Below are 110,853 nucleotides of genomic sequence, written 5' to 3'. Positions count from 1 at the left end.
TATTCGGGGAGATATTCGCGACTGAGTACCCGAATTTAAGAGATGCATGACTTGAATACTTAAGAGAGAAAAAGAAATGTGCATGAACAATTCAGCAAGGCTGTAGGTAACCAAACAAGTGAGAGATTGTATGTAACGTAACTAAATATTGACGTAACCAACTCGAAATCGTGAACAAGAGTATGTCACTCATGAAAGGCTCGGCTTTTATACACTTCGAGCGACTTCGGCAGTGATGTAAACTTGAACCGGTTTACCGGTTAGTACTTTAGTGGAGGGAACACATACCAAGTGAAAATCGTGTGTCTCCGCGCTCGACTCTTTTTCTATATTTAAAAATGAGCAAATAAAAGTAGAAACTAACTGTTTCGTCTTCTTTCTACCAAGTTAACTTAAAGGTCACGTTGCGCGCTTCTTGTTGTATATGACAGCGTGGAATGCTTTTTCGAGATTTACAGCCTTGTACAAAGTATATAATATTAATATTAATAAAATATCTCAACATTATACACTTGTATGAATTATTAACATAAGTTAACTGCGATGCATATGAATATTATATGTCTTTTAAATAGCATTCGTAAATCTTTGTGTAGTTATAAGTTTAATAATATATTATAGTTTATTGTTATAATAATTAATAATGGCTTTTCACACCACTCTTCGAACTATGCAATATATATTTTATATAAGACTTGCAATAATATACAATGATATATGTATTTCGATTTTTAAAGTAATATTTACTTATAACTATAAGCAACTTTATAATGTACTAGGTTGGCAACAAAAAAAAATTCTTTTCCACTCACAATCAGTAAGCTGTTCAATTTTATGTCCGACTGTTAATAAAGAATAGAGTCAATAAAGATTACAATGTTGATTTTATAATATTTTGTGTTATATATATATATATACAGGGTGGGCCATTTTAATCCATCCACGCAAATTTCTCCGTAAGTAAGCCAAATACAGAAAAATTCAGACAAAAGTTGTTCAGGACAATGGGGGTCACCTATTTGTGCTAGTGACTTTGACCTTGAAGTCAATTTTCAAGGTCATTTGAAGGTCAGTTATTTTTTTAAATGGAAACCTTTATTTTTGATTCCAAAATCTAATAGCTGGTGTCAAGAGCTTTTCAAAACACTATAATGAAGTTATTTTTCATTAAGTATTTTTCGAGTTATGAGGCTTGTAAATTACAGTATTTTGACATAAAATACAAAATATCTTGTAAAACATTCAATTTTTGAGAATCTTACCTTAATACTTTTATGCATAAAATAATGAGACGAATCAATTGGTATAAAGAAAACACATAGTTGCTTTCAAGAAAAAATATGTAGTTTGCAACATGCAACTGCATACTTTTTTTTAGAACCAATGGCATATTTTCTAAAAAAATCTTTCGTATTCTATGTATTTTTTTAAAGAGATAATTATTTATTATTGACATATATACATATTTGTAAATATCTGTTTTTAAAAATGCATTTGATAATTGTGTGAGTATACTATATTAAGAGAATTCTGTATTTAACTCTACATTTTATTATAACATAAGAAAGTATATTTTCAAAGGAGCTTGTATATGCGTCATATCTTAAATGTAATAAATATTGCTAATATCTTGTCACTCTAAACTCTAAAATTACTTTAGAATGGCAAACCTGAGATAATTTTTATGTTATATTGTTATTTCATAAATTTTTCAATAATCAAGTAACGCAAAAAGATGCACTTGTGAGAAATTTGCAGTAAAATTCTTATTGCGATGCTGGGTTATAAATAATCTGTACACAATATATTACATATTTTTTACATAAAAATTGATTTTTAATTAAAATTATTTATTTACTATAATATGCTCTACTTTTAACATACTTCTAATTAAAGTTATAATGAAAACATGTCTGTTTAAGATTTGTGCTGCTTGAAACTCGTACATGCGCAGTTTTGTTTAATGCTGAGGACGCCGCATCACTGCATATACATTCTCCATTCCCACCACAGCTTCACGCTGAGTTTTGATTACGAAATCGCATAATCGGTAATTTATTATACAACAGTTAATTCTTTAATTAATCGTTAATTCTTTTACACAACAGTTTAAATGACGAAGCAGTGTCTTCGAGACATTGTAATATCGTTTAATCGATAACGCTTGTTACCATGGATAATGCATCTCGACGTTCAGGCTGTTTTTAATCGAGTGAACATATATCTTGAATGTTTAGTTCCTCGTGGCAATTCGCTGTTGTACTTGGTAGAATTTACTCTTTGATATGTTAAAATCAAATTAATTTCCATAACGAAAATATTCTCAAATCGCGACTCAGTACATTAATTTTATAGTGCAAAGTTTTGATTTTGGTTGAAAGTCTACGTTCGAAGAAATGGTGAGGTTGCATGTGAAGAAAGGTGACGAAAGCCAATTTTTATACGACACCCATGTAGAGGCGAATGTGGAGGATGTCATACATGATATAACAGTAATCTACAATGGTCGTCTAAAGATTTCAAGAATCTGTTATGGTAAATGTTATCCTCGATTAAATGCAACAAGATTATTTCAACTATTAGGAGAATTAAACACTTTGAGAATTTTGTATTAATTTTATATATAATATTTTTAAAGAGTCAACCGTATTCTTACATTTCACAAAATAAATATTGCAAGTTTACTTCGCACAGTTTTACAATCGATATTATTGCATTTTTATTATGTAAACTGGATATTTAGTACTATTTATAACAAAGTTATAGAGAGAATGTCAGACAACGCGTGGAAAAATATTATTACATTCTTTTGTAAAATAGATATTCATTATTATTTATAGCAGAGTAATAAAAAATGTCGGACTATGCTTAGAAAATGTCGACAGTTGCAACAGTAACAAGGACAGTTCTTATTGCTTTTTACAAGCTTCAATGACCATCATACAATATTTCTAAATCGCAATAGAAATATTAACAACTCTTTCTCTTTTACAATCAATAGAAATGGAGGAACTGGCTAAGCACGGAACAATGTTACCGCCTGATATCATGGGTCTCACAGACGAGCAGGTTCAGGAACTCAAGCTCAAAGACGAATGGGGCGACAAGTGCGTGCCTATGGGCGGTTGGACTTTTAATAAAGATCAGATTGGTATGTGACATTGATTGTTGATTCTTATTGATAATAACGGATTTTATTATAGATAAAATATCTCACACATGACGTATGATGAAGAATGAAATATAGATTTTTATATCTATATATACTATTTTGCTATTTCAAATTTCTATCATATTTTAAATATCTGTTTGCTACCCAAACAATTTCAACAAAATTTCAAAATTCTTATTATGAAACTATTTTAAGTTTAATATTTTTTAAATATTTTGTGTAACAGTTGTATGACAATATTACAATTATCCTTTGCTATAATTGAACTTTTTGTCTTTATTTTTAAAATGTTTATAAAGCAATTATGAAATTTTACTAAAGATGCAAGTATCTAATTTCTATCTTATTATATGCTCCCATTAAACTCTATAACATACTGGAGAGAGATCTCCATAAGAGCCCATGTGTAGTTTTCGAGCCAAGGAGAGATATAGTAGTAGTGGGATGTCTACTCTTTCCATGTTTACACCGTGTGTTGGAGATGAGACAGATATCCCACATAATATTAAACTGTCTCTTTTCCACAGTGTTCCATCTCCTCTCCTGAAAGGCTCGCTCCGGTATGTTATAGAATTCAACGTATGCGCCCTCTGCGACAGTTGGTATTAAGCCGGTTTTAAGTTGGCTATCTTTTCTTTTTGGCGGTAATTTTTTTGTCTTTAAGATGTGATGTTGAGAGTGTGTCTAATGGCGGTTGTAACAGTGAGAATGTTTGTGCAATAAACGTCAAAGTTCAGTAAATATATCAATGTTTCTTCATCACATTCGATAATATAAGACGATTAATTATAATCGCAACAGCAAGTAAACAGTATTTAAGATTATTTATACATTTTGCATGATACTCTAAATTTTAAACATTTTAAATAAGGTCGCAGAAACGGTAAACAGCCTAACGAAAAAATGCAAGAAGTGTTGAAGAAAACTATCGAGGACGTACGTGCTATGACGTCAAAGGTAATAGCGATTTATTATAATTGTATGTTTTTGAACTTTTGATTCATAAATCTTGCTTATTATTTTGCATGGTTATAGAAATTAGTGCAACAAGAGAAATTGATTACACAAAAGACAGTGCAAGAAGCTCTGGACTTGTTAAGAGGCGCAGTAATGATCGTTTATCCGATGGGACTTCCGCCACACGACGTGATACGTAAAGAGTTTGAGAATACAGAAGATCTCAGTGGTACTCAAGCATCTCTCGAGGTAAATATACATTATAAAAATTGATGGCTTAGTAATTTTTGATTGATATGATTTAGATAAACATTTAAAGGACATTGTAAAAGTGTTTAAGAGAGAGATGTTCTAACTTTTGTTCTAATTCTAATTTTTGTTTTTTCCAACATCCCAAGAACTGGAGACATTCTAATCTATCTGCATTTTTATAAATATTTTTTTTAGATATTTAAAAGATGTTCTATAAATATTTAAATCCTAATCTTTTGTTTTTTAAACTTTTGTGTTCCTTGTAAAAAAAATTAAATACGCTAGAGGTTAGCGACATCTTCATCAAAAAGCATCGACTTGTTGCAGGTAATCGATATACAATTGGCTCAACTGTGGTTTTCTGGAAAAGAGTTATTACCGGGGAAGAAGATGAAGGACTTTCTGGGCAGTAACGAGAAGACCAAGGTGATCGTGAAATTACAAAAGAGAGGATCTGGAAAACCGGCAAGAGAACCGCTGATGTCGGAAGATGAGCGGAAACAATTGATGCTGGACGCCTATCGTCGTCAGGAACAGCTGAAGGTAAGTGCTTTTGCATGCATATCGCTGATCAGGATCTCTGTCCCTGATGATAATTTATCCAACGTAGCTAATGTTTTAATTGTTACTACAAATAAAATGTAATGACAAAGGGGATATATTAATATGTTTTAACTAACTCTGAAAATTTGAACAAATCATAATAGATGATATTAATATTATCAATAGTAATTCAGTAGCAGATCTTGACGCGTTCTGCTTTACCACTAACTGTTTATTCAAAGATCAATAATAAAACATGCAAATTTAGAAAAATGAAAAAAATAGCAAATTTTTATGAATTAAAATTATTTAAAAAGAAAAACTTATACTGTTATACGCAATATATATTTGTAAAGAATTATAAAGTGGATCGATTTGATCACTCAAGAGATATTCCAAAGAGAGAAAGCCTCTAACAATAAGTCGCTCCCATTGATCCACATGTTTAGCATACATGTATATCGATCACATGTGTATCCTCTACACGCCCTATGTATTCGAGAAGTAAGGTAGCTTATTTCAGAAACAGCTCGCAAACTTATTTAAATTGAAGATACAGATCTTTCTTGACACGTTTGACACGATCTTTTTAACGTATTCTTTATTTTTTTTTTATGTGTGCGCAAATTTTTTCTTGTAAAAATAAACGTCGAGCAAATAATTTTATTTTTACTGAATAATCAATTAAATACGTCATTCTGATAGTCTGACAGTTATTTTTTATTAACATATTTCGAACGCAATATCAATTTTAAAATTCAAAAAGCACAGTTTTCATATGCATTGGTTTTTCCATTTATATTAAATAAACATAAAATTTCGAAATTTTTTATTTATATAATTTTGAAATAGCTTTTGCTTATATTTGTCTACATTGATATTAAAAATTACAAATATTTTTAATATACATACATATATATAAAAAAAAAAATTTTTTTTTTATTTTTTAAAATTTAAATTTACAATAAATAATATTTTGAAATTAATAATAGTTATAATTAAATTTAAAATTTAAAATAAATATTTCTTGATAAACAATGATACGTAATATATGTCGCACTAATAAATGTTAATTTAAATTATCATTGGGACAATCACAGACTAACAGGTAGGTGTATTGAACTAGTAGAAGCGTGACCCATTTTCACTTTGTTTTTACTATCGATTAGAATCTTTACGACTCTCCTACGCATTACGAACGCATTCACAAAAAATCAATAATCGATTGAGAAACAATGTTAAAAAATAATCTATTTTATACATTTTATATTTAATCTATGTATTTCTATCATTTTTATGCTCGCGCGCACAAATATCTCTCTTTAGAATAGCAACAGGTATGATTATCTTTTTAAACTATTGACTGCTTGAATAGTCATAGATGACGGCATTTTGCGTAAGCTAAACTGATGAAATTACTGGTCAAAGATTTTTTTGCTTCTTTTCACGTTATTTCTTTGAGCGAAAACCTGATCAAAGTTAATCGAGTGTGGATAATATATGTTGCGGCAAAAATTGGGGCAACGGGAGAAATTGACAGTACAGGAGTAAATCTATCTTAAAATTTCAAAATTGATTTTTTTATATTTATATTATATTGCACGATGGTTTTTAATAAGATTCTTATTTTAAATTTCGAAAAACTGACAGTATTAAATATTTATATAAATCATATTTACATAAGATCGATTATATGGATAAGAATAATGATATTAACAACAATTTTTGTTATTTTTATTGTGTAATATTATTGAACAAATTACTGTTCAAGTTTAATTTACGAAACGTAATTAGTAAATTATTTTTTACTTGGTCTCTACAAAAATTCCATCTGTTTTTCTTGCATATGAGTTAGAGAAATAGCATTATACATGCACTTCAAGCATTTCAATAATTAAATGTTCCGTTAAAGCTATTGATCGCATTGCAGATCGTTAATGGACGGAACAGAAATTAATATTGCTTCTTTAGTTCATGAATTAATTGCTCCTCAGCAATTTGTACCTGCATCCTTTTTTAAAGACAATTTTAATTAATAATAGAAAATATTCTCATTAAGAATCTCATTAAGAATCGTTGTGTTTGCCAACTTGGTACGTGCCACACGGAAAATTGCGTCTATGAATTTTCATGGGGGCTTTGTTCGCTCTCTTGAGAAGCTCGACAGAAAGAGGTCGTGTGTTGCAATGTAATTTGTTCAATTTGTCCAAACGCGCACCCGCCAGTTCCCTAATGTTTTCTTTGCTGGGCAATGAAGATAAAATTCCTATCGCATTGTTGCATCTCAGTAGAATATTTATCGTGACTTTTCGCGTCTTTACATCTCTCATAAAATACAACAGAAAAAAAATTGCAAAATTTTATTCAACAATGAAGATATTTTTTTAGATTCTCTCTGCTTGATTATATAAGAGGAGCATGTTTATTATAACATGATAAATGTGTCCGCTTTCCATGCTCATTATTTTTGCAGAATACTATACCTCGCAGTTACATTAAAAAAAACTGGACTAATTTAATATTCTTTGTATCGTGTATAACAAGTAGATTGATATACCGTTATTCCCAAGCAGTGAATTAATAACGCACAAAGCATATAAATTCTCTTTATCTTCACGGAAGTCCTACCAGTCAAATAATTCCTTGTTGTTTTTTACGATACGATTTGCTCGGGGTTCTGTTTCGTATTACTCGCCGGTTGGTTGTCCTATCACGTAATACGGTCGTCTACACGACATTTCGGTTGAAAGCTTCCATTACACGGTCTCATCTTTATGTTTCAACCCTCCATTATGTCGCCCTTGTCCGCGAATTTTCTGCACCGTGTCGGTGCGTCGTAGAAAACGAGAGGAGACCTTTGGATCTTTGTTGTACTAACTGAATCCCCAATAATCGAATAGAACGATAATCTGATAGTGCGATAATGAGCATGTAATGCCTCTATTGTGAAGAGCTATTCAAATATTGAATGAAGAGCTGCGCGATTGACAGGACGTACTTGATTTCAACTTGCGCTCACGGCAAATGTAGGTCGATGACAATTTAGTTTCGTCTTTTTCTCTCTTTTTTTTCCTTCCTTTTTTATTGACACGATACCGTCATGCGAATGATTTAGGGGGATGACAAAAATTTATAGAATGATAAATTTGAAGAGAAACAAATTACATAATGATTTATTATTTTCTAGATTAGATTTAGATCAGGTATCTAGTTATCATGTTATTAACGTAATGACTTACCTCGAGCGTGCAGGAAAATTGGTTTGCTCTGCGTATAAAAGAATCATATAATGACACAATTATACTAATATTAACAAAATTCTCAAAAAGCAATCTTCATTTCTATAAAGATGTGAATCATAAAGGCACCATAAATGGTTTATTAAATTACTTTCAAAGAAAATTTTTTATCAAGCGCTCTGTAATTCTGTGGAAATTACGGAGAAGTAGAACTGTGTTTATTTCGTCAAGGTCGGGAAATATTCCTCGCCGTAGATTAATTTGCATGGTCGTATTATAAACAGACGGTAGATATGAGAAGCATTTCGTTCTTGCGCAGCAGGACTTTCGAAAGATGCCCTCGATACGAAGTGCTCCGCGACACGCAAAGTCACGATATTATTTTATTACGATTCGACAATGTGCACATCGTACTTTTTGTCGCGTAGAGAATTCCTAAGGGACAAAAAGTTCAATTTATCGTTTCCATTATTCTATTAGAGAGGGAATATTTGATGAAGCTTTTTGTCCGTATCCTTCTTTATATCGCATTTATTTTATCATCGCGCAAACATGCAATGTTTATTATAAATGGTATCCGAGTAATTTTCGAGAGAGCGAATTAATTATATAACATTTTAACGAAAATTAATTGGAATGTGCGACATAAAAGAAGATGCGATAATTTATCCATGAAGAAACTTTATTTAAAAAAAAAGGGATGACATTTTATAGTCGGCACATGTGCATATATGTATCTTTGACACAAAGACATACCACAGAAATATGCTAAAATTTATCTATGCATTACATTAGCTGTAATTTTTCTCATAGATTTGATGAAGATCAGCTCTTTCTTTATTCAGATACATAATTATGTATACAATTGTTTATCACTCGCATACTCATATACTCATATACTTTGCCAACGATGAATCATCATGAATTGTTCCCTTGTAATCATTGTTCTTTGAAAGTTATTTCGAAGATGAATTTGCTGATTAATTCAGTTATTCATTGACCACTTTATCTATTTTACATGGATGGCAAAATATTGTATGTGATTGCATTGCTTTTATATTACGATTATGTAATAATTCTCGATATAACTCTTTTTATAAACAAAAAAAGTACACTAGACAAAAGTTTACAAGTCGGAACATTTAAATTTTTATAACAGAATATAGATAACAGAAATAATTGCGATAGTTTTCAAGAATGAAAGAGATTTCTTGCAAACTTGTGTGTCTTATAGCACTCGTAGATATTAATAGGTACACTTTATTGGCTCCATCGAAAGCGGAAGAAGGCACATAAATACAGTGACATTAGAAAAGTCTTTGTTTCTTGTTTCCCGATTATTTCTAACTACTGTTCTTGCATGTATGTGTATTTACTTGCGTGAGATTATATTTACTTACTGCCTATTTAAAGCCTACAAATATCTTTGCTGAATGTGTGTGTATTATACGTATTAACTTTTCTATAAATAAATTATAATATTGTTCTTTTTAATAATTAAAATTGTGTATAGAAAAATATCAGCTTATCGAACTAAATTGTTATTTTTCTGTAATTTAATTATTTATATCAAATGGTTTATTTACTGATTTCGATAATATATTAAAATTAAAAATGTATTTTGCAACAAATAATTTAAAGTAAAAGACTACTTTACGATGTTGCATTTTTTCAATATTTTCTTATCAAAATTGTTATTTTTTCATTAATACAGCTATATTTACTTCTCAATTTTTTGTATCAGGTTTAAATATTTATCATATGACGGATTATGTTTTGATTTACTTCACACACACACACACACACACGTACATTACACGTGAAACTGGCACGCAAATTGAGGCGGTATCGATTACCGTGAATATAAATGTTTCGTTAAAAGTATATTATACATATATCCATATTTACATGCAAGATACAGATACTTACGCGTAATACGCATCACAAATATAATGTACTGTACAACTAATTACGAATAGGCAGTTGTAATGTTCGGATTCGCGTATCAGCAATAAGGAATCGCATCAAACGTTTCCACTCGCGATATCGGCGATATCTAATTACAGTACTACAGTGTCCAACGATAGAGTAGCACAGTAAACCGATGTAGAAAAAATATAAATGCACGTTCGTTGATGGCCGAAATGGTAATGCGAGCGCTGAGTCGTCATTATTCTACATCTATTTTGTACATCGAACAAAGCTTGTTTATTTTACAGCTTACGGAAAGGTCGCGGTTTTATTGCATAAAAACAAATGTCACTTCTTGCAATGCTGATGAACGCAATGAAATCTTGTATTTCGGCATTTACCTATTTCTCTTGTTTCGTGTTGTCTTCGTTGATTAAGGAATTATCCATCGTTATTTTATTTACACAGTACTTATTGCACGAAAAGAATGTTGTTTAACGCCATCGAATTTTCATCAATATAAATATCATTCGTTCGAACAACGGATGGCATTAAACATATTTTATTACACACACATTTTAATGAAAGTTTCCTTATTATACATATTATTTGGAGGTAAAATCTCAATGCTTAATGCATCGGCAATTGATATCGGTGTCAATCCGTTGGTTTTGCGCGTAAACAAAGTGATAGCGATACATCGAAGGCAACAGTGAGCGTATAAATATATTTGGTTAAAGGTAATAATTATCTTGGACCCCGAATGGGATACTTTCACTGGCAGGGATCACTTTAACTCCATCTCAAGCATTGAGGTCGTATTGATGTCGTAACGATCAATCACATAAATGTCTATTGTTTAAACATTAACTAAAGAGTTTAATTATATACCTCATTTTCCGGAAGACGATGTTAATGTCCGTCTGAGTGTCCAACATCATTCGGGCTTTACTTTCAAGATCTATTTTTTTCCCCGCTAGAGGAATGGATTTATTCAACACGATGATTCTTCATATATCGCTCTTTTCTCCTTAAAAGGAATCCTCATCCATATCGATTAATGGTAGCCTTTCATAACCCAGCGTAGCGCTCATACCAAGCGGCTTGTACTGCTAAAGAGCCATACTTCTCATCTCGTTTTCATTGGCCTGACTCGGAGTGGCGGAGGAAGGAGTCGCCTCGACGAGACCCTCATCCTCGCCCTCGGCCTCTTGACTGTCGACGCAATACCTACATCGCATTTTCGCGTCGTCCCCCACTTGTACCGATCGCGAGATGATGATCAGAGTGATCACGCTGATGATGAAGAGTCCAGTCGGCACGATTATGGCAATCAGCAGCTCTATTCGCGTTTTCTTCAGGTCGAAACGCGCCACCACGAAGAACGAGTCGTTCTGAATAACACGTTTCCGCATAAATAATAATTGCGCGTATCGTAATTTAGTAATATATTTTCCATTTTTCCACGGAAGAATTATTTCAATTTTCCATAAAGATCATCTTGCGTGTCAAGTACAACGCGCTTTACGTTCTTTTCGCGTAAGTGGTATAATAGAAAATTCTTATCGGTAAATAGGATTTCAGAATAGATTGAGCCCATAAAGTCGTTATGCACATTCGTTTAACCTTTCGATGAAAAATTCCTTACCTTGTTGTAATAGCAGGGATATCTGCTCTGTGCGGTCTGATTGTCGCCGTCGCGACCGTGGGTGAGCTGGAATTGTCTGCACTCGCCCCTCAATGTGTTGACGCAACGCTCGAGATTGATGTATAGCCGTGAGCTGTTATAGATCGTCAGTGACTGCTGCGCCGGGACATACGCGTTTGTAGGATCCGCCGGGTACTGCAGGCTCTTCTCGTAGATTTTCAGGAAGCTCGTGAAATTAATGGATGGTTGGGGAACTGTAATCTCGTTTAACAAAGTGCCGTTCACGCAATCCTCCGTGCTGTGAATGTAAACAGAGGCAGTAAACGGCACACCGCGTATCATTGAATTGTCAATCTCATTACATGGAAATGAGCACGGCGGGAAACGTTGCAAATAAAACGTGGAAGGACAATTGTGCTTTTTATTGTACACACATTAATTTAATAATGTGCGGATTTAACGCATTTTTCTAATGAGAAATTAATTGATTCTCTGTCTCTGTAAACAGATTTAGGGATCTCTAGCGCGATTCAATCATGTATCCAATTACTTTGTTCGAGAATTAATTAATTTTATTATAAAAAATGCGTGTCGTTTCTCCATAATCGTTTTCTTAAAAGATAGAGAAGGGTATTTCCATAGCAACCATTGATCCTGTAACTGTAAGTTCGATTCACTCTAATATCTTTTTGCCTCCTTTTCCTTTATCGACACGCTTGTTCTTTCTTATCTTTTGACAGTTTAATAAAATTTCAGTCTCTAAGCTGGAATAACTTGAGAATGATAAATAGTATTGCTCGTCGTAACGGTATTCCATAAATATTGTACGAACGAACTATAACTGTAGTACATACATTAATCAACATTACGCGATGATATAAATATAATAAACGTTAAAAAAATCAAAGAAAAGTTTGATTTACATTGCGATTCTTTGCTTTATAGGCAGAAAATGTCAAGGTCCGAGTTTGATCGATTAATACGTATGCTAACGTTAAGAATTCTTTTGATTGAACAGGATAAAGGTACTTTCCCCTTCCAATCATTCGACAAAGCCTCAGTGCTTCCTGTCTATCAACGGCAATTCAATTTTCCAGATTCTCGCGCCGCATTGAGTCTTCTCATTTTCCACGCTTAAGGCACTTTGATAACTCAAAGATACGATAGGTACATGCAAAGTAACGAATTGAATAGTGGCTGATAGTAAGCCTTTCCGCCTTTCTACGTCGCATCTTAAAAATGGATTCGACAACAGCGCTCATTAAATATAATTATTTGCGATATAGATAAGATATTAGCGTTCTTTCTCTGCAATTAATGGTAACTTTATTTATTTGTTAATGATATTTTTCGATTTGTTCTTGTTTATCTCGCTGATTCATAATTAGGACAGGCAGTTCGGCGTGAAATATAATCTGGAGGCAGGTGCGCGAAAGGAACAGATAATAAATAAAGAGAAGAATGAACTTAAAGGGGAGGCAGTATTCGTCATAAAAAAATTTATTATATTACCATTCATCATTACCTGATGACGTTGCCGTTCCGCTTGACAGCGAAACAGTTGGTGACGATGCTGCCGTTCAGTTCATCCCAGATTTTGACGGGCACGTCCAGTCTAGTGCCAGGCAGGCTACCGTTCGCCCTGTTCAAGGCCATCCCGCGGGAGCATCTGGCGGAGATAATGCTGTCGTCCTGCATTAGGTACACGTTGATGTCGCTCGTGGAGATGCTCGGGCAATATCGGTCGCAACTGAAGGCGTTCTTGATTTTCGTGCATCTGGAGTTGTGACAGCTGAAGAAGCCGTTCAGCTTCATGTTGTCCTTCTCGCTGTCGATGACGACACCGTCCGCCTTGTAGTGGCAGAGCATCAGCTCGCTCATGTTGGAGCAATGCCCGAGGCTGCAGTTGAACACCCCCGTCAACATGCCGCACTCGCTACCGTTGTTGCAATTGTACCTCTTCATATTGCCCAGGTTCACCTGCCGATGTTTTTCGAATTCTTGAGAATCTCATTATTGATCGCGCGTGTCAAATTACACTTCGATATGGCATGAAGCTACGGCAGATAGGAATGCAATTGCGTAATTAGCTTGCAGTTTAATTTGCAATTAGAATTATAATGACAAATTTAATATGAAAAACTTTTTTAATTAAAATCTTAAATTAACTCTTTGTTCGAGAGTACTTAAAAACGAGACATTTATACAATGTCGAGCTTTAATTAATTGAGGTTTTTTTTCATTTCATATTTTTAGCACGCTGATTCTATTCTCCTATTATGCAATCGCTACAGAAGTTAATTAGCATTTATTTTTTGCTCCGATATAACTCTAGAGGGAAAAGGTCTTCTAAATAGAATATACGCAGAATGACGTTATTACATAATTAGGAGAATTACCACTTCGCTGTTTATAGAAGTTTGTCTTGCATTATCAATACGGTCGTAAAAGGGCCCGGTATATATGCTCTTGTTACACACTATATCGCTCCTTCTCATCAACGCCATTAATTAACTCACATTACTTTCGGGTAGTTTCGGTTTTGTTGGCGAAGCATTAATGGTCGGTATACACTACGATGCCATGCGCCTAAATATTCATATCCGTGGGCCACTCCCTCGAGGATAATTCGTATCTATCCACCCTCGCTTGTCGTTAGATTAGAATCATCAATATCAACTATTTTCGTCTGCCTCTTGCGATTCGAAACCTTACGACAGCCCCCGCCGTTAATGAACTTTTTTCGGATCGTGCATTGAATTAAAATCGGCAGAAATTGGAGCGTGATTTTTTTAATTGCATTTCAGTTCCGGATATGGATATATTTGACATTTGCATCACAATATTGTTATAATGCTTTATGGAAAAAGTAGTGTTCATGTCACATTATTTTATCGTAATTAGATTTTATCGTAATTAGATTTTTCAGGATTTGCGCAATAACCGTCCGTAAATAATCTTTTCGATTTGCCAGCATTGTTGATAAAACGTATAGTTGTTGTTTCTGATAACATGTTGCTATTATGATGGCAAAAATTAGCGTTCATATCACTTGCGCCTCCATCCTGTCGTGTCTGATGAACGCTTTTATCAGTACGCTTTCATAATAGATGAAATTTACTAAGTAATTACATTCACCAGCGGTAAAGTAGGTAATACTGTTCGCAAATTGTAGCGAGCGAAGGAGAGGAATTCTTTTTTAAAATTGTAGTGCAGCGTGCGCGTGTGTTTGAGATTCTGCAATAGCAATTTTTTTTCTTTGCAACATTGCGAAAAGTTTACCCTATCACGGGCTGAAGGCATCCTGTTGACTATAATCGATGTCCCTTGATTGATGAACCGTTATATAGAGGGGAAGATATATTTTATGATTCATGAAATAGGGCAGAAATTGTAGCATAGATGAACATGAGATCTGACTTTCTCTTCTTTTTTTGAGAAAATATGATTTTAATATATATGCAATGCTTTTTCGATTTGACTTTATATCAAAAGCATATTAAATTATCTTATTTGTAAGCATATGGCATTATTAATGCTTGCTAATGTCAGGCTTGCTAGAGTCGTAAATGGATACGATATAAATAGGTCTATTTTATACACTTACTTTCTTCCGCAATTATCTCGAGGTTACCGGCATAATGTCAACATTAATGATGAATTGCGCGAAGGGTCAATATTATCGAGGATAAAGTTGAAAAGAGCAAAAAATTGATTTTGAGGAAACGATTTCACGTTGAAGCAACATATCGCGCTTTGAATTCAATATAAGCCGTGAGCGCGGAGAATTTTTAATAATAAAGTAAGCGTTGCCATCGTTTATTCGGACGCAATTTAAACCTTCTGGATCGACGTTTGACGACACAGCAAAGAAATTGGAGTCTACGCTCTGCCTTCGGTAAAAATGTAATATTCCCATGAGATGGAAACCCACGCCCACAAGAGAGTAGTCGTTCGCATGAGAGGTTACGATCGTAGTTGGCTGGAAACGTACCGTGGAATAAAATGATCGGAATCCGAAAGGCAAACGCGCGTCTTCAACTTTCGAGAAGAACTTTCGTATTTCACAGCAAGTTTTCGGAAGATTATGGCAAGTGACTGGTGAAATGTGCGGACAAAGCTCGTCATTGTCTTCCGCGGGAAGATCTGCTAAGGATTCTTAAGCTGATTGCGTAATTACGCGAGGTTATAATGGTTTACGTCTAATGGAAACATGAGCAAGATTGATAAGGCTTTAAATGTATAATATCAGATTCAGTGCACCGCATATGCTTTAATCCGCGGAATTAATTTATCAATAGCCTTTTCTTTCACTTTTATTCGTTTTGAGCGAAACTTTATATTTTGTTTCAAAACAGAACAGATTATTATAGCAAACTAATAATAAAATTAAAGCTTAATTAATTAAATAAATGAATAAATTTAATTTAAAAATTCCTCTCTTTACCGTCATTGTTTCTGATTTCTATAAAAACAAGCGAAACAAGATCCGATATTTGTTACTTTTTATATTCTTGCGAAAGATAGCATTTCCAATACAATTTATATATACATTTTAAGTAAACAATACTATCCGGTATCCTGTATTCGGAAAAAAAGTTACCAATAATTTCTATAGATTCCACATTTTCATTCATATTTTAACAGAGAATATTTTTAAATCTGCAATATATATTTTTTTTATCCGAGAACTTTTAAAATATATTTTGTATTGGAAATACATCTTCACGTTGCTTTATTTAGCGTTGGCTATAATTAAGCTTTCGAGCGGAGGCGAATAGGAAGAAAATAATTATCGGAACTACTCTACGCACCTGAGGGCATGAAATCGTGCTGAACTTGGTGCAATTTTCGAAAACTACGTCGGTGCCATTACGCCTCACAGTCGCGTGAATCTGAGGACAAAAACCGCTGGTCTTTGTCAAGCACCATTCACCGCAGCTTGCCCAACCACAATTGTTCACCATCGTGGCGTTAACGGTTTGGCACATCACCGGTTCCGGCTCGATGCCGATGTGGAAAGCTCTGAAATTAGTTAAGCCGGCGTCATTAACATGCCTTGAATTTCTCAAAGGAACAAGCGGACAATATTCTTCTATTGGTTTTCCTCGGATTATATTTCTGACTTGAATAAAGCACGAATAGTTTTTCTTGAATAACGTTGAACAACGCAAAGATTTCGCAAGATTTTGCAAGGATTTTGCAAGAATTTCGCAGACAAATAAATTTCTTAGACTGAGGTGAAAATCGTTATAGTCTGTTAATTAAATACATCACGATAAAAACAAAATTAATATTTCGTTAAAAAAAATATAAATGTTTAACGTAATTATATAATTCTTGTTTATATATATATTTACCTGTAGGACGGCGCGTAAATCGCTACGCCGAGATAAACCAAAGCCACGCAACTGATGACAAAGGTGAACTGGAAGAAGCATATGCTACCGCAAATTCTGCGATCTTGTTCTGGTATCAAGCGGCGCTTCTGTTTTCGTCCCATTGTGTGACACTTTGCAATCTAGACCTTTCTTCAACACCTGCCTTCTCTTGCTTTTTTTTCAATTTAGAACAATTTTAATTTCACACCAGTCACAAATTTTAATTTCACACCAGTCACAATCTTGTAGGCGAGCGATTCTGGAGATAATAATCAAATAGCAAATTTACTGAAGAATTATTTCGTTCGTTGAAGTTTGATAAACTCCTCTGTTGATTGTGTCATTCGAAAATTAATTCTCTTCGAATCGACAATCCTGCTTTAAAAACATAAATTCAGATAATGTATATTATATTTTCTTTCTATATTAGAGTACAAGAGGTAAAAAGGCGACTTGATGTCGACGTTTCATTACTGTCATGGAACCGGTGACTATAGCCAGCTTCATAAAAATTTAATCACCGTTTCGCACGAGAAAATAACAAACTGCAGGGATCAGTGGACTGCTCTCGAATCGATCGCTCGCAACAGCTTTTTACCCTTGTCACATTCGCCGAAATATATTCTCTACACGTGTACAGACGAAATATTTCGTTCCGAACCCTCGTTTGCTTTCCATATATTATTTTTATTTGAGGAATAAAAGTCCGCGAAGTCGGTCGATGGGTGCGTGTGTATGTGTCACAAGTGCCATCGATTAAATGATTTTGCTATAGTTACCATCCTCTATAGGCACGAATACGCGTCATGACGCATGATCGTCACATTCATCGAAAAGCGCAAAATGATTCTTGGCCTTCAAGTCTTATTTTTCATTTCTCTTGCGTTGAAAATTGACGTGTAAAAGTAGCACTCGATTCTTAATCGATTCACTTTAATTTTAATGAACGATTTATGTACCGTTTCTTTCACAAACTTCGTTTTTCTTCTTCGAACTTAATTAATATTGATTAATGTCAGCACTTTGTGATACGTCAACGATTCGCCGTAACATCTAAGTACACGAACATGTGACTCAGCGGACACGTGATTCATAATTCTGTTTAACTGCGGCGAATCGCCCCATTTTTTCACTGAGATGACTCGTGTCGATTCAAACAGATCAGACCGTTCAGTGCAGACGAGGCGTGCAAAAGAGGCCTTTTTCTTTATTTGCGCGACGGGCGACTCTCCCTTGCTGTTCTTTCGCTAAATGCGTTCGATCTGCCCGATGCACTTAGGGCAATTACCATGTGTTAACTTCATTAGCCGTGTAGTTGTGAGCAGATGCTCTACATAGGATAGCATAGAATTAGATGCTGGTAATCCCATTACCGCGACACTGTCGAGCGGGCGTTAAACGACCGCTTGAAAAAGCGCTATTGATCCGGATTTCCGCCATCGCCATCAAAAATTGTTCATTGAAATTTCATTTCTGCCGTTCTTCACGTCGTTGCTGATGTACGCTGACTCGCAGCTAAAACCAATATACATTTTAAGCACCGATAGAGAATTTAATTGGCGGAAAGCAGCTTGTTGCGCACAATTCTCTTTGAAGTAATTAGGGCAACGGCCATATTATTGTGCAAACGGAGAGCGCGAAGTACGCGTGTTTTTTTTCATGCGAAGAAAATCGATCTCGATGCGAGGAGAGACGCTTTTCTGGAGGACACCCACGATAGTGCGATGAAGTCCCTAATGGTTGTTCCACTTGCGGTAACCTTGGACTGAGCGATTATCTTGCCGATAATACCACTGGGATTCTCGTTCTCAGAACGCCGTTTCCACAGACGTGCTATTTCGCCGTGTTCGTCATCGTTGGGAATGACAAATAGAGCCGATAATTTTCGTTCTTTTTCTATAACGTTGATTATAGTTTCTTTCTATTTCTATTTTAATAAAAGTATTGATATCAGATTAGGCTCGATTAGGCTCTTGCAAAATTTTTTTTTTTTTTTGTAAACTTGAAACTTCGGCAAAAATTATTAACTTCTTCTGAAAATTATACGAGTTTTATAATGTTTTGTAACACTCGTTGTCTGACTAAACGCGAGATCTTACTACTCGTGCGAGTCTCCGATAAAATCAAAGCTACTTTACCTTGAAGCTTGTTAAGTGCCTCAATCTTTTGAGGATCTCGAAGATTTTAAATACTTTTTTATACGAAGTTTTTCTCGCTGGATCATCAATTTTTCAAGCGGTTGACACAGATAATTAGGTTTTCTTCGAGAAAAAGATGATCTCTTTGCAGAAGTTCGATGATTTTTATCTTGATACTGGTATAATTTGTAAAATACCTGTTGGCTGTTTATGTTTTTATATGTTTCAAGTCTTCATAAAATTTTATAGAAAATTTCTTATATTTTTTATATTTTAAAGCTTTGGCGATGAGTTTCTCAGATCAGGATTACAAGAATCAAATCCTGAAGTATTCTTTGCGATTTACTATTAATAATACGAATACAATAACATTGTTATTACAATTTCACTATTTTTATTGTATTCATATCACATTTCACTAATAATTTATACTTTGACACTAATTATATTTACACAAATAATGTTTGATCAACAACAAATCATTCAGTTGCGAAGTTATTTAATTGTAAAGATTAATTTCACACGCGTTTGCGATCGATGTACTTATTAGATCGTCAATACTGAGCAACGACCTTACAATTGTCCGCGATCTGCAGGGTCATCACTTCGTCGCGATCTTTTCATCCTAAAGAAGAGATTCGCGATCACGCGATTACGCGCGAGGTAGCCATGCGACTAACCAGCTCCGACGACTGTTTGAAAACAAGTCTGCCAGAGAGTCGGTTCGCAAGCTTTCTCGCACAGAGCTTGCGCCGTAGTATGTCGCGCTCTTTATGGGGGTGGGATTTCTTTCATGGTGGAATGTCCGGATAAAAACATCGATCTGTAGTTCATAGACTTGTCTCATTCTGTGATATGAGAATAGGTTACGAAACTTTTGGAATAAGAAGCTACTTGAACGCTAAAAACACAATAGATATTTTTAAATTGTTTTTTATAAATTGCTTTATTTTCAAATACTGAAAAATTATTTAATTATTTAAATAATATATAGTTATATTTTTATATATAAAAAGTCACGGACACTGTTTTATCATTGTATTATAAATTTATTTGCAGTTGTTCAAAATTGCAGAAATTTTTCACTTTAAGATGAGAGAAAGTATTATTCTTTTTATTATAACAAATTGATATTTGCTATTATTTACTATTATATTATATTATTTATTTTTTATTCTAGTTATTCGTGATATTAACATATGATTCTCTACATATAATTTATTTTGCTTGAATTATTTTTTTTGTAATCATAATTACATCTATAAATGAGTCAAGAAATGAAATAGCGAGTGCTCTGTCAAACGAGAAATTATTCATCATACGGTATAAATTATAAGTACAGTGCTCCATGAAACAAAGTTAGTCAGTATCTGCCTTATCGATTTAGATTTATCCCCTCGATATCAGCCCAGTAGGGAGTGTTAGTTCCACTCGATTAACATTTCTGCGACCTTCACCAAAGGTCAAACGTCTTCCTTTAGTATTATGCAATTTTTATGCAATGTATGTGAAGATTTTCTATGTAATGTCACAGCTCGGTAAACGAAATATAATAAAATTTTGTTATTTTAGAGAAAATGTATGTAGTTTTCGCGTTGTGAAATTATTATTTCAAACGAATCAATTTCTTAACCACACATATTCTTATTGAAATAAGACTAAACAAGCAAAGTAAAGTGAAAGTTTGTTTAAAATATTTCGGAAAATTTCGGGGCAATGATTATAAATATATTTTATTAACAGAAAACGTATTCTTTCATATATTTTAAACGAAATCGTACAATCTCTTATTTACAATAGTCCGTTTGTATCGCAGAGCGAACACGGTTTATATATATAGTATGTATATATTATGTACAATATTTATGATTCAGTACGAAGCAGTGGACGAGTTGAAAACTTTCGAGTAGATAGAAAGGAAGCGTCTCGAAGAATATTTCCTTATTTATATTATAGATTTTACATATATGAAAAGAGGCGAGAAAAAGAGAGAGAAAAATAATGTCGGCATGATAAATGTTCGGCTGTAGGAAGTGCGTGTACTATAGCGAAATAACGTTGCGAGAGGATATATATAAAGATAATTATTGAATGTTCGTTTGTCGAATCGATCGAAGACGAGCAGCACTCGATCGGTCCGATCATTGCTTTCAGATCGAGTAAAATAGCTAGATTATGTGTGGAAATAGAATTCGCAATACCTCATCTTATTATCAATTCGTGCTCGACTTACTCAATTAAAAACGCTTGAGTTATGTATCCTACATCACTCTTGCATATAAATTGTTTGAATTTACTAGAATTTGTTCACCTATCTAAGGAGGGATCTCAAGCAAATATTTGAATTTGTAATTTCTGTAATTATCATAATTTAATAGATAAATTTTTAAATTAATCTTCCAATGTATAGAAATAACATTTCATATTCGGAATACTTTCATCGCTATTCTTTTTTTCTGTTATACAATACTAAACATTACAATACTATTGTTATGGTACTCTTATAATTTTTTTATTTAAAATAAAATTTATCTGAATACCGGAAGATTATGGAAATATCAGCACTTTTAAATTCTTCAAGAAACAAAATCGTTTTTCATAATTTTACGAGAATAGTCGCTTGAGATTCCCAATCTATATTACTTTTTACAAACATTTTCTCTCGCGATCGATGCTCTAAGAATGCTGTCTACGACGATTGCGACCGGCTAGTCGGGCTAGCGAATTTAATTGGCACTAGAACTGATACGAGATGCGAGAATTGTGCCTACACGCGAATTATCACTTTGGATTGTCCGCGTGGAGCTTTCTTGATGTTTCGCTTGAAAGCTTGAATATCACACAAGAGTTCTAATTCTAACTGAAGACGCAAAATTTTGCAATGTCTCAACGGCAAATCGGCTACAGTTCTCTTTTAAAAAGCGCAACAAGCGTACACACATGAGTTTGATTCGCGCCGTTTTTTTTCTTCTTTTTTTTTCGTCGATTGCAAACGTCTTGAGCAAAAATTCTCGCGAAAAAGAGTGCGTGAGAAGAGAAGCAGGAATCCCTCGATTTCTAATTCGATGCTTTAACGATTTCAAATTAATGTTCATCTAAAATCATCTGATTTCTAATTTTGATTTTTTTTTCACAAATATATTGTATCAATATGCAACGTTACATCACGTAACGTATCGAGATTAAAATTTAATATTCTAATTAAAAATTATCCGACTTGTCCGATAAGAATAGTAATGAGAGAGAATTGGATTAGAAATTGTTTATGCGAGATAAAATCGATGGACATCTGCGATTCGTAGTCGATCACGCGATTGGTCGTAACAAAAGTTGGATTAGCAAGCTTCGAGTGGGGAATGAGTGCCAAAACGTAGGGTCCATGGGAAGCTGCTATCTCACGGAAGCTCTTCCAACGTCAAGGACACCTACAGCAAGGCCGAATAAGGATTCACAACCATACTAGATGTAGAGGATTACGACATGTGATTTCCATACGCTTCGAAACCAACGTTATTAAAGCCAATTCTTTCGACCGCGGCGTTCTTCGAAGTGATTAGAGAACGCAGAAACTTAATTGTCGATCGACGGAAAGAATTTTGAGAGATATAATTTATATTTTAGTTATAGAGCAATTTTTAATTCATTATTTCTTAACACACAATATGTTAGATTTAATAATTATTCGCAAATTTTTTTATGAGTCTTTTCGCTCTAATCGCGCTTTAATGGCGTCAATTAAAATTGCTAGTGAGTTATTATTTGCGTTATTTTACTTACAATTTTTGGCAATTTTATTTGACAGAATAAATATTATAGCTGAGCGATTTGTCAGCATTAAGTAGTGTGAACGACGTCGTTTCGTAGCTTACGGAACATAATTCGCGCGTCCTTGCAAAGAGTCAACTTAAAAGTATCATTATACCTAGAACTATAAACTATGCGCACAATCTGTGCCAGCGTTCACGTGCGTTTTATGCATTAATTTATACACGTTATTCGCATATATTCATATAATATATCTTCTCTCTAACTAAAATCCACGACGTGACTTGTGTCCGCGTATAAAATTCGTAACAACTCTTATATCGATTTCGATAGAATTACAATCGGTAATATTCACAGGCTTAACTTACAGCCTAGCCTTAATCTACGTTTCTTGGTGCGGAAGCGGATTTTGAAAGCAAACCGCTTCACTTGCTTCGCTTCTTCTTTTATACAATATTTCCACAACTTTCATTTAGTACACCGCGTTTGTATCGTCTTTTTTTTCATATCGATAGCAATATTTATAAACTGCTTTTTACTCGACAGAATTTCTATAAAATATGTATTATTACGATTTTATTTTTTACGATATTCTCTCTATTATTTAAGAACTTTTTGGACTATATCTCATTTATGCATTTCTGCATTAGAAGATTAAAAATTAGATATAAGAATATAACCATCGCTTAATTTACTTTAGAAAGCGATAACGATAGGAAGATAATTCGAAAGTGAAAAAGGAACAATTGAAATAATGGTAATAACAATCCCGAAAATCACGGTCGTAATTAAGTAATAGCGAGCAACGCGATTGGCTCGGCAGGAGTCCGCATTGGAGTCCGTTTTTTTCGTATTGAGCTCGACGGAATCAAGAAATCACGCCGAGCGCGTCGAGCCGCAAGCACGCACTGCTTCCATCGATACTTCACGATCAATTTATCGTCGAAAGGGCAGCTTACGTGACTTCAGTCATAAATATACGGCCAAACAACTTAGTCTAGACTCGATGCTGCTGTAAAACCTAATCTGTGCCGTTTAAAAACTATCTGCTTAAATTATCACGTAAGTAGGAAGGCGCGCCTTTTTCACAGTTAAGTTCGAAACACACGGAAGCCGTTTGTTATTCCATAACCGCTCTGCTCGCGATTATTCATGCAATGATTCAATCAATGTCCATACAATTTTAGAATATGCAGCTACGCTACTGAATAATCTAATGGGCATTAGCGTTTTGCATACATTAGCATCTCTATCATAAAATATTAATTGAATTAATTTGTGTGATCGGTATCTCATTTAATTTCATTAATATATTATTCCCTCCTGGCATTGCCGTGTGTTTCGAACTACACTTTCTCGAAACTCGCATAGAATACTGATAATTGAGAAATCCGAGCTCTCGTATTCACGGCCCACTTTACATCGTAAATTTAAGATTCGTTTATCGTAAAAATTATCACGCAAGCAATTCTCCAAATGATTACTAAACCCATCGCTTTACCTTTCGAATTATGTGCGTGACAATTAATTTTGGTGCACTGAAATGCCGAGAAAAAGAGAGATAGAAAGAGAAAAGGAGAAAATTCTTTTCATGCCACTGGCGTGAACCTAGGCGTACGTTTCATTTATTGAGAGCGCGATCCGAAACAGATTTAGAGGACAAAAAGAATCGGGCGTAGTCTGAAGCATAAGATTTTAGTAAGTGAACTCGTAAGAAGGCGAGGCTCTCGTTTTCCTGCTCTTCGTGAATTTGTTTCAAGCGCTATTACGCGATTGCTTAAATTTATAAAGTAAAGTACGCTGGAGCCATTCGGAGAATATTTCGCTGGGATCACTCCCGCGCCGGGGGGTGAGCCCTTGGTAGCAGTCAGTATTCCTCTTCGTCCTCTTCGAACTCGTCCTCTGCCAAGATGCTGTAAGAACGAAAAGTCACGGAATTACGGAAACAGGAAGGGGAACGGAAGTATTTCCCTCTCACTCACACAAAGTTGGGAGGAATCACTTTGACAATTGAATTCTATAAATCAAACAATGCCAAAAGTAAATAAAAAATATATAATAAGATAAACATTAGTGACCGGATATTCAATTATTATTGAAGATATAATTTCTTGAATAATAGAATGTTACTTAACAGAAAAATAAAATTACAATAATTTATCCATTTGCTTCATCGATAGATAATTAAGCATTTATCTTATGTATATGAAGACATTTAAATGACGAATTCTCAATGTATCATTCAATTTTTAATTTATAGCATTCTATTATCGCATTTTTCGATTGCGGTGATCGTAACTTCAAGGTAATTCCGTAAAATACAGTTTCTGCTGGCCGCAGAAACGGACACTGCATACATACACTTACTCTTCCTTTCTAGCATACTTGTCGATGAGATTGCGACCAGGGCCACCGCATGTCTTGCCTATCGGCGGACAGTACCAGTAGCACAGCACGCCGAGTGTCGCGGCGAACAGCACTATAGGCACGATCAAGGCCAGCACCAAGTGCCTCAGATTCTCGTCCCACGAGTATCTGTGAATGCAAGATAGCGTGCTAATCAAAGATTGACTGTTTCGTTAAATTCGACTTACGAAAGCTGCAGACAGTCAAAATAATCTTTATTGTTTATCAGGTTGGTGCAAGAGAGTTTGTTACTTTTCCGTGAGGATCTATTTTGAGTTATCGATTTCTCTAAGATTTTTTAAGACCTTTTTTGAAAATCTGGTGCACAAAAGCAGATGAAGAAAGTAAACTGAATGATTAATGTAAATTAATTTAGAGCTCCGCGACTCTCGGTCTTCAATTTTACAAGTACGATAAACCTTTTGCACCGATCTAATATTGTGCGAGAGCAAGATAAGCGAACTGCTCTGCGTTATCTAAAGGTTGAAAGTCGTTGAGAAAACAATGCAACTTTGACGAATTCAGATGTCATACCTCGCTTTATCGATCGTACCTTGCGACAACCGTCTCCGGATGCGTTCTGCTGTAGTAACAAGGAAATATCTTGCCCATGTTCTTGTAAGCGTACTTTTTCGCGAAGGAGGAACAGTTGACCGTGGGCGGGTAGCCGCACCCCTCCGTGTTGACGAAAAATTTCGTCTCCGTGACGTCCCACGGCACCGAGCCCAGCGGTTTCGCCATGAACTCCTCGTACGGGAGCTTCGTGTAGTTGACTCTGATCTGATGACAACGAAGCGCAGCACTCGTACAACCTACGGCGACGTCATCGATTACACCCGTACACAGCGATCGAAATCGCGGCAGAGGTACTCACCTTCCCTGCAACTCGCCCACGAGCAATTCTTCAGCCCCTCCGCGTAAACGTGACCCGTCGTGACGCAAGCGACCGCGTGCGGCGAGTAATCCGCCAGAATGGTGGATATCGCCGGCTCGACGACGAACGGGATCAGAAACAGGAAGGCGAAGACCGCGAGAATCGCCGTGGTGCCCATGCAGACGGAGGTGTAGAACTTGGCCTTCTCGATCATGGCGGTGATCTTGGACTCCTCCACCTGGACGCCCATTATCACCGTCGACTCGTCGGAATCAATGGTGGCGGCTGTTTGTGGGTCACGTGGACCCTACGCGTGACAGTCGAAAATACTCGGGAGATCCGAATAGCCACGATTCGCGTGGCTGATGGGAGCTCGTCTGAAGACGGGCTTGCGACCCACTCACGGCCACCTTAATTCGCACCACGACTTTCTTTCTTGTCCGATGGCTACAGCGGAAAATAATTTTTTTTTTACTGACCCCGAAAAGGATATTATATCTATAACTCAGACTGATTAAGCGATTTGCGATCTTTCAAGAAAATTTCATTTATTTATTTAAGAATTAAGTCAAAAATTCTTGTAATTATAGACAAGATGTATAATCTGACAAAGTCGATTATGATTAAATCAAATAGATTATTGTTGAGAATCGAGGGGTAATTTTTTAAACTCGAATAGAATGGGATTTATAAATGTAGAGTTGCATCGACTTGGAAAATTGTAAATTTTTAACGTGAAGAATCTTGATATGAAGGTCTTCTCGAGCTTGAATAGGCCGTCGACTTCCGTTGATGCACACTGTACATTCGTGCTTCCGATGAATGGTTGGATAAATGGGCAAGTTACGGAGAGGTTTCGAATCGATCGGTAAGGCGCGCCTCCTGGCTAGTAAATTCTTAGCTATTGGTCACGGCAAATCAATTGAGAAAAGTGGGACCTCTTACAAGCTACGAATGCGTGTGAAAGACGCCAAATCCGAGTTGATCTTCTCTCTCTTGAGCGACTATCCGCCTGTCAACGAGAGAATCGTGCTGAATTGTACACTCGATATCGTGACATCGTCTTCTCGTGTCGCATAAGCATGCGTGTGCGCTCTCTCAAGTATTTGGTGCAGGCAGTGCGAGTAGGTAAATTCTTCTTCACCTCGGTGTCTTTATCGTCTAAACGCCCGCCCCCTTTTTCGCTCAGCTTTCTTGATATTTTGCAGGAGTGTGTGTGTGTGTGTTGCGTTTTTTGTTTCATTAAGTTGCAAGATGAGAATTTTTTTTAATCACGCGTTCCCCCCCTCCCCACACCTCAGTAATGCCCACGCAGGGAGAATATCGACTGGCGAGCCGGACTCTCCTCCAGGAGGGGAATGCCTGTTAACACAACATTAAAGTGTGTATTTCAACATTGGTAAACACATCACTGTGATTGTCTAACAAGAAATAGCGTGTAGACGATCTCTCTCCAATTTTATAATGGACTTCGGACTTTGTAGAACAGCTCAAAACAAAGAACATACATCTTTTTTCACATTTGCTTTAGCATTTTAATTTACTACAAAAATATTGTTTTAAACATAATTGAAATATTTTTATCTCGCGCGGTCAAATGTCTTTTAATTACAACTTTTGCAGTAAAAATAGCCAAGTAAAATAATTCTTTGGATTTCTCAGTGATTCAGTTGGCCTTAGTTTGTTGACAGCAAGATAGAAAAGTTATTTAATGTGACATCTGATATATGTTTTTAGTGCATTGACAGACAGTTTATGTGCGCTTTCTTTTAATGACAATTTTTTAGTCCATTAATAGACAGAAATTTAATCCAAATTCGTTTAAATGCATGCTTATGAAATGTCGTTAATATCATAAAATTTTTGCTTGAAACTTGTTTTCATACATCTTATGGTTTCAGCGACATCCGCTCGGAATTGAATACGTCGAGTTAACTTCGAAGTGCTGTTTCAATCTCTATACCTGTATTGGAGAAAAAAGATACGTGTCTTTTATTTTGAAATATTCTATACGCATCCAAAGCTCATCATTTTAGCTCTCTTTTCTTATCTGATCGGCCGACCAACAAGAAAAAAGTTTTAGAATAATGCAGCAATGGAAAAAAAATTATTCAACATATTTTGGGTCTACAATTTATATTTTATTAAAAGTACAGGATTGTTTTTTTTTTTATATCATGCCATGCTGTTTAAATTATAATCCAAATTTATAAACTAAAAATGCACACAATGATAAAAAATGATAAACTTATAATAATCATAATAATAAAATTAGTATATCATGAATGTAAAAATCATTACAACGATCGCGAAACAATTCTGCTTTGAAATCTCGACCGAATGAGAGACACAGTTATAATTGATTTAAATCGGCAAAATAATCGATCCAACCTTGCAAGGGATAAATTTTCAAACATAATGTGAAAGGGATCGATTATGATCAAATAAAACCATGCTTTTCATAACGGCAAACATTTCCAAACGCCATGACTTTCTGGCCGAACTGAAACATCTCTTACGTGACGGATCTCAGAGCGCCATGACGGAGTCTCCTCCGCCAGCATCCCCCAAGTTGCCCGACGCGCTCCTCTCTATCGAGACCAGCGTGCCGGGCTTGCCCTTGAACCTCATTTTAGCGTCGTCCCCGACGACGACTGTCTTCTGACAGAAGATCAGAGTCAAACAGCTGACGACAAACAGGACACTCGGCAGGATCAGCGAGATCAAGAACTCTTTGTAGGTGGTTTCGAGATCGAAGCGCGACACGACAATGTCCGTCTTATCCTCGGCGTAGAAGCACGGGAATCTAGCGCGCGCGTTATGATCGGACCCGTCCTTCCCGTACTCGTGCAAGAACTCTTTGCACTCGTCGCGAAGCGTGTTCACGCATCCCTCGAGATTGATCATGAGCCGGCTTTCGTTGGCGATAATCAAGCTCTGCTCCGGCGGCGCGACCAAGCTCTCGGTGTCCAACGGCTTTGTGGCGAATATGTTCAGGTAGGACAGGTACGTGAAGTTCGTCAGATCGGTCAGCAGCTCCTTCTCCAGCACGGAGCCGTTGATGCAGTCGACCGCCTCCACGCCCAGCGTGGAGTTGAAGATCCCGTAGCAGGACGCCATCATGACGTCGCCCCGATCCTCGTGCCAGATCTCCCGATTCGTCTCCACGTCTATCGCCCGCTCGCACTGGCTCAGGTACACCTTGTCGCCGCTGAGGAGGATCATGTTCTTGTTCCTGGTCGGGATGTCGACGCACCTGCGGTCGCAGTTGTAAGGAGTCCGTATGCGCGCGCAGGTGCCGCGGTTACAGTTAAACAGGCCGTCTATGTCGATGCAGGTGATCTTGCCGCGGCGACCGGAGCACTTGAGGGGTGGATCCGTGTCGTGGAACATGCACTCGAACGCGTCGGTGATGTTGATGCAGGTGCCGGCCGAGCAGTTGAACGTACCTGTGAGATTGCGGCACTCGTCCGCGATGCACTTGGACTTCTTCGCGTTCTCCTGATCGATGCCGTAGCACGTTTTGTTCGTCGTGTTCGTGCAGTTTGCCAACAGAATCGTCGATCCGTTTCGGCGGAGGTTCACGTGGATCTGCACGCACGGCCCGGAGGTCTTCGACAGGCACCACTCGCCGCAGCTGCCCCAGTCGCAGTTGTCGGCGTTCACCGCCCGTATCGTCGTGCACATCACAGGCACTTCGCTGATGCCCGATTGAAACGCCCGTCCGCTCGGCATGTAAATCGCGACTGTTAGGTAAACTAAAGCGACCGACGACAGCACCATCGTCATCTGGCAGATGCAGATTGTGCCGCAGATACGGCCATCCTGCGGCGGTATCACCAGGTTCTCCACCGGCACTGGTTTCGGCATCCTGCCGGATTGATCCGCTCGACCGAGTCACCAATCGATTGTCTACATGCACTTGTTCATCTTACGTAGGCAAATGTGTGCAACTGCTGTTTACGCTAGATAACAAAACACGCCGTTTATATTCGTCCCAGCGGATTGAAAAAGTATCGAGAAGTGATTTAACAGTTGTTTAGAATCTCTGGATCAGTCGTCGACGATTCGCGATACTTCTCTTCGGTATTATTTGTATTCTTATCAGCATTCAAAGACACGAGAGATCACATCCTTTAGTCCTCTCACGTTCCGATAAGATACATTGAGTAAAAATCTTCAAATCTCATGCATATTTTGCTTCGGGCTGTTATATAAGGCGAAATTCTCGTATCGTTCAATAAATTTCACGATAGTCTGAATGGAGAGGCAACAATTACCTTAAAAAAGACAATTTCACCAGGTAAGAGCGGAGTTCTCAGAGTTCTAGCCGTCACGAGTCAAGCGGTTGATATTTTCCGCTCGCATCGGGCTTCTGCATCTTGAGGAATTAACGTGTCGAGAACCGTTCACGTCGCAACATTCTGCGTTACATCACAAACTCGATGCAGCGTCGGGGATTCTTCCTCCTCGAGAAATACGTCAACACTCCGCGCCGATTTCTGCGTTACTTTCGGAGACTCGCGAGTTCATCGAATTTACGCAGGGATCAGAACACACGTTTGCATCATTCGGTTCCACGTCAGAGTTCCATGCGAGAGTCTCTCCTTTTTACCGCAGGACGAGTCCAACCGCGCGCATGTTCCGTTCTGGTCCTCGTGCGGTATGCGCCGACGAAGGCCCTCGCGCGATGACGCGCATTGATCGCGGTGTCGCGCGACTGCGCCTCGCCGACCTGCAACGGCGCCGCGCGCGTTACCGCAGTTGACGTCATTGTGTACCGCGAAGACGCCTAACTGGAGGATGATGCGGAATCATCTCCAGAGATGGCGGGTTGGCGACCGATCCAAACCAGCTGTTCGCTGATTTTTCAAAATTCCTAGTGCGTCGTCAAAAATGATGCGAAAAATTAGATAAAAGAAAATTAAATAAATCTCTCTTGAATTGGCATCGCGGTACGCAATTTTTCTCGCTTCGAGAAAAATTCAATTTACGTAGGTATTTTTAGGCACCTAATATCTATCTTTGGAAATTTTCACTTCGAACACTGAACTTTAAGAGGACATTTAATGGGAGAATATCGATCGCTGTGCGCGCTTCTCGGCGAAAGTTTGGAAAGTAATCGCGGCGAAGTTGTAATGAAGTCCTCGCTGGAAATAAACTAGGCTAAAGTGAAGTACTGAAATAGGAAAGAGAATAATTCCGAGCTACGTTTGCCTGATACGAATGTGGGATTATATTCGTCGTGGTCTATGTAAAGTTCCTAAGAGACCTAGGTTTAACCGCGAAAACTAGGACACCATCCGTTTCATGCGCTCGATGAAAATGATCGACAATACCGAGCGCGATGTAACTTTTTTTTTAATCTTCTGTGTGTTCACAATTATAATATGAACGAAGGTGAAACTAACATACAGACGTTACTTATATATTCGTATTTACGATCTCTTGCGGATCAATTCTGAAAATAATTTCCAGCAGGCATCTGAAGAGAAATACGTTAGGACCGCTGTGCCAGTCGTAAACTTCTGTAACATACATGTCTTCTCTAATATATATCGGAGTATACATTTTCTCCGAGAACTCCATAAAACGTTTTATTTCCCGCGCAAACATAAATGTACAATCTTATTATAAATGTACACTGTCTTTCTAGCTTTTTTATTGTTAACATTAGTTTTTTTTATTGTCAATTTTTCTCACAGGTTAGACTTATTTGATTCTGGCTCAAGATCACAAGAGACACTTTTTACTAAATCTTTTCTAGAAATTATGCATTATGCAATTGTTACTTCATTATGCAAAACAAACCGAGCGCGATATGGTGACATGGTTTTGTTAACGACCTTCGCAACGTGTGACAGTTTTACCGGACTCAAAGGAGAAAAAAGCGCGGGCGAGGCGGTGAACAAAAAAAAATAAGGTTTACGGTGTTCGCACGTAACATAGTTTTATCGAGCGTCAGGCTCAGACGGTGTGGCGCCTCCGTGTTATGCGGCTTTCCACAAACGTGCAGCATACGCGCGTGCTTCTCTTGCCTATCATTTACGAGATCGATGCACGCAAGTGGAATCTAGCGCGCGTATCAACATTAATTTTCTGTATTGATCAACGCGGAAAAGTACAAGCGGTCTCTGCAGTACTTTTTCCACCGTACTCATCTCTCTGCAAAACAAAATTAGATCCACAATTTGTATATAAAAAAACTGAAGATGCGTAACTATTTTAAAAAGATGTCCTTTCGCTTCTTTATGCGAAACGTTAAAAACTGAGAGATGCGAATAAAATTTCAGACTCGTCAAAAGATAAAGGTCTGAGGCTTTTTCATCGCGATTTATTAGGACTTGTTAATTTTACATACTGATCTATTTCCTTGGAATAGCGTTGCATTATTCACCATCCTTGGAAAAAAGATAAACGATATGCATCAGAAAATCTTGAAATTGGTATTTGCAAAGTGGAAGACTGTAACCTTCTTTTACAGAATGCTAGTGTAAATAGCTGATTGCAGATATGTAACATGGAAACGCGCATCAATATTATGCAGCATAATTGTGCAATTCGATCGAATCCTAAATGAGGTCGACTGGAATAGAGTTTGTCGCGTCTCTGCGGCTCACCTGAGAATCGATCACCTGGTTTTAAATTATTCAGCGCAAAGACCTTTCGCGATACGGACATATTTCCGTATATATATTCTCAATTCACCGGTGGACCAATATAAAAGTGTCACTTTTACCGCCTTAGTAATATTCCACTTATCGATGTTACGGAATGTGCCTTACATCTACAATACTTATGAAAACTATAGATACCTATTTATTTCCAGCTAACGTCACATGTGTGTGAGATATGACTTATTTTATCTGCATAACAGCGTCACAAAACAATGAGCAAAGTAATAATAATGAAAGAGTAACATATCATATAAATTTATTATAATACAAAATTATTTTATACTGAAAATTTGTATCGGTTTTACATCAATCATTTTTTTTTTTTTCAAATAAAACTTATGTTGTGGATGCTGCAAATATTCAAAAATGTATCGAGTGGAAAGCAGAAACATCTAGATTTTATTCAACGAAACAAGCGAACGCGTGATTGACACGTGCCGCAGCCGAGAATGAACGATTGATCGATCGCGCGATGACAGGCAATACGTTTTTACACTAGATTTACTGGCCCTGATTACACTCGGCTAGCTCCACTTTTTGTAATTTATAGGAGTTCCACGACGATGAAATACAAAAAGGAAGATTCTCGCTAATGAAAGTAGTAAGATTACATATTGTTGCGGCACAGAGATGTAATTACGCGAAATAAATTAAATAGAATAGACTACATCGTAATTGCAATTTCCATTAACTGTTCACGCTATTTTAACGTTTTATCTTGTCGGAGAATGAAAAAAATATCTATAAAAAATAATTTAATAGCTTCTTTCCACGCATTGCATCACTTTTCTCTCGAAGCACGTGAACCGTGCATGCCATTGAAATTCTCTCGTTTTATCGTTAAAACAATAATGGTTCACGCGAGTGCACTAATCATACAAATTATTCGAATTATCCTCGATGATGAAACGACCAGATGCTGCATTGATCAGCCGGTAATATCACCGCGGGCTCTCGGCGACACGCGGATGTCAATTGCGCGAGCAACTATGCGTTAAAGTACACGTTAAATAACACTTGAAGCACCTTGAAGAGAGTTGCGGCAGTAGTTTCGCCGTGACAACCACCTGTCAAGCACTTGTCACGCGTGTTTACGCGGGCTTGCGACGAGCGCGAATTCGCCGCCGCTCGTCGAGGGGATGCTACGCGCTCGGAGTCCGCACGCTTCCGCCGGGCTGACACGCGCGGAAAACGCGCGCGAACGATCGCGGAGTTCCGTCTAAATCTCTGCTCTGTACTTACGCAATGGTAGGACGAGTCGTCGGTCCGGTATAAACCGCAGAAAATCCGCTTTCCGCAGTCTCGTCTGGCCTGCCGAGGGAAACAAATATGGCGGTGCGACAGCCACTGGAGCTGCAACGGCTCCACCTCGCAGTTGCCGTATTGTACCACAAAATCAATAACTACCCCCGCGTTGCTACCAACACCATCGTTTCGTCATTGCGAGCCACCCCGCGGCTTCACGCACATTCACGCTGTCGTACTGGCGAACGCCCACGCGTTGATCGACGACTGTCTCGTCACGTCGATTCTGAAGAATTGCCTTCGAATGAAAATTGCAAGATCGGATATCCTTGCTTATCAGGCCGATTCGAAAATTATCGAAATCTCTCGTCGGTTCGTCTCAGCGTCGTTCGCCTCCCCGTTGTTTCGATCGACGGCGGATTTCCGCGACAGAACCTATGATCCTCTTTGCTGACGTCACGAAGAGCGGCCTGGGAAATAAAGAGCCGCGGGAGAACGATCGATTCTTGTTCCTGGCGTCCGGCATACATCGCTGGCTCGCTGAGCCAATTAGGGATTCGTAGGGAACTGGTTAACGTGAGAATTCTGGGAATGTTCTAATTACTGTTGTCGGTTGCCTTCTTCACTTACCGTCACCCAAATATCTAATCACGTGTTTTTGCGATCGGTGCGTGGACGGAGCGCGGTGTAAATAATTTTATGCGCATCGTTAATTTGCTCGGAGCCGAAACGGCAGTTGCATCGCGCGCAATATAGATTGCACCGGCTCGTCCGAGGAATATATTTGCATCCACTCGTGCGCGTATTTATGGCCATAAATAGAAGCGACTTCCAATATCTCCAATAATCCATCCCTTTGCTCCTTCCCCATTTCAAGCTTTCCCTACAAAAATGTAGCGCCGAGGAGCTCGGAACTCTGATTAATACGAATACGAATATTTTTCTCTTTGTATTACGATTTGAGAAATTTCGAAATTTTTCTCCTCACTGTTTTCTCTGAATCAATTGTAGAATCGTTTGCACATAAGATCTTTAATAGTAAAATAGAAGTATTTTTATAACGCATGTTTATTCGTATTAAAATCTCTTAAAACGACTCGGATATATATATATTGATTGCTCTTGACAATTAATCGCGCGAGAATTAACAAGTTAAGCTTACGGGATTTGTTATCGTTCGACGTATTGCCGTAAAATGGGATTATCATGAAATCCCTTGTCGCGATCGCAATATTGTTTGACACCATTATTTAACGTATTTGACCTTCCTTTAAATAAATCAAAGTTTATTACATCTTACGCTTATTGTTCCCCGTTTATTAATTAAAGATAAACTGTACAACGCAGTCACAGATATGCACATGAAAATCTTTTATTTAATCTAATCGGACGCGTGAAATTGTTTAATTTCTCATTGTTTTTGTGTCGAGATTTTATTGAATTGTTCAAAAATTTTACGCAATTATTTCCGAGATGGCGACTTTATCCGTTCTGTGTCAACATTCAACATGTTTTATCGGCACGAAGATTTTTTAATCTGCACTGTTGGAACAAAAAATCTAATCGTTATTGATTTGTACGAATCTGACAATTAGCGTAGACTTGGCAGCGTCGTTTGGCGTTCGATGCGGCACAAAAACAGTGAAAGAGATAGATGTGGAATAATCGGCGGCCGAGAAAGTTGGCCCACATTTCGGTTCATTGGCTATCGGCCAATTTTCCACAGGACCACCAACGAGAGGATAATCCAGCTTAAAACTATCCCTGGTTACATCGTTAAGGTCAACCCGTTCACTATGTTACTATGTGACACGTGCCACTCCATCGACGAAAAGGGGGTGCACTACTACACATATGATACTATGCCTGCACGATGGTTCACGTGGACATTTTCATTCACAGAAAGCGGATAATCTTCTAACGAGGGAAATTAGAGCCAACATTGCGTTCCCCGTTAATTAATAAATAAAAATTTATTTTGACGTTATATTATTTTTGAAAACATTATTCTCTCTTCCGGCTAGATTTTTTGTGATTTTCACGCGGTTATTATTTTTCAGTTTTATTCCGTTAAAATATATCTAATTTATTATTTTAGTAATAATAATTAATAATCTCGATCGTATAGGAAAAAAATAAAGCCAAGCGATATAAAAGATCTGATCGCCCTGTAAAATAGCAATTAAAATTTGTGAAAGCAATTAAAATTGTCAATATCTCAAACAACATATTTCAATGTAAAAGCTTTAAGCTCTCATTAAATTTCACGATCCTTTTGAATGAGAAATTTAATCAAAAGATTTTATGATGTTGACGTTAGTAATGCAAATCAATTTGTAAGAACCTTTTAATTAATACTTAATTTATTTTATAAATTTATTCTATAGCGCATCCACACACACACACACACAATTAACGTTAATATTTTTTTCTTTATTAATCAAGAGTAAAATTTTTCTAATTAAACTCAAACATAATTGGATTTAATAATCGCGAAATGCGAAACCGTGTTCCACATTTCGCAATCATCGCGGCGCGAGATATCGAAGGGTGTACAATAAATTGCGTTTACCATGTTAATCGAAGCCGCTGCGAGGCGGTTGACATCCTTCTTAATAGCGTTTACACAATTTAGCGCGCGACGTGACTGACGGAAGCTGCATTACGCGATAACCGAAGCTTTCGTGAATGAATATTGAGACCCGTTCGTCTGGAGTTACGTCATTCGCGATAATAATAACCCTTCGAGTCATCGGGGAAAGTAGCACTCGATAAATGCCAATTATCGAACGTGTACTTGAAATAAGTTTGTCGTTGAAGCCATCGGCGTGATAGATTGAAAGCACTCTGTCTTTCGCACAAATTTCTTGTACATCTTGTCCAGAACTTGAGGCTTAACTTCATTTCGGTGACTTCGTCATTGTTGCGAACTCCCGCTAGACTAAGGCTGTTTATTGGTCTTCTCTCTCAAGAACATCAGCACTTAGTCATCGTATCGAGGGAAAGTGTGTGTCTGACACTCAAAGAAGATAATTCTCTGCGATTCTCCGCGAAATTTATTTTATCCTTTGCTCTTCAAACCAAATATCGATTCTTCAAGATTTATTTTGACATCAATTTGTTTGCCGATAGCAAATACGATTTTAGAAATAGCAAATATGATACTTTGCAGTATTTGGATTCGCCAGATCAAATTTTGAGAAACTGGATAAGACAAAATTACACTTGTTATATATTACTTTTTGTACTATAGCCAGAGGTTCTTGAAACACAATATCAATTCTCTGTAGTTAATATAAAGTTTATTGTGAAAAGACAATACGGAAGGATTCTTGTCGATTACAGTCTTAACTGAACAGAAGAAGCGCATTTTCATTAGTCACGCAACAGTAGCGCACGCACTCTACAGACACTGGCGCCAAACATAAAACAATTATTCTCTACAACACTCTATGTATTTGCGGTTCTCAACTTGTTATTCAATATCTTCACGTTCTTCAAGCGAGAATTCTAAGAATGCGTCCGAGATTTGAGCATATAAGTCATCATGCGAGAAAAGCGATAATAAAATCCCTCCGTTTTTCCTCGCCGCTGTATATAAAATTCCGCATTCGCCTCTGATTTAATTGCAACTCGACTCATTATTTATGTGATAATCGATCCTTCGAATTTCTCGGCTTTTCGAGAGCAGTGTGTTGCATTAAATATGTGATAAAGGGGAAAATGAAAGGTGCAGAGAAGTGAAAATAACAGGAAATAAAAATTAATAAGATAATTCTAATACGATAAAATAACTCGTAGCACGTGATATAAAATTTAAAAAAATAATACAATTTATATTATTCATCACACGTTCAAAGTTTTATATATTTTTCTGAACAAGGTCTAAATTATATCACACGATATATCTCTACCAACTTATTTCTGCCTCTTCTCTTCTATGATTAAAGAATGCGAAAAACTTCAAAGGGGGGAAAAAAAAGACATAAAATTGTAAAAGGAGAGAAAAGCTTCGAAGAATTACTTGGAGCAAAGCTCGCGAGAGTTATAGCGATATAAATCGCTGAACGGCATGCCATCCGGTCGACAACAACAGCGATAAATTGTATGTCAGGGCAATCGGGGGGGGGAGAGAAAGCGCGAGGGGCGCGCTTCGAAAAAGAGGATGCGCGCAAGATGATCGAGGCTTATGAGGTTCGCTCCGGACAACGACGTGAAGCGTCGCCGTCGTCATCGTCGTCGTCGGTGGTGGCAGCGGCGGCGGCGGCGGCGCGGCGGCAGCGACGGCGGTCGATGCCACGAGATGCCGTCGTTGGCGCTGGCGTTGCTGGAAAATAAGCTCGTCCGAAAGCTCCGACTGCAGTAGCCCGGCATCCGTCGGCGCCGCGGCCAGGACGAAAGCTCGCACGCGCGGACTTCGCTCTCGCCGTAGGAAGCCTGCCGATGGAAGCTCGTCGCTGAAAGCGCACGCTATGCGGACCCCGTCGTGATCCACGAATCGCGGGACAGTATATTATTTCTTTGCCTGGTTCCCTCTTGCCCGACCTTTCTTTCCCTCCCCTTCTCTCTGACCAACCCTCCGGCTTTATCCATTCCCTCGGCAGCGGCCAGGGCGTCGTGACGGCAGCGTCGCGGTTGGTTCGCGTATCGCGGGGACAAATGTGTACGGTGAGCAGCAGTGTGACGTAGTGCGGCGAAGTAGGAGAGGACGAAGAGATCGGCAGGAGGGCAGAGGAGCGAGGAACGCGGGAAGAGGAGCAGGAGGTGGATGATGATGAGGGGGCACAGGAAGAGGGCGCCGAGCCCCGATGCATTCGCATCTTCTACATAGGGGGTACCGTTCGCGACAACGCGGGGAGGGGGAGGGGGACGATCGAGCTTTCTCTGCGTGACTCGTTCCAATCGAATTTCTCGGGGACGAAATCCCGCCTGAGATCCAGCAGCGCCTGAGGCGCCTTCAAATGGAACGGCTCGAGAATATCGTCAAGTATCGCGAAATAATCTCGCAGAGGGGGATTTCTAAATTCTCGCCGAGCGAAATCTATTTACGTCACAGGAGATCACCCTCCGAATCTGCATGGGGATCGCACCGCCGGCGATGAACTGCTCCTAGAACCAATTAACGTCTGAAAAAGTAATCCTATAAGTTTTGATTGAACTATCCGCTAAATAGCCGCTTCTTATTGATTATTTTCTTAGATGCTAGACGCTTCTGAAATCATTTGACGTAGAATTACTTAACATGACGTGAAAGCACTTTTGGAGGAGCGAATAGTGATTCTGTATAAATAATTGTGTCTCCCTACAAAGCTTACGAACGCGTGCGCTTGACCGAAGGGTGTTGTGTGAATAATTCTCCCCGGTGGAGTTTGATTATTTATATTAGAATATTTTTGTCAAAGAAGGTTGTACTATATATTATTTTATTTTGATGGTTACAACATTCTGAATATGCAACTTATTTTTTTATTAGACATTATTAATGACTTGAAACAACAATCGGGGTTTTGTCCATCCTTTTCTTTCTGTAAAAATTGTATTAGACGAAAGGTTAGGTAGCTTGTGCTATATAATAGAGTATACCTTCGCGATGTAAATCATGCATTAGAAATCCAGCGAACTTAGGGAAAAGTTGTCCACTGTGGACGCCTTATACATGTACATTCTTGCCTTAAAAAGAGAATTTTAAATTAAAAGCAATAAAATATGTCATGTACATGTATTTATATATAAAAATAGTTTGTTTTGTTTATTTCAATATATAAAAATAGATTTGCATATATGTTTAATATTTATATAGATATATGTAAATTATTAGATCTTATATTCACATATTAATCACAAATTGGCATAAATTAAAGATTAAAATTTAATAAATAAAATAAAATAATTGTACTATATTTTTTTAACTAAATGATAAAAATTACGATTGCTAGCAATAGGTCAATATTTGCATTATTTTTTCTAATTATTTTGTTAAAACTTAAATACGTTTTTTTAATTGTCTTAGTTACTGTCTCTCATTTCTAGTGAGTGCATAAATAATTTTATTTTTACGCAATGAGTTGTGAATAACAGAGGCCCAACTGCGCAGATAAACGATTCTCAAGCACCTGCGCGAAGGACGCGATATAAGTTTTTAATCTCTTCGATTAAACGTCTCTACGTGAACTCACATAAACTCGGTTAAAGCTTGGAATAAGTTTTATCCTTATCGACCCTCGTGCAACGTGTATACATGAGATAGTAATCTATATAAATAAAATCCAATAATGGAAACCAATGTTTAAAATTTTCAAGCGCTCAAAAAGATCATTTCGTTTTTCTAAGATACGTGCCGGAAGAAAATTTCACCGCTTGGATAAATTTATCTTCGACTGCTTCGAGCGCGATTTGACGAGCTTATTTTGATATTAAATGCTCCGATTATTTGAACGAGTATAGATTTCGCCTTTTTGAATTTTCGTTACATCAGATATGAGAGAGAGAATATAAAATTACATCAAATTTAAAATAGATAGTATCGATAATATCCGCGATGAAGCTGAAAAATTGTCCGGCTGCGACAAGATTCTGCTGAAAATCAAGTCGTGCGACGAAGTTTCAAATGGGCATTGTTCATCTCGTTTATCTATAACGAGAATCAAATGATCATTGTGTCGAAAGCCGATAGTGCCCGTGGAGCAAGTTAGAAACGCGTAGACAAACGTAATTGTTCAGCACTTTCCCGGAATAACCCTTATGACATTAGATATCCTACGGAGTCATTATATCGTAAAAGATCCATGAACCGTGACTTTTTAATATTTTAAGTATTTTAGCAGCATTATCAATTTAAATCAATAAATCGAACATTCTTTTTTTCGTAGTACTTTTATGTAAAATATTAAGTTCACTCCAATGACGAGAGAAAGAATACTATCTGCGACTAGGATAAAAAAAATATGTTAGACTCATCGCCGATGGTATTGATTTTGACCGTTTTCGTTACCACTTACGAGCTCCACGCACGTGTCTGGCTTGCCAAGAAGTCAAGTAGATTCCAACACAATATATCGCACGGTCCTTATTAAATTAAAAGTTATATTTTACCGCCCGACCGAATGTATGTCGCGAAAGAGAAAAACAAGAGAGAAAAAAGGACGGTTTAATCGATGCGGCTTGTCGCTTAAAGGAGATCAAGATAAATGGTTCTCGTTGCACAATGCCTACAAAGAGCGTCCTTTCTAACGGAAGCATCGCGGCGCACATTATCCCCCGGGGAATCTCCGTGACAAAAATCATATCGCAGGTGATTCTCCGCGAGGTCTTTCGGAGCGCGCGCACACAAAGAAAGCTCAACACGCGACGTTTGTCGGAACGCGGGGGACAAACGCTCGAGGCTTGTCCGCAGATCGTTCCGTCTCTTCGACGTCCGACGTGACGACGGGCAGCGAGCACGCCGGGGGACGACGACGAGGACGACGACGTCGCTTAGGAGCCTCCAGCACGAAACCAGCACTGCCGTTTGTTCTCCGAGATGGCGGACGAAAAGGAGAAGCAGACGTTCCTGCAGAAGCTGCTGTTCTACACGACCGCGTTCTTCATCCTCCTCAGCACCTTCAGCCTCTTCGCCTTCCTCTTCTTGGTCCCCTTCGTTATTGACCCCGCTTTCACCACCATCTTCATGCAGTTCGACACTCGACCCGCCGAGTGCGTCACCATCGATGTTGAGTCCAAAAGAGGTGAACAATCGGCACCCGTTAACTCACCCGTTCGCTCTTGTCTGTCGATCCTCGTTTGCATGCTGTGTAGTGTAAAGCTATTCTTCGTTCTTCGTCGCTCTGAGGTTTCTTCCTCGCGCGCAATTAACGACGTATCCACGGCTTCACACGTTTTTCATATTTCTTCATTTGTCTGTTTGAGCGTATATGTATGCCGGTATGAACGTACTTCTCTTTGCGCTTGTACGTATGATTTTCCTCCAAGTTGCAGAAGAAATCGCGTCCACAAATAAACACTTAATGTTAAAAAAGAGAAACATGATTATTGCACGTTCATTGTTCGGAAGAATTACGCTCTTTTCAAATGCATAATGACATTATACAAAATTTCCATGTTATTAGCAATAAAACGGTAGTCTACTTTTTAAAAAAAACATACACATTATAATTTCCTTACAATATTTTATGTCAAGACCAAATACATGATAGACAATGACAGACAGGCAACAGGAACTGATAATTTCCATTTACAGAATTAGGTCAACGTCAAAATATGCGATTTTCATGAACGATTGGAAAAGCTATTTCGAGATCGAACAAAAGTGACGAAGGACATTCGTGTGCGACAGCTGACATTCTCGTATTTAATTTAATATTTATCATGCCATTATACGGCCAGTATAAAAGAGCAGCTGCTTTCATTCGCTAAGATTGCAGAAATACATTGTAGACAATTACGAAAATAATTCCGCATTTTTTATTATAACACGCAAACATTAAGAAAATTATGTTATCACAACGTCTTCATTTTCGCCTGAAAATACTTGGCCGACTCGTCCCTAGATAAATTCCACGGAGATTGCAACAAAAAAGCGTATGAATTTTTTACTCCTCGATGGCACGCATTTGCCTTTCATGTCGTCCGTGATACACGCGGGAAAGAACACGTAACATAAAAGTTTAACGCTATCTTATAAATTCTAATTTGCCGTTAGATATACACGATGGCGACGTGGAACACGCGCATATTTGAAAATAAAACGAGATGTTTATCTTCATAGTTGAGAAGATTTCTGTTAAATGGACCGACTCAATTTCTTTTCCAATTCTGTATACATAATCAACCTTTTTCCCCGAGTCGTTCACGAAGATCAATTATTGGTAATTGGTATTTGATCAATCCTGCGTCTGTTTTCAAAGACGGAATCAATGAAATCACGGCTATTCGATCCTTGAAAAGAAATACTCGCGAAAAGGGTTCTGTCTCCATAAGTGAAATAAAGATGTGAGAGAAAAAAATCGACTGCCGATCGATCGTTAGATAGAAAGCGGACACTGCACTCGCGATAAGATCGACGCAACTGGTGTCTTTATGCTCTTGGACTCATTCGAGTCTCCCCTCGTTTCTTCTTCGCGCCACTGCAGTTCTCTCCTCTTCACGAACGTCAATAGGGTGCAGGTGTCCTCCACGATCGAACACCAGTGTAGCGTCGTGTCGACACCTCTGCAAGTTACATCACAATGCAAAACATCTCTGACGATTCTATTCCTCTCTTTTTCTAATATTCTCCGCTTCCATCGCCTTCACTTTCGTGCATGCGCGTTTTCTGTATTCATTTCACGCGTGATCTATTCTATTGTATGTCTGCATATTGATGTGTGTTGCGTTAATCGTACGCTTGGGACAAATTGATGTTTGAGCTGTTAAAGCAATCCTTTTCACTTAAACACGATGTCGGATGGTCGTTCGAGAATCAGGATAAAATAAGAATTATTTCAAAGATTGACAATCTTTTTTTTTTCACAAAATTATATGTTATTTGTACAACGCTTATCGAGACGAAATACAAGCTTTAAGCTTTCGCGAATTTGCGCAAGGATTCGCGACTCTGTGCTTCACGTGATAAAATTATTAATGTTCGCAGTCTACTGTCACGCAGAAATGTCTCTCGTTCACTGTCGGCGTACGCGCCATTCATGTTCGGTGTACGTATGACGATTGTATGTGTGTGTACGTGTACATATGCCGATAGTCCTCACCTTCCGATTATTATCGACGCGTGAGTGTTGGGTGTATCGCGCTTGAATTATTCTTCGCGGCCGAATTCCCATGAATGATCGTTGAGTCCAGGTACGAGCAATTGCTCATGGACGTCCTGTAGAGAGGGTTGCACGAAGGAGCTGTACGATTGCACGCAAATACTCGTCAACTATAAGCTACCGGAAAACGTGTCCGAAGGGACAGGCGGGGAAGGCGGAGCGGTAGGAGGTGTCGAGGACGACGAAGAGAGCAAGCGGATGCCGCGTTACGAGCGTTCCTTAGGCGAATACGTCGAGGAGCTCAACGAGAACTTCGTCGAGGACGATGAGACCGGACTGCCGAAACCTTTCCCTACAGGTACAAAGTGAGGCCGTAGCGCATATCGGCGAACCGAATACCGTATGCTTAATCCTCCTAATATATGGGTCTATTTCACCCGTGTTTGTCTCGGAAAACGTGATTATATAATCTAACCCGAAGAGCAGCTCGCTTTATGTGCGATCGATATTTTGCATATGCATCGAAAAGTCTTCGCAGCATTGTGAACATATCGCAAGATTATAAAATCCCGTTTTATTGTTCATTTAAAGGATAAATAGAAGCAGCAAGGATATTAGAATAGAGACAGTACATTGCAATATTTTCCAGTAATTGATAGTTGTTCTCTCTTAATGATCGCATTCGACTGCAATAATTTATGCATGCATTTGACTGCATGCACTTTCTTTAAAACGAATAATTTTGTTCTGATAATTTGGAAATCATTATCGAGGGCATGGCGATTGGAAATGGCGTTCGACGTCGCAGTCATTCCGACGGGGCTTTGCGTACAGCAATTGTTAGGGAGCGGACGTGGGCTTAAATAGATCCAGTAAACGGAGAGTTAAAGCTAGCGGGCCTGCGGGAGAGATAACTTTCGTCCGTCCACCCGTTAAAGCTCCGTGATTTATCGCTGGATGCGAGAACGCGCTATATTCAGGAGTCATTATACGCGTTTTTTTTATATTTTTTTTATTCCGGTCTTTGTTCTTCCGGTTCTCCCGCCGAGGATGGCGTCCGTCGCCGAACAATAACGAGGGGAAGTTCGCAGGTCTCATGGGCAACGACTCCGAGTGGTACTTCACCGGGGCCAAGCTGTTCCCCAACGTAAAAGGCTGTGGATACCCTCCAATGCTGAATTGCAGTATTTTCTATCGGCAGTACGCCAACATAGGGCAGAACTTTAGCTGTTACTACTCGAAAGTGGACCCCGGAATTGTCATCAGCGATCTCGATATGTGGCAGGTCTCTGTGCTATATTTTACTCTCCATGTGGCGTGGATATTTCGATCCTCGTTTGCGTTTCTCTTTCTCTCTCTCTCCTTCTTTAAACCCTTCGAGCCCGGGTCGTTCCTGTCGTCCTTCGCATTGTGATGGCATCCGTCGGACTTGGATATCGCGACTCTAAACCCTTCGTAGTATAACTCGGTGACCGGGTTAGCGATTTACTGGCGGTATGTGCGAGTCACGCGAAACAGCCGTGTGACTTTTGCCCGAGTTTACGGTGGGACGAGCGCGCACTTGAGAATCGATACCGCGGCCGCCAATCGAGAGCGGTATTATACGCGGCCGAAACTGTTACGTATAAATGATTAAACAGATCCCGTTGATGAATCTCCGTATCTACGACGACTCTAATTGAAACCTGCTCGGTCGATTATCGCTTTGATCACGAGCTCTGCAACCGAGTCTCGCGCGTTTGTTTGCGCAGAATATTAAATCGACCTTTCCATTCGCCGGAGGAAGTATCGTGAACGGTATAATTTCGTATGAAAATAGTTTTCACGGTTATTCGGGGATAATTGGCGTGAAATGCGCTTTCGTTGAACTCCGCTCAAGTTACACCGACGTCAAAGACTGATATCTACTACGTGATTTCACGCGAAAGATATAAACGGTCGCGGCGGCGGATTTTCCGAGCGTGGAACACGGCGGCGGAAATGCGGCCGTCTGCGCGAGGAACGGACAATGCATTTCAAGCGGCTGAATGGATGGCCGATGACAAAGACGGAAACCATCGTGGCGCGCGGCGCGAGCCGCCCGGAAGAAAAGAAAATTTCTCCCGGCGCGCAGAAATCCAATTTCCACGAGTGCGCGATCGGCGGAGCTATTATAAACCGTTGATAGCATCGGCGATCCCGGAAAAGCCCGGCGTCTCGATGCTATACGAACGCGCCAATCCGCCGAGCGAATGGACGACAGGAAGAAATGGGATCGCGCGGCGCGAATATAAGACCGCGGATGTTTTTTGTGGCCACTTCTTCGGTCGAATTTGCCGGAGAGTCGCTTCGCCGGATTAAATAGGCCGCGTATTATCAGTGGAACTGTTGTGTAGTAAATATTGAAAAACGCTTCTTATGATTTGTCGTTGCGAGTTAATTCAATTTCGCGAATAAGGCTCAATTCGTTTTCGATACGAACCCATAAATGATCGATTTTACTTTATTATTGTCGCTGCTGGTCGAATTACGTACAATTTCACTAGTTACGCTTTCTTACAATGCATCGGTATGAGTTAAATAAGTTTCTGAAACATGCTCAATTCAATTTCTTCAATGTCGATACCGCTTCCAGACGGCTGATCATACGCGGACCGTTACTACTTCAAAATATACATTATTTCGTTATTTTCTGTTTATTATCCTTCTGCACTACTTCTCTACGCCACTATCCGTCGAATTATATTCTGTTTATTAATTCTTTACTCGTAATCTGAGATTTTTCAAATTATCTCTCAACGATATACCCTAGTGATTAAAATTTAATAGACTACAAATTGGGTATTAAATATCACGATGAGTGAAACCGATAATTTTTAATAACCAATTAGTTTTTCCGGTGAAAATTGACTCTTTACAAAGAACACGTCGGTGTTTAGCGGAAAAGAACTTCTCTCTAGCCCTTGTCACATTGCTTGAAACGCTTCTTCAGGTGTACATGAACCTCGTGTACGCGATGGCGATTCCGATACCGTCTTTCATAATCTCGGTGATATACCTCACCATCGCCTACTTCAAGATCTACAACGAAGACGAGGAGGTCCTCGTAGGCGGCGAAGAGGGTGAGGAAGGGGAGGAAGGGGACGGGGACGACGGTACACCCTTGCCGCCAACTAGCGGTGCATTAACGCCCGGAAGTGAAGCCTTCAGGGAAGATTTGGCGAGCTTCGGGCATCAACTCAAGGTCGCGATGGCCGACGACATCAGCAGGGAAAGTCTTGATGGGATTCCTAACTCGCTCTCTGTTCAGGGGTAAGCACAGTTCTGAGAATCTCGTGATATCGATTAAATCACAAAGACACTTTACGTGTCGACGTAAAGAGGGATCTCCTGTCGGACTCGTTACTTCGCTCATATCCCAACTGTTGATCGCTTTTAAGCGTTTAGACCGCCGTGGGGATCTTGTAGGGATTCGAGAACAGGTTTTTTTTTTTTTTTTTTTAAGCGCTTTGCCGTAAATAGGCATAATCGTCTTAGCCGCAATCGCCGGCGACTTAGTTATGTCCTAAGAATAATAATCTTGTCTGACCTGAGCAAAGCTGGCTTTAGCGCACACATATAATCCTCTCTCGATATAAATGCATAGAGAATATCTATAGAACGGAGAATATGAAAAATGAACGACGGACGTTTAGCCGCGCAATTTAGAATACAAGGTATACTCGTTCCTTTTATCTTTTTTACTTATTTACTTTATAATCACAAGAGGGTATTTACGCTGTTGTAAGATTAGCTTGGATATTCAAAGCGCTTCGCTCAAATATAATTTTATGCCCGAGTATAAAGTCGTCTGAATGAACGACTCACTACGGACATAGTGCGCTACGTGCGTAAATGTCATCTCCGCACGGTTTATGCATTCGAGTATGATCGTTGGCATTGAACGAGTATTCAGTCAATTTCCCTCGTGGTTTGCGGTGAACCAAAGGTGTTCGATAATCTAAGTGAACAAGCATCACTGTGTTCGGTATAAAATTGATTAGTTCCGAGCAGTCAGATCGATGTACCAACTTGTTCGCAAACAGCTCGATACATTCACGTTGCTGCAGCTTCCAATCTAAAGGAACACATCATTTAATAACGCGATGCATTGTTGGTTGATAATTACAGCGTTATTTGATCATCATTTCATTTAAGGGGGCACGAACGTAATTTCACATTATTCAAAGCTGCTCAAAAGAATTGTACATTTGCACTTTGTAATACGTTAATTAAAATTATTCGCAACGACAGCGGCATTTAACAGTGATAAGTGACTATGAAATTTAAAAGGCAATTTTAATTCTAAACGAGTTGAATTTTGTTTCAAAATTTTATAATTTTATCCAAACGTAATCACGTTTGAAATTAAACTGCACTGTAATGGATATTATTATGTGCTGACATTGTTTGAAGACATTGCGCGTAAAAGTGTTGGCTGGAAACGTGCACCTCTTCACTAATCAATTATCACTGTGCTACGAGCAATTTATTTAATGCATGGACGGTAGAAGTAGCAGCAAGGCGACTCGAAGTCTGCAATGAAATATTCAACAAGCTTTCTTACAATTGTACTTTATCTACTTACATATCATAACAAACTTCAAGTCACATGATATTATTTCAAATCAAATGTGTCTTGAAAAAAGTGCGTATATCGTAGACATATGAGAACTTTTCCTTAGACCATGCACAATTTTTTGGACAATAGTTCCGGTCTCGTAGTTACTATAATTAGATTATTCCATGCATGACTCGACCCGATATTAATCCCAACGACGTGCCGCGAATTCTAAAGCGCCGATCTCCCGAGGAATCGGTTACAGAAATCCTGCACGACGGATTGTCCAATAATATCTAACGACCGACGAGAATTCCGTTGCTGTAGCAATTCGAATCCCTGACAGGAACGTGACATGCTTGAAACGCTTCCGACCGTGCACGTTCGGCTGTTGCTTTCGCGGGAGCAAACGTGGGATAAATACACGGGGATAAACTGACCGAATTCCGCAGCGTGTTCAACAAACTGCGATCGTGTGTTTACGCGGGGGCGATACGGAAGTTTCGTGTTTTTCTTTAGATCTTTATTTTTTCGCGCGTTCGTGATTAATTTCATAATAATAATAATTTGCCCCCTTCCCCCCTTTCGTGAAGCTATCGACACGGTGGCACAGCTAAGTGCTCTCGACCGCACTACCGGCGCATCTATCTATAAATAGCGACTCGGGATGCAGGGTGATATAGGTCGAACGGCTGTGCGATAGACTGCGAGTCGCCGCTATTTCTCCTACCGCCATTCAACCGCATACACAGAGTAATCTATTTGAAGTGCTCCGATTCATATCTACCATTCAAAAGGCCGCGACAGATGCGAACGATCAAATACCTCTCTATTCCCCGCCATCTCGTTTCTCAAGCGTGTACGCTCACGAGTGCGTTGTGCCGAGCGTAACGGACTTATTTCCGCGACGCGACGCGCAACTCTTTCAACGTGATTTCTCATTGTCGGATACGTTCGCAGGAATTAGAAATGATTGCCGAAACATGCGCGTTCCGCGAAAATTGTCGGCAAATATATTAACGAAGTGAATGGCGAACGAACGGCGCTCGGAGGGAACGTACAGTTCATTCTATTTACGACGAACTAACAATGTCGTCTGACCCGTTGCACATTTTTCAAGGAGATATAATAGTGAGTAGTGTGTTTCTATGTGTAAAACTACTTGCTACTTTGCTCCAGTTTATTCTGCCGTGTGTAATTTTTCAACGAAAAACCGGGAGAATCGCAATTATTATTCTGCGACTCGGCGGCAGGCGAAAGGAAAGGACACTTCTGCAAAAAGAGGATATTTATTTTTCTACTTTGAAATCGCAGATCGAGTTGGAAAGTTGAGTTTGCTAAGGCACTGCTATAGCTCCTCTGCAGAAAAGTAGGTAGATAAGAAATTAGTAAAAACTTGCGCCGCGAAGTTTTGGTGCAATTAAGCACCAAATATAGAACGGAAGGATGGTTGCTCTTAGCATATTCAACGCAATTATTAAAAAACATCAAACTGCTTGACTTTATTAAGAAGAAGATATTAAAACTGATCAAATGGAATTTGTTTTTTTTCTAAATTTAATTTTGACTTCAAAGTACAAAGCTTAATTCTGCGGAGTGAATAGTCACCTACTTCTCCCTTAATTGGACTATTTTTTTTACTCGACTGCTCACGAATGTTATGCCGGATAAATACTTGACGCATGCACGTTTCCGTGCGGCACGACTTCGCAAGTATGTTTATGATCAATCACGAGACCCCCCCTCGTCCCCCTCTCGCGGGTGGAACCTGCGGTTTTGACGTTTATACGGGATGCGTGAGGGAGGCCACGCTGAGACCGAGCAAGGACGCGAGCATCGATTCCGACCTAACAACCAGCCCCAGCCCCGCCTAACTCACCCTCGCCTTCTCAGGCTTCTCGGCTTTCGAACGGCAGCCCACGAGTGTTCCCTTTGCTGCCGAATTCTCGCGGTCGCCCGATCACGAATGCTACGCGAGCTTGTGTAAACCGCGGTATTAGGGTCCGTCGCGCCCCTCGCACAGAAAAGTAAACTTGAGATATCAGCGGAGCTTTGAATTCATGAATTCAGCTAAGAAGCAAGAAGTTGTGGGTGAGCGAAGTTTGAGTACACAGAGAAATAAATCAGAGCGTTCTAATTCTGAAAGAGCAATACCTAACCGCAATATTGCGAAGTAAAAACTGTCAAGTGAAATATCGCTAATGAAAATTAAATATTATATCAATTATTCATTAAAATATAACAAAGTCAAACATTACATAAATCATCGTTTTTAAACAAACTGCCGACAAATTTGTCAAATTTAATTAGTCGGAAATCGAAAAGCTGAAAATGATTGTATTTATTATGCGTAATAATAATTTCTAGCATAAATGACGATTTATTTATAAACAATTTCGATTTTGCTTAAAATCGCCAATAAAATTGAGGAAAAAAATAGTGAAGATAAATAAAAACGCGAAGCAACGTTCCTCATTAGTGGACGAAATATTTCACACATTTTTTTCCCTTCCAGAAACTTGAGCAAGACGATGACGACGAGTATCTCAACTCCCCCTGGGCCGACAGCAGCAGTCTGAAGCGACACTTTCAAGGTCTGAATAATATCTCGTGGAGACCACACTAAGCGATTTCCATCGCGTCCGTAAAAAGGCAGAATGTTACGGTGGCCGAAGAAGCTTTATTGACCGAGGAAGAGCCACGTTATCTTTCTCTCTCAGGATCGACTTATAAAAATCCACCTTTGCGATTTCATTCGGAGTGAACCAGAGGCATACTCGGTTACTCGAGTAAACTCGAATCGTACGCGAATAGACGATGATTAAAGGGAACGCTGACAAATCTGCCATTCTCTTATCGTAAATCTGTCCCCGTAAAAGCGCCGATTATAATCCACAGATGTTACGACGAGATATTTTGCGACAGACTTTTTTCCTACTCGATAATAGCTCAACTACGAAGTCGCGCGTGTTGATAATTCTGTCATCCGCTCGTACCCGAGATCAGTCCTTCGAATGCGGAATCCCAAGTGCGATGCTCGTATTATGCGCCAGAAAAGCTCCTCGTTTCTTGCAAACGTTCAAACGTTGGCACGCGGCCGCCGTTATTCCGCGCGCCGATTTGATTTACCTCGCACGATGCCTTCTTCTTGTCTAAGTGCGACTACTCGTGGTCCGATATCAATTCGCGAATCTCGTGCCTGTATATCGCATTTCGCAAACACGAAGTATCTGTCCTTACGTCGTATACAAGCGTTCACTGTATATTTTTGAACGATTTTCAATGTATCGCGGCGGCAGGTGATCGTCCTGCGTAGAGAGGAAGTAAATCCATCATTTTGAAAGCCACGTGAGTCCTGAATTTGCGCTATATTTTTGAATTGAAAAATTTCAACGTCAAACGTAAAGAATAAGCTTGGTTATAAATCTTTGTCGAGTCAAATTCAGAATTCTTGTTATACAAACAACAGATCCTTTTGTAATACATTTTTCATTAACGAATTTGATTGCCGACGTCAACGGACTCGTGTTTTCAAAACGATCGATATGAATTCGTGCAACGAAGCGCACACCGAGTAAACGCACCCTCTGGTTCACTCAACGATACCGAGCGGATATATTCCATTCGAGGAACGCAGAGGAAGGGAAAAGCGCGAGGCGAGGCTCGACTCGCGGCATCACGCTATCTATATATTAAAAGTCACGAGTTCTAAGGACTAAAAAACTTAATCAGTAAAATTAATGAGCTAAATACCGCTAACGTTACGAATATTATCAGGTAATTCGCTTGCTGTGTGATCATGATGCGTCCACTCACGTGCATCGTAGAACACTTTTATCAGACACCGACGACACTAAACGTCCGTTTCACTCCTCTAAACCGGCGACACGCTTTCGCAAGCAGAAAAAAAAAAAACGCGCGAGATTTTTCGCAAGAGTCCACCACCCCGCACCCCGGTTGCGGCCTCGTCCATATACTACGATCTCCACACGCACAAATTCCAACGTTTTTTCAGGTACCTGACTGACACACACGCTCGAAGGAAACGTAGGTACCTTCGCGAGTCTCACTGCATATATGCGCGCTTAGATCAATACACGGGGCGAAGAAATATCCGCTACAACACGAGAGAGAGAGAGTGCTTCGACGAGTCGCAACTAAAATACGGTCTGTTGTCTTTAGTTGCGCTCACCATTTTTTTTTTTTTTTGTACTTCAACACGACGTATACTTTGCAGAAAGCGGGACGAGGAAACGAATGTTAGGAGCGTGACGAAGAGGCAGACCTATCGTCACTAAAAAAATTCTTTCCGTACCGATTGTATTCCGACGTTATATTTTTACAAGATGTTCGAAGCACTCCAATTGTTTGTAAGTTTAGATGAATATGTCTGTCAAAGGGCTAATATACGTATTCGAGCGCAGTTTTCTAAATCGTGTGACCTGGATATTAAGCATCAGTCGTAATGAGCTTCGTGCTACTCCTCAGACTTAAAAAGTACGGCTTGTCTTATTATCATCTTAATGTCAACCGTGAACGCGATTAGCTATACGTTATGATTTTGTAAAGTGTTAACGTCGCCTGGAATATCGACCAAACGTTTGCCGCATGGAAACTATCCCTTGGAACACTCGAGTAATACTTCAAGACGTCTGAGTGTCTAATCCTAGCGTTTGTATCGAAACTTCGAGCACTTTGCTCAAAGCGAATAAATTATTTGCAATCCCTTACGAACACTTGGAGCCTTTACCATTTGAAAAGATTGGCGTTCCATGTGGCATTAAAGGGGGCGAAATGTAGAAAAAATATCATATTAACTATCGCTCGATTCACGTTTTCGGAATTCGTGCTATTCCTGCGATCATCACACACAGAGCAACATGCATACACATACACGACACACACCGTCACGAAAGGCACATTTTACATACATTGGTAATCTATGGGAAAAAAAGATAATTGAATTGTTTTTATGGATTAAGAACAAGTTGTCTGTGATCTACAATAATTAAAAGAATATTTAATAAGTATTAACAGATAAAAGTATAATTGAGATAATGTTGAACGATGGAGGAAAGAAATAATCGAAGGACGATCGGATTTTATTGGTACAAGTTGAGCGCAGATTTCCCGAGGCATTGGTAGAGCAATACGATAGCGAAAGGGAGGAATAAAATATCGCATAAAAATTAAAAAGTCACCGCAAAGGAATTCTAGAAGAAAAAAAAAAGAGGTATATTATATATAATTATAACAAAATAGAGACTTATTATATGATAGAGCACGCAACGTCTGAACATTTAAATCGCTGCTGTTAATCTGCAAACTAACTCGCGATATAAAAACGAAGATGCGTGCTGCGTTCGGATAGTACCAATAAAAAAAAAAAATATATGGATATATTACATAGCACTTGACCGTCGCGGCTAAAAGTATATAGGATTAGATAGATTTATAGAAGCGCAAAACACCAAAAATCGTTCCTTCCACCCGCTCCGGCCGTGTATTCGATTATCGATTTTAAATATATCGCATCTCATATGTGAAGTCAAAGCTCTGTGAATTTGTAAAAGCGCACCTCAGAACGCAATTAGCATCGTCATTTTACTAAATGAAAAGGAAACACAAAAAAGGAACTATATATATATAAAAAAAAATGCCCGTACCATCACTAAATAATGAGTTATTCAACGAGTGTTGCGCAAAGATGTTCGAGATAATTTTTGTACAGTTTCTGGCACACACGAGAAGAACGTGCAACATCGTCGTCTTTATATTTATGTACATTTCAATTATTATAAATTTTTCGATATTATTATCGAACTATGATCGATTTCGTGTGAAAGTGTATATGGCTTTTTCTGCGGTTAACAATAAAATGTTGTCAAAGCTTTTTTCACGAGATATATATTTTATTAGATTTTTCTTACGCCTTTATCTCACCTTGCATTTATCCTTAATATCCCCATTTCTCAATTTTTTACAATTTATATTTGTTAGATAATTACTCAATAAAACAAATTATAAACATTATTTCAAGAGAATGTGTTTATTAAAATATATAAAAAATCAGTACGTATATAAATAGTTAAAAAAATATTTTATGGATATTTAAAGTTTCTTTCGTTGGCCGCACTACAGGATTCTATGTGACTGTGTTTACCGCACACATCAAAATTTCTGTAACAAATAGAACAGAATTGATTACTTGTGGTGTATAAATACTCATAATAAAAACTAATATTAAAATGTCATATAAATCAGTATGTGAACGAATGCTTTTGTCATCTTTCATTCAGGACTCTAGCCAATAATTCATCAGTTTGTTGTCGATGTAGAATTTATGAAATATCTATTTATTTTTCTCTACAATATCGTATATTAATTAAAATTAATCCTTTTTATTTGAAAATTTAGACGACTAGCGAAAAATATAGTTCAAGACTTGCTTCAAACGTTGAAAAACGGTACACGTTGGGATTAAGAGTTTGACATCAGGTTTCAGCCCCGAAAGAGTATCATCACTCGCAAAGTCTTGATAACATTTGATGTAAATAAACTAACTTGTTGCAATTTTCTTCGCTCAAATTTTTTTATTATTTAACTTTAATAAATAACAAGTAATTTACCTGTCTAATTGATCGGTGAAAAGTATCCTTGAGCACCTTGTAATCGACATAAGGTTTCGCGGCCCTGCGCATTAAAAACGTACTGATAAAGAATAATGTGATAACATGATCGATTAATTAGTAAAATACAGTTTAAGACTTGCTTCAGATAAAAAATGGTACACGTTGGAATTAGTTTGACATCAGGCTTCAGCCCCGAAAGAGTATCATCATTTGCAGTCTTAATAATATTTATAAATAGACTAACTTGCAAATTTGTCAAATTTTTTATTATTTAATAGCAATTTATTTGTTTATTAATATTTTAAAAAATATTTGTATTTAAATATTTTAATTTTTTCTACAAAGTGGAAGGTTTAATATATGTTAATAGATGATAAATAATTTACCTGTCTGTTAACTTGTCGATAAAAAGTATCCTTGAGCACCTTGTAGTCGACGTCAGACTTCAGCTCTGCACATTAAAAACGTATTAATAAATAATGTGACACAAACATGATTAATTAGTTAGCAAAATATGGTTTTAAGACTTGCTTCAGATAAAAAATGGTACACGTTGGAATTAGATTTTGACATCATGTCTTTCAGTCCCGAAAGATAATCATCATATGCAGTCTTGATAATATTTTACGTCAATAATGACAACATAAAATTATAACATTAAATATTACTTGAGTGTTGTGCAAATATAACGTACGTTACGGCATTGAAATAGCGCACGTATATCTTTTAAATATTTCTACTAAATTTTGATATTCTCACCTCGAAAATACAGTTGCCTTCCTGTGTCGCTTCAGTTTGCTTTACCTCTTCTTCATCACGGATCTTCCTTTAATACATAAATAGAAAAAATAATTAAATAAAAAGATTAAAAATATTGTATGTCATCATGTGCAAATGTCTCGATTAACTACTCAGCACACGTTAGGATAATTAGAATCATTGGAATCATTCATAAAATTTATCATCATTACAAACGAATTAGTATGAAAAATATAGTAAAAAAATAAAATAAAGAGATATATTTAAAAAATTCTACAAACCTTAAACACATAAAGTTGTTGCGCTTCATGTAATGTTGTAAGGCATGAGCGTCGTTTCAAGACATCAGACTGTAAATTACAAGAATATCAAGATTATTATAAAGCACAAAAAATATTTATCAATATCAAAAGAGTCAACAAGCAATTTTAGTAATCAATACATTTGGATAATTTTTTATCATCCAATCTTCAGAATGAATAATTTATATCAAGAAAATCTTATTTAAAAAATCAATTAATGATATAGCAAAAGATACAAAGTACATATTTAGACTTTGTAATGTATACTTCAAGCTAATTAAACACGTTGACTGTCACACTGAAATCTGATATGATTTCTGTAGAACCAAAATATTCATGAACTGTCGTGCGTCGCGTTTCGTTATCGTATATACAATAAATAATAACAGAATCCCTTAATGTAATATTTTCTTTGCCACTATCTCCAACAAAACAAATGACAAACGTTTATTATTTATTGAAAAGAGTATCTTAATAGCTATCTAATTTTTTTATAATGTCAAAGAAAAAAAATAGAATCGTGTCAGTAATGAAAACAGCAGACACCGATAATACATCGTTACTGTTAAGCATTTCTGTAAGCAAAAACTTGATAAAATTTTTCTATAACAGCTAAGTAAAACCAACAACAAATGGATGACGTGGATCTTGCGGAAACTTGCACGTCACTCATATCTGGATGACGCGGCAATCAACGTGTTAAATGAGCGATGTGTTGTTAAAAAAATTGGGAAGTACCTATATTTCTGATTGCTCTGATCCTTTTTGTTCAACCAGCTAGTGCGCTAATCTGAAAGCACATAATATATCATTAATATTGTAATTGTTAAAGATATCACCTTCATATGATTCTGTTTCTAAAGAATTTCATATCTACGTACAATTTATAAACATAATACAGTTTATAAACATAAAATATGTATTGCTTAGTAAACACAGACAGAGTAATTAATTACTTAGACATATTTTACTTTCGAAGTTTAATGTAAGCGTCACTTTACGTAATATAACGACGATATGTGATTAAAAGCATCGTTTTTAAGTGTCTTAAATAAGTTTCTAAATATGTGTATGACTTTTTCGACGTGTTCCCATAGTATACTGACCCAGAAAGTCGGTATGAAAGAAGCAACAAAACATTTTGAGATGGTAGAAAATAAGGTATAGTCAATAATATATAAATTACGTCAAACTATAAACATTGATAATCTTAAACTATCATAAACTATACTACTCATAAAAAATCCGTTACGCCTACGATATATAAAATTTACAAGATAAATTTCTAATTTACTCCAAATAATTTTGTTTTATTAAGAAACCAAAATTTTTTATGCAGTTTGATATCTTCGTGTTGAATTTCTAATGCTGCAATAAAACGAAAATATACCTATATAAAAGTTTCGAAATTTTCAAAACATTTCGCATTATTTCATTATTCGCATCTTCTATGAGGAAGTAACATTGATTCCTTTTATAGCTTAAGAAAAGAAATGAATATTGGTCATATATCATCTTTGATGCTTACATGTCTAAGATACGATTTTGAAGAAATCGTAATGCATCGGGAAGAGTGATATAAAAAATTTTTGTAATATTTCTAAACTTTCTCGAGCACATTCTCTTTTCTTAGAACTGTAATAATGCCGCGTCGTATTATAAGAATTAGTGAGTGAGACACATCTGCCTTTTAATTTTATGAATCATATCTGCACGTGTGGTAAAAATATTTCGTTTCCTGTAAAATTATTTTAGTTGACGCCCATTTATTTATTTCACGAAATTGTTTTCACGAAATTGTTTTCACGAAATAATTATATCGTCTGTATAAGATCGTCTATCAGAATTGATATAAAAAATTCACCGTAAATATTCCCTGCCACTAAAAGTGACACAGTAAAAATTTGTTAACTCAGTACTTAATTGATTATCTATGTAGATCACAGCCTAGATTTTAACAGCTAGACCTAGACAACCCTTTGTTAAAGAACGCGTCCAGATATTGTGGTTGTCACAGGTGAAAAGATGTTCTAGGCTGCTAAAGCTTAACTCATCACATAATTATTTAGAATAAGATTTATAATATCTTTCTTAAGCAAGTCGGGGCCAAAAGCATTTACCAAATATAGTAATTCATTTCAATAATATTAGTTGCACGTTTGTTATCTCACAGTAAATTCAAATCAATTTTATCAGGTCTCTGGACCTTATCAGCAAACGTTACAAAGTAATCCTCAGTTTTGCTCGCACAATACACAGTGCAACGCTCTAAAAATGACACAATTAATAATTATTTATAAACTAAGGACTAATGATTTATGTACAGCTCATATCGAGTGGTCGATTAACGATCACTTTGTAATTTTTGCTAATGTTCGACATCCCACCCGAAGATTAAAATAAGATTATGCATAATAACAGTTTTACAAAATCTACTCACCTCGTTAACAGGTAGTTCATTGACTAGCAGTTTCGAGTAAGTAAGCCTATCTTGTCATTGCAGTCTCTTCTTCGTTAAAAGACTCTTGATTAATTACATTCAGTTCTAAATGAATATTATGTCGCTATTAAGCACTGGAACGTGGAAGATTCTTCAAGATACAAATTACTGTTTTTCCTCATTCTTAGGTCAAGGCAATATACGAAACTGTCGTATATTGTGACGAGTAATAGAATGAGCATAACGTTGATACAAGATTTTTTAACTGTAGATATCGTATAATAATGCAGTTATGTATTTTTGCGTTATGAAGAACATGTCTCTCTGTTTTTCACACCCATTGTATAAAAAAAAAATAAAGACGTCAGTTATTAGATTGTAATAATCAGGTGTATACATTTTTAATTGTACATTCTAAAATCACTTTTATAAACCTCATCTCAAAAGATTCAGTCACCTATTAGAAAATTTGTTTTTAAGAGAACTTCAGATATTATAGAATATATTTCCATCCATATTTTATAGCATTTTTTAATTGTTGAATAGTTCCACAACGCGCATATCGCCCTATTAATGTAATCAGAAATTACAAGAAGAACCTGTTCAAAATAGCATAAAAAATAGTATACAAGATATAATAATAACCAATTATTACATAAATGTTTTTGAAGAAGAATAAATAATTATAAGTCATCGAAACAGTTAATACCGCAAATTGTTATATAAAAAGAGATTTGAAAAAAAATTAAAAAAAAAATAAAAAAGATCGTAAAACGAAAATGTCAAACCTTTCCTATGTAGAAGATATAGAAAATCGTTGAACTGAAAGCAAAATTACAATCATCAGATATTTTACGTAACATGAAAAAATGTGATCTATATTTCAAGATCTATAATCCAGCTATGTACGCTATTTATGAAAGATAGAATAATAGATATCAGTCAGTAACCAAGATATATAAGCTTTTATTATATACCTTTATTTTTTTTTTTTTTTAATCACGCTTCCGTTGATTAAGATTCTTCACAAAGTATTGAATATTATATATCTGCAGATAATACTCTGCGTGTATATCTATATATGTATAATACCTTATACTAAAATAATTATTGATGAATATCATTTAAGAAATGACAGATTTTGCATTATGTGTATCATGATGCAATCATCATGCTCGATACATCTACATGACGACATAATATTAATATTTTCAGGGTAAAGCAAGTGTATTAGTGCGAATCTTGTTTGGAAACGTTAAAGTTCATTCCAGTCATACGTCTGTCGTCGCTTATACAAAAAATGATCTATTATCCTACTATTATCTTTATAATCTAGATAAAATACAAAATAAAGTGAAGTAACCTAATTTCGTGTTAAGAAAGTGAATCAATGTAAGTCAAGCTTTTAGCCAAAAAAATAATTGATGTCATTGTACATATGTAGAGTAGGTGATTCAAATAAAATATTGGTGTTGAAAAAAGGGCAATGTCATGAGAGAGAAAAAATTATACTCTATTATTTGATTATTTACACCTTCCAAGATCTTTAAATAAATAATCACTTTCAATCTTATTTTCATATTTATATATCATCATATGTTAGCTTCATGAAAAGACTCGAGTTTGTGACAATTTTATATTTCACACTTATGATATGGTGAACTTTTGGAATTTACACTTTGAAATTCTTATTTCACGCACTTAAGCGGCGCCGTTTTTCTACTACTTCACATTTTCCTGACTTTAGGATGATGTTAAAGCGAGAAAGCGAGTGAAAAACAGAACAGTACAGGAGTGCGTGAAAATGAAAGATCGAAAGTGCAAAAATAAGAGTCTACGCAAAATCACATAAGTGAAATTTTGTTTATGTATCATAAATACGAGATACATTAATCATGACTCAAATTTATCATGATTTCCAAGCCACGACAAGTTTTCAAGTTCATTGGAGATTGGGCTGTAGAATAAATTGTGTCTAATAAAATTTAATAAGTATATGCTAAATATTATACTTTTCAATTGAAGATATTGTGCATAGATTTCAGAATAGAAGTAGCGGTTCAAAGCAGATTTCTAAAACACATATCAAGTGATGGCATTAATCCTCTTAACATCAATATTGTTAATTGATATTCAATCGGAGTACATGCACTACCGGAGAAGAAATGTCATCCGAAGGACACATTTGTCAAAGTATCAAAACGCTATCGCATCTAATGTCAAATTCTCACATGTTCTCGTTTATTCGCAGTCGAATTTCGCAAACCAATACATTAATACCAGTCGATGTCCGACATTATTTTCGTAAATCATATCCTCTCAACTACTCCTCCATTTCCTCTTTGGTTATCCAGATAGACAAAGTGATATTAAAAGTGAGGAATGAATGAAGGATATAGTACGATTTGCAGAATGATCTCAAATGAAATCAATGGAATAAGTTATCGATATTGCGCTTTAATATCGTCGTCGTTTGTTAGGATAATCGTCCGGGCGATTACGGTCGTTTCCTTGCCAACGTCCACTGCCACCACTACCTCCGCGATTACCACCCATATTACCCATCTCAACTCTCATATCCATTAAATCCATTATCTGCCCGCGATCATCGTTATAACCCCCGCGATTACCGCGATCCATATTGTTGTATGCATCCATAAAGGATTTCGAATCCTACGGGAATACGCAGAGAATGCGAAATCGTATGGGAAAGTCGAGTTTTGTTGGATGAGAATGTCGTTCGCATCAGAAGAACACACGATACGCGTGTGCGCGTGATTTGCGGATGTACCGTAAGTACATTTTGTACAGTTTCAGGGCGACCATCCATGTTTGACAGCAGCAGGTCATCGTCAATTTTCGTGAAATCACATAGAAAAGAAAGGGGAAAACACAATGTTAGATTGCTGTTTCTGCATTAATAGCAGCAAACTGCGCTTAAATACAGGTCTAATTAATATAGATTTTTTTTTTTTTTTTTTGACACGTTCTGTGACATCAAGTATTATTAAACCAAGAGAATGCCCAACGCAGACAAGACAATACTTCCGTTATATGCCAGTATCAGTTTACGCGGAACTTCTTCTCGTATAATTTTTTTTCTTAATCATGACTTCAACTCCGAAAGTAAAAGCTCAAAGATTTCGCATTTTCAATGTGTAAAATGTAATCGCGAAGCAAAATATTGTGTTGGCAAATTGAGTTTTAAATTAGAGTTGAAGTGTGATTAAGAAAGGCGAATCAATCAATTTTGGTAAATTGATATGGGAATTATTACTTTGGTAATAATGTAATCGATCTTGATATTCAAGAGAGATATCCCTAAAAATTGGATAATGGCAAGATCTATCGCCTATCTATCTAGCATTTTACATATCGCATAGGGACAAGCAGAAATTGTCTACGTTTCTTGTCTGTAGACGTGACATAGTACAAACGCCATTGTTTGTACGCCTATGTTTTGTAATAATTAACCTAAATGAAATTTTTGTGAAAATTTCCCAACCCCAACAATATGACTAATAGAGAATAATCAGAGTAATAAAGACCTAAGAAACAATAAGTGCACATAAATATCTCAGAATAAAATCGGTTAATCCAGTTAATCGTGTGACGAATCACACATTTCACACACGTTAGGAAAAGCTGAAGATAACTTTTGGTCGCTTAATAGTAAAGTGATTTGACACACTTGCACAATTTTGAAGCTCCGAGCATAAAGGCAAGCAGCAAAGAGGCGTGATCAAGGTCTCTAAGCAAACTCTTTTCCCAGTAATGCTCGTCCTTCAAAGATGTATCGTGTCGTAAGTCAGCGTAAAGCGTTCCTGTAATAAGCATACAATAAAATGGACATTAGTATCCCGCGAACAGTATGCTTCGTATAAACATTCGAGAACTAATAAAGTTTAAAATAAATCAATAAAATTCTCAGATTGATCTATATGTAAATTCTACGAAGATATCTACACGCATTCAAGGATCAAATCTCCTTGGAAATATTTTTGTAGACGATATCTTGATGTAACTATTTTCTATTGGAGAAAAGTCTAGTTGGGCATTTCTTGGTCAATACATATTACTGTGGAACCATGTTGTTCGAGAAAACCTTTTGTCGTTATATAATTTTAATCTGTTACACAAGGCATTATGTAAACGCCGTGATACAAGATTGTGAATATCTCAGGTTCCATAGTAAACGAATCTTAATGCTACTACAGAATAATAGGCCACAGAGTCTCCTGTCTGCAACCATGTGGAGAGACCAATGTGGCAATTATATTCACAGATCTAAAATAATCGTTTTCAGAAAGATGTACATCACAAAGATAAGCCACATGTGGCCTAATCTTATAATTTCGAATGATCAAAAATCACCTGAAATAAGTTTTCTGTCTAATATCCTAATTATATTAATCGGTATGCGAAACCTGTTAAGTAAATTTTATTCGTTTGTCACGAGATCAATTAACGATGATGATTAATTTATCGCCGCTATCTCTAGCTGCGATATTCTGTAGCAAGAAGAGCAGTAGAATGTTTTTGTTTTAATTAACGTTACAATTCATTAATTTGCCCCTATTTGATGATTGCAATAAAATTTAGATATTGCGCTATTCGCAAACGCACCCATATTTATTATAAAGTCAGAAGCTTGAGAAAATTTTCATTGTAAAGTTATTGGTGTCAGCACTTTCGAGGGAAGATTTCGTGCCATAATAAGAGCAGTAAGATATGTAAATTCAAATATTTGTGCATCTTAATATCAGATGCAAAACGAAATAATCATACCTATCGTCAGTAGAAATATGTTAGTTAGATATAGCAGTAGCTATATAATCGTTTACAGATCTTTACACATGGCAATGCTGGTTAACGAAGATCATTCTAAATATAACTAAAGTCAGTGCTAGTGTCGACACTCAACGTAACACTGAAGAGTGTCGTTTTTCACATTGGGCAAGTATGTTACTATGCGCATCATTGATTCCTCCACATGTTATAACTATCGGAAATAGATTTTTGATACTTTCTTACAAGATCAATTAAAAGCAAGATAATGAAGACAATTTGTTGATTTTGCAGACATTAGAACTCTGTTTATATTGAAGAGCATGCTCAACTGGGGATAAAATAGGGTTTACAAACCCTCCTAATTTAACTTTATGGTGTTTTTTATACACCACAGAAACAATTGCATTTTATCATGCATGACGCAATATTCCACTCATTGTAATGAATGAAGTTTGCGTAAAACGCATGAAAATATGTTTCGAAAAATTGTACCGCCCGAGAATGAAAAAAAGGAATGTCCATAGAAAAAAATCAAATGTTGCGAGAAAAAACAACTTAATGCTGTAATGTAAATTAGAGAAGAAAATAGTAAATAAAAAGAATACGTTACCACTGGCATGCCGCTTCCGCCTGTAAAAAAATAAAACAAATACATTGTTAAAAACTACGATAATACTGACAAATTGCTGCAAATGATAAATTGCTATTTAGTTGAACTGAACCAACACAATAATTTGTTATTTTTTTTTTAACTTTTTAAATCAATATATTTTTCTTTTTTCAATGATCTTGTGTTTCACTTTTCAGCACACAACCGATTATGCAACTAATCGGCCATGTTTCCTATAAGAAACTACACTTTTCTATTCCCCTGCACATTTATTATTAGGCACTTGGTGATTAGAATTCATCAAACAAGCGTGGCTTCGGGGTTTTGTCAAAAAACTATCAACACATTTATAGTTTGCACGTAGAGAAGTTATAACTATATACAATAGCTAATAAAAATAAAATTAATAATTTAATTTAATTAAACATCTCTAGAGTAGTCAACTTTTCATTTTATTTTTTTCTCAAAAGCTCAGTACTTACCATCAGGTTGACCATATCCATCGCGGTCATTGTTACTGACAGAATCGTAATTTTTTCCACCACCGCTACGAATTGCCTGCTCCTTGAATAAAAAAAGATGCAATTATAAATATTTGTTAATAATCGAAATATTAAATTCATTTTCAGTGTAAAAAAAAATGCAGAATGGAGCATTTAAAAAATAAAACAATTTTGCCACTCAATCTTACCTGCATAAACAAGTTATTTTCCTGTTGACGCCTGTGTAATTCCTCTTCCTGTCTCCTGATGCGCATCGCCATTTCTTCCTGCTGACGCCGTCTCAATTCTTCTTCGCGAGTCCTCTGCTCTTCGGCCTGTCGCTCTTTCATCTCCCATTCTCTCTTCTGCCTTTCACGATCCGCCTCGCGCATACGCAGTTCTGCGATGAAGATACAATCGTTTATATAATTGTAAGAAAAGTGTTTTTTACGCAATAATATCCAAATACTCACGTTCTCTCAGAAGTTCCGTCTCATGTTCGTATCTGGCAAATTCCATTTGGGCCTCCAATTTTTCTTCTTCCATTGCCATTTCTCGTTTAAGAGCCTCTTCCTTCTGTTTGTATAATTCGTGTAACTGCTTCCATCTTGTACCGTATTCATGCTCGAAGCTACCTATTTGTGCGAAGCGTGGTCCAATGTCACGAGCTTTGAAGAACTCCGGATTCTTGCGTGGCAAATTCTTATCAGGATAGCCATCCACGTCATCTTGTTGCTCAAATGGTTCCACAACTACTGGTCTAAGTGAACTAAACCAACACAATAATTTATGTTATTTTTCTTTTTACTTTTTATATCAATATATTTTTCTTTTTTTCAATAATCTTGTGTTTCACTTTTCAGCACACAACCGATTATGGAACTAATCGATCATGTTTCCTATAAGAAACTACACTTTTTTATTCCCCAACATTTATTATTAGGCACTTGGTGATTAGAATACATCAACCAAGCGTGGCTGCGGGGCATTTTGTCAAAAATTTTATTAACTTACGCAGTAATGAAGTAACAACCCTCTGTACATTTTCTTAAAGCCAGCTGAGCAGACGGTTTCCGACAAAATTCGACGATACCTTCCCCAGTGCTTTTACCCCTCTCGTCAACTTTGACAATAGCGCGTTCGATTTCACCAAACACACTAAAGGCTCTCTCGAGAAGCTCGTTAGATGTCCATGGGGTGAGATTCTTTATTTTTATCGTCGATGAATGAGGAGCAAAGCGTACTTTCAATGCACGACCTTTGCGCATCGTACCATCTAGTTCACGCTTTGCTGCTTCAGCATTTGCCTTATAATCCTGAAGCAAAAAAAAAAAATTATTTTTTTACATGCAATTATAAAATATATAACATCTTAATAATAATCATGTAATCATTTCAAAATTATACAGCCAAACATTCTTATCATTATATGTCAAACGGTAATTTTTATAATCATCTTATATTAAAAAAAAAAATTTTATATTATCATTGTTATTTAATCATTAAACAGTCTTATATGGTTTGTAATTACCATTCTGAGGAAGGCGAAGCTTTTCTCTTTGTTCACAAACAGCTCGGATATTTCTCCATATTTTTGAAACATGGTTTGTATTTCTTCCTCACTTACATCATTTGTCAAATTTCCAATATATAAGCGATTTCTGCCACTAAACTTCTTTTCTGTTGTGTCCTGTAAAGGCAGTTCATGGGTAGGACCACTGATGGCCATAATGCGTTCCATCAATCGATCCTAGAAATATCAAAGTTTAATATAGCAGCTATTTTGATAACAGATCAAAGTCGTAAAAAAATAAAAAAATATATATTTACATCTTGTGATCTGTTGGGCATACTTCTATCGCCACCGCCACGACCTCCTCTTCCTCCTCCACGCATTCCGCCACCACGATTCATGCCCATGCCACCACCTCCCATTCCACCTCCTCCCATTCCGCCACCCATGCCTTCAGACATTGGGTTATCCATGCCACCATCCATAGAATCACCCATTTTCATCTGTAAAAAATAATTACAATTACTTTAATGTGCAATATTATAAATATATGTACTATAGAACCTCAATATTTCTTCTCTTGTGTTGTTTTTGCAATATCTATTTATTGTAACACATAAATACGTTAAAACATATACTCTTTTTTCATATTTGATATATTTTTGCATTATAGTGACTTTTAATGTTTATTGTGTGACCACGTGGACATATTAGTATACTTCTTTTCGTATCTAATACAATTTTTCATTAAGGGAACTTTTAATATCATATAACATGGATATGTTAGAATGTATACTTCTTTTCATATTTCATATATTTGTTCACTTTAGCAACTTTTAATATTTTATTATTGTGTGATCATGTGGACACGTTAGAATACATATTTTTTTATGTATTTAATATAATTTTTCACTACGGCAATTCTTAATATTTATTACATGACCATGTGGACATGTTAAAATACAAATTTCTTTTCATATTTGCTACATTTTTTCACTACGGCAATTTTTAATACAAGTTTAAATTTTTTAATTTATTATTTGCATATTTAATTATTTAAACAATATTAATGTAACATAAATTAAGATTAAATTATTCTATGTACAAATTTGTATAAAAATTATATCATCCCCATTTAATAATAAAGAGAAAAAAAAAATTATGTATATCTCAGATCCTGATATGCATTTGTACCGTGAGAATTTAAGAGACCACCATTCTGCGCACAAAGGCGCCATTTTACCTAAGTCTTCTAATTGCAGAAACTTTCTTTTAATTGCTCAACATTATCGGATTTAATAGCCCAACACTATCGCATACAGAAGCATGCAAATCATGAATACATTATTTTTGTTTTATAAGAACCGTATATTTTATTGTAAAAAACGCAGTAATCTCACGCGAATTTCTAAATTTTGCATTGTTCTCACTATCATAAATATATACATGAAAATACTATCTTAGTAACTGCTTTGAGCACGTGTCGAAAATAGAACCATTTCATAATCTACGATTAAACATCGACCAAGGCATGAACACAGCCGGTTCGTAGAATCAAGTCTTATTCATCGATAAAACATGGCGCCGGAATGACGCGGCTACATCCTGAGCAATTTCCAAGCCGAACTCCAAGTTTAGTTTAAAATTTCTAAAATTTAAAAATATACTAAAAAAATTACCGCTTCATTGTTTCTTCCGCCGCCGCCTCCAATGCCGCCCATTCCGCCGCCGCGGTTTCCTGAAAATCGTGTTCCACCTTTTCGGCCGCGAGGTCCACGATTACCGCCGCCCGGCGGATTACGATCGCGTGGATTCTCATTGCTATTTTCAACTGGTGCACTCGTCGTCTCTGATTTCACGTTCGGAGTCTCCGTTCCAGCCATGGTCGTCCGAGCACGTTGCTCAGCGTATGGTCGTATTGCACGCCGCGAGAAAAACTTGGCTTTCCCTGCGACGAAGATTTTTTACGTTGCACCGTTCCGCGTTCCAAGGAACCGTTCACTATGGCGTCCGACAACGAAAGAGGCCGACGAGAGGAATCACGATGGTAATATGGCCACTTCCTCCTCCACAATTTCGGTCGCGATGCATTATGGGACGCTGAACTTGGCGACGGGATTGGTTGATTGTCGCGAGACGCTTGGCGATTGCTGGAGGCATTCAATTGCAGGGTTACCAATTTTCCAACAGCGGATGTTATTAACTAAGATAGTACGCTTATTATTGCAGATTGCAACCGACAGGCGTCGCCACGTATAGCAAATGTGGCTCTACCTGTGAGAAAGTCATATCTATATGTATACAATGGTGAAGGCTGTTTATTTACGTTTTCATAATAATTTTGATAGTTATTTGGCTGAATTGAAATATGACATCTTGTATACAAGGTATTTATAGTTTTTATACTTTGCCAATAATTCAATTGCCAACATCGTGTACATTATTATAAAACATTCATAAAATCATTTATTTTAATATAAAATTTTAATGAATATGAATATATATTGTTATAATTATATTTGACTTAGGTTTGCTTTGACCATTTGATACTTAATTGTAATAATAAAGAATATTAGAATTTTTTGTTCTGTTAACTAGAAAAACATATTTTTTAAAGTATAAAATAGAAATAGCTTATAGTTGAAAAAAATATTTTTAGCGTTTTTTTAGTTCAATACGGAGATATTTAATTAAAAAATTGATATTAATTATTTATTAAAAAATAATTTAATATATACAAAAAAAATGTTATATATCAGGATATTTATATAAAATTTATTATTGTATCATAAAACTTGGAAATTTAAAACGTACATATTGCTCAACATGAAATATGAGTGTGAGATTTAATGTATAAATTTTGATAATGAAATCTGTATATTGACTGATGCGATGTACATTGATCTTTAAAGTTCTTATCGGGTAATGGCACTATATAGGTATGACCTAATGTTTCCGATTTATCGCTTGAATTACAAAGCTTGGGCTCAACCATACAAATGCGATCGCAATCTGGAAGAAAAGCACGGGCCTAGCGTTATAATAAATTCCGGTGCGGTCGTCTACGTTTCAGGCATTCGTATCGCGATTTAAGTGGCGAATTAGGGTCGTAGTCGGTGATCTAGGACGATTGGTAACGTCGCGCTTTACTTTGTATAGTGGGCGATCGTTAGGCCCGCGATAGAGGCCTCGCGGGAATTGTGTAGTTTTGCCGTGACACACGTAACAATCAGGACGACTCTCTGGAGGAAAGTAGACTGTGTCCCAGCTGCCCGCAATGATTTCGAAAACAATCAGAATGTAACATTATGCAGTGTGCGATAAAATACTTTCGGGAGGTCTCTGAATGCGAATAGAAACAGATAACATCAATACGAGCGATAAAACTAGTGACAATTTCTATCGCAATTTATATCACAGCGTAACAGATATTTTGCTTACGGTATATAAAAGGAAAATGTGTGCTTCAAAAAAGGAAATTCACTAAATTATCCTTGTATTTCTTTGCAAATTGAAACTTGTTAAAAAAAAATCTTTCATACATCTTTTCCGACTCACAGTTTTATTTCCTAGATTAAGTCTCTCAACTTTACCAAACTTAGTTGTCCATCATATTTTACTTTCGTCCATCAAACGATTTTTAAAAGAGCTTAAAGTCATCATTTGTCCACACGCTGTGACGCGAAAGAACTAAGACTCCGAATAAAAAATTGGCTTCATTATAAGACGCAATTAAAAGATGATAATAGGAAGGCGAAAGAGGAAAAGGAAGAGACCGCGCGTTGAAGCACCGGTTCAGCACGATATATACGTAGTGTCCTAGATCTATTGAGTAGTATTTTCAAAGAATTTTCAATTAATTTGAAGTACTCATTTTTCTTTAAAACGATTATCGAAGTACCGATATTATTTGAGCCATAATTTATTGAGAGCAATTTCGTTTTTTTAATATTATCAAGCAAAAGCTCTATCTGTTATTTCATCCAAAATTGGATTTGAATTCGATAAAATTTTATTCTTTCTTTCTCTCTCTTTCTCTTTAAAGCTTAATTATTAAAATATTAAAATATTTTAAGTCTCTGCGGAAAAAGGCGATGGTGATGTTTTTCGACCGAAATTTACCGTTAAAATATTGACAACGATCGTACGATCAGTCAATTTTGCTAAAACACAAGTGCAATAAAATGTAAAAACCTTCTAGTGAAAGCATAGGCTTATTTTTCACAAAGTTATATCTCTTCATAGAATTTCAAAAATGGTATCAATGTCGATAAATTTTATTCGCTATTGAAATATTACATGGTGAGTTTGAGACACCCCGTGCAGAAGAGCGAAGGAAGCAAGGCGGGACAGGCAGGAGCGTAAACAAGGAGAATGCATCGCGGGGGTGGCACGACGGGGTACGAGGGCGAGGGGCTGCATCCGTCGCTCATGCGCGCCTAGAACCCCGCCCTGTCGCTTCGGACCACGGTCTGTCCTGTCGAGGACTCTTCGCCGAGGTGGTCGAATAGTCACGCTTTAACCCGCGATCCGCGAGGCGGACGGCACTCGCCAGAAACGCGCAAGTGCTCGTACGCGAGAGGAGGAGGCCCCCCGCGCAGAACATCTGTCGGTCCCATCCGTCGCGCTTGGCGAGCCTTCACCGAGAGACACGTTCTCCGATTCGCAGGATCGGACGGTGAGATCGTCGGTGATCCGGATCGCAGACGGCCGGTGTGCGTGTCTTATGTATCCAGGGAAGGATCAACGGATCGATTATCGGCCTCGCGACGGGCAGTCGCGCGACGGGGAATTTCAGGATCGACGCGCGACCGGTATCGATGCCGAGGCAACCCGCTGCGTGGCAACCAGTTGCGAATGTGAGCTCGGTGTCGAGTCGAGGAGGATCCGCCTTGAGTTAACCGCGAATGGTCCTTCGGTGTAAGGGGATTCGTTTATCAGGAGTCAGCCGGTGAAGGCTCGCATCACGGGTTCCGCATATTACGAGGGTGCGTCGAGTGCTTACTCTTTTCGGTAGACAGACGGTGGATCGATCTGGAGCGCGTGGCGGATCGTCAAGTGTTGCGACCCCGCTCTGCTGTTGATTGCGAAGCGGTGTAACGAAGCTCGCTGACGTATATACGAATGAGAAGCGCCTTCATTAAAGCGGAGAAAGAATATCGTTAAACAATTGTGGCTTCCTCTAGCATAATTATCGATCAATCTTAAGAATTCGCGTGCGACCGGTACACGTAGAGGATAGACACACACACACGGTCGCATCACGTCGACGCGGTTGTCACAAGTTTACAAACGCGATATCGAGCTCCTACGGCTCTCCGATATCCGTCGTTCAAATACCACAACGTGCGCCTTACTGAGATAGTCGAAGAAGAAAAAAACGAATCGCAAGCCTAACTTGGGATCAACGGTCTAACAATTTCAGCACGCGTGTTTTTTTTAACGCGCGAAAATCACAGCCTTCTCGAAGATATTCTTTTTAATGCGTGCGCGCGGAGCTGCGCGCATATTATTATCGAAATGCACGATTTGCTGCGAAACGGCAGCGGCTGAAAGGTCGTGATCGATCGGCTCAATTTGATAACCCGAAAGAACCTTAAAGCGTGCAAGGTCGTCATGTATAAGGCGATAAGGCGGAGACTGTCTACGGTTGAAAAGTGAAGGAGCAAAGTCGAGTGGCACTCGGAGGAGCCGTACGTGGCCTATCTGCGCGATGCTGAGATTTACAAGCACCCACTTGAACGAGACTCGAACTTGAAGATGATCGAATTCACCGATCTGTCCGCGTAATGTCGAGCCAAGGTCGACGCGGGAAGGTGTGTTTAGAGCTTGACGGAGCGCGCTGCATCGATCGCAAGATCGCCCCTCATGGTGTTCCTCGAGATTTCGGGAGAAAGCTCGCGACAATAGAGTTCGTTAGTGAAATAACCCGGAAGTCGTCCATCGAGAATATCGAATAACGCAAATTACATTTTCGTCGCAGATTACGTTTGATTTTTGTATCGAGGAGCTCATATCGTTCGATGAGATCTTCATCGGCCTATGCGACCAAGTTACCCGGTTATCTTATATCGCATTACGGGACGTTGAGCTAGTAAACGGCCTCCGCTCAATGGTTCCTAGCGAAATACGGGATCGCGATCGAGTTGACTTGATCCTCCTCCTCCTCCCCCGTCCCTCGCCGGCCGTCTCGTCCCCGGAAAACGATGGTCGACGCGTACCCGCTCGACAGTTGATCCCGGAGGATCGAGGCACTCCACGAAACAAATCCCCCCGTGTCGTCACGGTCTACGAACGAAGCGATGATCGGCCTGTAGACTGGCGCGCTCGATGAATCGTCGCGGAAGCGAGCATCGAGCAGCAGCTAGCACCATCCGAAGAAGAAGAAGACGTAGAAGCCGTAGAAGAAGCCCAGCCGCGTAGCGTCGTCCCCATCTCACTCTCTCGCGACAGCCGTTTCTCGGGTGATGCGCGGAAGCAGCTCCGAGCTCCTGCTGGAGGCAAGCTGCAGCCAGTGCCAGAGCGATTACGATCGCGGACATCAGCGTCGGGACAGCGGCGGCGGCGGCGGCGGCGACGGCGGCGGCGACGGCAGGCACGACTTCCACGAGCGGGAGCTACGTCGTCGCAAGCTGTTGGAGCTCGGGTTCAGCGCGTCGCGGCGCCGACCGCCACGGCGTACCTGCCGTCAGCGGTTTAATTTCTACGCCACGTCGGCGCTGGCCTTCGTCGCCACCTCGGGTGGCGCGGCCCTTCTCTTCCTGGTGCCGCTCTACGTCGATCCAGCCATCAGCACCCTAGCGGCGGACTTCTCGCCGGAACCGGTCATCTGCACGACCTCGCGACGCGAGGACCTCGCCGGCCTGTTCAATTGCACATGGAGCTCGTGCCGCGAGGGTTGCACCAGTGATGTGTACAGGTGTACTCATATATACGTCACGTACACGCCGTGGAGCAATGCGACTATGAGGAACGACACCGGCGGCAAAAACACGACCGCGAACACCACCGCCGCTCTGGACACTGTCACTGCCGGTAGGATTATTAAGTTGCAGTGTTTCTTAGCATTTACATGTATGTTTTGCGTAATTAATTGCGTGACTGAGAAATTGTATTTGGCAAAAACATTCGACGACTTGGCGATCGAATCGGGGATTAAATTCAAATTGGTAGCAATCTGATTTAACTCAACTTATCGCGTAATACGTAATAATAAAAAGAGAAGAAGGTGAAAGAAAAATATGAGGTAGTAAAAAATAATTTTATCTTTTCAAAGCACCGTTGTACCGTTCGATTTGTGTCACGAAATGTAAACTACAAGAGAGACATATGACGGAAGCTATAAAATTCGAAAACATGATAGGCATTCGAAATTGTTATCTCCCTTTCTATTGTTATTTGACTATAAAATAGAATGTGCCGCCTGAGAAATCGAAGAGAAATTGGTATCCGTTCCAATTGGATAGAGATCGACGATTGCAGATTGCATGCGTGCTCGGCGAGCATAAAAATTCAAATTTTCCATCCCGATGCTAATCTCCGTTTGTAAAATATCTCTTGTTGAGCAGTGTCCTCCCCGGGGGATGTCGAGGCGGTGCTGCTAGTGAACATCAAGGGCTGCGGATATCCGCCGGTGGTCGACTGCGTGAACTTCACCCGCGAGTTGGGTTACGAGGGCGCGAGGTTCCCCTGCCATTACAGCCGGGTGAACGGTAGCATAGTGATGGCGAACTATAATCGCGAGGCACAGGTCGCTATCATCATGCACTTCTTCGCGGCGCCTTTCGTAGTGACTCTCGCGACCAGCGTCGCGCTGTGTGTGATGCACTGTGACTGCAGGTGCACGCCGCCGCCGCGGCACCCGCCACGCGGCATGAGAAGATCCAGGGGCAACGATCTCAGGTAATTTGGTTCGGCAAAGTACAAAAACTCAGTAACACATTTGTATACCTAGACATGTTCATTTTTTTAACAGTGTACAGATATTAGTAACGTATATATCCACGATACATAATTGTTACGGAATGAGTTAAAATTTAACTTTTGTTCGTTGAATGGAACGTACTTAGAATAGAGTAGAGTGTAGAATAGAGTTGTGACATAAAATGAAAGTGCTTTGATATATATATATATATATGTAAAAAAAATTGCTGAAACGCCATTTACGAAGCGGCGGATCCGCGCGCTGTTATTAATCAAATTGACAATATGAACTCATAATGACGTCAACTCATAATGAAGTCATATGCAAAATTGATAAATTGGTGTTAATATCGCAATTATTGTAATATTACAGCTGCTGCATGAGTATAAAAAATCGATAACGGGTTATAGAAGCGTGCCCGAAGTCGTCCGATTTAGAAGGTGTATTTGACGAGGCAAATAAACTTTCTAAACCATGCGTAAGACAAAGCGACTTAACAAAGATGTTACTACCAACGTATTTACTGTCGTCGTGAAACACGATGCTAAACTCTTTCGGCTGCAAATACTGCCTTAGAAGGTATCACAAAGATCATTTATCAAGATTTGATTGGTGTAATCTTATTAATCTTCGTGTTCCGTTGTGCATAAATATTAATTTATATGATCGTGTAATCAAAGCTGAACAGTCTCGTTAGCACTTCTCCACTATTCTATTTCTCATATTCATATCGGCAAATAATATATCTTTATTTTCACGCCATACGATATCTATTATAATTATAATTACTATTACAATTTAATTACAATATCTAATTACACTTACGATATCTAATCATATTATAATTATAATTATCCATTATAATTATTAATTCAATCATGAATTTCAATAAAAATTAGCTGTCGACTGTCGACTATAGAGATTTTTTATCAAAATTACTTGCAACTTTCGAGATTAAATTCTATAAAATACAGAAAAATTGTTCTTTAAAAATTAATTGAAAAGCCAGTATTAATACTCTATTGCCTTGAAGACATAAAAGCAAAAATAAAAGAAATCCTCAATGATTTTTTTAACGGAAGGAAGAACCGTTTGTCGAATGAATTTTTTAAATCAACTTTGACGCATCCTCGCTTTTGCAATATCATCGTTCAGTTTAAATATTTGTAGTAGCTTATGTTTGTACTGCATGCAATTCAAGTTCTCCGCCGCCAAGTAGTATAGACCAACGTTTCTTCTGACGCTTTCGCTATAATTTATATGCAAAATGCTTTGCTACAAGTACTAGCGTTTTTTGATACACGACGGAACACGGAGTGCTGCTTTAGGAATAGAAAATACACTTTTATCATATTATTACAGAAAAGAGCGAATCGCAGAAACGGAAATCGGATATCGATTCATCATCTCTCGTAATCTCCGCTAATTAACTCCAAAAGGTGCATTCATCTCATTAACAAAACGAGTGCGCCACCGAAAGCCGTGACTGCGCTCTCCGTTGCAACGCAATGAACATGTAAAAAGAGATCTCTAGTTATCGATCGGACGCCGTAAGTAATTCCGTGCACTCGGTATAATCGACAGTTCTCACGGACGTTGATATGTTGCGTGAACAAGCATAGAGCAATCGCGCGTAACTCGCATAATCTATCATTCTTCCGAATATTTTTCTCTCTCTCTTTCTCTCTCTCTCTCTTTCTCTGTCCTCTTAATTTTTCCTCTAATTTAGTCGTTGAGCAGAGTAGTTATACAAATCATAAATATAATATTTCCCTCATTTTGGAAAAGAGTTTAGTCAAAATATCTTATGTACAGTTCTAGTAATTTTTTTCTATTCTCCCAAAAATATCCAAAGTTTTATGAATACTACTTAAAATATATGATTTACGATTAATATGACTATTGATTGCTCAACCGCTGAATTATCTTTTAAACGCATGCCACATACATATAAATGCTACATCAAAAAAAAAAAAAACAAAAAAAAAAAGAGAGAAGAAACCAAATTGTGATACCGAGAAACCGTATGTTAAGAAATGATTGTAACAATAGCGCTTGAAGGCCAGGAAGGATGGAAGGAGTGAAAAATATATTTTCATTTATAATATTACTCTTTCCTCCAAACCATAATACCATCATCGTGCACGTCGAAGAGCCGCCGGAAATTATTGAATTTCGCGCTGCAGCACGACGAGGGTGAAATATTAATCCACATTCAGCGAATGCGGGAAGTGAAGTCGAAGTGGCGATTGAAGTGAAAAGTCGTGGCGTTTCTGCCATTTTTAAAGCGCATCGCAAACCAACATGACGCGCCTCGAGGGCTGGATTCCCCTCACCCCTGAAGGCTGCCTTGTTATCTTTCTACTTTCGTCTGTTTGTCATTTCCACGGCGATGGTATTAGAACTCGGAGGATCGAGGGGGCGGCGAGGGTGGCAGCTAGTAAATGTCAGCCTCGGCTGTCATACATCAGACGTGGATTAACCGGCGACCCTGGCCGTGCTGCTATCGTTTCTCTCGCTTTCTCTGCCTTCTCTCCTTCTCGCACTTCGCCTCTTCTCTCTTTACATCTCTCCTTTACCCGCTTCTCTTCGCAAAGTTGTTTGCCGCTGGACATATATCGCGTGCACCTCTATTGCAAACGGTATTTCCGTTGTCAGGGCTTTTCGTTTTTATCTCGCCAGACCACGAGAGTTTGTCGCACAAATCATTGTAATCCGCAATAATGTAATTATGTTTGCCCGGGACTCGTCCCGGGATTATCCCGGTAATCGCATGCTGTCTGAATGAAACTGGCGTATTATTTCCCACGGGGTCACCCCTTTCGTGTCCCGATAACTTTACTTTCGGTGAGATAGCCGCCGCCGTCGATTCTCGTTTTAAGTAGTAACAAGTAAAGATAAGATAATGATGAAATTTAGAGAAAAATTATAAAGGGCAAAAAGTACGAAATAAAATGTTGTAAGAAATGGTGGAGTTGATGAAAAGTGATATTCCTGCATTCCACGCGGCGTACAGAGGTCAATTCGGAGCGATCTGTCGAAGCGACGATTTTGCATGCCATGGTGTTCGACCTCCGTTTCGCAGCTTGTAATCCTCGAAATTCGTCGCGCACGATCGAGAGAAAACGCGACACGCGATACCGCCGGCGTGTCACTTCCACGGGAGATCATGTTTCGTATCAAAGGCGGGTAAAGATGAAGTACGGCAAATTCCGTTACCGTATCCTTTCTCAGACGTTCCACGGGACAGACCGATCAAGCCCGGCCCGATCTATGAAATCCGAGAAATTCTTCTCGGATCGCGAAAACTCACCCTCGGCGAAATACACTCGCGTGTTCCTCAATCATGCTAACGATTACGACAAACTTTTCGCTCGAGCTTTACAGAGTATAAATTATGCGAAATAAATGGACTTTGTAATCGGAATACGGAGTACTTCCATTTCCCGTAAAGAGATGCTTCCGGCGAGAGTAAGCTTTCTTAAATTTGCACAGCATAAAGTATATCTTGTGAAATAATATTTGACGTGCTTGGCGATCTATTTTTTTGAAAATCAGTCGAGCTCTCGAGACGGACGGAGCGAAGTGGTGCACTTAGGCGTACTCGTTAACTTGTGATCACGGTGAGACGACACCTGCATAAGCGAACGGATAGAGATAAAAAAAAAAAAAAAAAAAAAATCCTCTCGAACTTTTAATTGAAACAGCGCTCCGAAAAGAGCCGCCTTTCCGTGTCAACACGTGAATAAGAGAAAGTCTCGGGAACTCATTTTACAGCGCGGCTGAAGTCTCCTCGACCGATATTAACGCGAGAACGAATGAAATTTTGAATTAACATCAGAGAATGCAGTCGCTTTGAACGTACGAAGGGCAGTTAATCGAGAGAAGAATTTCGTGCGAATTATATATGCGTGCATAATGACGAGATTGTGTGCAATCGCAGTGACACGCTTAACAAAATGCTAGATTAAAACACGCTGTTCTACATTTCCGCGATATTTATAATTCGACCGTAAAAGTGCAAATTAGTCTACAAATTTACAACGTCATCCTCATCCTGATTGTCCCGTAATTGAACTCAGGTATGAGACGAACAAATGCCGGAATTTCCAATTATGCGCAAACTCTGGCTTTCGCCGGCGTAGGACGGTTAATTTGACATTTGAGCAATGCTCCCCTGTGCGCTTCGGGGCGCATGAAGGCACGGGCTGCTTTATTCCGCACATCGCTCGCGGAGCGAGCCGTCGTAAAAAAAAAAAAAAAATTGGCAGTGATCGAGAGAGAGATACAGAGGTGGATCGTTCACTGTCTTGCGCACGCAATGCAATCGCCCGCAAATTGCATTTGTCCTGCATTCCGCGAGAGGCATGTGCTGCCGGTTTTACAATCTTATTAAATATTTAGCGATTCGAAGCGCAGGTACGATTGTTTATGATAGACACGCACGCATCGTTACTTATTTCGCATACGTTATAGCCGGCTCTATAAACAGATGAATCATATAATTTGTGATAAAATCGAAAAATGAATATTTATGCGAACGCGGAGAGAGAATATTTTCTTTCTTTATAAAGGAATTATACGGATGGTTTGATTCAATTTAAACGATTGAAATAATGAAAAGAATACATGTTTAATTTATGCATTTATCAAGAAATCGTGAAAGATTTTTTTTCAAATTGCATTTTATTTACCTGTTTGCATAATAACGCCATTATCGTATCCCTTCATTTCGAAATAACTTGAACAAAATTTTCCATTACGAACGGCATTCTATCGCACAAAATGACTCACTTTATCATAATTATTATGCTGCATAATTCCTCGGGCAATCAATTACCGCGATCGGTTATAAACGCATGAACATAATTCACATCTAAATCCGCACATGAGTACGCACAATTTTACAGCTTGCGTACGATCATACGGAGCTTAAGAGCGACCGACTTTGTCGAGGCGCACGCAAAATGCAATTGTAATACCGTTGCTTAATTGCTTCGTGTTGCACACGGTGTATAACTGCCACTGCCTCCAATGCGGAGGCGTTTGCGGTAACGGCGATACATCGAAGGAAGATTAACTCTATGGAGCTTAACGTGCAACGGGGTTAACCCGACGGAGAAGGATAACGGAAACCGAAAAGGGTATTAATTGCGAACTCTCCAGAGAAAATCAACATTTCCGCCGCCGTTTAGGGTCCTTTGCAATTCATGAGAGTTGAAATAAGTCAGATAATCCGGGATTAAATAATATTCGCGCATAATCAGCCATTCTTTTCTCTTCAATTACAATTAAAAACATAAAAAGGAAAGTAAAAGTATTTAAATGAAGGAGAAGTCGGAGATATCGCAGATACCGATTTACATTTTCTGGAATATCAATATCTCGAATAGCGTAAATTCAGGTTTATATTACCGGAGGGCGCATAAAATTATCTCTAACCGTAGACGTTTAATTTCCTGACTTACATCTGTTTCCCGTTAGGATCAAAATCATAATAGAAATCTCTGTATTTCTATTCCTCCTCCCGCATTGTTATCTGCACAAACGTTTTGTTCATCAACCGAGTCACGCGCACGTTCATTTCTTTTCATCGGGAGCAGAACTCCTTGAGAAATTGCACTGCCCGATTATTATACCAGCCCCTCCGCTCCATCCAACCGCCCTTTCAATGGACCTATTCAGAATCCCTGCGTTATTGACTATTTATTCAATCGTGCGCTCCCGCGCTCAGTGCGCCCGCGCTTGTTCCCATCTCGCGGAATTACAGTTTCGATCAAACTAAATCAGTTCATGACGCGCCTTCGAGGTCGCGCATTACACATACAAGTCCACGCTTTATGCACCCATACGCGTGCACACCATTGCGATCTTATATTGCACACGTCTACTACGTAGTGGCAGGCGCCACTGCTCGGTGTGGTTATCTAGCTCGCCATTAGGCACGATTGTAGTTTAATTGCTTTTGACGTACGTTCTGGCCGTGGAAGCACTCCGGTCCTTTTAAAAGTAAAGACAAACTGATCTCGACGTAAACGAAGTCGTGAAAAATACCGCGAGAACTCTTATTGAAACTCTTATTTCACGGTTCTAATTACGATAAAAGGGTTGATTTTAACGCGTAAAACTGAAAATCGCAAAATCAGGGATTACTGAGAGTTGATAACTCCTTTTAATGAATAGCGGAAATCAAGCTAATTAATTGGAAGAGCCGTGAAACGAGATGAAGCTGAAAATATTTTTATGACTGTGATAATATTGCTTCGCAAATTCTGTGATTGAAGTGAAGCTAAATTACATTTCATCGCAACGAATAGATTTGTGAAAAATATTATGGAACTTCTTTGTTTTGATACCTCCAAAAAAATCTATGAGACTCGTAACTTAGCAGCATTGAATTATTTATTGAAATTTTTGCACCGGTTTCCTCCCCCTTCAAATTATTTGAAATGGTGTCAGCGCTGTTGTTGTTTACCACTCCGCGATATCGTACTAAAAGTTGCTGCCGTTTGCCGCGCGATGAAGAAAAGTCGTCATGCTAGAAACAATATGAAGAGCGGAATGCAGGTCATGACATCTCTTTGAAGTGCGCTTCATATATGCCTGCGTTGGACGAGAGCCTGAGTTTCCGCAAAGCGAAGATCTGCCTCGATACATTTTAATTATTTGTATATCTTTGAAGCTCGTTTCTCGTGATAAAAATTAATTAAAAAGTCATACGCTTACATTCACGATAAAATCCGCGGGGCAACTATTGTTTACGACAATTGAAATCAATAACGAATTTGCAACAGTGCTGAAAATCGATAATATCAGTTTAATCAGGCGACGGAATTCACGCGCAGCACGTGTAATAAATTATTGATAATGTAGTCTGTAAAGATCACTATCTCCATTTAAACTGCAGTTTATTCACCGGCGCTGTCGGACGGTTAATCATCGCCGATTGACATACAATTTTATGAAACGGAGTTGTCACATAAAAGAGCCTCGGGTTTCAATTGCTTCGATTTCATTATATCGATTTCGCTTTATTTTGATAGTTTTTATTCTGTATTTTATAGGCATACAAAAAAATATTGATAGTCAATTCTGGACGGTATAATAAGTAACATTTGAAACATAATCGAAAATATTCGAAAACAGAAAATTGGATCGTTGAGTCGCTCGAGCAGCTTCAAAGCAGCAATTGCGTTGCTATTTACAAATTACAAGTGTCATTACGTGCGTTTACTTGCAGATGGAATAATTCCAATTCAATTTATGTCCATCGTGAACAACTTTGTCAAACAGAATGATCGCGATAAGACAACTCCAAATCGATTGCATTTCTGCAATAGGACGCGATGATTGACACGTCCAGTATTTATTCAGGCACGGCAAAACAGGTATATCGAGCTTGCGTGTGAGCCGGTAAATCTTTGTCCATTGGCCAAGCGTAAAAACGATCCTAATACGTTTAGCACGTCCTCTCGAATAAGTTATGCACGAAGTGTAGAGCGTCGAATCGAGTTCCCAAGCGGTCCGGGGAACAGATGGCGAAACAGCGCTCATCGATCGTGTCCCTTGTCGTCCTGCTGCCAGTTCCCAGTGAAGAGTAGTCACGATACGGCGAAAAGTATTTCAGATATGAGATTCATGCATTCACCTAGATAAGTCAGTACTTTCCTCGTTTTGTTAACACCGCCAGCAAACTATTTTGATTTGGTAATTCATTCTCTTCGTGCATTTTTTTCCGCAATATCTCACAAAACGATGTATCAAATAACGATGTATCATATATAATATCATTTATATGAAAAAGTAACGTGAAAATTTGATGATTCTTGATGCAAAGTGGTTCAAATAACAAATTTGAAAAAAATGTGTGTGGGCGAAATATATAGATATAAAAAATTTACCAAAATTTTCGCGTTTCAATTCTTCTCATACATTTTAAATAAAATGATAATTCTTTCATGCACGATAACACAAATTATGTACATATAATACAGTCGTTTATTTTTAACATATATTAAATATAACATGTGAAAGATTAAGCATAAAGAAAAAAAGGTTTAGAAAAAGTATTGATATAGTTTTATGTTTATTCTTTTTTTAATAAAAATAATATTATAGTGTTTAAATTCAAGGAAAAAAATAAACAAGTTAAAATATCAAAAATATTTTTAACTCCACTTCACATTTATTTTTAATATTTATCTCTTCATTCTACAAACTCTTCACGTTTATTTTTCATGATATTTATCTACTTGAACCATTTTTCAATATTTGTTGCTTGGACCACTTCAAATCAAGGATCGTCAAATTTTGACGCTTCTTTTTAGTACGAAAAAATTAGATATTAGATATACAATGCGTCAATCGCGTGATTTTTCTTTACAAGGTATCGTGAAAAAATTTTTCTAAATACGAACCGTCCAATACGCGATTACGTTTTAAATTTTACAGCACATAAGTGCGGCAAATTAGATTTCTCAAGTAAGAAGTCGATGCAAGTGTGTACTTGAGTGAAGCATACGAGCCAAAGTGGAGGGTTCCGTCGGTCTCCGTGGAAATCGAATAAAGCGATTCCCGCAAAATCGTTTCAGAGAACCACTAAGCTCGGTTTCAGTGTGCGAGCGAATTTCTGTTAGGTCTTCGAAATTATGTGTCTGGAAATTCCGATATGGATCAGTGAAAGAACAAAGCATTTCGTTGGAAATTGTAGATACTACGAAAGATATAAATCTATAAAATGGAATCGTATTTTCCTTATCTTTCTTTCTCTCTGCTAACAATTATATAACATTGGTAATTTCTATCTTATTTGCCTTTTCTTTTTTTTATAAATCCGTCAATTTCAAAATAACAAATGTACATTCAATTTCCGCGATTGCTTCGGACGGATGAATATATACATACACACGTATAATACATAACAGATCACTTAGGAAAATTATATTGATCCGCTGCGTTTCTGGGAAGGACAGCGGGGGAAAAAAAGCGGCTAAACGTTGCGAGGACTTGCAAAACCGGATGAGAAAAATCCGTGACCGATGCGAGGTGGTTGGTTCGCAGAAGAATGCAGCTCGGCAAGGACATCGGTGTTGCGATAAAAAGAGAGAGATCGTAAGTTTCTTGCGGCATTTCTTTCGCCGCTACCCTTCGCCCGGAGAGATGACTGGCGTGGGCGTCGAAAATGTACTCCGTTCTATTCGTTCTCGACAATATCCGATATTCACTGTTTCGCCATTTTGTCACGTTTATTTCTGATATATGCCCCGCGACGGATTATCCGATTCACAGTCAGCGGCTTGTTTTGTTTCATTGAATATTTCGTTAAATATTTCGCCATAAGTGCAAAGAGAGAGAGAGAGAGAGAGAATCAGAAAAATGCGAGATAAATGTCTTCAAAGGAAGATTCACTTTCCACGTACCTACCTTCGTTGCGCTTACAGAAGAGAAAGTTATTTATTGTATAACACAAAGGAAGATATCTTTGCGCAACAAAATTTATATAAACTAATTGCGAGTATTCACTTAGTTTCCCGCAAAATTCTCCTTTGAATGTCGGCAACGTGACATTTCTTTCCACAAGTTTCGCGGAGAAAAGGGTAAAATTTTTTATATCGAGTTACATCGTCGTTTTTTTTCTCTCTTGTTCGCGCAGTGGAGCGTCAGAAATATACTTGCTTGACAGCTACAAGTTGCTGTTGGGGAATTTGCGCGGCATCCAGACTGCTGGACACGAGAGCGACTTGTTGTGCTGCTCGGCAAAGCTCCCTTGGGTGCGGAACAAAAAACGCGGCAACGTGGTGTGCCAGCGCTTTAATTCAAAAGGTTCCTTCTTTGTGAGATAAAGAAACGAGATGCTCCCAGTTGCCGGCTAATGAAGAGAACTTGCTATCGCGAATGATGAATCTCCGGACCCGGTTAATTAAACTAAAATTTCAGGTCGTAATTATTTTCCCATTTCCGTTTCCGTTTGGTGCGGCGCAAACCGATGCTGCGGTCTAACAAAACCCAAGTCGCGTCGTTTTCCAAGCGAATCGTCCGCCGCTTAAGCCACAATGAAATTAAATTTCTTGGCTTGTTTTTACGACTGGGATAGTACGGGCCGCCAGGCGGAACGGCTTTACGTCGATTTGACGCTGCGGGATTTATTATTAGTGCGGCTTTTATCCACTTTTATACCAAAGGTGTGTGTAAAGTCGAGCCGAATTTCATTATTGTTGTTTTTCCGCTCTATGCCGATTTGTTCTCTTGCTCATCTCGTGCCGTGAATAGCTGAAAATTATTAAAATTTTTATATTTTGTTTAAAGTAATTAAAAACACAATTCTCAGTTTTTTAAATTTCTACTTTTTTCTTATTTTTATGTATATACAAGGCAAACTAATTTTCATAATTTCGAGTGTAAAAAGGCTGGAGCTCGCACACCTTGTAACGTTTAATATGTTAATTTAATTGCCTTTAATTATCAAAATATCTTTGACTCAAAGTAGATAGATAGAAGCATATTTAATGAGGATGAGAGACGGTGGAGCGTTGCAAAATTCTGCAATCGCCGTTGGCTAAATTAGTTTCCAAAGAATCATCAATGATTTCGTCGTCGTTGGCACCGTACCTCCATCAATTTTTGATCGCGTTTCCGGCAGTACGTCAAACTTGCCGGCGCGGAATGTCGCTTTTCACTCGACCGTTTCACTTGACAAATGCAGATAATTGAATCGACAATTTGTAAACGACATTATGTCGACGTTACGTAATCGCAATTTGACGCGTTCGATTTTATTGAAAGTATTGCATAACAGAGGGGAAACGTTTATGTTGCGCAAATAGCATCGATATTATTTCATGTTTTGCAAACATCTACGTCGCTTTGTTTATTAAACAAAATCGATATCAGTTAAAAAAATTATGTAGCATAAATTCGTTTCTCATTTTTCAATTTTATTTCAGCTCTTTTTCACATCGCGCTTCATAACTCGATAACCGATATATGTTCTGAAATCACTTCGCGTCTTCAAACTCACATACTACCTTATCAAATTGCATGCACATACTTGTGTTGAATTTCCTGATATATTATCGTGCACACCGTCTCTCATCTTCGTAACGGCAAAATGATATGCGAGGCAAGTATTCCAGTAATTCGGGCTGACATACACAGCAAATTGGTGCTTTAAAGCGACGTATTCGACTAGCTGAAACTCGAGTTCGTATCATCTTCCGCGCGTATAACCAACTAGTTGAACACGCGACATTGACAGGACGCTGATTCGACAGAATGTTTGGCATTGATGTAAAGACCCGTTTATTAATGTCCGACAGGCCCACGGGTCATCGCGAATTAATCTTGTAACATCGCGATCGGTGCTATGATCCTTCACATCGACGTGTCCAATGTGACCGATCATCTCCCGATAACAAAATGAATCAATGTAATATCCGTCATATTTGACATTTGCAGTTTTCCGGTTCCGCGCAGTTGAAAAATAAAATTGCGGAATTACTATATTTCACATTTTCCATATTTCGTTCGAACAAATATTTCAATTGCGAAAAGCACTTCGAGCTGTATTTGAGAGCGTTGTGTCGCGCGCGCAGTCTCGGCGCAGGAAATGTTGCGTAAGCAAAAGTTAGCGGACTCGTTCGATATAGATTGCATGTGTGCACATTTATATCCGTACACGCTTCGATTAAAAGTGATTCACTCGCACGGAGGTCGTCTTCCGTAAATACTTTCCATCCATTGACATTACGTATCGTAGGTACGCATCTTCGATTTTTCGCCGTTGCCTGTTGATTAATGCAAGAACTTGAACTTACATTCGCGACGTGATACGCTATGCATCTCGCACAACCCGTTGCAAATGACGTACAACGTATAGTCTCACTGTACATAGTCTCGACGCGGAGGCTAAGCAACTATAGTTGCCGCCGTATTCATTATACAAACTGCAAATATTGCGATCGGCAAACTCGTCTGCGGGGGATTTGCCGTGGAAATTCCTTGCGGAAACTGCCATCAGTAGCCAGCTGATGATTCCCAACGTTGATTAAGAGATAAGAAAGAGAGAGAGAGAGAGAGAGTGTGTTCCACGTAATTCATATATGAAATTTAAAAAGTCAGCGCTATTATGAATTAATAACATTCTGTTTTCCGTGATTTAATTACGCGCCAATCGCTCGCGCGATCGATATAACGATATAATAATTAATTTTATATAATGCTTTTACAAGTAACATTAAATTCCCGATATAAACATAACGGCACTCGAAAGCGGCGTCAAAAGCGCCCGGCTTTAAATTATAATTAATTTTCCCCATCGCGAGTTTTCCGATGCGTTTAATTATTTCTATTGAATCCGGGCTAGCACACTTTAAAATTTACGGCAAATGGCGTTGGCGGTATATCATGCGAATCGATTCCCACGCGGTGATGTATCGCTATGGCGATGAAAGTTGAATAAGTGTTCGATAAGGTAAATAAAATTATGGTGCAATCGATAAAGTTCGCTGTCGAAACTTTTATGCGCGTGCACGGCACATCGGTAGTGCATAAATCGCCCGTCTTTAATTGTTTCTACGAGATTTCAAGGGAGAACTTTTCCGCTAACGAACAACATTTAATTCTTGTTTCATCGCCAATTCTGCTCTGAGAGTCGTAAGATTCTCACGACCGGATACTTGCGAATAGCCAACCATTATTCCGCTCCGTCGAACGTGAGATAGCAATTGTTTCACAATTGCAATAGCGGTGACGTCCGACAAAGGGTGAGAATTTAATAGCGTTCGAGATGGAGATTAATCTCGTCGGCGAAATAAACTTAGATCAGCAACCGAACGCCTCTCTGCCGGCTGTTATTAGCCGAAAGTTTCTGGACGCAATCCAACTCGGAATCAGCTTCGTTTTGATCGCCAACTTCTTGCTGCATTTGCGAGATCGTTCTTGAGCCACTCTCGCGAAGACGTAATGATTGTCTCCACTTTCCGCCCTCTTAGATCTATAAGATACGTTCCTCAATCATTTATATAACGTGCGGTAAGAATTACAATATAGTTTTCTAATAAAGAAATTAATTGAGACTGCAAATAATAAAATCTGTTTAAACTTGAAAGCGGTATCTTTTAGATTAAATTTGTCTTCAGCTTATATTTTTTAACAGAGGATTATCTCTTTGTACGGCAGTCTCTCTTGCGTCCGCTACATCGTACACCGAGAGTTTTACACTTAATACTTTATTTTGTAATTTTACGCTTAATTTATGCCGAGCTCTCTATTTCACAGGATAAATTTTATCAGATCCTTTATTATTTATGCAACGCGGAAGGTTAAAAAGCTTTAGCTAATTAAACTTCTGCTACAATAGGTCAAGCTCTTCCGAAACATTTAGCGTAGACAATTTGAATTTAATAGTTAAAAAAAAAAACATGTGCAAATTTAATCTCTCTCTCTTAAATACAGTTCTATTATTAAAGCGTCAAAATTGTTCAAAATTGTTTTAACCCACAACAGAGATTGGTCAATAACGGCGCAACTATCGCATACGTGATTATTTTAGAAATTTGCTGCAAACTTGTCGTAAATCACTCCTTTATGGAGGACGTAAACCGAGATTGGCCACCTTTGTACGGTTACTTTCATTAAGCCGGCATGCGCATGCACGCATTCGTTGTATTATACATCGGCGTCCATGTCTGAGGACACGTAATAACTAATTAACGTGCGCGAGACTGCGCTGCGAATGTGGAGTGAAGCCGATACGGAAATCGGGCTTCAAAACTCTATAATCGGATCCAAAGTTTCCCTACACAACACTTCTAGAAGCTAGTCTTGTAACCACTTCTACATTCGTGGTAAACTAAACCGGAGTCTGAAACTAAGCGACTTAGAACTTACTTGAGAAACTTCTATTCCATTACGTAATCACGATATAGACACTACCATGTGTTATGTGTTCCCTGTCATATTTGAGCATGGCCCATATAGAAATGCGCAATTCTTAACAAGAATGTGCCGTGAAATTTTCACGGGAAATTTTGTCGCGAACTTTCCGAGAAACTCGAGAGAAGTCAGTAATTCGGTATTATAATGAGAATTAAAATGGCCTACATTTTCATGTACTTTGAAGAATTTGTATGAACAAAGAGCAAATTAGCAAGTTATATTTTTTTAACAAATAATATTGAAACACATTGTGAAAATAATACAGATGCATTTGATAAATGTACAAAGAAAATAATTTATTGATACTTCCCTTTGCATCGATCGCAATTTATACAAAATTGATATCAATTTCTACAAAATTCGAAATTAAAATTATAAAAAAATAGTCTTTAATAAATTTGAGAAAGTCTGATTAAGATTAAAAACGGAATCTTTGTTAGATTACATTTGACTTCAATATATATTTTTTAACAAACAGCTGAGTTCTCTTATTTCACTTAAATTCTTCTTTAAAAATATTTTAATAGCATTTATTATAATTTGATAACAATAGAAGCCTCGTTTACATTATAGTTTAGAACCACGAGAAGTTTCAGTCCGTTGTGCATTGTAGAATAGTTGTCTGAGAAAACGACATTATCAGAAAATTTGGTGAAGTTGGTAATTGTATTTACGTGACACACGTCTTTCTCTTTGAAAGAGAGTAGTTTCCTGATAAAATTTCCTAATAGCACGTCTCTAAGCCCACAGTAACTCGTAAGTAAGCTCGCATTTCTTCGCGATTTTCCTCGCACGCCAGTAGAACGGGTGAGTTTCTCGGACCGAAATTTTATCGGATTCCAACGCCGTTGGGAGAATCGGACTTCCGTCGCGGAAGTGGCTTATCCGTAAAGGAAACGGGGCCCCTTTACGAATAAGAGCACATGAGAGCCGTGATTTCCACGGTTGCTCCCTATCTCGAAGGGAACGTCGTACAACAACATTATGTGCATATGTGTGAAGTCATATATATAAATTGTATATATATATATGTCTACACACACACGCATATATATATACGCACACACAATACAGATATATGCATATATGGATATATAGGCATTTATATATGTCGGCGAGAACACGAGCGAGAGGCTAAACGTAATGGCGATACGATGTTTTAAGGGATATAGGTCAGGGATTCACGGGATTCTGCATGTGAATGCTTCGACGGTGTTGTTCTATATCAGCGGTTAACCTGAATTTTGTAACGGCCAACATCCGTCCAGAACGAAGCGTGATGATTCGGTTATGAGTACGACGAGAATGAAGCGGCGCGATTTTTCTGCCGCGAGTAATTGGAAATGTGATTAGCTCGTTGGCCGTCGCAAAAACCTCGTGGAGACGCGTTAAAGTTAATTAACGTGCAATCTTAAAGTTTACACGCGATGTTAAAATGTCGACGTTGTGTCGCGTACACGTTTCTTTTTTTTACTGCAACGCATTCACAACGATGAAAAACGACGCACAATTTTTTTTCGCGTGCGTTGCAGAAACCGTGCTGGAGGATTGAAAACCATAATTACTCGAGCGTAATTTTGCATAAATGCGAAAAGAATTTAATTAAAGACATTATTGTGAGCATTTCTCTTATTTATATTTTTTTACTTCTCTAATTTTGCCCGCTGTTAATTGCTACTTGCGATTACTTGTCCTTTTTTTAAAGATTTGCACAATCATTTTTTTTTTTTTTCAAAATGCTCTTACACAAGCGAGGATCTCTACATTTGCATAATTTCACGTTGCTTTATAAATTTATCCGACAGTGCCGTTGGAGCAGGAGAGAGACGAGACTTTATGCAAAATACTTCACCGACGTGAAGCGACGTCGCCCGCAATTTTTTAATCGCGTGTTAAACCGATAGCCTGGCAGCTGATGCCCGTGGCACTCGATTAATTCACAATGGGTCTTTCAGTGAACAACTGATTTTTTAAGCTCGTATTCAACGAAAAGTAATTAGCAATGCTCGATCGATAACTTTCCTCGAAGTCCACCCTACTTTCTATAAAATCGTTACATTCGCTAAAACATGGCGACATTATCGTAATAGAATAACTTTCGACAAACGATGGGAAATGCATATACAGTGACCGAAAATAAAACCTGAAAGAAAAGAATAAACTTAATAATCGACACATGTTAGAATAAAGCGGATAATCTTGTATGACAAGATACTTTAAAAGGTAAAAAAGGCAGAAAATAAAATGTGATTGTATACCACGAACAACACATAAATCCAAATTGAATCTGCCGCTGGGAGACGTCCCGAAGGATGTGCCATCAATTTTGCGAAATCTCCGCGGACAATCTGTCAAAGAAATACCCGGCGGTGCCGGGACTGCGCTCCGGTTTTTCTCTGAAGGGTATTAATATATCGAGAGAGGAAGGCTTTCACCTCCAACTTTTTCAGGATATAAGCGCGGCATCATCGACCGCCGTTCTTCCACTACGCCCGCGGCCATTTTCCAACATATGGCTGGCATTGACCGCGCGCGATCTTTCCAGCACATTACATTAAGCTCTGGAACTTTTCCCGAACAAGCTTGCCAAGTGGATCCTATTTATGCTATGGGAAATTTATATGGAAGCTAATGAACCTCAAGTTTTATGCACCCAAGGAGTTCGAATAATTCAATCTGTCGCTGTGAGAGCAAGAAGAATAGAGAACAAGAGCGAACGGTTTAAGCAAAGTCTTGAAATTTTATATTTTATAAATTACCATTATTTTGCACTCGTAAATGAAACTTTGTATAAAATTGTCGATTTCTTAAAATTACGTAATATTTCTCTTCTGAAATCGTGTAATAAGTTCTTTGTAATATTTCTCGTTCAGTTATACTCGAATCGAACGTGCCTAGAAAGTTATCAAGGCTCAAAAGTCACCATCTATTTCTGACTGCAGACGAATATCAAAATTCTATTCAAGTTTATTCGAGATTATTTTCTTTGAAAATTTGAAGCAACACACGTACGAACGGAAGCGAATAGATACTACGGCTTTGTACGTGATTTTGGAGAATGCACGCAAAGAATTCGGTTCTTCGTACATTTGTTATCGCTTTTCTACACTCGGTGTGTCAAAAGCCACTTCGGCATTCACGAGAGTGAATGTCGCGCTTCTACGCGCGATATCGCGTGGTTGATATGACAATTGAAGGATAGAAATGCGTCCATTGTCCCGTTATTCGTCCGTGAGATCTCACCATCGCTTTTGTCCTTCGAATTGCGTTCTTATTGTTTCCGCGAAGGACGCGGCGGCGGCTTGTCGCCGCGGCGCCAATTTAATATGCGATGCGTAATTAAGTGTAATTTAATATTCTAATCCCGCGTGATTGGACTCGCGTGTTTGAAGACACTCTCATAGGAATGACACAGTACCTTGCAACAAATGTTACTCTTGCAAATACTTGCAAAAAGTTGACAAAATTTTGAACAAAAGAATAATCTGTGGATTTGTGCTAAACTTTTTTTTATCAATAAAAATTAAATATTAATTTTTTGTTTTCTAAATCTTTATTTTATAAATTAAACAACTGGTAGAATTGTTTTGCCGATATTTCAAATTTTCTGCAAGTATTCATAACATAGTGATATAAATAACTGTTTCAACGCTACATCAAGAGTGTTGGATTTCTGGCGCTGCCTTTCCGCGTAATTTTATGTTCTCAACGGAAAAGAAGACCGCCTGGCAGCGCCTTTTATGATATTGCATTAGCGGAATTTTGCATATAGTAAAAAATATCGCATTACGGTGACGGTAGGCAGTAAAGCCTGCGTAGGAAGCCGTAGGTGCTTGCGCTTCGTTGCATATTTACGAGCAGCGTAAAAAAATAGGGAGTACATCTTAAAGATCGCCGTCAGAAGCACGTCCCACGCAAGCGGAATAAAACAACCGGTTATATCGCAACGCGAACCCGAGTCTCGTTCCATAATTCTTTGAATAAGCGGTTGACGCCAGTGCACGGTGTCACATGCGGAGATGGATCGAAACGAGACATGAGTAAGGCCGTTAAAATTATTTTTAGCTCTGATTACGCGCAATAAATTTGCCCCCTCCGCCTCCGTTCTCTTCTCGATTTGTATGATTAAATTTAATTCAGGTGTACCTGCAGAGAGCAGTTCAGCCGCACATCAAGAAATGTGGAAATGTGAAATGTCATAGTATAAACGGTGATATTCAAATAAAAGGAGAATATCTGCTTTAAAACTAAAAACATTTATAATACAATGCGCGATAAAATTCAAAGCAAAGATAAAAATTTAAAAAAACTTTTATACAAAAATTTGTAAGATATTTGTAGAAGAAAATAAAAATATTAAAAACATTAAAAATAATAATTAAATAATTATGACTATGTCGTTGTGTCATCATTACTGCGTTACAATTTCCTTTACAAGCGGTTTTCTTTTTTTCATAAAGTTTACTTTGGACGATCTATAATGCATGACAGAATTCGAAATCAAATTCTATTTACACTTTTATGTATTTGCAGAAAGCAGAAAACATTTGAAAAGAACAGATGCACGTACAAAGTAAATATCACTGATGCATGTGTGTTTTCCGATTCTTCAAATTGGAATTTTCTGTTACATAAAATTATAAATAGATTTCTATTTTGAAATCTATCGCGAATTATAGAACGTCTAAAAGGAGCTTTAGTAGTAGATTATAGATGCAGTAAGAATAATGTAACACGACGCGGCTTAACGTTCCTGTCCTCACGAATTTCAGGTATTTCTGGACGCCCATATACGCGCGTTCGTGCGTGCTTCGGTTAGCGTGACGCTAACGAATTTATGTCAGAACTGGAAGCTTTACACCGAAACTCTCTTGATTATCACATGCGTGCTGGTTGCCATGATTACATTTGTGAAGGTCGCCAGTCATTCCTGGGGGGATTTAATTGTGAATATTACCAAATTATTTAAATTATGTACAATAATTCAAAGCTCAACATGTTATCGAGCAGTATCGGCAACGTCGGACGTTAATTTCGTCCATAATTCAATGTCGTAATCAATATTACGATTTAACAGATTAGTGCGACTGCATCGGGCAGAAATTATAAAGCCATATACACCTGCATCCCGCATGGGCGAGAATTGCGCTCGAACTATATTTCCAGCTTATCTTAATCTATCGGATTTTTGGCAAAACCCCTGAAAGAGCGGTCGCTTAATCTAATAGAATCCATATTTATAGCTTCATATTTATAGAGTGGTGGTTTACCACTTCGTACGAGCTTGCAGGTACGGGGATTACTAACGATAACAACGATGCCGCGCACGGGACCAAAGAAAGTGTCTGCTGAATCTCCACTTAATATTCGTTACACTTCTTCTCCTCAGATTAAAATCTTTTGAACTTATTAAATAATATATCTCTAAATATTAATAGCTTTTTATTTGTGAGCGCTACTTTTTTTTATCTTACTTCACTCCACCGCTAAGTTTACGAGACACACGAATAAAACGATAAATACCGACAACTTTCCCGATAATCCGAAAATATCAGGAAATAAATGACGTAAGTTAAAATTATATTTCTTCTTGTGGAAAGGTTATCAATCTATAATATAAATGTTTTGAGGATATTTTTTTTTTACCTTTTCTTCGTTACTATAAGCTTTCTTACGTCATTGCTTCCGGTCTCGATGACGATGGGAAATTCTGACACATAACTCTAGAAAATTAGTCTCAAATATTATTGAAGATATAAGAGGTTCGTCTTATTGTAAACTCGTATAATTTCCGTTGGGAGATCCAGTCATCAATATACGTCAACGAATGAAGCGTTAATATCGATCAACTGGGTGGAACGCACAACGATATAAGAATCCCTCATCCCTCATTCCTCACGTTTTAAAAAATAAAAAGATATAAAAAAATACTTGATGTAAAACCTATTCTATTTATTTCATTCGTTTAGATATAATTATTTTCTTCCATTATGTTCTTTCCAACTGTAACGATTGAAGTAGACAATCAAGATAATCAAGAAATAAACATTTCAATAATCAAGATAATTCGACAATCACGCTCACTAGAATGCACGATCTATTACTGGCTAATATCACCGCGGCATTCAACGACAGGATTAAATCAGCTCCCATTTTCCCGTTATACTGTTTAAGAATTAGTTCGTTTAAAAGCGCGCATATATAGAGTGCCGTCAGGCATGTCTCGGAACGTCCTCGACCTTGTCAGCGACAGGTATTTGCAAAATCCCCCGCTGATCGCTGACGGCGTAGTTCCTTATTAAACGCAGTCGGCGACTCCAATTTCGTACTTCAATCGAGTCATGTCGGCCGAAACGACCCTAAAATTTATGTCCCTTAGCGACGCGGGCGCTCGTAATCATAACTTTGCGCCTCACGAGAGTACTGTACGCGCGTGGATAAGGGCCCGTATCCGTCGCCTCTTCCACTGTCACGCGACCGCTTGTAACATTTGCTGGCATTCTGAAAAGGTCATACTCGTTGATAATGGCGATGGTCGTGTGCCGCATATGCTGATGGGCGTGACAAAGAGGGAAAGACAAGGAAAGAAAGGGAGGGGGAGAGAGAGAGAGAGAGAGAGAGAGAGAGAGAGAGAGAGAGAGAGAGAGAGAGAGAGAGAGAGAGAATTGAGTTAACCGCATCTAAAATGCAGCACGATGAGCCAACCGGCACTATCCTTCGAAGAAATTTTTAATGTGAAAATAAAAAATGGGCGATGCTTGCCCCAAGCGTGTTGCAATTTCTATATTTTTCAAAGCTCGTTCTATCAAACATGTGACCAGTGGAATGTTGAAAAAATTAATTTTTTAATTATATGTGTTGCTGCAAAAATTGCAATTAAAAATATCTTTCATAAAATATTGTTTCTAAATAAACTTTGTATACAAAAAATAAGTATTTTTCGAGATTTAGATATAAATATCCCTAACGTTAATTTAAAAAAAAGTAGTAAAAAAAGATGGAATTTAAATAGAATTTAATAGAATTTATAGCGATAAATTTGGGTTAACCGGTTTATAATATATACTTTATGCAAAGTAATGATATTCAAATAATCCTCCATCAGTTTGTTTTACCAAAGTTATTTTAATACCCCGCGTTATTTTCATTAGAAAATTATGTTCCTCATAAAATATTAAACAAATTAAGCGACGAAGAGTTAAATAAATAAAGTAAAAGAGATGATTCATTCATAGGCGGTTTCTGAATTGTTTATAGCAAACGTTACATTCGAGCATGACGGCAGAAATCGTTTCTGGCCGCTCAGGGAGTTGTAACTTTATTGGTTACAGCGAAAGTTTGAATTAATAAGGCGCTAAAGCTTCGCGATGAACTTTATGGAGATCTTATCGAAGTCCCGTTGTTGCACGCTCGTAAATGTAACAAAGTACTTCATTTGCTATCGATTCCAGTATGACAGTCACGTCATGGAATGATTTACTCCATCAAAACTGGATATCACTTCTCTTCGGTTTCTTTACATTCTTCCTATTTTAATGTTCGCTTTAAAAGTTTCTGAAATTAGCTCGTCGTTCCATCCATTACACAAATGTCAGGTGAAGTTTTACAGCTTGCACTCAGTTTCATTTATCATCTCTCGTCTTGTGTGCACGCTTCGTAACTTATTTAAATTGGTATTACCTCGATACGGCGTGGAAATAAATCTCATTAAGAACTATAATTCGTTAAGCGGACGATGTTGTTGCGCGGATCGACAAGCGGCGTAAATAGTTTAGGTAAGAAGAAGAAAGAAAAATGACGGGATAGCAAATAATTAAAAAATTCCTGCTTACTACTTGCGGGATCGCGATCGGCACGCGACCCGACCCAAGCCGTTGTCGGACTCGCTATTGAGTAGTAACCACTGCGTGAGCGGCGCCGTCCGATACCATCGGTCTACGACTACTGCGCTTGACAATAGCATACTCAGTATTCACACACCGCTCTTTTTCAGCGGGACGATGTAGGTCACGGTGATATCGCATTCAGAATTCTTTTTTTCTCATCACCCACGGCAATTCGCCATCCCCCTTTTCATCCCTCCCCCGCTTCCGCCATCTCGGCTGCTTATCTTCGTTATTTCGTTTTAAGCCTTTTATGTTAGGTCTATATTGCCGTAAGTTTAATCTTTCGCGAGAATTATTTTATGCTCTCACCACATTTTCTCGCTCTCTCTCTACGCTAGAGGTGTACAAAATACTTTAACTTGACACCATGCAATATAATAGCACTGCTTCTTTTTATTAATCTTTAATCGATTTTCTCTTAACAAAAATTTAATTCCTTACCAATCTTTCTCACAGTTTCTTAATCTTTAATGTTAAATATATTGGCAGCGAAACATTACAAATTGGCATTATTTCCTGGTTAAATAAATTATTTAAACATTCGTAATATAATTATCAATGTTTGAATAATTTTTCTAAAACAAGATACGAAATAAATGTAAAAATAGCTAAGCTGTCCAATTAGTTCTAAAACGTTCTGCACATATTTTTTTTATAATAATCGTGTCACTCTATTGTACTTACCGAGGGCCCGCATGAATATGCAATGTTCTTAAGCTTCAGCTCGACTGTAAGTGCACGAATGTCGGCGGCCCTCACATTCCAACAATGGAACCTTTTGTAATCAGAGTTTAGCTATTCTCCATTCTTTGCGGCGCGTAATCAGGAGAGGCAATCCACGGAATTTGGATTGTAGCGGTTTCTGAAGACCGCCGTCCGTGTAGGCCGCCGTTGAGATGTATCAAAAAGAGAAAACGTCAAAGGGAATCAAAATGTATTAGTTCTGCCGCAAGCCACATTGTGGCAAAAATTCAATGGGGCTGTAAAAAGAATAAAAACGAAATACATCGCGGCGCCGCTTTCATTCCTTAGCTTTTCGTTGCTGCATTTTAACCTTTTGCTTCGTATGCAAGCGATATATAGAGCCATCCTATGAGAGTTACTGCGTTTTGAGGTAGCATATCCGAGTAAAGAAAGACTGAAACGTTCGCGGAGAATATTTTTTGCTGTAGCGTTAAAAGTGGTTCCGTCCGAAAGTCTCGCACAAATAATAGCAGCGAAGCGTTTTAATCCACGAATTTTACTATGCTTTGTTTCATCTTGCAAATATCTCTAACGCAAAAAAGATGCCGGAGTTCTCGATTACCAACCACGAGATAAAAAAGAAAGATGGAAAAGATATGACTGCAAATAACTAACGTTCTTCCGATAAAATAAATGTAATTGTTGCGTAACATTGCAAAGGGCGGCATAATGCGAGAATATGCCGCTTCATTGACGTCACGTATATTGAATTCGTGCGAACTATTATTCGATCGTATAACTATAATATAATTCACGGAGATGCGCGCGATAAACGGCAGCGGCTTGTAAATTTTTGCGTGAGATGTGAAAATACGGTCACGACCGTAATCTTATTTTCAATTATTTGATTTCCATCGACAATGCATATTTCCCAAATTACTGAAATACGTTTCCGCTTTGACGAATGAAGAATCTCTCGTATTGCGAAATCGCGCGTCCTATTGCAGTGTAAACGGCAGGGCGGAACATTCGCTTGCTACGACTCAATTATTCGCTCGTTACAACGGCGAGCTTGCCGTTGCGCAACCGAGGATTTCATACCATATATTTCATCGTTTTCAATCGTTTTATTACGCGCGCGCTTTTTTTCTCAATTTTCAGACCTATATTATTACAAACGGAAAGCAAAAAAAAGTGTTCAGAGAGCAAAAGTTTAAAGCTCTTTTGCTTTTTAAATTTTCGCGTCTTAAATTAATGCACTAATTGTGTAATCCGTATAAAGAAAGCATATAAATAGATAGAAAAAAAATATAATTAAAAAGAATTATTAATGATATAATCCGTGTGAAAAAAAACATGTAGATAAACATAAAAAAATGCAGAAATTTTGAGAGAAAGAGGAATTTTTTTCTCTCTTACTTCTAATAATTTTGTTGAGAGATACTTCTTCACCTCGTAAATTATTATGGTAAGCAGATAATAGAAAGTACCGACATTACTCGTTGCAACGAATCACGTTTCTAAGAATGCAGCCTCATTCTGGAGAAACTTAATGAAGTGCCTTAATAAGGAAGCCGTACCGAATGGAATAGGAGCTTCCCTTCCTAAAAGGTTAATGTCGAAATAAATTATTTGCACTTCGCGTATACCTTAAATTCAATATAATTTAAGTGAATTTTGCAATTTCATCAACTTGCAATCCGTCGACATTAATCTGTTTTAATAGAACTTATTAAAGCCAGTACTTCTTGTTGGAAGAAATGACTACGCGCTTCTTTCATAATTTAATGAGAATGTTCTTTCGATATCTTCTCTCTTATAAAAACAGTAAAACAGGAAAGTTTTATAGAAAAATTATATCTCGTATATAGATATCTATATCTTATATTATATATATATATACGCAACAATTCGATCAATGCTTGTTCTAAGAAGAAACTTAATTCTTTCTCTTCTTCTTTTTTTTGTGTCTTGGCTATCTGTGCAAAGCTACTTATTGATACTAATTTCACTCGATATTCTAAAGAAACTCAATATATTACACTATTGTAATATAAATAGAAACTCGCTTTTAATCTTCATCTTTGCATTTAATTGTATGACCTTCTCTCAGTCGGATTTTTCTTCAATAATCCTCGCACTAACCATTTCATTCGCTTTTCTCTGTTGCAGCGACCACTCGATCAGCAACCGCGTGGACCGTCGTGGACACCCGATGCATTGCGAGTGCGGCGAGGTGACGAGGCCCTTATGACGACGCGAGGAGACGGCCGAGAGTGCCCTGGCCACGTCGCAGTCCGACTTTTAGGCCCCGTTCACTCTTCTCGCCCTCGACCGTCCTTTCGGCCCTCCGGCTGCAATCTCCCCTCGTTAAATTCCATTGCATGCTTTCCGGCAGCACTTCATTCCGACCGTCCTCATTCGGCGCCGTCACACGTGTATAAATGAACATTCGCGTCCACAAACATACATGACACACACGCGTGCAGGACACACAAGCATACAGACGCATACATGCGACACGGGTGCAGGAACAAGGAAACGATCCTTCGATCCTCTCGAAGGCTCGTTCGACTATAAAGAACGGAGTCCCTGCAGTAGTTACTGCACAGTTACGGCGTTACTACGTGATTACTGTGTGGTTAATTGGCACAAGGGCAGTTCGCAGCTAGTAATTACCGGCAACTGCATGAACTTGGCGGTACTTGAGCGGCGCGATTGATGCGATTATAAAGCGCGCGCACGACGAAAAATATCGCGCGATCTAAAAAAAGGTACGTGCAAATTGATTATTCTACATAGAACGAATAATTTGCATTAAATTATGTGTATAATGTTATATAGACGTTATTACACGCCAAATAACGATTCTTAATAGCCTGGAAGTGTTTCTTTTTGCGTGACACAATGGAAAATACGACTATTATGCGCTTTGTAAAACATTAGGAAGTATTATTACGACTCAGAGAATTATTTTTTCATATAACGAGTGATACAAAACATAACAATAAGGATATATCCTATATTACGTTAAATAATTGGAACACGAATAGTGTTATCGAGGTAAAATACGAGAGATGATCAACTGCTCAGCTAATTCAGAGAAAAGAAGAAAAATAATATTGAAAATATTCTACAATACTTCATTTTTGCTACATCTTAAGCAATTATTATTTGCTCGTGCTAATTAGTTTCATTTCATGATGTCGCATGCTTTGAATCCCCCCGGCGTTATATGCAGAATTTGGTTTCGGTAATCAATATTTGCCGGTCTATCCGGGGATGATTGCAAATAGCAACGCAAATTATGAAACGATAAAGCGTATAACATTGTTCAAATATTTCCGGTAAATAAGAATCGGTGCACGTTTGCCGTAAATAAAATTACGCTTTTGCTACATACGAAATTTTCGAAATGCCGAATAAACATAAACGTAGCGTTCTGATTGTACGACCAACCATGCTCACGCGTTTATTGAAAGTTTCCACCCACGTATGGTAGAGATGAATGCGTTCCAATTGGTTGCGCACGTGGTTGGAAAAATCTACGCTTGCAAAATTAGCTAGGGATGACGTGTGAATTCTTCCAAATTTCGTTGGTACAATAATCACAACAAACATTTCAGGCATAACAAAATCTGTTATTTTACGCTTATAACAAAACTACAAAATGTTGATAAATATCATAAATTAAATTAGTATCAAATTTCTTGTTTCTGTTATTTTCTATTTACGTTTCTATATTTTATTTATATTTGTTTCTATTATTCCACAATGTATATAATATATAATTTCGATGAGTATCTAATTACGTTAAATCTGAATTATAAATATCTGAAGTTACAATAAATTATATTATTTTATTTATATCTTTTTTGTAGCGACAAATAAATATTTTTTAGTACACTACACACGATTTCGTCTTTATCCGATCAAAACTGGGAGATATTTCACATTAGAAGAGAGATTCACATTGATAGAGGGTATTTTTAGCAGCCTCAAATGGTTCTATTGTGTACGCAAATTTTCTTTCATGCATGAAAAAAAAAAGCGAGTCTCGCGGAAAATCTCCGCTCGGCCGGCGGCTCGCGAATAAATGGACCTATCTGAAATCTATCTGCGAAATCGACCGGCGCGACTGTAGGCCTCACGACAGCCAATTTATTTTCCTGCCACTAGGAAGTCGTTATTCTCGAGAAAACGCCGAAATGAGAAAGCGGAGAAAGAGAGGAAGGAAGTCGAATACGGAGAGTACGCGGAGACGAAATAGGCATTCTCGTTGTTCTCGTTTTCGTGATGTATTGAATTGAAAAGGCACAGTCAGAAATAAGAAGCCAACCGGTGATTCGTACGACCGGAGAGCGCACTCGGAAACGTCGGCATCCTCTACCTCGTTCCATTATCGCGTGATATTAAATCTTCAGCAATCCGAGCGCGCTGTCTCTATAATCCGGGTCGCGAATGTCCTCCAGCGCCCGCGTTTTGTTTTCTACTCTGGAAACTGGAGTGAATCGATCGAACGTTGGGTTGCGGGAAGAATCGATAATGCATTTTGCAGTGACACAGCAATGTCACTACAATGTCGGCGAGCAGTCGAACGCGCCGGGGGTGTCTTCATTCCGCTCGCACGGTTTGAACTTTAAATTGCACAAGGCGCGCCTCGTTGATACGCGCGCGAAGGAAACTGCATTTTTTCGCAAGAGATTAGAAATTTTCCGGGGCTCACATTTTTAATTTACATGTAAATTCATGCGCGAGATACTGTTCGTAAAATAGCTACGATAGAAGCGACAATTTATGAAGAACGCTCGCAGATTTCCAGCAATTCGCGGAGATTACACGGTCTCTGAATATCAATAGCGACAAACTGCTTTACAAATTGCTAACCACTTATTACGTTCCGATGCAAATTGCATTTTCGTATTTATGATTCTTGGGGGGAGGGGGAGGGGGAGGAAAAAAAAAGTAAACGCAATTTCTGCGCGGATATTAAACTTCATTCGTTTTCCGCTTTCTCGAATTGACTCTCGATGAACGATATCAATTTCTCGCGACCAGCTAACGTCTACTATACACTAGGAGGCAGTTTATTTGTACGTGGATTCGCCTAATGGAAGCAGCGCGCCGCACCAAGCCGACAGCGATTAATGTACGAAGGGTAGCAGATGCACCTCGAGCCGAGTTAGCATCTCAGTAAAATATGCATACTCGCGTTGCGCATCCGTTCTTGACTTGATGCGAAAACCAAGATCCGCGAATAAACAGACTACATTTATTTACCGCCGGTGTTTTGTTTTCGGCTTCGACGATAATTGTCCGTTTACCGACCCACGTGATTTTAACAAACAAAATAAAGTGCAACGCTTTGCTGATGAATCACCAAGCGCCCGTAGGGAATGCTATAACCGCCATTACCAAATTTAATTATTTCAGAACTCGTATGTGAACTGTACAATATTGCTTTATGTCCTTACACCTCTTGGGAAAACAATGTGTTGCGAAATTTTAGTTGTAGCGATATAATTCATTAGAAAATGGAAAATGTCTGTCTCCCGATTTCTAAACATCCTCATTTAACTTATTAATGACAATATCAACTTACAATAACTTTCGGAGATTGGTAATATTTTTGATAATAGAACAATATACAAAACTCGTGATGTCTTACACGCTAAAAAATATTTTCTTATCAAATATTCTTTTTTAATATTTTATATCTTTAGAAATTTGCATAAATTGTTCTATATTCAAAAAAAGTATCTTATATCACGGAAATTATTTTACGAAATCAAAATCTTCTCTAGATATGTGCAAATGAAAAACATTCCGATACTGTGGACATTTCAAAATGTTCGATCGAATGATTTCCGACTTGAACATATTTCACAGGACGTCGTCGATCAATCCAGGCGCAGATAACGGAGTTATCGGTGTTACGCGCGCGATAAGCAGAGAACGTCTCGGAAATATTTCGGAGCGATAATCGAGCGCTCGTGCCCCGTCGTGCCGCATCGACTTTCATTCTTTTTTTTTCCCCTTGCTGATGATATTTATACGCGAAGTTCCGTGGGGTTCGCGTGCTTCTTTCTGCTTACGAAGCACAAGCAGTTTTTGGAGCTGCTGAAATTCGCCGCGGCATGCAACGCGATTTGCGTTGGGTTCCCTGGAATTTGCACGGATGCACATGTTTATATTGGCAGCATGTGTGCGATTCAAGCTCGCTTAAACCAATGGCAAAAATAATTTATGTGAGCTTCGTGTTCCAGTTGAATGGTTATAGCACATTTTTAATTTCATATAATATTCGGTACAAATCGCTTCACTTCATAACAGCGATTATCATTAATTTATATTTGCTTGTATTAACGGAAAAGGAGAAATTTCTATGTATTATTATCAACTAAAAATATATCGATTCTTTTATAACGCGCATTATTATAATATCGCTGCCAGATTCACGAATTTCAGACTACTAGGCTGAGTCATGCAGCATTTGCGTCTAATTATCGACGGAATACAGAATTTATGATATAAGTTCGGCAGGCATGTGCAGCCTGTATAGTAAAATTATGCGGAACCGGAAGCTCGAGCGCTCCACTACGTTGTCGTTTACCGAAACGCCGCATAAGCGAAGAATCGCACAAAATAATGAAACTTTCGATCGGAAATTCAACCTTCGGAATTTACATTCGAGAATAGCAAAATACGTTAATACTTAACAAGAAGTTCCCAAGCAATTGCATGATTACGTTAAGAAGAGATTTTATCGCGAGCACGGGAGCATTGCAATTTTTAAATTCACGCCGATAAAGTTTCAATTTCACCAAAGTTCTAATCACTGCAAAATGTTTCGCGCGATTAATATGAATCTTTTACTCCCCGCACACAGATTTGGAGGTATAAAAAATTAAAGAGCCACGAACATCCTACTATATAAAAGTTTCAAGGATCGTAAGAGGCAACTCGTTTCCTTCTTCTGCCACTGACTATTGATTAGTTAAGGTTCGAGCGGAAGAGTTGTTGTATATGATATTTCTCTCATTTTAAATAATACATTTGTATTCCACACATTCGTGTGAACATACTCGACACGAGATCCTAATAATTTATCGCAACACTTTTTTACGGGCAATGCTTTTTTATTCTACAAAAAAAGAAAAAAAAAAAAAGAAAAAAAGAAACAAAATTTACGTTGCTAAAACGTTGTTAAAAATGTTTACGCGGAAAAAAAAAACGAATGCGTGCGGAAATCTGCTTTTCACTTATTTGTGTACTGACTTGAACTATTCCGCTCAGCAGCTCAATTATTAATCGTGCTTAATTATTTATTAATCGCGAAGCGATAGCGCTTTGATCCCTATCGCTCCGTTCCGGCACGTCGCGCTTCGATAACGTTATTTCGCAGTCGCGACTCTTCCGAGGTATCTGATCGCAGACGCCGACAGCACTGCAAGCGCTCCAGATGGTTCGTTTTCATGAATCACGTATCTTAAACGAGAATCTGGGGCAATCGGATGTTTGTGTCACGTGAGGGAGAGAAAGAGAGAGAGAGAGAGAGAGAGAGAGAGAGAGAGAGAGAGAGAGAGAGAGCGAGTGTGAGAGAGTGAGAGAGAGAAAAATCAATTAACGACAGCAAAGGAGCGTTACACGAACACGCGCACACACGTAAGTGTATTCGCATCGTTGCGAAAGTCCATTTCCACGTAGCATTGTGCCACGGCATTCGGTATCGCAACGGTGGCATAATGTCTCGCCAAGATGAGTTTTTTAACAATCGCGCGGTGGAAAATGTGCGCGGGCACGAAAATAATTGTTACGGCAAACGAAACGGCTGTAAAAAAAAAAAAAAAAAAAAGACCACCGTAATCAATAGCTCGTTTCTTAATCGGTGCCATCTGTTGCATCCGTCGGCGCGGTGCGCTTGAAGCATTAATGCAAATGCATCTCGCTCACCACCACAGCGCTACGTACTTTTTCAAAACGGAGCACAATAATTAATGCGCAGCGGTATAAACAAGTCATGATACCCGTATAAGCTGCAGTAAAAAAAATACGTTTAATTGATACACGTGTAGATTTCGATTGAGTTTTCATCGTCGAATGTTAATATGTATCTTTTTTTGATTGTTGATATTACTAATCACGCTGTGATCAATTTAGCTTTTAATCGCGAAATAACTTTATATCGTATTATTTCTAGTTGTATGTGATATAATATTTATTTATTTTTGTTTTTTTTTGTTTTTGTTTTTTGCTAAAATTACAGAATATCTGCTCTCGATTACATAAAATCAAAATGATTGGCAAGGATTGAAATAACTAAAAGCGCGTATAAATATTGTTGCGATGCAAATAATGTATTGCAAAATATAGAAAAATAATGCACGGCTGTCGTTACTTGTCCTTTTCTCTCAACATTCCATAAAAGAGAACTAGCTTAAAAATATTATAGATAGATTCTAGTCACTCGGTAAAGTGACGACGGAGGCACGCATCCACTTAATTAAACTAATGTCCGACCGGAAATTGGTAGAACGAGCGAATTTTTGGGGGAATCGAAACGGTGACGATGTCGACGCGTGCCTCCGATGGTGTGTTTAATTAATTATATGGGCACTGCCAGGCTTGCAAAAACTTTAATCAAAAGATACACCGGCACGGCCAATCAAAGATCCTTAATCAAATCGAACCGCAGATCGTCGATAAGAATAAATTATTGTAGACGTTAAGCGGTATCTTTAAATCGAGCATCGTGGCGATTTTTTCCTTACACACTATACCGGTTGTCTCGGAAAAATGCGCAGCTGTCTGCAAATTTATGCGGGGCGAGGAAGTCTGTGCCTTGCATTTAATCAAGCCGACCTACACACGGATTGCAAGAGCACGTTTATCGTTAATGCAAGTTCGATCGGCACTTTTCGGAGACAGCCTGCATATTAATGCCGGACGAAAGCTCTGACCAAGCTACGAGAGAAAGACCGCGTTAATAAGGTCACGAGCTTAATGAACCAAAGAACACTAATAATAATAGAAAGACGAGCGCATAATGGGAAAACGCATCTCGTAGGAATTAATGACCGTTAATCCTAGATATGTCTAATCAAATAAGACAAGCTGAAATTTCGTTAAGAATTTTGTACGTTCGCGAGCGATCTGGATGGTCTTTCAAGGTCGCTGAGTGGGTAGCTCATAGAGAAATACTTTTTTCCCTCGTACACGACACGCGATGCTTGCGTCCCGACGCCACGCAAGACTAGGACGAGCCAATGTCGACGTTGTGTCGCGTGATCGAGGCAATTATCGACGATCAATGGATCGTTTCGTTTCGCACGATCGATGGATCGCCTTCGTGATTCGAGACGGGAAGTCACGTGGTAAGATGAAAAAAAATAAAATAAACGGAGCTAATAAATTATACTTGTAATTAGTAGCATTTTGAAATAACACAATTCATACACATTCAGATACATACACACGTGTACACACATACACACAGAGAAACATACGCGCGCGCGCGTCGCGTGCATACGAATAAGCGTGCGCAATATAAACTAGACAAGCTTTAGGCTAATCAAAGGACTCGAATTTGTTGAATGGAGCTCGCAGATAAAGACGATGCGGTATGGTATCACTCGTGACTTAATTAAGGACGTTAAATAGCCGCCCGATGTTGGCATTTAGCTGGTCTAAATCGCAGAGGGTTCGTTTCTACTAATTATAGTATTGTTGAGTTTAATCGATTGTGAGATACTTTATTATTATACATATGCGTAGGCTATATATACTATATATATATGTCGGGAAATCGTATTTAAAATCAACATTTCTACCAAGACGTTTGTAAAGTGTGTGTTCGCGCATGTGTGCGGTAGCAATCCGGTCGGTCCCACTTGGCGGTTGTCACGTGGCGATCGACGAAACAAACACGTGATGCCTTCTGAATCCGCGCTAATATATCAGCATAATTAATGTATACGAGAATCAGCGTTAAATCGTTCATCCTTCTTCTCTCTGACTAAAATGTATGAAAAAGAAAGGAGAGAGAGAGAGAGAGAGAAATTCATATAATTTATAAAATTCCGTTAATTGGAATCGCAAGTAAAACTTTTCCCTAATTTATTCTAGATCACGTTTCCGTAGTGATAGAGATTAAGAATCAATTAATTATCCGTAATGAAACGCATGCATATTAATGACAGATGTCTGGCAAGTTTTGCGTCCGAGTTTCGAGATCGAGCCGTGGCGAAAATTACGCCTTCAACTTGTATGCATGACGCCCTTCGCGAGTGCAATCTGTTCCACCGTCTCTTCTCGTCGCGCATCTCCCCTTGTCGGTCTGACCTTAATTGTAGACTAACCTAGATTACAGAAGTCAGAGGCAACTCCGACGAACGAACAATCTCAGAAACGATAAGGCTCACCTGCTTTGTCATTAAGCTCCGCGGATCACCTCGTCTTGTTGCGAGTTTTCAATATTCAGCCACCGCCTCGCTCTTCTTGGAATTTCCATGCGCAATAATCGGAACTCCTAATTTTCAAAAGTGACAGCAAATCGCATCATTGATAATGGCTTAAGCAATGTCGGTCATGAGGCTAATGGAATCACAGAGTAGAATCAATTATACATCTCTGTTTTGTTAAAATTTCGTTATAGATTATTAATTAATAAAAATTTTATTACTTTTCTATCTGTTCGCATACATTTTTAAAATCAATTTTATCTTTCTCCAACAAAATAATTGTTCTCTTGTCCATTTAAATATGTTTAAAATATCATTTTGTTCTTCGTTATCATTTTACCAAGAGAAATACATTTAAGACATTATAAAAAAAAAGATCAGTAGATAGCAAATTAAATGCAATGCAAAAAATAAATATTGCAAGCCCAACATAGATGCAGGATCCTTCGACGATTCGCAAGTTCCGGCGCCGTCGCGTACATTCGATTAAACACCTCGATAATTTATAAACGCATTTCGTAAACATTTTTTACGCTCGTTTGCAGCCGAATGAAACGTAATATTCGGCATTAATGTTCCCAGAGCGCGATATTGTTTCCTGTTGGCGCGTGTCGATGTGTGTTTGCCCGGGCGATAGTGCACAACGCGGTTAGATGGCTCAATAACCAACGATGTATGCTTCTGGTGACCCGCCTCACATCGATCATCCGTATTCGACGAGATATCACTTCCTCTCTATCTCTCTCTCTCTCTCTCCGAAACTTTCCTGAAAATCTCGCCCGCAGATAGCAATTGGACAGGTGTCACCGACACATTTTGCGCCATCGAAAAATCTTCGTGTTTCGTCGGGACACCTGCTCGCGGATTACATCAGAAATGTACGTTTTCATCGGCCAAACTTGTCAATCCATCAAGTTTTCGTTTTTATTTCCACTCAAACGAGTTTGATTATATTTCTCGGCTATTTCGAAAAAGTTATTCCGTCGTTCCGTCTGATAGTTATATCGAAATTTTATATCAACACACATTTCCTTTACGGTTTAAAGACGATGAAAAATAGAGCCGTAAGTGTCATACTTTCAAAACAGACCGCATCATCATTTATGTTCATAAATACAGCAGAAAATATAAAGAATAATTTCCTCGTACTTTTTCCCCGAGTAAAATATATGATTCGAAAGAAAAAGCTTTTCTTGTACATTTTAAACTTTTCATGGCTCTGACAGGCCCTTTTTATAAATCAAATCTTGAACTCGTCACCGAACTGTCAGACATCGTGTTTATAGAAGAAAAATTCTATCATTGACCATCATTCTATCATCGTTAAAGAAACTTGTCCAGGCTTTCTTGGCTTATCGAAATAATTACATGACGTGATAGTTCGTCATCGCCATATAAACTGCCGCATAGTCAATCGCGTCAATCCCCCAATGAAGCTTCGAAAATCGTCGACGGGTTGCTACTTGCTACAACGAGAATGTTATACACGTACGATGTACAAGATTCCTGATTTTGTAAAAGCAGCAAAACATGTTACGTCTAGAATAACAATAAAAGTGATATATATGAGGTTTTATAAAAGCTATCCGTTTCTGCAGAAGAACTTTTTCTTGCCCGACATTCCACACCTCTTTCATCTCCTTACGTCACAGCCGTTAGAAAATTTTCCGACGCGAGCAGCAGGTTCGTAAACTACTGCACAAGTTTCTCTGGAAACGCAGTAAAACGCCCTGGGGGTTCTTTGGCAGCGCAAAACCCTAGGGTGTAGTACCTAAACTGACCTTTTGCTCGAATCTCATTTTGTTTTGATTTCATATCGTTCTTTTATTGTATACGATTGTAAGAGAATCGCTATGAAAACTAGTGAAATTTAACTTCGTTAATGAGAAAATATAATTCATTCTTCATTATTCTATAACAATTATATAGGTTTTAATGCCAAGAAAATAATTTTTATTATTGTCTCACGCATTTCTCTCATTATCAGTCTCGATATAAAAAATGATAAAATTCTTGAGAATCAAATAACGAGAAAAGAAACGTTCTAGCCGTTTAAAACGTTTCGTAATGAAAATCTTAAATTTTAATTGCAAAGACCTGGCGAAGTAATAACATTGTTCTGAAATATTTATCAAGTTTTCAAAATTAAATCTGCATAGAATGAGAAATGTGTTTCCTTTAAAATTTCATTGCTTGATTACAAAAAAATCCGTGTTTAAATAAACATAAATGTACGGAGTGCTTCATAAATATTAATAGAAATGTCTCGCAATTTTATATTGTTCTTATAGTTAAAATATCGATGTCACTAAGATTTGCGTTTCAACAATCTGTTTAATATATGAAACTGGGTTGTTTACGACTACTATACTTCTAATCTCTATTCATGACAACAGTCGTATATACACGGTCTCCTTTATCTTTTCCATGTTCCTTGCCAGTCTTCACAGTTGAGCATCATGTACATTACGAGCGGTAAATCTGCACATATCACACGAATTTCCCGGAGAATGACTGTGGATTTTGCGGAAGTGCCGCTGTAAATCCCACAGTGTTCTCCATTTCCAGAACGAATCCCAGAAGTATTATAAAGTATAAAACAGTTTTCGAGTTTTGTGCCGAGTGCGATTTTATTGATCGGCCGCGCGTTTACCGGAATCTCGCTCGCGATCCGTTATCAATATTAATTAATAATAAAGCTGTTTCAAACACTGGACGCAGAGTTAATCACGGGATTAAAAATTTCATCTATACATTTCTCGCTGCGTTTCGCCCTGTTTAATGATAAGGACGGCTATACCCCCGGAATTATCTTTTACTTATATCGGCAGCACGCAAATCGAGCGTCACAGCTCGCGTTTAAAAAGAAACTCCTTCGATCGACCGCGAATGCCCCGCCTTCTATTCACGTCCCGTTAATAGCGACGGCACTTGAAATTGCATACACGTTCGGTCGGTTTAAGCCCCGTAGGTTAACGGCGGTAGCGCGCGCCCGGTCGATCCCCCATAATCGGGCTGTTTTTATTCCATCCCCGGCAACCGGCATCGCGTCCCTCCCCCTCGCCCCCACCCCCTCCCCACCCAACCATTGATCGTGCCACCCTTTTCTTCCGACGATCCATCCGACGATCGACACCTATCGCGCGACCCTTTTCCGCGCCTGATCCTACCCTAATCGCATGGGCTTGCGTCACTCGACGAGCGGTTGCCTATTTGTATGAGGGCGTGGCACACCCCGTATACGTTTCCATCGGCCCATTGAGTTCCTGGGCGCGGTACAAGCTTGAATGAACACCCGTAACGCTTTAACCATCGAGCGTAACGATCTCCATGTAAATTAGCGTTCGTTAAATATATACGAGATCACCGCATGTGTGCGTGTGCGTATATATATATATATGTGTGTGTGTATTTAAGTGATTGTACTTAATGTTCATACAAGGCTGCTCTTCTAATCCCGGTGGAATCATCATATCTCTTAAACTCGGGGGGGTTAAATGCCCATTTAATTTAATCGTTTCTCGGTAACGTAGACGCGCGAGAATGATCGTGTTTATTCGCTGGAAACGCGAAGTGCTGTAAGATGTAATTTCCATTTTCCATAGCAGCCGAGAATCCAGCTCCTTCGCCAATTTCTGTTCCACTAAAGCTCGCGCTCAAGGCGCGCGCACTAATAAGCCGCGTTCATGCTTAAGATCTCTTAGGTTCTGAGAAAAATGATACCGCGGGAGGAAAATCATAATCCAAGAAAGCTGATCACGCTCGTTACGATGATGGATAGAATCTTCAGATATACAGAACCTTCAAAGCTTCGTGCAAAGAGACCAAACACCGCGCTCTCGCAGGAGCGGATAGCACGAAGAAAAGATTCATCGGCGGGGCTTGAAAAGAACGCGGAAAAAGGA

General features: G+C 38.2%; 6 protein-coding genes across 14 annotated transcripts; 2 read left to right on the top strand and 4 right to left on the bottom strand.

The window, feature by feature from the left end:
• The first annotated feature begins 2,176 nt into the window (after positions 1 to 2,176).
• LOC105667747 (cilia- and flagella-associated protein 298) lies at positions 2,177 to 54,434 on the top strand. 3 transcript variants are annotated; one of them, XM_012359737.2, is made up of 6 exons: positions 2,177 to 2,535; positions 3,002 to 3,151; positions 4,044 to 4,129; positions 4,208 to 4,378; positions 4,709 to 4,924; positions 51,046 to 54,434. In XM_012359737.2, exons 1-6 carry the CDS (start codon positions 2,397 to 2,399, stop codon positions 51,154 to 51,156), a joined length of 873 nt encoding a protein of 290 aa, XP_012215160.1. In that variant the 5' UTR covers positions 2,177 to 2,396; the 3' UTR covers positions 51,157 to 54,434. The 3 variants fall into 3 exon arrangements, with proteins under 3 accessions (XP_012215160.1, XP_012215157.1, XP_012215158.1); XM_012359734.2 differs by lacking the exons at positions 2,177 to 2,535; positions 3,002 to 3,151; positions 4,044 to 4,129; positions 4,208 to 4,378; positions 4,709 to 4,924 and adding exons at positions 38,558 to 39,042; positions 41,602 to 41,932; positions 44,043 to 44,309; positions 45,043 to 45,236; positions 46,923 to 47,242; XM_012359735.2 differs by lacking the exons at positions 2,177 to 2,535; positions 3,002 to 3,151; positions 4,044 to 4,129; positions 4,208 to 4,378; positions 4,709 to 4,924 and adding exons at positions 39,074 to 39,342; positions 41,602 to 41,932; positions 44,043 to 44,309; positions 45,043 to 45,236; positions 46,923 to 47,242.
• Positions 8,828 to 17,396, bottom strand: Teh4 (tipE homolog 4). Its single transcript, XM_012359739.2, has 5 exons — positions 17,083 to 17,396; positions 16,537 to 16,747; positions 13,248 to 13,702; positions 11,723 to 12,020; positions 8,828 to 11,468 (listed from the first exon to the last, which is right to left on the bottom strand). The coding sequence occupies exons 1-5, from the start codon at positions 17,223 to 17,225 to the stop codon at positions 11,187 to 11,189; spliced, it is 1,389 nt and encodes a 462-aa protein (XP_012215162.2). The 5' UTR covers positions 17,226 to 17,396; the 3' UTR covers positions 8,828 to 11,186.
• On the bottom strand, positions 20,973 to 26,634 carry Teh2 (tipE homolog 2). Its single transcript, XM_012359740.2, has 4 exons — positions 26,287 to 26,634; positions 25,966 to 26,224; positions 25,374 to 25,541; positions 20,973 to 24,919 (listed from the first exon to the last, which is right to left on the bottom strand). Exons 1-4 carry the CDS (start codon positions 26,534 to 26,536, stop codon positions 24,874 to 24,876), a joined length of 723 nt encoding a protein of 240 aa, XP_012215163.1. The 5' UTR covers positions 26,537 to 26,634; the 3' UTR covers positions 20,973 to 24,873.
• Positions 26,785 to 31,126, bottom strand: Teh3 (tipE homolog 3). 2 transcript variants are annotated; one of them, XR_010888606.1, is made up of 3 exons: positions 28,806 to 31,126; positions 28,173 to 28,249; positions 26,785 to 27,648 (listed from the first exon to the last, which is right to left on the bottom strand). XR_010888606.1 is itself a non-coding variant. In XM_012359731.2 (2 exons), exon 1 carries the CDS (start codon positions 30,154 to 30,156, stop codon positions 28,816 to 28,818), a length of 1,341 nt encoding a protein of 446 aa, XP_012215154.1. In that variant the 5' UTR covers positions 30,157 to 31,123; the 3' UTR covers positions 26,785 to 27,648; positions 28,806 to 28,815. The 2 variants fall into 2 exon arrangements, 1 of the variants encoding a protein (XP_012215154.1); XM_012359731.2 differs by lacking the exon at positions 28,173 to 28,249 and having other exon boundaries at positions 28,806 to 31,123.
• A 126-nt stretch (positions 54,435 to 54,560) lies between the features above and the next one.
• Positions 54,561 to 68,093, bottom strand: LOC105667743 (protein no-on-transient A). Of its 4 annotated transcripts, XR_001099974.2 has the most exons (14): positions 67,739 to 68,093; positions 66,377 to 66,562; positions 66,078 to 66,296; positions 65,561 to 65,862; positions 65,020 to 65,315; positions 64,756 to 64,946; positions 64,547 to 64,628; positions 64,065 to 64,084; positions 56,962 to 57,013; positions 56,203 to 56,271; positions 55,922 to 55,988; positions 55,549 to 55,613; positions 55,160 to 55,223; positions 54,561 to 54,710 (listed from the first exon to the last, which is right to left on the bottom strand). XR_001099974.2 is itself a non-coding variant. In XM_012359723.2 (9 exons), exons 1-9 carry the CDS (start codon positions 67,940 to 67,942, stop codon positions 61,121 to 61,123), a joined length of 1,716 nt encoding a protein of 571 aa, XP_012215146.1. In that variant the 5' UTR covers positions 67,943 to 68,093; the 3' UTR covers positions 59,623 to 61,120. The 4 variants fall into 4 exon arrangements, 3 of the variants coding, with proteins under 3 accessions (XP_012215146.1, XP_012215147.1, XP_067205918.1); XM_012359723.2 differs by lacking the exons at positions 54,561 to 54,710; positions 55,160 to 55,223; positions 55,549 to 55,613; ... (1 more) ...; positions 56,203 to 56,271; positions 56,962 to 57,013 and adding an exon at positions 59,623 to 61,336; XM_012359724.2 differs by lacking the exons at positions 54,561 to 54,710; positions 55,160 to 55,223; positions 55,549 to 55,613; ... (1 more) ...; positions 56,203 to 56,271; positions 56,962 to 57,013 and adding an exon at positions 59,623 to 61,258.
• Positions 68,094 to 70,267: 2,174 nt separating this feature from the next.
• Positions 70,268 to 108,533, top strand: Teh1 (tipE homolog 1). 3 transcript variants are annotated; one of them, XR_010888607.1, is made up of 5 exons: positions 70,277 to 73,094; positions 73,628 to 73,961; positions 74,356 to 74,562; positions 75,346 to 75,533; positions 98,661 to 108,533. XR_010888607.1 is itself a non-coding variant. In XM_012359738.2 (3 exons), exons 1-3 carry the CDS (start codon positions 72,527 to 72,529, stop codon positions 98,740 to 98,742), a joined length of 984 nt encoding a protein of 327 aa, XP_012215161.1. In that variant the 5' UTR covers positions 70,268 to 72,526; the 3' UTR covers positions 98,743 to 108,533. The 3 variants fall into 3 exon arrangements, 1 of the variants encoding a protein (XP_012215161.1); XR_001099977.2 differs by lacking the exon at positions 98,661 to 108,533 and having other exon boundaries at positions 75,346 to 79,125; XM_012359738.2 differs by lacking the exons at positions 74,356 to 74,562; positions 75,346 to 75,533 and having other exon boundaries at positions 70,268 to 73,094.
• Positions 108,534 to 110,853: the final 2,320 nt, after the last annotated feature.

The sequence above is a fragment of the Linepithema humile genome, chromosome 2 (assembly GCF_040581485.1).
Source record: "Linepithema humile isolate Giens D197 chromosome 2, Lhum_UNIL_v1.0, whole genome shotgun sequence".
NCBI classification, from domain to species: domain Eukaryota; kingdom Metazoa; phylum Arthropoda; class Insecta; order Hymenoptera; family Formicidae; genus Linepithema; species Linepithema humile.
Note: the sequence above shows the minus strand (reverse complement) of the source record. Positions and strands in the feature narration are given on the sequence as shown.

Excerpts from the sequence above, each read along its gene's own strand:
- Teh4 (XM_012359739.2), bottom strand. The coding sequence starts at position 17,225 with ATGGGACGAAAACAGAAGCGCCGCTTGATACCAGAACAAGATCGCAGA. Across the intron at positions 13,703-16,536 it reads GCACGATTTCATGCCCTCAG|GTGAACCTGGGCAATATGAA; the intron begins GTGCGTAGAGTA and ends AAACATCGGCAG. Across the intron at positions 11,469-11,722 it reads ATCCCTGCTATTACAACAAG|AACGACTCGTTCTTCGTGGT; the intron begins GTAAGGAATTTT and ends CGTGTTATTCAG.
- Teh2 (XM_012359740.2), bottom strand. The coding sequence starts at position 26,536 with ATGGGCGTCCAGGTGGAGGAGTCCAAGATCACCGCCATGATCGAGAAG. Across the intron at positions 25,542-25,965 it reads CCGGAGACGGTTGTCGCAAG|ATACTCGTGGGACGAGAATC; the intron begins GTACGATCGATA and ends TTGCATTCACAG. Across the intron at positions 24,920-25,373 it reads AAGTATGCTAGAAAGGAAGA|CATCTTGGCAGAGGACGAGT; the intron begins GTAAGTGTATGT and ends TCGTTCTTACAG.
- Teh3 (XM_012359731.2), bottom strand. The coding sequence starts at position 30,156 with ATGCCGAAACCAGTGCCGGTGGAGAACCTGGTGATACCGCCGCAGGAT.
- LOC105667747 (XM_012359734.2), top strand. The coding sequence starts at position 41,728 with ATGGCGGACGAAAAGGAGAAGCAGACGTTCCTGCAGAAGCTGCTGTTC. Across the intron at positions 41,933-44,042 it reads CGATGTTGAGTCCAAAAGAG|GTACGAGCAATTGCTCATGG; the intron begins GTGAACAATCGG and ends CGTTGAGTCCAG. Across the intron at positions 45,237-46,922 it reads GCGATCTCGATATGTGGCAG|GTGTACATGAACCTCGTGTA; the intron begins GTCTCTGTGCTA and ends ACGCTTCTTCAG.
- LOC105667743 (XM_012359723.2), bottom strand. The coding sequence starts at position 67,942 with ATGGCTGGAACGGAGACTCCGAACGTGAAATCAGAGACGACGAGTGCA. Across the intron at positions 66,297-66,376 it reads TGCCCAACAGATCACAAGAT|GATCGATTGATGGAACGCAT; the intron begins GTAAATATATAT and ends TGATATTTCTAG. Across the intron at positions 61,337-64,064 it reads GCGGAAGCGGCATGCCAGTG|GATTCGAAATCCTTTATGGA; the intron begins GTAACGTATTCT and ends GTATTCCCGTAG.
- Teh1 (XM_012359738.2), top strand. The coding sequence starts at position 72,527 with ATGCGCGGAAGCAGCTCCGAGCTCCTGCTGGAGGCAAGCTGCAGCCAG. Across the intron at positions 73,095-73,627 it reads TCTGGACACTGTCACTGCCG|TGTCCTCCCCGGGGGATGTC; the intron begins GTAGGATTATTA and ends CTTGTTGAGCAG. Across the intron at positions 73,962-98,660 it reads TCCAGGGGCAACGATCTCAG|CGACCACTCGATCAGCAACC; the intron begins GTAATTTGGTTC and ends TCTCTGTTGCAG.